The sequence below is a fragment of the Psammomys obesus genome, unplaced genomic scaffold (genome assembly GCF_907164565.1).
Source record: "Psammomys obesus unplaced genomic scaffold, mPsaObe1.curated_primary_1811, whole genome shotgun sequence".
In the NCBI taxonomy this organism is placed as follows: Eukaryota; Metazoa; Chordata; class Mammalia; order Rodentia; family Muridae; genus Psammomys; species Psammomys obesus.
In genome coordinates, this window is record NW_026590767.1 from 8,401,884 (window position 1) to 8,546,062 (window position 144,179).

Genomic DNA, 144,179 nt, shown 5'->3' on the forward strand with positions numbered 1-144,179 from the left:
TGACATGAACTGATTGGCCTGCTCTTTAATGCTGTCCCATTTTACACTTGACTGTGTCCTGCCCATTCTCCACACCACAGTCCAAAATGTGTCCAATCTGTCACAAAATTCACAAGATAACATGGTATTCTTTAGTACATAAACAGATCTCTATATATTTCAAAGAAATAAAGACATTAAAAGCCCTTTAATTTTTACACATCTTCCCAGTCCTGACAGCCTTCTTTATTTCTTTAACTTGGAAATTGCAACAGGAAAAACTTCCCTCCCTAGAGCTTCCCTCGGTGTTTTCATAGGTAGCAACACATTGGCTTAGCTTTCTCTCATCTCAATTTTGCCCTCATTCCAAAAGGATGCTAATCCAGATTCCAGATTTTGAAGTCAGCAGGTGTCCTATCAAGATTTAAGGCCGTGATCCCACTGCCTTGTGGCTTCCACAGTCTTGATGAGAAGTCTGTAGTCACAGACATTTTCAACTTTGGGAAATGTGTCTGTTTTCTCTGGATTCTTTAAGGGCTGCCCGAAGCTTCACTGTGAATACCTTAGGACCAGCCTGCATCACAGTTCATATTGCTTTCCCTTGGCTAAAGTGAATTCCCTGTAGTTGAATATATCAGACAGAACTTGGGTAGAATTTGGTCTCTGCCCAGGGTTTATAGTTCTCAATTGCTGCCGGGGCTGACCTATGTCCACATGCTCGCTTCTGATACGCAAATGTCTTCTCACCTGTCACAGAACTGGGAAAACTCTGAGCAGGAATATAGACTGTGAAAGAGAGAGGAAAGACTTTGGAAGAGGTTGAGGAACACAGAGCCAACTCTCTGTGGAGAGTAGAATGTGTGCAAACTTGCCCCGTGGGGCTGCCATGGAAACTGTAGTGAGTGGCACACACACTTGCTAGGTGCTTAACCATCTGAACTAACTCACAGGACTCTGCAGGCAGGACATCCATCAGAGGTCCAGATAGAGGCTTCCTATTTGGTTTGTGGGTGGCCATTTTCCCGCTACATCCTCATATGGTCACCCCCTGGTTTTATTCACTGTCAGAGAATCTTTTCTGAAAATATCATTCATATCTGAAATTATCATTCATACTGAATTGAGGCTCCCTCCACTGATCTCACTTAACTTTTATTGTCTTCAAAAACCTCATCTCAACATGGCCACAACCTGATTAATTTAGGATTAGGGCTTTAACAGGAAATATTGGAGCGGGCATACAATCCAGCCCACAGGCTATATACAGAAGAGCTAACTGCTCCTTGATTAGTGTTGTGGAAGTCAGGTGGCAGCTTTTCAGGCTTGGTCAATGGCTGACTATTACTATATCACTTTATCTTCCCACAACCCATGTTGCAGCTGCTATGGCTTCTACTTTATGTACATGGAATTAAGCTCAAACCACTCAGCTAGTGAGTGACTGGACCTCCCCCATACTGTCTTCTCCACCATGGCTGGCATTTTGTAGCTGGGGATTAACATTTTTAGATTTTTTTTTAATTTTTATTTAGTTATTTTTTGTGGTATGTGTGCATGCACGCATGCTAAAGTGTGTATTGTGAGGGCAGAAGACAACCTATAGGAGTTGGTTTTCTCCTTCCACCATGTGGGTCCCGAGTTTAGAACTCAGGTCCTCAGGCTTGGTGGTAAGTGCCTTTACTTACTGTGCATCTTGCTGGCACGAGGGTCAGCTTTACTACTTTGGTTTCTGGTTGATTCTGCTGACAGGCCCAACAGCTCATGCCTTAGTTCAGGTTGCTGTAAACAATGCTTGAAACAATAGAAACTCATCTTCCCCAAGTTCCAGAGACTGGGAGTCTGGAAACAGGTGCCTCACAGACCTCCTTCAGGCCTGCAGATGCTGCCTTCTTGATGCTGTATTCTGGAGAGGCAGTGAGCAAGCTTCTAATGGCACGTCTTCTACTGACATATCTCCTTGCCATGTCAAGGCCAACCCTAGTATCCTCAGTTGACCTTAGTTACCTCCTGCTAGGCCCCACCTCCAGTGATGGTTCCTCGGGAACTAAAGCTCCAATATGGAAATCTGGGTGATTCAGTTTAATTCATTGAAGGCCCTGTGTTTCTCTTACACTGTGATGAAGAAACTGAGGGTCAGGAAGATGCAGGCACTAAGCTAGAGAATGAAGCTGTTGCTTGCCTCTTTCTATGCCAGGGCTGTGTCACCAGAAGTCTGGTTGGGGTTCTTGAGTGTTGGTCTTCTAAACCATTCACAACCTCATGCTTGTCACCAAAAGACACTGACACACCCATATCAGGACTGCAATGCTGAGGGGTTCTGTGGTCCACCAGAGGCTCAGTGTTATTTCCTGCCACTCCCAAAAGCCTGACCCAGGAGCAGCTCTTTTTCAGGTCTTTCAGGCACCCAGAGCCTGGCCATTTGCAGGCACTCTGAGAAAATCATCCTTTGTGGACTGCTAAGTAGCTGCGTGGTTTTTAACTGTCCTGAGATTGAGGGTCTGTCTGCACTGACAACAAAAGGAAGAAGGCCTCATGACTCTGTTGCCACAAAGTGCAACACAAAGTCTTGTGCACAAAGTGTCCCCACTGTGGCGGGTGAGCAGGACACTGATGAGCTCATGGCCTGGGCTGCTCACTCTTCAGCAGGGTCTGAAGACTGTACCTTGGTCTGGCCTGGGGCTCCAGGACCTCCTCCCTATAATCCCCCTCCATGCTGTAATGAAATCCTCCACAGAACTATGTTCCCCGTGGAGTAGGACTGGATCTTTTCTAGTGCAGATACAGGGATGAGGTAATGCCTAGGAGAGGCCAAATTGGAACACTCTAGGAAGTTTGGCCTCATGTGAGTGTGCAGATGCTACCAATGAGAACCACTGTTATCACCAGACCCAGAGGTGGAGCCGTGAGGTTAGGGCCATGACCTCTGCATAGGCACATGCGGGTGATTCATGCCATTCAAGTTTCCCCGTGTGAGAAGTGATTTGGTGGCAGTGATATGCTAAGGGACATTTGAGCTTCCTCCCCCAACTGCATCAGCCATGGCTCACCTCACCACTCCACCTTTCGCTGCACTCCCATATTGTGAGGGGACTAGGCTTTAGTTATTGGGAGAAATGGCTGATCCTTGGTCCTGCCACCTCTTAGAGAGAGGTGTTGCCATTTGTAGGTGTGCACCCTCCTGGAAGAAGAGCCTCCTGGCATCAGGTAACTATAGCTCGGCATGTAGCAGAGGGTACAGTCTCAACAGGAAGATGTGCAATTACAAGGACAAAAATACCCCAAGGAAATCAACACGGGACTTATTAATATAGGACCCATAGGTGACAACTGTCAGACAATCGGTCAACAAGGGGCCTCGTGTCTGCATGATCCCAGCTAACCCATCATGATCTTTATGAAGTGTCCTTCTGGGGGGTCCGGATCTTCAAATACGAGGGGAGACCCTTCCCTTTTATTAGCAGCTAAGCTCTTTATACTTTTACTATATTGCAGCAGGTTAGAAGTCTAAGCTTTATTGTCTTATGTTATTGGAAATCCAGATTCCGGCAGGCTTCTCCCTCAGGTCAAGCTTTGTCTGCGAATATATTCTCATTTTTCCATGTGCAGAGACCGTCTGGAGAGGGGCAGGAAAGATTATGACTGTAATATACTTAAATCCAATTTATTTGCCTGGCCAGAAACTTCCACCCTCTGCGATTGCTTCCTACCCAAGATGTTGTCTTTAATTCTTTCACGACAGGGAGAAACATGCATGGGCTGTCTCTGGCAGGTTCAGATGTCCAGAGCAGCCCTTGGATCTCACAGTGTCTGTGTCAGAGGGTGGCAGGTGGGTCTAGTTCCCACTCAGAACTTTCCACTTGCTCCTGAGGAATAGACCTTTGATCATACTGATCTCCTGGAAAAGAAACTGGGGCTCAGCTCTCTTCTCCACAAAGTCCTTTGCCTTCCTGGTCCCTGCTGCAGTCACTTACCTGCTTTATTTGATCCAGGCATATCTTTATCAGTGGTCATCGTGCCATTGTGTGCTGTTCTGGTCCAGGGTGGCTCTAGCCCCTCATTATGGGCTTCACAAGTCTGTGCTGACATTTACTCCAGGCTTTACCTAGAGGTGCAGGCTCACAGCCCTGCTTTGGAGGGAATGATTTTGGAGATCATTTTCTTCATTGTATTTGTTCATTTGAAAGGATGGGCTGCAAAGGCATCAGCAGGATTTATGGACAGGTGTGAGCAGGGCTGCTTGCAGGGTGCCCAGTTGTGCCTAGGTCTTGCTGACTTCCACCTTGGCCAAGAAATATATGGTACCAGCCTTGGCCTTGAACTATGCAGCTAATGAATTTAGGGCTGTAACAGGACCTCCTGCGGGCCTCTTCAGTGTTATATAGGGAGCACACAGTAAGTGCTGACTGTGTGTACTCTTCCTTGCTATTCTAGAAGAGGATAAAGCAGAAAGAACAACTCGCTATAAATAAAGAAGCCCTGGGCTCTGAACCTGGAGCAAGAGCATAGGTCCCTGGGGAGGGTCCTAGCTCCAGGGAAACAGGGTCAATGGAGATGCTATGCAATGTGGCCAACTCAACTGCCCATATCCTCCTCCCCCCCCCCCCCCCCCCAAAAAAAAAAAAAAAAAAAAAAAACTCCATTTCAGACAAACTGGGATGGGTGACCTCTACAGCAACCAAAAGTTGGCATGGACCTGGAATCATGATGTTCTGGGTGCCTGTGCCCCAGCAAACTGTACCAAGAAGAGATGTACAGACCCCAAGCAAGAGGCTTATCATAAGGAGTTGGTCTGAGTTTATGACTGAGAAGGCGCCCAGGTCTCCTAGCTAGAGGCCCTAGCACTGGTTGTCTTAGTTTGGGTTTTATTGCTGTGAAGAGACACCATAACCACCTTTATAAAGGAAAACATTTAATTGGGGGCTGGCTTACAGTTTCAGAGGTTTAGTCCATTATGGTCATGGCAGGAAGCATGGCAGCATGTAGGCAGACATGGTTCTGGAGAAGCAGCTGAGAGCTCCACATCTAGATCCACAGGCAGCAGCAGGAGACTATGTGCCACACTGGGCATAGCTTGAGCATAGGAGAGCTCAAAGCCCACCCCTACGGTAACACACTTCCTCCAACAAGGCCACACCTAATAGTGCCACTCCCTATGGGCCAAGCACTCAAATACAAGAGTCTATGAGGGTCATTCCTATTCAAACCACCACACTGGTATAAGGTTAATCCTGCTCATGTCATAAGGCCTGAGACGTGGGGAGCCAACGGGGAGGTCTAAGTCTGAATCAAAATGTGGAAGGACAGGAACATCAGTGAAAGAGCCCAGAGAGAGGGGCATCCCAGTACTAATGAGGTAAACAGGGTCTTAGCAATCTGGATGGTGCCTGTCTTCATCAGAAGCTGGACCCACTTAGACTACTGATTCAAATATCTCTTCAAGAAACATCACTATGTGACCACCCCTGACCCCTGCCACTTGCTGAACAACATTTCCCAATCTACCTGGACAGCCCTTAGCTAATAGAAACTTCAATATCATGATTCTTTTTGGCTCCTGGCTCTGTCTCCTCTTCTATGCCACAGATAATAAGGATGAATCCCCACTCCTGAAAAACTTTATCCTCCCCATGACACTTTGGAGATTTCTTTTAAAAAAGGGGGGTGGGGAGGCTAGTGGGTGACCAGTGATGTTTCTTGCCTAGGAGTCGAGGGTGCTACATTTGGAGGTATGGTGAACTGTACATCACAGCACACGATTGGGGATGAGAAGCCATTTTGCCTGGGAAACCACAGTCTTTCGCTTTTTAGTTTGTGAGGACCCAGGATATGGCCCTCATTACCTAGCAGTCTCCCTCTCATGGGGTGAGCTCAAGGGAAACAACAAGAGCTAGACCAGGCAAGCTACGCTTAGTGCTACTGTTTCTTCAAGGGAACACAGCATCAGACAGCCTGAGGCCTGTGTTCCCATCCCCAGTCCTCACTGGGATGAAGAACTCTGTCCTAGGGGGCCTGTGAATTAACAGTCTGCAAAGAGCCATTGGATTATGCTATAGAACCTGATAATCTCTATACAGAACAGCCCCATCCCCCAAGCTTGCCTGGAAAGCTGGGGAACAGGGCTTAGTGTCAAGCCCTTTCCAAGAGAGAGTTCACAGCAAAGCTTCTCTTACTGTGAACTCTTGTCTAGAAAGTGGGTCATTTGGGTTTGCACTAGTGCCTTCCTTCAGGATGAACAAATATTTAGTGGCTGTCCTCTGTTCCACCATACTCTGTGTGATAGTTTGAATGAGAATGCCCTCCACAGGCTCATATATATGAATTCTTGGTCTCCAGTTAGTAGATCTGTTTGGGAAGGACTAGGAGATGTGGCCTTATTGGAAATGCATTACTGGGGACAGCTTTGAGCTTTCAAGAGACTCTTGTCATTTTGATTTCACTTTTTCTGCCTCTTGCTCATGGATTAAGATATGAGCCCTCAGCTACTGCTCCAGCTGCCTGACACCACACCTTCACTCTGCCATTATGGACTCTAACCCTCTGGATCTATAGGCCTAATAGATCTCTTTCCTCTATAAGTTGCTTTGGTCATAATGTTTTAGCACAGAAATAGCAAAGTAACTAAGACACCTGCCTGTCTCTGGTTGCCCAACCATCTTGTTCAGCAGACTAGAATGAACTGAGCAGAAATGTGGGCCACAGGACCAGTTGAGAAGGATACCAACAGTCACGGATGGGTTCATAAAATTATATTGGCTTTTTTGTTCAGGGTCAGTCCTGGGCATGAGCCATCCTGCAATGGGAAGCTTGGATTGTGCTGAGGTTTCCACTGCTGTCCTGAACCCCTGCAAGCCTTGATGGGGCATATCATCATAGGGTTATTGTCCTTATACTCAAGACTCCACGAAATTATCTTTGCTTTTATAGAGGCCTGACTGGCTTCTCTCCAAAGATGAACTGCACAGTGGCAAGCACCTCACTTTTGACACTCTGGGTCTAAATTGAGGAACCTTATGCAAATACCAATTTGTCCCCCAAAAGAGAAGTCAGTAGTCCCTTGGGTATGCCTGGGGAATAAGTTTCAGGAGGTAGATCTGAACTTAAGCCTGAGCTCAGGATCAATGCTTAGGTATGGTAGGAGATGAACCAGACAGCAGGATATTTCAAAGGGAGAAATTTTGTCAGGCATGGTAGCACACACTTTGAATTCCAGCCTGAACTATATAACAGCTTGTAGGACTATATAGTGAAACCCTGTATATAAAAAAAAAAAAGAGTGGGGATTTTACCAGTCTGTTTGTTTCATATTGATGAGTGGCAGCAGAGAATCTGTTTGCTAACATCTTCACCATCGTACTACTATGCTTTTCAAAAATTTGCTGTTAAAAAAAACTGTAGATTTTATTTGAATTTTAGCCTAAGAGGTTTAACATGTAGCTTTTTCTCTCTCTTCTTTGTGTGGGTTCTTCCTGGGTTCTTCTGTCTCCTAACAATATCTTCTCTGGCTCAGCTCAGCTTCTCCTGGTTCAACTGTCACCAACTGTATTCTCACTCTGCTAGCCCAACTCACTTCAACTTTTTTATATACTCTCCTGAACTTCCCAGAAGTCCAAGAGACAACTGACACTGAAGATCATAGATTCTTTTAAAGGGTCATGGACACACACACAAAAGGTTTAACTCTTGTAGGGAAGGTTTTTCCTCCTGCCCTCAGCTCTCAGAATAATGACTCATGAGACTCAATTATTATTTTACAAATACCTAGGCCATATAGCTAGGCTCTTCTCTGACTAGCTCATAACTTAAAATAACTCATACTAATCTACATTTTTATCATGTGGCTGGTTATCTGTGCTCAGGTATGATGTGTCTGTCTCCCAGATCTCTGCCTGTGGCTGAATTCTCTACTTCCACTGCTAACTCCTCCTCTGGTTGGCAGGAAGTCCAGACTTATTTTCTCCCCTACTCAGCTACTGGCTATAAGCTGCTTTATTGGCATATCAGGGGACAATTGGGGAGCAGTGTTTATACACTTTGAATCAGGAGATTCTCAGAACAAGGATTGCAAAACCAAATATGGGGTTACAGAAATCAGCATTTGAATTACACAATAATCTTATGCCTACATTTAACACCTTTTGATTTAGCAAAAAAAAAAAAAAAAAAAAGAAAGAAAGAAAAAGAAAAAGAAAAGAAACAAAAACCCGAGGGCAATACAAAAATCTCTTAGTCCATGCCAGCCACATGGACTAGAGTACATCTGTTCGGTGTAATAATACATGGCTCATGATAACAAACTACCTCTAGGGTAGAAGTGGAAAAATGTATGACATTGTTCATAATTTTAGCAGGTTCTGTGCATACACATGCACAAACATCCATGCACTCACTTTCATACCCATAGCTGTACACACATGTATACGTACAATCACAGAAATGTAGCACTGTAGAAAAAAAAATACTGAATTAGATCAACCTCTATGGAAATCAGGAAATGTGTTACATTGGGGAAGAGATTTTGCCTGTGTTTCCACAGGTGATAAAAGACTATGCATTCCATCAAAATTGATAAAGATCCGATCTGAGTAAGAGAAGCTTCCACATGGAAGGCATGATCCAAGGAAGGAAATAATGCAGAAAGAAATGATGGAGACAGCGGAACAAACCAGCTAAAGAAGGACAGACTGGAAAACCTTGATGCAGAAAAGGTCTGTTGCTGAACACAGATAATCAGGACTGCAGTTATGAAGAATCATCGCATCAATGCATAAAGACATTCAGCCTGTTAAGTTTTTCAAATTAATAATTGTTTCTAATATGATAGTTAAACTGTGTACAATTTTTAGCTTAAACAGGGTAAAGATGGAGAGAAATTTTAATCTAGCAACACACCTGTTCTAATCACAACCAAAGACATTCTAGGTTTGTGTGAAATATTGACATGCCCTTAGTATTCACCTTTAATCCCAAACAATAAAGGTAAAGTTAGTTTGTAGAAGGAAGCATCAATGTTTGAAAGTGATGTCTAATTGAGACAGACAAAGTGAGTAATCAGAGAAAGATTTAACAAAATAGGATATGCCTAACTCTCAGAGGAACAGAGAGAAAAGAGAGGCAACCTAAGGGAGAGTAGCACAGAAGGAGAGAGAAAGGAGGCAGTTTTACCTGGAGAGTTTTACAGAGACAGGTCAAAGAGAGAACAAGCTAGACACAGGTAATGACAGAATGAGCCAGAGAATGAAAAGGAGCCAGAAGATTAGAACAGATTGCTAGAATTAATTTGAAACCAAGGAGAACAAGTCGGTCAGAAGTGAGAGAAACCAATTTGAATCAGTCAGCTTGGAGAGGAATTTGAGCCAGAACAGCTAAGTTGAACCAGCCAGCCAGACTTCAGAAAGAGCTAGAAAGAGTAAGCTTATTCAGCAATAAGTCTCAGAGACTGAAGACATTCTACGCCTAGATTAGATTGTGAGACTAGGCCTAGGTTAGCAGACAGAGGCAGTAAGCCTACAAGACAACAAACATCAGGTGAATAAAAGTTACTTTTACATAACACACATGAAATTATATATACCCACTCATAAATGGACTCAAATAATAAATATAAAGACAGACATATGCATGTATACATGTGTGTATACACATATGCACACACTTAAGTGTACATTCATGCATACATCTGTAGGCTGAGTGCCACAGATATACAGTGTGTATCTGTATACATTGTATACACAGGTATACAGTGGGAAGATGTGGACTGTGCTTTTCTTTGTGGAGGTGGCTAGTGTCATCTGGCTTTCAGGACTGAATTATAGTCTGCAATAAGACAGTGTCTTAGTTAGGTTCATTGCTATGTATAGACACCATGACCGCAGCAACCTTATAAAGGAAAACATTTAATTAGGGCTGGCTTACAGTTTCAGAGGTTTAGTCCATTATCATCACAGCAGGAAACATGGCAGTGTGCAGGTAGACATGGTGCTGAAGAAGGAGCTGAGAGTTCTACATCTGGATCCACAGAAAGCAAGAAAAGACTGAATCATGCTGGGTGTGGCTTGAGCATCTGAGACCTCAAAGCCTGCCCCCAGTGACCACTTCCTCCAACAAGGCTACACCTCCTAATTGTGCCACTCCCATGGGGCCCATTTTCTTTCAAACCACCACAGATAGCATGTGTGTGTTGTCATGTAGATAGAAAGATAATTTTGCAAATGTTAAATGCTTTGTACAATACAGGCACAGTTAAATTACCTGCTTAGGAAAACACATTAGGTAACAAAACCCTGCTAATCTGATTACACTCACATTCCCAGAAGAGTTTATGGGTAGATCTATACAAGTTTCTTCAACTTGCTTTTCCAGAAGAAACCATGCTCAAAATTCAGGGAAGTTTTCTAAAATACTCTTTGTCCTTCACAGCCAGGTGGCATTTGAGCGGAAACCTGCAAGTCCTCTGTGCTGCTCAAGGTTCAAACCCATCCCCAAGCCCCCTCCCTCAGCCTCCCTTCTGCTGCTGCTCTTCACAGTAGAAATCTGAGCCTCATAGCTCTTTGTGTCCATCTCTTATTCTGAGACTTAGAGCTGCAGTGAGAATCTTGGTTTCTTTAAAAATCCAGTTATATTATGTGAATATGTTTTTGTGTTAATCTCAGGTATGGGATATGGGGCTGCTTTAGTTAGTCCAATTATGATCGGATGTTAATTATGATTGTCTTGTGTTCTAGGAGGGGTGTGATTTTTGCTAGCTGCAGATAGTGTAATTCTGGGGATTCTGCAGAGGCTATAAATTGGAGAGGCTGAGAGGGCCTGTGGCAGCAGCTGCTGGTGGTCCCTGCTGCTGGTGGTCCCTGCTGCTGCATTTGCTATTGCTTTTTTTTTTTTTTTTGCTGGACTGCTGGATTGCTGAATATCCTGATATTGAAGATTGGACTTGCTTCTAGGAACTTGATGCCCCTAATCAGCAGAAAGTGGTCTAAAGAGGTCTATGTCCCCTTTCCCTCTAACTTTCTTTCTCTCCTACCAAGTATTGGGGAATTAGAAGGGATTGAAAGTGGTAGATATAAGAACCAATAAAATAAACCAAAAATGTATGCCTACACATAGCTACTGCTCAAAGCCACCGGCTGTCTTCAGCATACTCTCAACATTTCTCAATGTTTACCTGTTGTCAACTGGAGTACAGCAGCTCCTGAAGGGGGTGGGTGGCACGGCTTGAGAATGGAAATGAACTGGGTATGGGATGGTGCTAAGAAATCATGGATTTTGTTGTTGTTGTAGTTGTTACATGTAATAATGAGTAAGTTGTGTCAAATATCTTTTATCTGTTGGAGCCACATACTGAAGTCTTTAAGAATGGATCAAAAGGTTGATGGATGCAATGATGCATGCTTATAATCCCAGCACTTAGGGAGGCAGAGGCAGGTGGATTGCTGTGAGTTCAAAGTCAACCTGGTCTACAAAGTGAGACCAGGACAGCCAAGGCTACACAGAGAAACCCTATCTTGAAAAACTGAAAATAAAAAAATATGATCAAAACAATATTTTGTTTACATAGTCCAGGAAAATTAGGAATGAGAGGGAAGAGACCAGGAAAAGACTCACATGAGGATGGGCAAGGTAGCCATAGCTAACTTTATTTATGGGGGATGAAAAGGGATGTGAGCAGGTATGTGCATGCCACAGTGTTCATATGGAGGTCAAAGGACAACTTGCAGAAGATGGCTCTCTCCTTCTACCATGTGGGTCCTGAGAATGAAGCTCGGGTCCCCAACCTTGGCTGCAGTGCCTTTAGTTGCTGGGCCATCTTGTTGGCCCCTGGTTTTGAGTGTATTTGGATCTTCAAAGAATCTACTGATTGCGAGTATTTTTTTTCAAAATAGTGATGTTTAGGTTTTGAGATATTTAAGACAGATTATTAACGTTTATAATATATTGGTAGTTTTCGGAGCTCTAAGAAAATTGTTAAAATCTTAAAGCTAACTGGAGGAGTTATAAAAAAAAAATCCTAAAACTCCCCCCAAGGCACTCAAAAGCCACCGAAACAGAGAACCTTCCCACTCCCTCTCTATTAAGACTGGCAACTCCCTCCCACCTGTATCACTTAGCTCTGAGGCTCCTCAGTGCTACCCTAAGACAAGACTCAGTCTCTCCACGCAGTCCTGATGGCTTAGGGCCTATCACTCTTTCACCCCAAACCCAGCACACGCCTAGATTAAGACAAGGATGAGAGGGACCCACAATAGTGCTCCTATACACCACGCCATGACCTGAGATAGGCAGCCCCCTGAAGCCCAAAACCTGAACATGGCTTGTTCCTCCAGAAGCTGCTGTGTATCTCCATATGTTATGTCCTTGAGGTGTTCATAGCTCTTCTCTGCAGAACAAGGGCGTCTGTCCAACCTAGGGTAGAGCTGGGTGACTTTCTAATTTCTATGTGATCTTGACAGAACTCACAGGTCTTGTCGGTCTGTGCACTGAGAGAGGCAGGGAGAGGGGGAAAAAAAACAGAGAGGAGCAATGTGGAGACAGGAAAGATGGGGAAGCTGGCCAGGGGGAGAATGAAATACAGAGGGAGAACTCCAGCCTGGGATAGAGCCCACATCTGGCCTGCACAGCACCTTGAAGGAGGCCATGGCTGAGAAGTTGCCACAGAGATATAGCAGAAGAAGGCTTGGTGAAGAGGAGCCTGAGAGAGCAGATGGGCTGTCCCATGTGGACTGACTGAGCTGTCATGAGCTCAAAACCAGGCCACTCATTACAGGAGTGCAACAAGATTGCCACAGGGACTGGGGAGATAGTGCAGTGCTTTCTGGGGCTGGAAAGAAAATTGGAGCCCACAATGACACACCTGATGCTGAGCAATCCCCTCTCCCTTCCCCTCCCCTTTCCTCCCTTTCACTTCTACCTGCCAGGTAGCTGGACCAGGACCTGAAGATGAAGCTCAGCACAGGAGAAGGGAGGGGCTTCCCTGAGCTCAGCTGCATGCCCGGCTCCTGCTAAGTCTGGGCAAAGCCCTGCTCAGGGCTTCAAATTATACCCAGCTGCAGAATCACAAAGGCAGGGAAGTGAATTCTTTGGCTCCTAAAAATCCAACTTGGCTGTGAACAGAAGGGACATGTCCTTGCTGCCAGATCAACCGCAGGGTCCTAATGCAGAGAACCAGGTCAGATCTAGCCCTACTGCCAACCACTGGCTGCCTCAGAAATCACAGGCTCTTCTGGAGGTGTGTCTTGGCCAGCTCTACATTCCAGGGAGGGCTTCCATGTGCCAATGTTGAGGCCAGTGCTGCCAACAGAAATGCTTTAGCAGTCGTTAGCAAGAAGGTTCAGTGGGTAAAAGTGCTTGCTGTGGAAGCCTCACGACCTGACTTCAATCCCCAGATCCCACACATATGTAAGGAGAGAACCAACTCTACAAAGCTGTCTTCTGACCTCAACACACACACACATCCATGCACAGGTATCTCTCTCTCTCTCTCTCTCTCTCTCTCTCACACACACACACACACACACACACACACACACTTTGTTTTTTAAAGAAATGCTTTAGTGGTGTGTGAGGGCTCTGTGTCCCAGAAGTGTTTGATTCTCTAGCAGCTCATTCAAAGCAGATTTCAAAACACAAATGCAGACAGGAAAGTGTCAGGTGGCTGCAGCATGACCAGTCACACAACTGGACATGTGGCTCAGAAACCCCATCTAGACCCAGTCCACTATGTATGAAACCAATGCAAATGCGGTACTGGGGTGGAGCTGCAACCCCGCCCCCAATCCTGTCCATCACCCTTTCCCCGTACCCAGGCAGCCAAGTGTTTAGACATAGAGCAGCTACAGATTAGATTCTGGCAGCACATTTCCCAGATCTGACCACACCATCTCTGGCAGAACCACCCACAAGTGAAGGTACCGGGGTGTGTTAAGGGCATCCCGTCCTCCCTCAGGCCGGCACCCTTGGATTCCCTGCCACTACCACAAAGCTCACCTCTGAGGCTACACCCTTGGGGACCTGCTTGGGAAGCACCAGCCGCAGGTTGTCACACGGAAAGCAGTCGTCGGTGGATCTCATTGCAATTCATTTTAATTACGTGTGGCATAAAGAGACCACCTACAGATGAGACAATGCTGCCGTAAGAGTCCCAAGGTTGCTGTGGGGAATACTTCATAACTGAAGTGTGTTCTCCCCGAGGAGTTATACCACCATTTGATTTAATTTTTAATTTTTACATTTTAATCAAAAATAGATCAAATGGTGGTGGTCTCTCCGGGGAAGCATACTTCAGATAAGAAACCGGCCACGCTCCTCTTAAATATGTAAAGCTGCCATCTCCCTGTGAGTCACAAAGGCGATGATGCCTCTGCCAGCCACCCCGCACTGCAGCTGGGCTCCCAGTCTCTGAACAATGGTACCCCCCACACCCCAAGCTGTGCCTGCTGCAGCCCCTCACCTGTTTCACATAGTCCCAGGTACCTGCGTGGAGCAGCCTGCCAGGGAAATACCTGTTACGTGCCCCAGAGAGGACAGTTTACTCTTCTTACCAGGGGGAAGTCTGAACCCTTTTCAGGCATGTGTGCACACCTGCAGACAGTCACTTTGTGGTATTGGATGGCTTAACCATTGCAAGTAAAGGTGTGCATATTTTATCCAGGCGCCTGCACAGAACTGATGTCTTCCATCAACCATGTCACCTGGCTGTCATGCCATGGTTCTGAAGTTCACCTAGTCTCCTTCTGATGCTCCTGTGGATCCTGGAAGCTGCCACCCATACTACATACATGTGATCTTAGAGGGCAAGGTGTGTATCCTGCAGCTTCCTGCTGTCATCAGGAAGTAGGATTGGGACTGGCAGGGGCCAGGATCGCCCTATGATGAGGAGAGAGAGGGGGAGGAAGGAAGAGAGAGAGAGAGAGAGAGAGAGAGAGAGAGAGAGAAAGAAAGAAAGAAAGAGAGAGAAGAGAGAGAGAAATGAAGGAAGGAAGGAAGAAGGAAGGAAGGAAAGAAGGAAGGAAGGAGAGAAAGGAAGAAAGAAAGAAAGAAAGAAAGAAAGAAAGAAAGAAAGAAAGAAAGAAAGAAAGAAAGGAAGGAAGGAAGGAAGGAAGGAAGGAAGGAAGGAAGGAAGGAAGGAAGGAAGGAAAAAAGAAAGAAGAACGAACGAACTGAGATGGGCTGTAGACTTAAATGAAGGACCTGAATACCCCCTCACAGAGGGGGCTGGATTCAGGATGTGGCTCTTGGCAATGACACCAGAGACACATGATGCCTCAAAGCACAAGCAACAAGAGCAAATCAGACAAGCGAAAAGCTTCCACCAGTAACAGAAACAAGGAGTGTCGAGGACACCCAGATGCAGAGATGATATTGCAAACAGGTATATGGCAGGATTGTTGCCCAGAATATGCAAGAAATCCACAGAACTTCATACCAAAAACACAATAGCCTGATTAAAAATGGGGTCAAGGACTTAAACAGGACCAGCAAAGTGGTTCAGAGGGTAAAGGGTCTTGCTCAGCAAGCCTAAGACCTTGAGTTCAACCTTGAGGGCCCATGGAAATGTGAAAGAAGATGCCTCCCAAAGCTGTCCTCTGACCTCACACACGTGCCATGCCATGTATACTATTTAAAAGGTTAAATAGCTATTTTCCCAGATGTCACGGGTCATCAGTGGTCATCACGAACTTTTAGAGATTGGGGAAGACATTCCAAATCTTTGAGATTAAATTCTTCCTGCCAATTCAAATTAATTTCGGAAGGGTTTGTCAACAGTATTGGGAAATTCAGGAAGTTAACAGCATCATCAACTTGAGTCTTTGAAAATGACTGTTAGAAGTGGGGAGATGGTGCAGTGTGCCAAGGGCTCGCTGAGCAGGCACAAGGACCCTAGTGCCTATCTCCAGCTTCCATGTAAAGGCTGGGTGTTGCAGCATGAGTCTGTAACCCAAGTGTGTAGGGATTGAGGAAAGATGGATCTCAGGGCTCTCTGCCAGCTCCGGGCTCAGTGGCCTCCTGAGGAATGACACCTGAGCTTGACCTCCAGGCACTACACGCAAACAGGTACACACACAGGCACATTTAAGAAGTGGAAACAATGGTGTTGAGAAGCTGAAGCACCTTGAATGGTGTTAACAGCCCTTCTCTGCTAAGGATTTAACATGCTCAAAACTTTCTGGGGTGAATGTTTTTCAAATTGTTGGTTTAGAACTTGCCATCAATTTACTTTAAGACACGTTTAAAGGTTTGTATACTTTGATACTTTTACACTAATGTAAAACCCAAAAATGACAAGTTAAAGAGACAAATGAGAACCTATCTAATGACATACAGAGACAGGCTTAGTGTTTCCTTTGATGGAAGGAAATGTGTATTTCCTCTTCTTGACAAGGAAATGATGAAGAAGCGCTGGGAAGGGATAATCGTATTTCACGCTCCTCGTGGGGTGCCTGGAAACCCAGTCTACTGAAATCTGGGCAGGTTCTGCCTATTGGCTAATGGGCTATGCTTAGTACCTGTAGTTCGGATAAGTGACCTGGCAGGGAAAGCAAGCTTTGTGTGAGAACAGATGACTTAGCCAGCAGGCTGCAAGCCCCACCCCCAGGGTCTTCCAAAGCTGAAGAAGCATCCACACACTTCTCTGATGGCACCACATATGCCTACAGGTAGCAGGGCACACCCCAGGGCTGCCCAGGACACTATTTAAGAGAGAACTTTCTGCTGTCTTTTAAGGTCACATTGTATCTTTTGCCTCAGGTGCTAGCTGTAGCTGGCTTTCAGCTGTATGTGCACCAGTATTTTCATTGTCCTCAGCTGAGCTTGCCATAGGAGTCGCTTGAGTTTTCCTCTGCTCTTCTGTGCTGCTCTCTCACCACACATGCCATAACCTGTCATCTTGGTGAAACTCACAAAGGCTAGTAAAAATCACAGTGATTCCAAGAAAATGGCTCCTCTCCCCCAAAGGAGGTGGAAGATAGTGAAGGTGAAGAAGTGTCAGAAGATGAAGATGAAGATGATAGCAGTGGTGAAGAAGTAGTCATTCCTCAGAAAAAAGACAAGAAGGCTACCACAGCCCCAGCAAAGGTAATAGTTGCACAAACAAGAAAGGTTAAAGTTGCCACACACGCAAAAGCATTTTTAGCATCCCCTGTTAAAAAGGGGAGCTATCGCTCCAGCCAAGGGGTCCAAGACCAGTAAGGATGCCAAAAAGAAAGAAAGTGATGAGGATTAATGAAGATGATGAAGATGACAGTGATGAAGATGAAGATGAGGAGGAGTCATCTGAGCTGCCAGTTGTGAAAGCAGTGAAACCAGAGAAAGCAGTAGTTGCTGCTTCTGCTTCAGAGGATGGAGGATGAGGAAGATGATGGTGAGGAAGAGAATAATAACTTAAGAGAAATATTACTCTGAAGAAGATGCTTCAAAGATAACTCTGTCCAAAGGAGAGAAGGGTCTTGTAAAGGATGTTCCTATGAAAGACAAGAGTGTGACCAAGAGGATGAAAAGGAGGATGAAGAGGAGGAAGAGGAAGATGAGAAGCCTGTTAAAGTAGCACCTGGAAAAAGAAAGAAATGAAACAGAAAGATGCTCCAGGTGCCACAAAACAGAAAGCAGAAGGCTCAAAACAAGCACACCTTCAGCCTGTTTGCTGGAACCCTTAACCCCAGCAAATCTGCTGCTAAATTAAAATTGCCACCAGACGTTCTGCTAAAACTGATCTTGCTGTCCCAACTGGTACAAATAGGAAATTTGGTTATGTGGATTTTAAGTCTGCTAAAGACCCAGAGAAGGTTTTGGAACTCATTGGTTTAAAAAAAAAATGTTTGGTAATAAAATTAAACTAGAAAACAAACAAACAAACAAAAGAGACAGTAAGAATGTTGGGGCTGCAAGAACACCTTTAGCCAAAACCCCATCTTTCAAAATCACGGAGAAAGAATGAAGTGTTTAAATATGCATGGAGATGACAGTGGTCAGCAAGGGTGGGGCAAGTAAAGGGATCACTCATGAGTTTAAGGCAGACGAAGAAGCAGAAACTGAAGAAAAGGAGGGGCAGAGCATGAGGAGGGGCAGAGCATGAGGGCAATCTGTTTTCACTCTGCTACACTGGAGAAAGGACAGAAGCAAGAGAGAGCTGGAAGGAAAAGCTCTTGGATTGGTGAAGCAAAAACTTTGGTTTTAAGTAACCTTCCTATAGTACAACCAAAGAAACTCTTCAGGAAGTATTTGAGAAAGCAACTTTCATCAAAGTGCCCAGAATCCAAATGGCAAATCTAAAGGGCATGCAGTTATAGAATCTGTTTCATTTGAAGATGCTAAAGCTTTAAACCCCTGTAAGAAAATGGAGATTGAGGGTAGAATAATCAGGCTGGAGTTACAAGGACCCAGGGGATCACCTAATACAAGAAGTCAGCCATCCAAAACTCTGTCAAAGGTCTGTTGGAGGAAACCACAGAAGAGACCTTAAAGAATCAGTTTAGGGCTCTATTCATGCAAGAATAGTCACTAATCAGGAGACTGGGCCCTCCAAAGGGTTTGGTTTTGTAGACTTCAACAGTAAGGAAGATGCCAAAATTGCCAAGGAGGCCATGGAAGATTGTGGCATTGGAAAAAAAAAAAAAAAAAAAAAAGCTACCTTGGACTAGGCGAAGCCTACAGGTGAAGGTGGCTGAGGAAGAGGTAGATTTGGTAGAAGAAGTCAAGGAGGCTTTGGAGGTAGAGGAGGCTTCCAAGGTGCTAGAGAACAGAGTTCAAGCCACAAGAACAAAGTTTGAAAACTTTCTTCCATTCCTGCCTTTCCCCCTTGAAAGATTGGACACTAGGGTGCTTACTCTGTTTCCTGTTCAATGACAGAACACTCTGAGGACATCCCAAGACAGTAAGGGCACAGCCATGTAGTCTAACTTGGAACCTATATACATTAATGCCTCTCTCTCTTTCTAGACAAGGTTTCTCTGTGTAGCCTTGGCTGTCATGGACTCACTTTGTAGACTAGGCTGGCCTTGAACTCACAGCAATCCACCTGCCTCTGCCTCCCTGAGTGCTGGAATTACAGGCCTGTGCCACCACACCTAGCAGATTAACATCTCAAGACAGACACCCTACTGGTTTTTGTTTTTCCAGACAGGGGTTTCTGTGTAGCCCTGGTTGTCCTAGAACTCGATCTGTCAATCTGTACACCAGGTTGACCTCAAACTCAGATTCACCTGCCTCTGCCCCCACGTACTGAAATTAAAGGCATGGGCCACCACCGCCCAGTCATATAACTTTTAAAAGATGAGTGATAGAGCTAATCCTTATCTGCACATTTTTAATTTACATTTTCATCTCATGTAAAACCATCTTTTTCCTGCCCTCCCCCCAAAAAAAATTACAATGACCTATGATGATGTGAAGGACACTTATCAGATAGCATTTTGTTAGAACCAAAGAGTTGCTTCAGGCCACTGACTGCAATCCCCCAGGGATAGGCTTGTTATCCCATTCTTCTGTGATGAATAGTTTTGTTTTATAATCATACAAAGACCATTTAAAACAAGATGTTACCCAAATTTTCCATACCTACCCCCTCAAAACTGCATGGTCTGAAGGAGAGAGGTTGGGTTCAAGGACCAATGGTACTATAGAACTAAGCAAGTGGGGTCAAGGTGAAAGTGAGGATGTAGAACGTGGCAGGGTTAGCTGGACGATGCACTGCCAAACTATACCACTCTCCTGAGGATACCACAGGCACAGGCTGATTCCTGCTGGGACAGGAAGCTGTCAGTGGCGAAGGCTGCAAGGTTGGGGTTTCAGAGCCCCACTTGTTTTCTAGAGGAAAGATGCTGAAAAAGCACATATGCTGCCCAGTGTCATCTCCTTGGTGTTCTTGCTCTGTACAGTCTGACAATTCCAGGCATCAGAGATGAAACTACTTGTTCCAAAAGATGGCCAGCCTCACCTCACCCTATTGTCCTTTTCCCTTGGTAATCTTCCCTGACCTTGGCTTCTCAAAAGAAAAGGGACCCGGAGGGACTACACAGCAAGGGAAAAGGCTGTTGCAGGAGACACCCTAGGCCCACTGAGTGTGCTGCCTTCAGTACTGATGGACAATCCCGTGTGCTACCACCATCCAACACAGATGAGGAGAAAGAAGCTTGAAGAACTTCTTGGGTTAGAGAGATGGCTTCATGGGTAAAGGTGCTTGCTGCCAAACAAGCCTGACACCCGAGTTTCATCTCCAGATCCCATGTGGTGGAAGAAGAGAACTGGCTCCAGCAAGTTGTCCTCTGACTTCCACACATACTCTGAATGGAAGTGTTGTGCCCAATTTGTGAAACCCCAAAAGACCACCAGGAGACAAATCTGTTGCAAAACACGAGGATCTTTTATTACAAGCTACAGCTTGGGCTCACACCCTCACCGCTGAAGTTGTGAGAGCCGAGAGCCCCGTGCTCAGGTTAGCTGGGTGATTTAAAGAGTCCAGTCCCTCCCAGCATGCCCAAAGCAGGGGGATTCCTGCCTGGCAAGCGTCTACTGGTTGAAACCAATAAAGGATGTTGCATTTTGAATTGATTTGCTATAGGAAGGCCCCCAAACCATTAATGGCCTGGCTTCCCTTCCTAGGGGAGAGGGGCCGGTTTCCTACCAACTCTATCTCTAGTGGGCAGGAAAGAATACAGTAAGGCTAGTTCTTCCCCTCAGGGCATTAAGGCTAGTTTTTCCCTGAAGGTGGCTGGACATATCTCCATTTACTGGCCTCTGTTTAGGCTTGTGCTTTAAACTTTAAAACAATACCTACTGATTTTTAAATCTTTGGTCTCTCAGGGGAATGCATGCGCACACACGTGCACACACAAACACACACCACACTGAACGTAATTTTTTTTTTTAAGTTTTAAGGTGGTTTTTCAAGGTCACTCATGATACTTCCAGTAGAGAGAAGACAGAATCAGAGTCTACTGGGTCCAAAACAGAGCAGGGATGTTTCTCATCAGGTGGATGGCAGTCAGAGGGACTGCTAGGTTCACAGAAACAGCCCGAGTGAACTGTGTGCTTCCGTAAGCACCAAACACCTCGCACAAAAACATGGACTTCCCTTTCCATGAATCTAGGGGCAGAGTTCACAGATGAAAAGAAATGGGAGTTTAGGCGATCTGTATTTGTTTATAAAAATTAACATCATTTTTGAGAAACACAAAACAAAACTAAAGCTCTTTGAAAACAAAACAAAACAAACAACAACTCAGCCTCAACATTTTAAGGCTACAAACCATCATGTCTTTCTCACAGTCTTGTTTGGGCATGGACTGTCACCTCTAAGCCAGCTGTAGTACTGGCTTCTTCCTTGCTTTAACAGCCATTGTCCTGTGATGTGGGAACATCTCCCTCACAAATAGCATCACTCTAGTTCCAGCAGCCTGGTGTCCCTTGTCCCAATTCTGCAGTGTGGACAGCAACATGACCACACATTAGTGCTAGTATGGACTGGGCACTTCCTAGTAGGGAACACAAGCCCTGTAAAGACCATGATGGACAGATGGAAGACAGGGCTGAGCCCCACCTCCAGCTTCCAGTTAAAGAATGTGAAATCAGTTCTCTAATCCAGTCATTTCTTTAGGACCTCCGCTCAGGAAGCTTCCTGATCTGGTGAAAACAAGGCAGTCTCCAGAGTTACACACAAACCCAAAGCCCAGCAGCTGCCCACAAGTTCCTTTTTAATATAAATGGGGTTCTGTCCCTAGTAACTTAGAGAATTACCTAAAGCTTGATTGGACATTAAATATTTAGAAAAAAAAATCACTTCAAGATTATAGAGCATTTTAAATATAGAAATAAGTCTTTTAATTAAAAAGAGTGTGTGAGCAGCCCTGGTTATGTCCAGAAACAACCCCAAAGTCCACAGACAGTGAGATCTCTCTCTGGCTGAGCCTTTTGATTACATGAGCTAAGAGGCTCCGGAACATCTAGGAAGTTTGACACAGAATTTGTTGACTTCTAGATAATTTACTGTCCAGCAGAGGACATTAGAGAATAGGCTGCAATGAGCCAACATACTTAGGATGTTCCTGGCCTTCTGCAGAGGAGAGTGGGATTACCTGAGAGGCAAACAGCCCCTGCAGGGAGCCCTGGCTGCCATCTGAACACATGGGCACCCAGGCCAGCTGTAAGGGATTTGTGCTGGCCATCAATCACACAAGGATTCAGACTCAACTGGAATCTTCCATCTTCCCATTTGCATCTTCTAATGATTTCCGGTATGGTTAAAATGGCCCTGCAATGGTGAAAGAACACTGTGAGTATTAATTTGCTCCATACTCATTAACGGGCTTCAGTTACATATTCACTAACACAGAGAACACCATTTATAGGAACTGGGCTAAGGTGGGTGTGGTGGCACATGCCTGTAATCCCAGCCATGTGAAGCTATCACTGGACCACTGCCAGCCTGTGCTACATAATAAGTAGCTACAGTACAGCCTGGGCTTCAGAGTGAAACCCTGTCTCAAAGAAATTAGTATATCAATAGGGGAGAGGGATATAAAAACACACACTGGGCTAGCTATTGTGTGTCACCTTTCAAGTAGTGGGATTACAGGAATATGACACCTGGCCCAGCTTGCACTTGTAAATAATGACTTCTAAGTCATAATTTATAGATGTATTAAAGTGTGTTATACTGTAAGTAAGGTACTTATTCCAAATAATATTCTAAACAAATATTATATACTTTATTGAAGAAAAAGAATGAAAACATCATTCAGCTAATTGTAAAATAAAAATTTTAAATGTGCTGTCAAAACACTAAATCAGGATTCAAAACAATAGCAGTGTGGCTTGACCTCACGCGGCCATCTGGAAGTAGCCCAGGATCATAATGGTCCCCACCAGGGCACGTTACCCATCCTCCTGGAGCAGGCCTCCCATGGCCCCACAGAAGTAGATGGCAGAAGCAGATGATTGGGGATGACAGTTGGCCAGGTGCTGCACTAAGAGGTCCCAGCAAAGGGCTCTTGGCCACAAGCAAAGGAAGACTGGGCACCCCTGCCTACAAGGCCCACCCAAGACACTAACGGACTCACTGAGGGGGCTGAGGCCTACAAATGTTTGTGTGGCCAGGAAATGAGGAAGTGACCATCCAGTCAAGGGTCTCATCATTCTCCAGAAAGCAGGTGCTGTCAGGGGGAGAGATTTGGGCCTTGCCTGGAGAAGACTGGCAGGTGGCCGTGTACCGATTTTATACTGGTGGCTCTGTGGTTTACCTGGGCCATGAGAAAAAAAGTGGCATGAATGCCGGATAAGCACTTGTGTGTCTACCTTATGAGACAGAAAGCATCTTAGATGATGAAAACAACGTTGAGGTCAGAATGGTCTAGAACCTGTGACAATAGGAGCCTGTTGTGCATGCAGCACACAGGCAAGATTAAAGTATCTGTCTGGAAGCTCGAGCTCTGGAGCTCAAGAGAACACTACATACCATGATGGAGAAAAGAGGAGAGTTTACTCAGAACATGTGAGAGCATTGTGAGGACATGTGAAAATTTATGAAACCATGATATAAAGAACATGTACAAACATATATAACATACAAGATCACAGATGATCATCATTTAAGAACATACAACATAAAAGATCATAGAAGAACATCTAATATCATCATAAGAACATGGAAGATCATAATACAAGCAAATTTAAAAACCACAAAAGATCATCCATATAAGAATATTATATAAAAATATACATCATCATAAAAGATAATCATGTAAATACATACAAGAACACACAAGACATAGAAAAATCTCAGAATACCATAGAACATACAGCATTATAAATAAAGCCAGAAGAGCATAGACTATACAAGATCATAGATCAATATCATATAAGATCATAAAAGAATATCATATAAGAACACACAATCATATAAGCACATACAAGAATATACAAGATCTCAGGTAAGCATATAAGAACATACCCAAACATGAAATCACAGAATTTTTAAATTTCATATATAAATATACACGATCATAGAAGAAAATCTAAAATCATATAAACACATACAACACCACAGAAGAATATCCTATAAGAGCATCCAGGATCATAGAAGATCATCATATCAGAACATACACTATTAGAGAAGAAAACACAGGTCATGCTCCCACAATCCTGAAAGAATGATGAGCAGAAGTATCCATTTAGAAATAAGGTCCTGTAGTCCTGAAGGTCTTTCATAGTCCAGGACAACAGTTCTCCAGAAAAAGAATGCAGCATGTCCCAAATTTCTCCACAGGACTCTTCCCCCTTAGGCTCCTGTGTGGTATGGGACTAGGTCAGGGAAGTCTGGGAAGATACTGAAGTAGGCGGAGCTTCCCCTAAAGGAAAGTCTAGGATCTGGGGGTTAGATTGGGTAAACACTCCTTAATCAATTCCATTCTAATTACGCCATCACCACCACAAAGCTTGAAAAACAAATTGGTTTTCTTTTTAATTAAAAAGGTACTCATTGAGATAGCTCAGTTCTGCACCTGCTTACACTTGGAAGATAGGCTGAATGTGGAACATAGAGACTCAGGACCAAGACAGGTCACATCAAGATGAGCACAGTGACCTGCAGTCCTCAGAAACTGCCCATTTAGACCTCACTTGTTCTATCCCTAAATCTCCACTTACCACAACTCATTCCTGATTTCTTTTTCCTTCTTTTAAATATTTTTGTTTTTTGAAACAGGGTTTTATGTAAACCAACCTGGCCTCTAACTCCAATGTAGCCAAGGCTGCTCTTAAACTCCTGGCCCTTCTGTCTCCACATCCCAAGTGCTTTAATTATGGGTAGGTGTTATCATGTCCAGTTTTGCCTCCCAAGTCTTTCACACTTTGCCTACTTTGTCAGTGTCTTTTAGATTACAAAGCATACAGTGACACTGAAGAGAGGCCTGATCTACACATGATAGACTGGGGTGGGAAGGGGCTGAAGCCCTGAGGTTCTGGGACTCAAAGATAACATACACCCAAAACCAAAATCATGTCTGATAGGAATGGTTTGCTCCCTGGGTCTAAGCTTTGGTGAAGTCAAGGGCAAAGAGCAGGTCTCGTTGTTTCTGGTAATATGTCTCACCACAGACAAATAGAAAGCCTGCTTCTGTTGGTAAGACCATAGGGAATCTAAAGCTACAATGGAAAATAAACCAAAATTCCAGTCTTTTCTCACTAAGCAAGACAGACTGTTTTGAAGGATGTTATTTGTTTATTTTGTGTGTATGTTGTGTAGATATATGCACAAGCCACAACATATATGTGGAAATCAGAGGGTAACTTTGAGGACTTGGTTCTCTCTCTCCTATGTGGGTCTTGGGGATGGAGGGATGGAAATCAGGTCATCAAGACTGACAGCAAGCACTCTAACCCCCTGACCCATCTCACAGGCCTCAAGTTCTTATTTGCATCTAATACTGGGATGGAAATGGACTCATGCCCAGTGGCTTTTAGCTGTGCTCACTGCTAGATACCTTCCTAGAGCTTCCTCAGGGCAAACTTATCAATCAAGAACTCTAGTTCCAACAAAACTATCTTTCAAAACTAATTTAGAGATTAAGACATTCTTAGACAAACCAACATAGATAATGCCCTGTGTCGGACCTACTAAAATAATGAAATCCACAAAGAATAGTTGACAGTAAACACCTGCACAAGTAGGAAGAACATAAATGCGGCTTATTTTCTAGATTATTATTAGTGAACATATGCTCTGGTTTTGCCTATTTACATACTCAGCCATCTTGTTTAGTAGTTTATCTGTAGGCTTTCTTGGATATTTTATGTAGACAGCTATATAATTTAGAAACAACACTTTAAGTGTTTCTATTTTTCCTTGTCAATTCTTCTACTCATTGTTTCTTTGTTCTTGGCTTACTTTGCCAGCTGGAAACTCAAACAGAGCAGGAACTGAAGTGGAAATTTCTGGATTCACTTTTGTCACGTGATGTTCTGCTGCAAGGTGAGCATATGTGTTTTGCCCAGGTTGGCTTGTGAAAGGGCATGTGATGTTTTGCTGTGGGATCTCATGTGGTAGGGGCATGACTTTGACCAGCTGAGAACATCCGTGGGTGAACTCTAAGGAGAGGACATATATAGAGGCCCACATACAGTGAGACATCACTTTTTGGATCAACATTGCTACGCTGATCTTTCATGCTTCCACACTTAACTTTGTAGAGAGAAACGTTCCATAGAGCTTCTCTGGGCAATCCAACTGAGTCTTGCAGCTTTTGCTGACTTCGTGTTGCTGCTTGGTGTTGGCCTTTGGACCTGGACTGCTAGTATGCTGACGACTGAGTCTGGAAATCCGCTAACAATCCATCAATCCTCATTAGCAGAAAACAGATAAAAGAGGACTACAGCCTTTTTCTCTACTAATCTCCTACCTACAGTTGTAGGAGGTTGGAAAGGAGGTAAAGGTGCTTAAGAACCCTAAATAAAGTAGGTTTGGTGAAAAATCTAAACCTACAAGGAACAGCTGCAGCAAGTGTCCCTGTCTTCTTCTTCAACAATGGGAACACTTCCATGAAGTATTGTGCTCAACTTTTGACAGGATAAACTCTGTCCATGGTTCGTGAGACTAAGTAATTAGGTTTTTGTTTTGTTTTTTGTTTTTTTTTAATCAGAGTCTTGCTATACAGTCCTAGCTGGCCTGGAACTCCTATGGATCCATGGACTCCAATTCACCACAATCCTCTTTGGCTCAAACTACTGAGCATTAAGGAGTATTATTAAAGGCATAAGCCACCACACACAGCTCTGAATTCATTATGAACAGGGCCTAGATCTAACAGTGAAATGCAATGATCGCTTGTTTTCATTTTTCTAATGTTAAATCAGCCAAGTGTCCTTTCATATTAGGTGTAGTAAACCAAAAGCAATAACAACAAAACTACGAGGAATGCTTTTTAATACCTTTCTTTGTTTCTGCCACTGTTAGCGGCCTGTGTGTGTTCCCTTCTAGAATCAGTTTTGATAACTAAGTATTCCAGGAGAAAGGAAGCTAGTCCTCCAGTCCGCAGCCTAGCGCAGCAGCTGCTTGCTCTCAAGCTGCAGACCCCTGAACATGGCAAAGAAAATACTCCACGGTGAGCAGGTGTTGTTAGTGAGAGGTAATCCATCACTTCTCTGTAACAGCTCTCTGCAGCAATCAAGGGACATACCTGTACCAGCTCAGCTTGAATAAGTCTATAGAAAGTAAAAAATTAAGTTTTCTGGTTTGTTTTTGGGGTTTTTTTTGTTTTTTTTTTTTTTGTTTTTTTTTTTTTAGTTTTCATTTTAGTCACTCCAAACCCCTAGTACCCTTAGAACCTTGAAATGGCCCAAATAACACAACTACAATTTTAGTTGTCATCTGGTTACTATATTCCAGAGAAAACATGAATGGCCAGGTGCTGTCAGAGTGACATTTGAGAACTGCCATTGGTCTACTCCAGCTCAGCCTGAGCTCTTTCCTTGGCCACCTTTTTCCCCTCACAGCATAAATGAACCAGCTGAGATCTTAACCAAGATTCTTCTTGCATTATGAATGAAGTCCAGAGCAGCAGGGCACCATTGCTGCTCTTCTCAGAGGGAGTGAGGCAGCTGCAGCATCATTAGTGTGGCTTGTGGTACTGGCACGCTGCCTGCAGACCACAAGTTAGTCAAATGTAGAGCTTGACCCCTTCTCCCAGACCAGAGGCATGCTGTCCAATCGTTTATCTCCACTGACACACCTAAGACATGGGACTTTCTATTCTCAGGACATGAGTATAAAAGGCTGACAGAATAGGTTGTCTCTGAAACATACAGGGTAAAGTGCTGTACCCCAGTCTATCTACTGTCAGAACCAACATCTCATTTCTGTCCTCTCATGCAGCCTGACCTTCAGACTGACACACCAGGTGTGACACCATTTCTTTGTGGCACAAGAAAAGGGAGGGATGGCTGCCACCTAGATAGTCCTGCTTCTGCATAACACTCAAAGAGGACACAGAAGTAGGAAACAACTATCAGCAACCTGCAGAGTTAAGGAACCCAAGTGTTTTAAGGGTCATTCCTTTGCAGGAAAAAGTACAGAGGGTGCTGAAGAGATGCTTCAGTGGTTAAAAGCACTGGCTGTTCCTCCAGAGGACCCAGTGGATTCCAAGCACCTACAAAGTGGCTCAAACTGTCTGTAACTCCAGTTTCAGGACTCTGGTGTCCTCTTATGGCCCCTATAGGTACTGCATGCATGTAGTGTACACAGACACGCAGACAGGACACTCGTACATATAAGAGAAGTACAAAAAGGGGCTATACTCAAAACAGAAATGTCAAACATTGTCTCTTGCTGTCTGTTTAGGGGCTCCAAGCCAGCCGCAGGTTTACACGAAACACCTCCTTCTAAACACCCCTACACTCTATCTCTGCATAACTTATCACACAAGAATGCATGCTTACACACACACACACACACACACACTACACCCATGTATTAAACCCACATATACCATATTCATGCATTATACAAATACACCATAGTCATGCATTCTGCACACACATATCACACACACACATATATACCACACACACCTATGTATTACACATGCACACACCACATGCACACACCACACACACACACACACACACACACACACACACACACACACATACATGCACGGGTATGATATATATAATGCATTCCACACACACCACACATTCATAAGCACAGACACATACATAAATATAATGAACATGCATTCGACATACAAACACATTGATATATACCAAATATACCATATACCACATACATGCATGTATTACACTCATGATGTACAGACATCACACACACACACCACTAACCACTATCAGATTTCTATGTCAACACATGATGAACAGTAGTATAGAGATTTATTATTTTCACTTAGATGGGAGAGGAGGGGAAGGGAGGAGGAGAGAAGTTTGGTAATACTAATTAATTAGACAATGTCCAAAATCAACTTGGAATGAGGAGCCTTCACAAGGGGCTTTCTTCCCATAGTTCTCCCCCTATGACTCTCTGACCCTTCATGGATCTCCCTCATAACCCCCACTCAATGCCTCTCCCTTATAACCCCACCCACATCATGAATCTCTCTCTTATAACTTCCCCGTTGTAACTCTTCCTTAAGACCATGGAAAAGACGAGCAGTCAAGGAGGCCCACCCATAATCCCAGTACATGGAAGGCAGAGACAGGAGATCCCTGGGGTAAACTGGCCAGCTAGAATAGCCAGAATTAGTGAGCTCCATTTTCAGTGGGAGGCCTTGCCTCAATGAATAAGTGGAAAGGGATCATGAAAAATACCCCAGGTCAAATTTGAGTTTCCACACATGTCCAAACACACATGTGTGTCTATACTCAGGCAAGCACACAACACACATACAAATATATACACATGCAAATAAACAGATAAAAGACAGTTAAAGAGCAGGAGCTCAGAGACACAGAGACAGCTCTGCTCTGCCTAGGATTCGGAGCAGGTAGTATCAGTTGGATTAGTGCATTACAGAAATATGGGAGAGGCTCGGGTTCTACAGCAGCTTTCGGGGAAAGCCACCAAACAAGCTGTGAGGCACATGTGAGGCTGCTCTTAGGGAATCCACGTAAGCTACACTGATATAGACTCCACTTCCATCAGAGACAGGGGAGCCATCCTGAGTCAGGTGAGGAGCGGTGAGCGGGCAGGGAAGCACTGTGCATGCAGGAAGCGGCTATGGATGAGCCTGGGTTTAATAAAGTCCTCCAAAGTTTACAGTCGCTGCCCACCAGTGATTTGCTCCTAAGTGCTGCTCCCTGGGACCCTGCATCTCTAAAAACACTATTTGCTTTTTATTTAACACTGAACCTTTTGATGTTTTAGAATATAAAAATAGTAAGTGTCTTATTATTTTAAAAGCTTAGGAGAGAAACTAGCCATATTATTAGAAAAAGAAGATATATGCAGCATAGTCTGTTCAAATATCAGGAGGTGTGACTTTTCAAATTCACATTTCAATCTTTATTTACATAAGGCTTTTAGAAATAGTGGGTGTAAATATTAAACCGCCCAAGCCTGAGTAAAATTTTATTGGGAATAACTACAAATAAAAGGAAACTGATTTTTTAAAGTCAGTTTCTGAAATTTAGATGAAAAGAATATTGAGCATTAACCAAAAAAATGATATTTACATATCAATGTAGGTTTTCTGTTCATAGATTCATTTCCTATGAAAGTAAAGGAAGCAAGCCTGGGGAATTACAAAGAAACAGAAAACCCTAAGCAAACAGGTACTGTTGTTCAAACAGAATATTAGCCAAAATGATCCAATCAGGTACTTGAGCTAATTTTTTTCTTCTTTAAGCCATTCATGCCAGAACACAAGCTCTTAGACTGTTAAGAATTCACACAACTTCCAAATGTGCCTCAGACAGACAGGAGGAGACGAAAGCTATATTCCATGGATATGGGGTTGGGGATAAGAAAGAGACCCACCAGTCATAGGCAGAGAGGTGAGTCGACCTCAGTCAGGGACAATGCTCAAGCAAAGTATGACTTATCTGCATCCTAGGATATACTTGGAAGCCATGAGAACCAACCTAAATATACTAAATCCAAATGACTGCATCGTGAATTCTACCACTGTTCAGAACTACAGTGCACATGCAGCATGATGCTCTGCAAACAGACAACAGAGAGTAGCAAAGCACACCTCCATGGAGAAAGCACGGAACTGAAGTTTGCTTTTGTATCGCTCCAATGACTTCAGCAACTCTGGTTCATGTGAATGGAAGCTACCCAGGTGCCAGCTCTGTCTAGGTGCAAAAATGATGCCTGTCATTGTAGTAGGTAGACCTATGTCAGCTGAAGATGCTTGTAAGTTACGGACCAATCTCTTGCTCATCAGGAACAGCAATTCACTTCTCTGAAGATCTTCAGGAGGCAATGTCTGACACTCATACTCAGACACATGCTTACTCTCCTGGTTTCTATGTGGAATTTAACTACAGTTCTATTTTATTACAATATTGAGGTTTCAAATTTAAAATAAAAAACCCAAGAATTACAGAGGTTATCAAAAACATATTAACTTGTTCTTAGAGTAAGTTCAAAATTAATAACAAAGGCATTATTATGCTAATATATACTTTATGATATTCTACCCTACAGCAGAGGCTGAGAATTGACTGGCGGTCTTTGACCTCCCCTTTACTTTGAACTGATGGTGCAAACATTGTTTCCTTCAGAAATCTAGCATTTATGTTAAAGTTTATAGACACACACTAGAAAACTTTAAGCAGATGAGGAAAAACCCAATCCTGATTTCTGTTGAGATAATTTAAATGATTTAAATTTAAATTTAAATTTAGATGACCTTCAAGTTCTGTATTTTAGCCGAGTAAAGGGTCAACTTCTTTTCCTCAAGGTTGCTTTCTAGTTATCAACGCCTTCACACATTTACAAAAAATGGTTTTCAGTGGGAATTTTAAATTGATTTATAATTTTTGTTTCTGAAAATGAAGCTGAAACATTTTTTTCCTCAACAGAATGCTAAAAATACCTCAAACTAACCTTTAGTTTTTCTAACACATCTCAGTCTTTATGCATGTAACTGCAGATTTTATTGACTGTTTTACAGATCTGATGTTTAAGAACTCTATCATTTATGTGTCAGTGAGGTCACAAAACACACTTACAGATTCCCCCGCAATACATCTCAGGCAAGGCTGGGCTGAACTCCTTCCACCGTTGTGCAGCATCTAGTAAACAAATCCCAGGCATCGGTGCATCAGCGATTTATTGAATGAACTCTATGGGCTCACAGTGGGTCTGGGGGCAAGAGGAACATACCACTGAGCTCAGACTCTCCTGGCTACAGTCTGGTCGTGGTGCAGGTGGGCCTCGTGACCATGGCTCCTGGTCCTCTGTACTCCAGGATACCAGGGCACGGGTGCTTAGCATGTGGCCAGTGCACTCATGCCCGCCAGCTTCTGACCTCCTGCACGCCCGTTTCTGAAACACAAAATTTCACTTTAGATAACCTCAGACAACATACAGCAATGACTGAATTTACTTTCAGAAAACTTCAGCTCCAACAACAGACCCCTGTGAAGCTGGAAAACTTTATAGACCATGTGTGGAGATGACTTTCAGGACTAACAGCCATCACTTACATTTAACCTTGTTAGCTCAAGCGCTGTCTGTAGTTACTTGGCTTGATAGATTTAAAATAGTCATTTTAAACAATTTTGGCTGAAACTCTTATAATAAACTATTGTGACTGGTTTATTGAAAATGTACCAAACCTATAAATTATGTTCAGGGAACTACTTATATGCCTCAACACATCTTGCTTAGCATCGAGTTGCATTCTTTCTTACTGCAGGACGCATGGCTCACTTGTGAATAATTCTCTTACTGGCACAGAAGAACAAATTACTTTTATTGATCTCAGTCTGCACACACAGCCCGTAACCAGGTAATCTTGGGGAGAGTTAACATCTGGTTTTCCCATCCACACGAACTAAAGAAGGTTAATTACAAAGGTGGTCAGGCCTTCCACACTTGAGAAGTATCATGTCCTAATACCCCAAGACACACCCCTAGACCAATCCTGTTCTAGGGGATAGAGTCAGGGGGAACTCTGTAAACACTCACCAAATCACCCTCAGGCCAGGGCCAGAACATCCCTGTGGTGGCCACCCAGAAAGGCCTATTTCTGGACACCTCCCAAGTAAGAAAACATTTCCTAGTATGGTTCGCTGCTCTCCAACACCTACACTCAGTTGTAAACCACTGTTCCTTGCCAAGACTGAGTTTCCCCAGCTGTGTTTATTATCTATAGTATCATTTATTTAATAATTCCTAGTAGCTCTTAAAATTTATTCATTGAAAGTTTCAAACCTATATAGTGAGTTTTAGTCATTACCATCTGTATTAGTTGCTTTTCTATTGCTATATATGATAGTATTTAGGCAGCCTGCTTCTGGGTTGCCTAGGAACCTATGATGTCATCATGTGTCACCCACCAGGTGTGTGGCAGACGCAGTTCAGCTGCGCCTGCACAAGCTATAAAAGGACCAACCCGCCACTTTGTCTCTCTTGCTCTCTTCACTTTCTTTCCTGGGGGCCCCACCATGTCTCTCTCTTCCTTTTCCTCTCTATCTTTCCACCTCCAATAAATCTTTCATAATATGTTGTGTGAGTGGCATCATTTTCAAATAAATGCTAACAATATAAACACTACAATTATGGCAACTCAAAGAAAAGAGTTTATTTGAGTTTATAGTTCCAGATGGTTAGAGGCCATAATGGTGCAGAAAAAAAAAAAAAAAAAAAGATGGGGGGGGCTTTGCTGGTTAGGTTAAAGTCTGACACCTCCAAAGACATTTATTTGTGCTCAGTCTATGATGGTGGACTCCTTTTTTCTCAGCGAAGCCTTAAAAATCCCCTCCACCCATGATCTGGGTAACCCCAGGTCTTGAAAGGAGTGTCACATAGCTCTCAGGGCAGATTACAGGCCAGATCCTTTCCTGATAAGAAAACCATTCCAGCTAGCATCTAGGAATTCCCAGAAATACCCCACCCTGCTAAGGAGATCTTAGTCTTTTTAAATTTTTATTTATCTTTATATTAATTACAGTTTATTCACTTTGTATGTAGCCCCCCCCTTGTCTCCTCCCATGCCCCTACCCCAGACTACTGATAAGGGGAGAAGGACCTCCCCTTCCATGTGACCCTAGCCTGTCAGGTCTTATCAGGACTGGCAGCATTGCCAAAAGGAAGGAATATGGACCTAGTGAGGAACTCCTGGATGAAAGCAAGATGGAAACCTACAGAGGAAACTCCAAATGCTATAGTTTCATGTCTGATGTCAAAGGGTGTAGATGGCTCAGGTCTGGGTTTTTTGAAACATAATAAGTTTATTCAATGAGGAGACATTTCACCACATGTGATTGAGTACTAGATTTACCACAGGCACACCAGAGGCTAACCTAATCAAAACAACCCCTCATAGGTGTGCCTGGGAGGTTTGTCTAATTCCACACCCTGTCAAGTTTATAAGGAGACAGGATCTCTACCATCACATTAAGGAAAGTACATACTATGACCAGGAAGGAAATGAAAGACAGGCTCAATGCTAGGAGATCCAAGAACACCATTCATGTTAGTCCTCATGAGGAAAACAATGGCACAATTACCTCCAGAGATACTAAACATCATTTGAAATGTAAGCCTATTTATTTCAAAACAAAAACACATTCTTGCTGAAAACCAGGATTGAACACCAACCCAGCCACAAAACCTTCAACCTACAATTTGTCCTGCCTACAAGATGTGCTGGGGTAAAGGTAGTACAGAAATTATGGGAGTGACCAACCAATGACTGGTCCAACTTGAGAGCCATGCCAGCAGAGGGAGCCCACCCCTGACATGTCTGGAGGACCAGGACCCAGACGCTAGATAATCCAGAGACCTAGGATAGAAACAAACAGGACTGGCAACAACAACAACAGAGAGGCAATGATATGATTCCTAATGATATTCTGCTATACTGATAGATTGGTGTCTAGCCCAATTGTCATCAGAGAGGCTTCACTCAGCAACTGATGGGAACAGATGCAGAGGCCCACAGCCAAATATTAGGCGGAGCTTGGGGAATCCTATAGAAGAGGGGGAGGAAGGGATTGTAGGAGTCAGAGGAGTCAAGGACACCACAAGAAAACCCACAGAATCAACTAACCTGGGTTCATAAGGCCTCACAGAGACTGAACTGACAACCAGGGAACATGCATGGGACTGACCTAGGTCGTCTGCATATATGTTACAGTTGTGTGGCATTGTCTTCTTGTGGGACTCCTAACAGTGGGAGCAGGGGCTGTCTCTGACTTTTTTGCCTGCTTTGGGAACCCTTTCCCTCCTAACTGGGTTACCTCTTCCAGCCTTAATATGAGGGGAGGTGCCTAGTCGTACAGCAACTTGATATGCCATGATATTCATGGGAGGCCTGCCCTTTTCTGAAAAGAAAGAAAGAAGGTGGGGGAGGGGGAGAGGCTGAGAGGGGAAACTGCTCTTGGATATATGAGAGAAGAATAAATTAAAAATTAAAACAAGCAAACAACTAAACTAAAACAGGAAGCAAAAAAGTACATGCTTTGGGTTTTTCTTTTTCCTTTAATGCATTTATTCGTGTGTCCGTATGTGTGCCTGTGTGAGTTTATGTGTGCCACATGTCTGCAGGTGGTTGCTGAAGCTGCCAAGGTGGGATTATAGGCATTCGCTACCATATCTGGTTTAGAGAATTTTTTTTGGAGTCGGGGATAAGGTTGTTTGTTTTTTTAATTAAAGTCTTAAGTGGCTGGCCTTGAACTTGCTAAGTAGCAAAGGATGACTCTGAACTGATCTTCCCGCTTTTGCCTCAGCAATGCTGAGAATACAGGTTAAGTACCCTGTGACAACTTAAACCATTCCTCAAGGCATGAAGTACATAAGAACTAATTCTGAAAGTCCCCTATTCTTAGATAGGATGACCTGAGACTACAAAGATGAGTATTCTCCCCAAGTTATTTTGAAAATTCTACTTAAATCCCAGCAAAAATACCAACAAGCTATAAACAGTTCATGAGTAACATGAATAGGTACTAAAGGGCACAGGAAAAAAAAAAAAAACTGCCCGAAGTACCCAGGGGAAAACGCTCTGGACATTAAAACACATCATGACTGTATAATAACTATGGATGGGGCCTTGTGCAAAAAACAGGCAAGTAGATCAAAGCGACAGGATTCAAAGTCTAGAAAAATTCCCAAATTATATAGAAAGTTGTCACCCATATCACTGGGTTATGAATGGGCTTTTAAAAAATTCATTTATTTATCTCATGAGTATAAGTGTTTTGTGTGTGTGTGTGTATATGTGCACCATTTATATTCCTATTGCCTGTAGAGTTCAGAGGGGGCCTTTGGATCCCCTGGAACTACAGTTATGATGTTTGTAAGCTGCTATGTGGGTGATGGGAACTGAATCCGGTCCTCTGCAAGAACAAGTGCCAAAACCACTGAGCCATCTTTCAAGCTACACCCTTCTTAAAGACAAGGTTTTGCTATGCATCCTAGGCTGGCCTTAACTCACAGCAAACCTCCTACCTTATCCTCTCAAGTGCTGGGCTATAGATACATGCCATCACACCTGACTAACTTTTAAATACAGTGTAAGTTATTTGAATAACTGGGTAGTCATTTGAAAAAAGAAAAATAACAACAACAACAAAGAAAACCTAACTAAACCTTTACCTGATACCTTTTTGCTTGTTTTTTGCAGACAGGGTTTTACTATGTATCTCTGGCTGTCCTGGAACTCACTAAGTACACCAGGCTGGCCTCTACCTCACATGGATCCACAAGTGTCTGCCTCCATGCTGGGATTAAAGGTATGTAACTATGATACTTGGCTTTGATATCATACTTAAAAATAAACCAATGGTGCTAGAAAGATAGATCACTGGATAACAGCACTGGCTGCTCTTCCAGAGGACTCAAGTTCAATTCCCAGAATTCACAAGGAAGCTCACAACCATCTTCAGCTCCATGGGTTCCTACACCCTTTCTGACCTTTGTACCAGATATGTATGTGGTGTAAGTACATGCAGGCAAAACATCCATATGCATTATATAAATACATTTTAAAACTTTAAAGACTTACTCCCTAACCACAATACAAGGAAATATTTTCTAACTGTGACTCAAAACCAGAAGGCAACAAAAGCAATACTGATACATCTGACTACATATTAACAAGAAGCTCTTTAGGACAAAGCAAAACAAGCCTACATTTAGGTCACAAAGCCCTGTCATGCCAGCATTAGGATGCTGAGGCAGGAGGATCAAAGGAAGTTCAACTTATGAGTACAGCCTCGACCACAGAGCAAGACCCTGTCTCAAAAAATTAAAACAAGGGATGGAGAGATGGGTTTGACTCTGTAACTTCAGTTCCAGTGGATCCAATGTCCTCCTCTGACCTCCACAGGCACTTCACACATGTGGTACACAGACATACATGTAGGCAAAACATCCATACACATAAAATAATAATAAATCTTAAGGGGAAAACTAAAACAATTATTTCAATAAGTTGAAGATGCCTGACAAAAACAAAAAGAAACTATTTGGAGCACATGCTACAGAAGGCTAACGACCCTCACTTGTGAAACTCATAAAAGCTGAGGAACAAGCTATGTGTATAGTGGTGCATACTTTTAGTCCCAGCTTTTGGGAGGTACAGACAAGAGCATCAGGACTGAAGGACAGCCTGGCTAGTCTCAAAAAACCAAAAACCTGAAAGAAAAAAAGAAACTAATGGTACCACCCCATAAACAGAAGACAGACAATTTACAAGCAAGCTGTTGAAAAGCTATCAGTGAGGGAGAGAGCTCAAATAAATACTCATTTCAATGATTTGTCAGGTTGCTTAGATGACAAAGGCCTGGGGCATGTCTTTGGAGGTGTCTGTGATGGTGTTCCCAGAGAGGATTAGCTGAGGGGCCTGAAGGTGGGTGGTACCATCCCAAGACTGGCGTCCTGGACTAAAGGAAAGAAAAAAGGAAAAAGCGGACTCATCTCTGCTTCCTGTGAACACAGCAATAAGTACAGTTACTGGTGCTCGCTTCAGCAGCACATATACTAAAATTGGAACAATACAGAGTATTTAGCATGGCCCCTGAGCAAGGATGATACGTAAATTCGTGAAGCATTCCATATTTTTAAACTAAAAGCTTATGTGTAAAAAAAAAAGAACAGTTACTGATATATTTGTATTTAGAACACCATCATCTGTCGTCCATCAGCTTGGTACAACTTTTCAAATGTGACACAGCCCTGTAGAAAACAAGCATCTCCCACAGTCCTGGAAAGGAAGAGATTCCCATGGTAGTCAGGAGAACCCAGAGATTCTACCTCTAGGTATCTACCCAAGGGCACAACTCCAACACTGGAGGTGACACCTGCATGCAGCCACTCACTGCTGCTCTGCTGAAATGGCAGCACAGCTGCCATAGTGTTCAACGCCCTGCACAAGAGAGCCATTGGATAACCTGTGGTGCATCAGGCCTGGGGCCCTATGCTGAGACAGACAGGAAGAGGTGCTGTGCCTCTGATACACACTGTAATCACAGCAGTTGGAGGCTGAGATGAGGGAAATCATATTATGGAGTAGCCTGGGCTAGATCCTATGTCAAACAACAAACCCCCAAACCACCACAACAACAAAGGAGGAAGATTTCTATGGAAGAGTCTATAGTTATTTCTAGAATGTACTGCTAAATGCAAAAAAGAAAAGAATATGCAGAGCTATCTCTCCCATAGAGAAAAGAGATCACTACAAACTGGGATAACATTCATGTGGTGTTGGTATAATGTTCTTTTGAAATGCATACACCTTACCCTTGTTCATTCAAATGCTGGTTTCTCCCTCCCCCCCACCCCGTTTCAGTCCAGATATTGCATTGTGATACTTATTCTAAGCATCACCTGTCTCAACTTTGTGTAAACATCCAAAATAAAACAACCAGCCACAATGTTGAGCAACAGAGGGGAGGAGCCAGAGGACAGGAAAAGAGTGGGAGGCAAAAGAGCTAGGAGAACAGAGCTAGAGGACAGATCTTGGAACGATATGGAGAATGAACCAGACCTAAGATTTCACAGAAAGCAAGTATAATGGGTAAAATCTAACTGTTAGAAAACTATGAGGGCTTGGAGGTTTAGGATGGGGTAAATATTGCCTAGCATTGTGTTCTAGGTTAATTAAATAAATCCCAGTATCTGTGTGGTGATTTGGGTATACAGCTGTTTAGGATTAACAGCAGCTTTGCCAGAAGATATATCAATAGTATATATTAATCGCCATCTACAACAATGTGGAGAGGTTGCTCTGTGTGAGGTCCTAGCTGGACCCTAAGAATTATGAAAAGACAAAAAAGCCAACATACACATACATCCATGTGTGCAAGAGAAGCAAAGAAATCGTTTAAATAGGAAATGCCTGCACAGCGTCTGCACAGGTTTCCAACTAAAGGACTTGAGGGGCTAACTGGATCCTGAGCCAACACCAACTGACTCCTAATGCCACTACTGGAGGCGGTAGGAGGTGCCGCAGTTGGCAAAGCTCTTGTCTTGCAGACATGAGGACGGAGGACAGCCCCTGGGATTCTCATAAAAAGCTGGGTGTGCTGGTGTGTGCGCGCAGTCCCAGGGCTGGAATGGCAGGGGCAGCCCCAGGGCTCACTCAGTCTAGGCTAATGGATAAACTCCAAGTCTGTCAGCTGACAGATCCTGTCTCAAAAAAAAAAAAAAAAAAAAAAAAAAAAAAACAAATGTGGAGAGTGTTCCTGAGAAATAATACCCAGTTGGCCTCTGGCTTCCACCAACATGTTGCATTACATCTTTACAGACACCCCAGAGGCATGTACATAGAAATGGAAAAATAGAAGACTAAGTGGAAATCAGATTTAATGAGTATGTAGTTCTCATTAAGGCCTTACAGGAAGATAACGAAGATGACACTTAGTAAGACCCAGAAGTAGCAGAGTTGTTTCATGTGGAGACACAAAGAAGGCACGTTTGCCTGGACCTACTGTGTAATGTGGTTGCTGACAGTTCCTTCTGTAGGGACTCAAGGGCAAATCACAGCATGTGGGCTCTGCTCCTTCTCCCTCGGTGCTTGCATGGCAGTCAAAGTATTTTGTGGGGATTGTGTCAAATGGAACACAGACCATGTGGAAACTCTGCAAGGAATAGTCTAAAAGCAGAAGGGTAAGGGAGTGCAGAATAACCTTGGAACATTGAGAGGAAGGGCTATGTCCATTTTAGGTTGGTCAGAAAGGAACAGATTTGATGCCTTGCAGTTATGGGAAGACAATTTGGGTTAAGTCAGAGTCTCTAGATTGATGGAGTATGCCACTGGAAATGTGAGGGATGGTTTTCATTAGAAAGCCCTTTTGCAGCTAGGCCTGGTGGCACACATGTGCTCTCAATACTCTAGGAGACTGAAGCAGTAACATCATTGTCTGAGCCAGCCTAACTGGGCTACAAATTGAATTACCCTCCCCACCCCCCACTTCTATTGACAGCTCTCGCCTAATTGGCACCATGGTATTTACTTGTTGTTAATTCTGTGTTTCTCTCATGCCTTTGGCATTTATTAATTGGAATTTGTTACTAAAGGAAGTCCCTTTCCCTCCTCACATTTATTATCAGGTTATTTTCAGTATGGGCAGGTGCACGGCGTTGCTGCTCTCTGAATTGTAACCTAATGCTCTCATTTACTTTATAGCTTAAGTTGTTCCAGCCATGAGGATTCCTTCAGGTTGGCACCTGTGCCCTGCTGACATGTGTAAAAACTTTTATTCACCTGGTTCAGTTGTTGTCTCAGAGAATTACTGCCTTTGTCTGCTAACCTAGGCCTAATCCTAGAAGCTTCTAACATCTATACAATCTAATCAAAGCCTAGACTGTTTTTGGTCTCTCAGACTTAGCTGAATTAGCTCACCCTTTCTTGTCGTTACTGAGCTCTGGGCTGCCTGGTTCAACTCAGCTGTTCTTACTCAAACTCCTCTCCCAGCTATCTTATTCAATCTGGCCTTTCTCTCTGCCCCTGAATTGCTCTGCTTGGCCTCCAACTAACTCAAGCAATCTACTCTAATATCCTGGCTCCTTCGGTCTTCACCTGAGTTCTCTCTCTGCAACCCATCTCTGGTAAAACTGCCTCCTCTTTCTCTGTGTACTGCCCCTTAAGGTTCTCTTTCCTCTCTCTTCTCATGAGAGCTGGGCGTATCCTATTCTATCAAATCCTCTCTGATTTGTCACTTCCTCTGCCACTCAATTAGACATCACTTTCAAACACAAGTGCTTCCTACAAACTAACTTTACCTACGTTGTTTCGGATTAAAGGCATGTGCCATCACATCTGGATCTCAGCTTTTCTTTACCTTTTCTTTTCTATACCAGGCTGGCCCTGAACACAGATCTGCTTGCCTCTGTCTCCTGGATTAAAGGCATGTTTGTATTCCAGACTGATCACACAGACTTAGAAGGTCTTTGGATGTGATCTCTTGCCAGACGGCCATGTTCTGAATTAAAATTCCTCTACAACTCTGGTTACTTGGGGTCTGCTCAGTTTTTATAGGGAGAAAGATGTAACATGTTTATGGCGGTTAGAATGACAATGTTCCCCATAGGTTCAGATATTTGACTACTTGGTCCCTCGTTGGTGGTGCTGTCTGGACAGGTTTAGAAGATCCAGCCTTGCTGGAGGAGGTTTGTCACGGGGGGGGGGGGGGGGGGGCGGGCTTTGAGAGTTTAAAGACTCAATCACTTCCTGTTCACCCACTGAATCATGCTTGCCATTCAGGATATAAGCTCTTCGCTTCCTGCTTTTGCCACCATGCCTGCCACTTGGATCCTTATTCCTCTAGAACTATATAAGCTCAAAAACATAAAATTAAATTAAAAAAAAAAAAAAACCTCTCTTTTCCTTCAGTTTCCAAGGTCATGGTATTTTATCACAGCAACAAAAAATTAGCTAATTTGCTGTGTTAGAATTGGGTTGCTGTCAACTCTCAATAATGTAGGCTAACATGAACTATTTGCATACATGTTTTCATTTCCCCCCATAAGTAACGTAGTCAGTCAGCAGCAAAAGCATCTCCCTTGTTCTTCTCTCAATAAAACTGGATTTGCTAGAAAGGCACACAGAAACAAACATGAATAGAATTTTTATTTTACCAGTGAAATCCAAGATACTTCTACAGTGTGTGCAGTGAAGCATCTGTTACAGGAAGGCAGCAGACTTGTAATCTCTTGTGGTGCTGAGCCAACATTCTTTAGGTGGCTTAGGTGCTGGTCCAAATCCTTGACCCTTGATACAGGAGGAAAGGAAAGGCCTACCCTTAAACCATAATAAGCAGGTAGCCTCTGGAAGACATTATGTACATGGTGACCCTCAGTTATCAGAGTGGATTAAATGACTCTCATTTCTGTTGTTTCTGGACAGCTTATCACCAGTGACACTGATCCACACATTCATGTGGCCAATAGTTCAGTTTTGACAGCCTGCCCTCAACTGTAGGAAACCGACTGCTGCTGAAGCGTTGATACTGGGGCTGCCTGTGCTGCATGCTTCATTCTCTCTGTTCCTTTCCAGAGAGGATCTGTCGGCCTTCATAAAGGCAGATGAAGATTTACCACCAAACTAAAAAAACACTTCACTATATAAACAAAATTAAAATCCCAACTAGACACGAAGACACCATTACTTAACAGTAATTGAAGGAGATGAGGTGAACAGCAGCCTCATCTGAGCACAGCTGAAGCAGGGGCTGAGCTGAGCAGACACCTCTTCAGACAAGGCGTGAATTAAAATAAGAGCCATGATCTTGCTGCCTCAATGATGGGACAAAGTTGGGACAGGCTTCAAAATGTCCAGCTGCCCTCCCTGAGGAGGAAGGGGGTCACCTCTTTGTTGATGTGGATGCTTCCTTTATTGGAAGTGATGGACCCAAATGACCTTAATGAATGAAGAGTCCAAAGGGAAGAGGGGGTTGAGACTGAGCCATTTGCCAGAAATGAGATTCAAAGGCATAGCTTCTGTGCTGAAACCAGATAGGATATGCATGACCCTGGGGCTCCTGGAAATGCACAAGGGACTAAGGATCCAGGAGACCACACAACAACTCCTCTGTGGGTATGGCTCTGGATTCTGAAGCACCTCCCAAAGCCTACCTTCCTACTCTAAACTCTAAAACAGTGGTTCTCAATCTGTGAATCGTGACCCCTTTGGAGTCACAATTCACAGACTGAACAACCCTTTCTAGGCCCTGACTGCAGGCCAAGCTCTCAGTGTCTGCAGTAGCCCAGGTCTTTGCCAACAGGTCGGGGTCAAAGGTTCAAATTCATAACACAACTTTAATGAGGACTCCATTGTTGTCCTTAAGTGTTGTCCCTTTCATAGGGACACTTAAGGCCATCCTGTAATATCAGATATTTATGTTATGATTAGCAAAATTATACTTATAAAGTAGCAACAAAAATAATTTTGTGGTTGGGGGTCACCACAACATGTGGAACTGTACTAAAGGGTCACAGCATTAGGAAGGTTGAAAACCACTGTTCTAAAAGAGTGGAGTGAATAATCCTGGTACCTCAGAGGCAGAGCCAGGTAGACTTCTGTGAGTTCAAGGACAGCCTGGGCTACATAGTGAGGCACTGTCTCAAGGAAAAAAAAGTTAAAAATTAAAAAATTAGTAAACCAGAAAGAGTCATTAGAGATTAGTAATGCACAGATACCAAGTCTGCTAGAAAACAACAGCAAGCCATTTTATATAAAAATGAACATAAAAGAAATAAACTAATTCTCCAGGCATGGGGTATACACATATAATCCCAACACTTGGGAAGGCAAGGCAGGAAGATGGCAAGTCTGAGACCAGTCTGGGCTATACAGTGACATGTTCTCAAAATAAGAATGATGATAATAAATAACAGTAATAATTAATGATCTAATCCTTCATTTTGAAGGTATTTTGAGAAGCTTTACTAAGAGCCTTTTCCTGAAGCCGACATATATTCTGCACGGACACCACTAGTTCCTGCTACAGAAAAGATAGCTGAAGGTTTCCCAAGCTTCACTCCACTCCATCTGCCATAATAAAGAGGTTTCCTTGTGCTGCAGTTGGATGGCCATCAGTCTGCACAGGGAGCAGGGACTGCTGGGGAGTCAAGATTAATAAGGCCCACAGATTGCCATTGAGAGCGAAAGCATAGTTTCCATCAAGCAAAGACTCCTTCCTGATGACATTTTCATTTGGAAAATGACCTTGCACTCTTCAGAGGTTTGCTTCCTACAGCACATTAAAATCTGGCTGAATGTCAAGCAGAAAGGGGCCAGAAGTTAGGCCTCTTCCTCTCCCTCTTGGCCTCTACCTTACAAGGACGTAAGGGGCTCTCACCAGATCAACTGTGGCATCTTGATGCTTCAGTCCAGCGTGTGCAATATTCAAAAGACTGGGTATTCTCAACTGAGTAGGCAAGATCTTCCAGTACTTCCCGGCCAAGTCGGCTTGGCAAAGAGATGGTGAGTATAACACCAGCAAGGTAAAGTCAAAATAACAGACCAACCGATGCTGAGATAGAGGGTTACCTTGAGGAAGCAATGGAGAAGAGTAAAAGGAAAATTCATTCTTTCACTTCTAATAAAAAAGTGTGAGGAGGGGACTGAAGAGATGTCCCAGCAATCAAGAGTGCTAGCTGTTCTTTAGAGGACCCACATCAAGCCACTCAACTGCAGTTCCAAGAGATACAAAGCCTCTGGCCTCCTTGAGCACCTGCATGCATATAAACGTACTCCCACACATCTAGACATAATTAAAAATAATAAATGTAAATTTTTTTTTTTTCAGAAAGAGATTAAGCAGAGGCAGGAGCGTCACTTTTGAGGTCAGCCTGGGCTACATAGGAAGACATTAACTCAAAACAGAAAACAGGAAGGACACATGCCAAGGTGCTCCATCCTTGCAGGGATTGAGAATATACTGTGGTGAGGCTCTCCTCTCATACAATAAGAGCCCCTTGCTTGGGAGTCCATATCACACCATCTCTGAGTTTGCCTGAACTATTCTGCCTTTATCTGCATGGATGATAAAGGACTGTGCAGGACAACAATGGAGTCCTCATTAAAGTTGTGTTATGAATTTGAACCTTTGACCCCGACCTGTTGGCAAAGACCTGGGCTACTGCAGACACTGAGAGCTTGGCCTGCAGTCAGGGCCTAGAGGCCTGGTCCAACAAGCTGTGCAGCACTGGAGGGAGATCCTGCAGCCTTGCCACTGCTGCCCCAGCTGAAAGGAGATCAGAAACAAATAAAGGGTCTGAGGAGTCAGGTGATGAGTCAGGCACAGCTCAGACCCCTTTTGTCACATGTTCAATAAAAAGCTGAACTTGGGGGTAGGAGTAGGAAGAACAAGCACTCTGTGGACTTTCTGGTGATTGGGTTTAGGCTTTTGAGTTTACCCAGCACACAAGAATCCTAAGTCACATTTTGGATTACGACATTAAAGGTCATTTAGTTAGTGACAGAACAAACACTGTACCACTGAGTACATCTCCAGCCCCAACTCTAAAGATCTCAAAGAAAGCAATTATGCACATCTACTGACAGCAAGCAGAACCTAATAAACACCCCTGTATTTAAAGGAAATGACACTTCATTTCATCCTCATATCACAACAGAAGGTAAGGAGTTCACTTGTGTCTTGCTTGGAATGAGAAAAATGAAGCACAAAGGCTGACTTTCCTGAAGCCTATGGATCTGAATTGACAGACATAGGCTGTCCCTGTGCTTTTAAATTAGCTGGAGACAGAACTAAAAATACAAATGATGGAGCCCTAAAAATTAAACACTGTATGGAGGAGATGGCAAGACCAAATGGAACCTTAACACACAATTATCCCTATCTCGAGAACACACTTTTGGTATAAGAACAAACAAGCAATTGATGGAAGGGTACTGACAGCTGAGAAATAACCATCACAGTTAAGTGCTGTCTGACAATGGAGTCAGGAAAATTCAGGGGAGAGAAACACAATCTTTAGGAGAGAAGGATTCTAAGAGGATTCACTTTCAAATGTAAAGACTGAGGACCAGTTATTTATTACACACAGAAGTCAATCCAATATAGATCAGATACTACATATAAGAATACATAGGAAAGCCAGGCATGTAGCATGTACGGGTAATCCCAGAAACCATAAAGCTGAGGAAGAAGATCCTGAGTCAAGGGCCTGCTGAGGCTGCATTGAAAGACTTTCTATCAGAAGTTAAGAGCCCTTGCTGTTCTTGTAGAGTACCAGGGTGTGGTGGTTTAAATAAGAATGGTCCCTATTGGCTCATATAGTTGAACGCTGGATTATCAGGGAATGCCACTGTTAGGTGTGTCCTTGTGGTGGGTGTGGCCTTGTTGGAGAAAGTACGTCACTGCTCACTAAGGGTGAGCTTTGAGGTTTCAAGGGCCGAAGATCCCTCTCTCCCTGCTGCCTGTTGATCTGCCTGCATGCCACTATGCTCCCCTCAATGCTGGTAATGAACTCAACCTCTGACACTCTAAGCCAGCCCTAATTCAATGCTTTTCTTTACATGAGTTGCCGTGGTCACGGGTCTCTTCACAGAACACTGACTAAGATATCAGTTTTGTTTCCCAACACCTACTTGGAGGCTCACAACCACCAATGTACTCTTCTGACCTCAGCAGACACCAGGCATGTACATGATACACAGACATACATGCAGGTAGAACACTCATGAATATAAAATAAAAAAAAAAATCTTTTTTTTTTTTTTTTTTTAGTTAATGTTATGTTATGTAAGTTAAGCTCTTTTAATGGGCAAAAGACTTAAATAGACTTAAAAAAGATTTGAAGACACAATATCAAATCTCTCTAAATTCTTTTTTTAATTAATTTATTCATTTTAATATTCCAATCATATCCTCTTCCTTTATCTCTTCCCAGTCCCATCCTTCCTCCCTCTTCCCCCTTATCCCTGTCCTCTAGTCCTCAGAAAGAGCCCTCCTCCCTTACCAACTGACCCCAGACTAACAAGTCTCTTTAGAACTGCCTGCCTGCATCCTCTTCCACTGTGTCCTGACAAGGCTGCCTCCACCCGGGGAAGTGATCATAGAGCAGGCAATAGAGTTTGTGTCAGAGACAGGCCCTGGTCCCCTTACTAGGTATCCCACACGAATACTGAGCTGCCTATCGGCTACATTTGAGGAGAGGGCCTGTGTTCTCTCCCTGCATGGTCCTTGGTTGGTGCAAGCCCCCCTGACATTCATAGATCAGTGCACCTCGCAGACCTCAGCAGAGAAATGTCTTTGTGTAGTGGGTGCTGGTTAACTCATAGCTAGTCAAAGCTCAGCCACAGATGAGACACACCCTCCCACCAAGGCTTAAGGGTCACTGTGGGAAAAGGGCAGAAAGATCGTAAGAGCCAAAGGTCCAGCAAGACCAGAGCAAAACAGTGTCTTCTGCACATGACAGAACCACTGTACTCATGAATTCACAGCAGCTGTGGATGCTATACACGTTCCAGCCAGCCAACCCTTTAGCATGGAGGAGGAAGAGTTTCATGAATCCCTATCCCTACCTGAGGGCACATGATGGCTTCTGGGAGTGGAAGAGTCAGCTTAATGGGGTCACAGCCTTAAAGGAAACTTATTCCATGTTCATCCAACACCATGGTCTTGAGAACTCTAAGAGAACTCTAAAAGGCAAGCTACATTCCAGATAAGGAAAGCACATACCCAGCAATAATAGTTTTTTGTTTGTGTTTGTTTGTTTGTTTTTTAATTTTTCTTCATCTGTTTTACGTACCAGTCATAGGCCCCTCCCTCTGTTGGTTTGGATTTTTTGAGACACACTATTACTCTGCAGCCTAGACTACATAGCACAGGCTGACCTTGAACTCATAGTAATCATTCTGCCTCAGTCTCCCAACTGTTGGAAATCACAGGCTGCTTTTTTTTCCTTTTTCACTAGTTAGCAGTAATTGTTCAAAATACTGCATTTTATTATAACACAACTGAATTCTAGTTTTTCCTAAACAGATGATGTTTTGAAAGTATCAGCAATTTGACACATTTATCTAGGTGTCCTCCATTTCTTCCCAGTTAAATATATATTCCTTCACAAGTCAGGCAGACAAGTGGTGTTTCCAGAATACCTACTATGTACCTCTCTTGGTGCCAAGTACCTGATGATCAAAGAAACCCACAGTCCTTCCAGGGTGGTTAGTGAACACAGAGTCCATGCAGGAGGCCCTTTAGCAGAGAAAAATTGTCTTCCTGTGGGCCCTTACCTTTCCTCTGCTTTTCTGTGCATCTATAAAAAATTCTGACCCCAGTTGGAAAGGACTGATGCTCATTGTAGCTGTAGGAACATACTTAACTTAGGTCAGGGTCACAACCATAGATGAACCACTGCTGCGTTTCTTTTACCAATGAGGAGCATAGCCAAACATAACTAAAGCGAGTAAAGCACGCTATTCAGCTCAGCAGATTCTTTCTAAGAGAAAAAGTGGAGGTGATGGCTCAGTAGCTTGTTTCTTGAGGAGTGGGCTATAATGACTGAGAAAGAAAATCTTAATAACCACCAAAGGGCAAAGCAAAGGGTTTTGTTGGGGGCGGGGGCTCTGCCTCATCAGCGAGTGCTCATTAGGCTTCCACTGGGGATGGCACTCAGCAGATGAGCTATCAAATCTGCATTCGACGGAGTGAAACGGGCAGATTCAGCTCTCCATCTTCACACTTTTAAGTTAGACCCCTTAGGGTTTCTGGGATGGTGTTAAAGCCATCAATACATTTAAGTGGTTTTGCTGACAAGGACTACTGGCTTTATTGGATAATTTCCCAAGTGTTAGCAAAGGTAGAACTTGAAGTTACCCACAAATTGAATGGACGGATAAAAAAACAGTCACACTTTCTCAGCCACGTAACCCCTCCCCCTTTAAAACCAGTTCATAATAGTAAGAATTGGTAAATGTAGCAGACTGATGCCTTCTGGTTCGTCCACATCAAAGTCCATGAACCTGCATTAAAATTACTCCAGTTTGGAACTCAAAATTACCTGTCCTCTCCACACCCTTGAGCCTGCTATCTCTGGACTGAGAGTCTGACATGCCCGGGGTGTCCATGAAAGGAAAAGCTAATCTGCCAGGACCTGGCACACCACAGTGCTGCCCTTGTCTGCAGAAAAATTTGCAGAGGGGAGACCACAGCAAGGGTAAAAGGTCACTAAGGCTGACTAGGCCAGACCAGGGAGCAAGTCGGGTCCCTGGTGCTTTTGGCTGGCTGTAAAGTAGCTGTTGCTGAACTTCTATCTAAGGCAATCTTTAAAATATTTCCAGTCAAAACAAGGTAGAAACCACTTAAAATTGGCAGTCTTAAACTTTTTGTGTTTTCAGCAGAAGAGGTGATTCTCTTATCTCTATTACACTTAAACACACCTGAGAACAGAGAAAGTCAGAACACTAATTCAGGCAAAGGTGGGCAGGGGCTACTTTGGTTATGAGTGAAGCAAGTGTCTCACTGGTGGTCTTGGTGATCAGATGGTGACAGAAGTTCCAGATGTACTGATGACAAGCTGTTGACAGCAGCATGTAGCCCAACAATTCACAATATCCCCAGCATCCCTTATATCTGCTCCTTCAGCCTCTAAGGGTACACACAACAGACTTGGACCTACAATTCATCTTTCGCTTTGCACTTCAATCTACACACTGGCTTCTTCATCCACCTGCACTCCACGGCTCAAGAGTTCTAAAGAGGAAAGTTCTAGAGCCTAGAGCTCTTACATTTTTTATGTTTTATTTCATGTATATGAGTGTTTTTGCCTACTTATGTGTCTGTGTACCACTTGCTTGCCCAGTGGCAAGTAAGGCCAGAAGAAGGCGTTAGATACCCTGGAACTGGAGTTACAGGCAGTTATGAACTGACAGGTGGGCGCTGGGGATCTTCTGGAAGAACAGCCAGTGCTCTTAACCACTGCACTCTCTCTCCCCAGCACAGCTTTTAAAAAGTGCTTCAAACTAAACTTTATTGGGTACTTCCGTTGTGTAGCCATTTCCTATTAAATGAAACACATCTCCTGGAGAGAAGCTCCTTTTAGAAAGCTAAGAAAACAGGAAGCTCAATTTTATAAGACTTGGAAAGCTCAGAAAGTTACAAGACACACAAGGTCCTCTCCCCAAGTTTCTACAAGTAGCCAACAATTGCTGTGGACAGAACACTCTGCAGACAGCCTGCTTGCTGTTTAAGAAGCTACAGAAATGCAACTTTCAAGAGTCACCATCATGCTGGGATGAACTCTTTCTGATGCAGATGCAGATGTCACCCCATGCTTCTTATCCTAGTCACTGTTGTATTGCTGTAAAGAGACACCATAGCCAAGGAAAGTCAAAAAGCATTAAATGGGGGCTTAGTTTCATTTTCAGAGGATTAGTCCTGTAGCTGAGAGCTACATCCTGATCTACATACTGAGAGAGAAAGAGAGATACTGGATTTGGCATGGGCTTTTGAAACCTCAAAGTGCATGCCCAATGATACACTTCCCTCAACAAGGCCACACCTCCTAATACTTCTAATCCTTGCAAATAGTGCTACTCCCTGGTAACTAAGTGTTCAGATATATGAGCCTATGGGAGCCATTCTTATTCAGCCCACCACATCTCTGATAAAGTCTGACTAGTAAAAAATTACTAGGTATAATGATTTGTAATAGTTTGGATATTAAGTGTACCCCAGAGTCTCATGAACTGAAGACTTGATCCCAATGCAGCAATATTCTGAGGTGAGATCCCAGGAGTGATGGGTGTTTATAAGTGTACTAGTAGAGGGACCTGGGAGAATGGAGCCCATAATTGAGGTGGACTAAAGCCTCATGTAATAGCCAATTTTATTCAGAGCGGCAGACAGTTTATACTCTGAGGGTTAAGAATTACCACATGAGTAAAACTCTCATGAGTTTAAGCTGTATACAAAGACAAAGACAAGCCACACGTGGCAAAAACATGCTCCATTTGGCAGGAACACAAAAACACATTCCAAAAACAATTCCACGTTTTGAAGAAACTCAAGTCACAAGACTCCTGTCTTGTCTTCTTGGAGTTTTCTCACATGCACTCAGAATTCTCCTCACACAAATCCATTACTGGACCTTGTTCCAACAGATGGGCACTGAGGGTATTAACCTTACTAATGGAATCATAGTTTTATGAGCTTATAGGAGGCATGGCACCATCCAGTGATCTGGGTCTACCCCATCAATCACTAATTAAGAAAATGGCCCCACAAGGTTGCCTATAGCTCGGTCTTACAGAGGTATTTTCTCACTTGATGTTCCCTCCTTTCAGATGACTTTAGCTTGTGTGAAGATGACATTAAACTAGCCAACACAGCTATACACAAAGTGCAGAGCTACACGGTGCACAGAGCTACTGCGCTGTGGCTGGAAGCTGGAAACCAGTCTCAGCTCTACAGGAACCAAACATGTGCATATGTGTGTCAGCAGCATGTGAGTGAGAGTGGACAGAAAGCCTGGGTACAAGAAGCTACTTGACTACAGTCACTCTGGATTATTAGATCACAGGCTAAGAAGAAGCCAGGGTATCATGAGCATCATTTCTTGTTTATGAGACAGAGTCTCTCTGGCCTGGAGCTTACCAGGAAAACTAGGCTGACTGGCCTGTTGGTCCCAGAAATAGGCCTGTCTCTGTATGCCCAGCACAGTGATCACAACTGTGGCTTTCTCATTTGACCTCTGGGGATTGAGCTCAGGTCTTCACACTTGCACCACAAGAACTTCAATGACTATGCTCTCTCCCGAGTTCAACCTTTTCTCTTTCGTGTGGTGCTGGAGATTGAGCCCAGGGCCTTGTGTGTACCACTGAGCCACCCCTACCCTTGTCACTCTTATTGGAAAAAAAAAAAAAAAAAAAAAAAACCTCTCAGAGTTACCTGACATTAAATGGTGGTCTATAATCCCAGCACTGGGGAGACTAAGATAGGAACATTGGGAATACAAAACCAGCCTGGCCTACAAAGGAAGTTTCAGGCCACTGTAGGATACACAGAGAGGTCCAGTCTAAAAAAGAATCCTAAAGTAAAAGTAACACTGCTGTGCTAACTGGAAAGACACATCAGCAAGCATCATGTCTATAGCCCTGGGGGCAGATTTAAGGGTACATACCTGTAGTCCCAGCTCTGGGAGAAAGCAGCAGGATCAGGAAAGGACATTCTGGGCTAAAAGATAATTTAAGGCCAGTCTGAACTATAGAAGACTCTGCCTCAAAAAACTAAGAGGTAGTAAATGAAGGTGAGACCCAAGGAAGAACTGGTCAATAAAAGCACAGGCAAACAGTTAAGAAACTACCTATTCCAAACCTGTTCCCGGAATGAGGCTCAACACAAAACCATAAACTGACTGACGTTTTTGGTTTTGGTTTTATTTGTTTATTTATCTGTAACATTTTTGTAATTCAATCGTGCAGGTACCTAATGAGAACTCTGTAGAGGTTGTTGTAACATCAGACGCCTTGCAGGCTCGGCTCCTGGGCAGCATATGGCACAGATGGTGTCTTTAGTTAGGGTTTCTATTGCTACGGTGAGATGCCATGACCAAGGCAACTCTTAGAAAGGTAAAACAGTTGGGGCTGGCTTACGGTTTCAGAGATTTAGTCCATTATCATCATGACAGGAAGCATGGCAGTGTGCAGGCAGACATGGCGTTGGAGCTGAGAGTTCTACATCTTGATGTGCAGGCAGCAGAAGGAAACTGTGTGTAACACTGGGTATATAGTGATATCTATATAAAGCCTAAATTCTTCGATGCTTAATTTCCCCTTTCCTTCTCTTCAGGTTTGGGGCCTGCGATAGACTGAGTAGCTAGGCTCTCATACTGCTCCTCCATTTATAAGGCTGGCAATAATGGAGACATTCTAAAGAGACCTGTCCCTTAATCGACTATCAGACTATTCGAACAATGGACCCCAAAGAAATGGGAATTTCCCCAGGCTTCTCATGCTGGAAGAAGAAAAATGTCCCGGCAGAAGGGGTAACTTGTCTCAGTGATAGAGATTTCACACAGTTCTAACCTGTCAGACCACCTCACAAGATGACAATGAGCTCAGACAACGAAGGGCCAAGGTTAGCCGGACCACGCTTTTGTCACGGACTGCTTAGATACTCTTCTCTACTTCAACATTAGACTCAAGGATCCCAAAGTCAGACTCGAGAGTGGTTCCCTGGATCCCTCTGTCCCTTTTCCAACGTAGCTGCAGTAAATCTTTTTTCTGATTTCCACCTTTAACGTGGCTCTTTCAATCTGCTTGTTGAGGATAGGTGGCCAAATCAGAATTGTGGCACAGGTTGGGATCCATAAATTCCATAATCCTCAAGTTATTGCGGCTTAGGTAAGGAAGCACAGGGCTCCGAATCTATGCGCAAGCGCAGCTGGAGGGGCAGGGCTGTCCTGTCAGGCCCCGCCTCCGGCCCCGCCCCTGCAGCGGGCTTCCACCGCCCAGCCTGCCCGCCAGCCGGAAGAGCCACGCCTCAGCCGCCCGCGTGCCAGACTGGTGCCGCCTCCCTCTGCCCGCTGCCTGCCCGGAGCTTACCGCGTCCCCCGCCGCTGGCAGCTCCTCCATCCTCCGTCGTCTCCATCGGCCCGGCGCCAAGCAGTCCATGCGGCCTCGCGTGCCGCCTCTCAGGCCACCCGGAGGCGGGACCACCTGACCACGTGCCTGGAGGAGCCAATGAGGAGGCGCGGGGCGTAGCCTGAAGGACACAGACTGCTCCCCACAGAGGGCTGCAGGCAGGAGTAGCTGAAACCCGAGTCTCCTACGGCCCCGGGTCCGGAGATACTTCCACCCGCCTCAGGTCGAAGCCTTGCAATCTGTGAACTGGCTCGTCGCTTCCCGGTTCACAAAGTCAGTCCCAAAGGTCGTTGGTTTAGGATTTGGCCAGCTTCTGCAACCCTTGATTCGCAGGAGGCGCGCCCACCTCTTCTCCCTTGTGATTGGTTACTGATTCCTGATAGATGGAGCCGCGAACCAATTGGCATGCTTAGAGCTGCCCTGGGCGTTGTCTCCGGGAGTTGGCGTCTGTCGGTCGCTAGTTTTGCTGGACTGTACTAAAGGACGCGAATTCTCAACCCGGCCTAGTGGGCAGTACCCTGCCATTTTGGGCTGGCTGATCGTGAGCTGGCACGGCAGCAGCACCTGGGGCAGGGAGGCCACAGGCTCCGGGGTCGAGGGGGGAGCAGCTCTCGGTCCCGGCTTTGCGGAAGGCTGCACACTGACTTCCTGGAAGACTAGGCCAGCCTGTCCAGCCACACCGCAAAGCCCTGAACTGTTCTGTACCAAAGCTCCCAGACCTTATGCTTTATTGACGAATTAAAATAGAGCCAGTCCTTAGGCAGTGATTGGCAAACAGTGGGCATGTGAACTGGCTTGAACCAGTGAGAAGTAGAGAAGCTTGCTTGGAGCAGATGCCTTTTTCCAGTTCTAATGCAGTGTTAGCTTCCTGGAAAGGTGGCAGGCAGCCTTCACATCAGGAAGACCGTTGGTGGCAATGCTTATGGAAAGTGGCTTTTAACAACACGTTCTCCTGAACCACGTGGCTTCTGGCTGCATTCCACAGTTCGTTATTGAGTCACTCTGAGCTTACCACACACGCACAAAAAAAAACATTGTGGTGAGATGCGTGAAGCTGTCCTTAGGTGGCTGCTGCAAGATCTCCAGGTGGCTCTCCTACCCCAGTTCCTGTAAGAGATAACATTGGCCACTAATAGAAGACTGAGAGATATTTACCTATAATCTCTCAGGCTGGGCATGATGGCAAACGCCTTTAATCCCAGAACTCGGAAGACAGAGGCGGGCAGATTTCAGAGTTCAAGGGCAGCCTAGACTACATCGAGAGTTCCAGGACACCTAGGGCTGCAATAAAGAGACCCTACCTATAAAAAATTACAAATAATAATAATAATAATAATAATAATAATAATAAGTAAAGTACTTGGCCTGGCCAAGCCAAGAACTCTATCTTAAGCCAGCTACTCACTAGATGGAATGTCACTCTTCAGGATTCCTGGACTGCCGCTACCTCTGGTTGTCCACAGTCTCGTGTCATGTACCCCTCCTAGCAGGTGTGTTTTTAGAATTCAGGCTCTTTTGAATTTTTTAAAAAGGCTGGACAATGTGCCTAGGTGTAGGAGTGCTTGCCTAGTGTATTAATATTATCTGGAGGAACAAAACAGTGAGAAGGGATGCTTAAAAAAAGGTAAGTGGTGGAAGGAGTTCAACGGTCAGCATTGTAGGGAGTTGGAGGCTAGTCTGAGCTTGTAGAAACTATCTCAAAATAGAACCCAAACAAAACAGAGCTGGATTTGTTGGTGTACACCTTTAATCCCAGCATTTGGTTTGTAGAGGCAGGCAGATCTCTGTGAGTTCCAGGTCAGCATAGGGAGTTCCAGCCAGCCAGCTAGGATTATATAGAAAGGCAGTGTTTCAAAAAACAAAACACAAAGCATGGACTGGAGGGATGGCTTATAGGTTAAGAGCATTTATTGCTCTTGCAGAGGGCATGTGTTCAGTTCCCAGGACCTATGTCACCTGACTCACAATTGCCCATAATTCCAGGTCCAACATCTTGGGGTGGCACTCATATGCACACCCCTCAAAAAAATTTAGAGTTAAAAATAAATCTTTTTATAAAAAAGGAAGAAAGAAGCAGCAATGAGAGAATACCAGATTGATCCCTTTCCTGCAGTGTAAGTGAAATATTGTCAGCTCAGTGCAGTTTGACTCTCTGCTGTCCCTCAGAGGGTCAGATCTTTTCAGATAAGTAACTTAAGTATCTGAAATCCTGGACCCTTTCAGAAGTGGCTGCATTTTGAGCCTGCTCTCTTTTCTCTAAAAGATGCTTGAGCCAACTCCAGAACCATTTCCTCACATCATTAGCCCATGAGCTAGATACAGAAGTGGGCATATGTAGGAAGGTGCTATTTGGGTTGGAGATGTAGCTCAGTGATAGCCCAAGGTTGATCCTCAGTGCTGTAAGAAAGAAAAGATGTTAGCTCAAATGATATTTACCAAACACTAGTCATTTTAGAACTGACTGCAAGATGTGTGTTAGACCTCTCCTGTTACTTATTTAAACTCTACCTTGAACTTTTTTTGTTGATGTTGTTTGAGACAGGGTCTCCCTCCATAGCCCTACCTGCCCTGGAACTCTCTGTGTAGACTAGGTTTGCCTCGAAATCACAGAGATCCTCCTGGCTCAACCTCCTAATTCTGGGTCTGCCATCAAACTTGGTTCATTTTAGCCACTTTGAAGCATACACTAGTTAAACACATTCACAGTGTGGGGCAAATACAACCTCTGCCCATCTCCATGATAACGCAGCTCCCCAGTCAAAAATGTCCCTGCAAAAACTGACTCCCATTCCTATCTACCTTTCTACTGTCTTTGTAAGTTTGTGCATGTTTGCTTGGTTTGAACTGATCTCAAAAACAAAGAACAAAAAACAACAACAAAAAGGTGAAGCCAGTTGGTGGCTCATGCCTTTAATCCCAACACTTAGCAGAGGTACATGCAGGTGGATTTCTCTGTTTGAGGCCAGTCTGGTCTATAAAGCAAGTTCCTGGACAGGCAGGGATACACAAAGAAACCCTGTCTCAGAAAGAAAGAAAAAAAAATGTAGTCCTGCCTAGCCACAAACTCAGAGTGACCCTCTTGTCTCAAATGTAGAAATTACAGTATGTACCACCATGCTAGGCTGTCTGGAAATCTGACCAGCCTCCGTACCTGATGTAAATGGACTCAAAGTACCTGGATCTTTGTAGCGGCTCTGCTGAATATGAACGCCTTCAAGTTCATCAACACTGTAGCACGTGTTGACATTTTCTCCTTCCCGAGGCAGAACCAAATTCATTCTATGGGTTGATAACATTATGATGGATGTGTATGTCTTCATCTGTCACTGTGTGCCTGGCTTGCTTCCATTTTTTCCATGCCGTGGAAAAGGCGTCAATAGAAACATAGGTGCTCCCTGCTTTGTTACCTGATCTATATGTCTAGAAAAGGAATTGCTAGATAGTGGGTAACTAACTGATCTTTCTTTCTTTTGGAGACACAGTTTTCTGTTGTGGTCGCAATGTTTTCCAATCCCACCAACAAAGCACAGGAATCTCCATTTCTTCATGTGTCGTCTGACACTTGGTATTCTTGCTGACAACCACTCTAATGGATGTTATGCTATGTCAAAATGGGTTTTGACTTATATTTCTTAATAACTAATGAAGCTGATCATCTCATGTGCTGTCTGAATATCTTTTTTGAAAAAAATATCTAAGTGTTTTAGTTAGAGTTACTATTTCTATGATGAAACACCATGGCAAAAGCAATTGGGGGGGGGGAGAGTTATTAGGCTTACACATCCAAATTATTGTTTATTATTGAAGAAAGTCAGAATCAGGAATCAAACAGGGCAGGAACCTGGAGGCAGGAAGTGATGCAGAGTCCATGGAGGGTGCTGCTTACTGGCTTGCTCATCATGGCTTGCTCTTCTGCCTGCTTTCTCATAGAACCCAAGACCATTAGCCCAGGGATGGCACAACTTACAGGGAGCTGGGCCTCTTCTATCAATCACTAACTTAGAAACTGCCAGACGGGCTTGCCTATTAGCCTGATCTTATGGAAGCATTTTTTGAAGCTCCTCCTCTCAAATGACCTTCGCTTGTGCTAAGTTGACATAAAATTAGCCAGCACACCATGGTCTTTGTTTTTTAATTTAAAATTTCATGTATGTATGTATATATTATTGTGTATGTATGATATGTGAATTCAGGCAAGTAAGTTTCTCCACAAATGTGTGAAGGTCAGAGGACAACCTTCAGCAGTCAGTTCTCTACACTATGGGTTCTGGAAATTCAATTCAGGTCATCAGACATGGACAACGACTGCTTTTACCACTGAGCCATCTCAATGGCTTGTATATTGTGTATGTGAGTATGTGAGTATGCGCACTGTGTGTGTGTGTGAAAATTTGGATGCAATTCTTGCAAAGTCATTACTTCTACCACCACCCTGCCCTTCAAACTCCAAAGACATTTTTGGGCAAAAAGCTGCCATCTTGGCATACAGTATCTGCTAGCATGGAGTCTTGCTTGCAGTGGGCTTTTTAATAATGTTCTCCTCTCTGTCTCAGCTCTTCTTTGGCCCCTGGTCTAAGCTTATTTTACCTTTGGAGCTCACGGTTGCTTGAGATATGATGGTGACATCGTCTTTTCTCAGGATGCCTCCCTTCTCTACACGGCACCTGGTCCTCTCATTTCTCAGGTTTTTAAATGAATGTCCTTCCTCAGAGGAGCTCTGACTACCTGACCAAGCAGTGGCCTTGGTCCTTTGAGTGGCCCCACCTCAGCACTCTGGCTCTGGTCGCTGTGCAGTACTTTTCTTGTTTGCTGATTGAGGTCCTGTGTCCTTAATCCCACTCCCAGTTCACAAGCTGATTGTTTCTCTTTGGCGGAGGCCAGGTACACAGAAGGCACTCAGGAAGAACTCTCCCAATTGCACATTCACTATTCATTTTGGCATCTTTGACTTCACTATATTCGCACATAACACTTCAGGACTATCCTCATGTTTAGATCAAAACAACAAACCCCAAACCAACCAAACCAACCCCAGCCATGGTACCACACCTGCAATTCCAGCGCTAGGAAGTGGAAGCTGGGAGTGGGGAGTAGGGGTCAGCAATCCAAAGTCATCTTCTGCTACATAATGAGTCTGAGACCAGCTTACTGGGATTCACAAGATTTTTTTTTTTTTAAAAGGATGAAGGGGTGGGAAGGAAAAAAGGGAGAAAGTGAAGCACCGAGGTGCCCAACCCCGCCAAAGGCTCAAGTAACACACCTGATCATAAACTATACCTTTCTACTGCTGTTCCATGGGCTTCCGGTCAGATGTGAAGCCTCTTTCCGAGCTGCAGGTCTTTCTGAAAACAAGCGGACTGAAGAAAACTTAAAACGGCTCCACATCCCTCCTTTGTCTCTGGGGCCCATCGAGGACTGTCTCAGAGCAGGTGTAGCCTCTCTACTGAGAGCTTTCCTCTCTGGGTCTGCTGGGTCACTGCTGCCATGCTCCTTCACAAGCCTGGAGCCAGCCAGTGCTTCAGTGACCAGCAGCTCTTTGTGTGCCAGGCTCCACTTCTCTTTTTGGTCCTATCAGTGTGGCTAGCTCTTTGTACCATATGCATTCACGTGGCTCAGATGCTGCTGGAATGAGAAGCCATGGCATGCCCGAGCTGGTCTGTATCTCTGCCTCTTAGGTGCACACAATCAGTCAAACGTTGCTAAGTGGAAACTGTTGGGATGCATTCTGGTGGCCTCATACTTTGGGCTCATGTCTAGCCTAAACTTTGGCTCTGTCCTCTCACTTCAGACAGGAGGAAGTTCATGCCGTCCGGGAGTGTCAGATCTGAAGCCATCCTCCCTAAGTCAGCCAAGTGCTCTCCTGCTGAAGGACATGGCTTTCTTCCTATGCCATTTTAGATTAGGTTTTTTTTTCCCCCTTCAGACAATGTCTTACACTGCAGCTTGGCTTGAATTGATGATTACCGCCTGCCTCAGCCTCTCAAGTGTTAGACCTCTAGCTGTGAGCCTTCAGTCTTGGCTTTTGTTCTAGTTTGCCTTCCTATTCCTGTGTGATAAAGCACCATAACCAAAATCAACTTGGGAGGAGAAAGGGTTTATTTCATGTTAAAACTCTCACCTCCCAGGAAGCCAGGGCGTGTTCTCAAGTTGAAAACCTGGAAGCAGGAACTGAAGCAGAGACCGTGGTGGAATATTGCTCACTGGCTTCTTCTCCATGGGTCCCTCAGCCTGTTTGGCTATGCAACCCAGGACCACCTGTCCAGTGGCCCAGTGGCAGCACCACTCGCAGTGGACTGGGCCTCCCACATCTATCTTCTTTGAGGTTTTTTGTTTTGTTTTTCAAGTCCCACATCAATCTTTAATGAAGAAATTGCCTCCACACACTTGCCTACAGACCAATACGGTGGAGGCAATTTCTTAACCGAGGTTCCCCCCTCCAAGACGATTCTAGCTTGTGTCAATCTAACAAAAAGCCAACCAAACAAAGACTAGCCAGCACAGATTTTAAACTGTTTTCACTTCTGTCGAAGCTCCACACAAGATTGTTCTAAACGTCCTCCTTATGACTGGGAGCACTCCGTTATGGCAAACCTCAGAATAGCAAAGCAGCCCATGGTGTTTCAGCTTCCCCGAAGACCTTTGTGAGTTTTGCTAATTCCCTAAAAGATTCTCTGTCATTGCAAATGTGCTTGGCAAAGTGACCCCCAACAGATCAGATTTAACACTTGGGAAACTATATGACCAATGGAAATTGGCGATGTAGAGGAGTGTATACGGTCTGTGAGGTGTGTTCCTGTATCCATCCCACAGCATCACAGTTGACACTGACTGCACACAGAGGGCAACCCCCGCCATGGGCTGTTGTCGCCTTGCCTTTTCTTCACAGTTGCTGTCAATAAATAAGAGCATTAATCAGTTGCAAATGTGCCTTCCAAAATCGCTACCTTCCTATCTGAGTGGAATGCATTAATTACCTCCCATTTTAAACCTAGCCCTGCCTTTAATCACTGGGTAACATTTGTCAAATGCCATATGCCCTTGCACTTTCTGGGTTATACTTTGTTTCAGGAATAGATGGGAACTTTAGCACAAGGTTTTATATTTTGTCCTAAATTTTTTCACTTGCAAGGATATGCAGTCACATTAGTTATGTCGGATAATCCATTTTGGGCATGCATTTTCATATAAATTATGGGGTGTTTTTGCCTTTCGGCTTTCTCAACATAGGAAAGGAAACTCTCCAGCATGTGGAAATATGACTGATGCTGTGTTCGCGTGTGGGTTAGAAATAATAAGGATTATAAATGACTCACTAGGTATAGAAAATAAGGGGAGAAGACTTATTGAAGAGAAGTAAAGAGCTTGCTCTCTTTATGCACAGCTGAGAGACGGCACCATGAAAGATATATTGCTATTCACCTTCCTTTTATTTCTAAGGGAGTTTTTATTAACCCCTTTTTATCAATCAAAATAAATTGATTGCTGGAGAATGCAATATTTCCTGACTGTTTGAAATTATAAAACAAAATCACATACATGCAAAGCCACATTCCACATCTCTGGTAAGTAAGAGATCAACCTTTCTTGGAGAGATTGCTAAATAATATTAAAGATTACCATCGTCTTTTAAAACAGAACATTTCATTAAAGGATAAGGCTGGGCCTCAAGACTGTCTGGGACCCTCACATCTCCCAGCTGTGCCGGTGACCAGGTATGCCAGACATTGTTAGTTAATATTTATATCCCATCATAAAAGGATGTATTTCTGTAGGGTAAATACAGTTATACCCAATGATAACGGTGCTGGATAAGGAATGATGATATAACAACCCAGGTCTCAAAGAGAGAAAACTGGGTGATGAGGGATACATCTGTGTTCACTTCCCCAAGAGGGTGTCTGGTCATTTGTAGTGACACTCTGTACAGTGATTTACAATGTACAGAAATCAGAAAATGAAGATTTCCATTAAATTGGTCAGAAGATTTCTTTTGATCTCCACTTGTTTAGGAAGATAGTCAGAGAAGAATTGGGGAAAATAGATATAAAACTGGGGGTGTGTGGGGGGTCTGTGTTAGGAACCTGTACTGCTCTTACAGAGTACCTGACTTCAGTTCCCAGCATCCACAGCAAATAGGCTACAACTGCCTGCAACTCTAGCTCCAGGGGAATCTGATGCCTCTGGCCTCTGAGGGCACTGCACTCATGTGCACACAACTACACACATACACACAATTTAAACAAATTGGGCTGGAGAGTTGGCTCAGTGGTTTAAAGTACTGGCTGCTCTTCCAGAGGATCTAGTTTTGATTCCCAGCATCCTAACAGAGCCTCATAATCCTCTGTAATTCCAATCCCAGATAATCCAGCTCTAGTTTCTGAGGGCACCAGGCATCCATCTGATGCACAGGCAATGCATGAAAACACACACACATACACAAAATAAAAGTTAAAAACACAAAAGACATAGTCACTATTCAAATTTAGATGATGCAAATTTACAGGATTGAGGGTATAGCTTGGTAGTAGAGTGCTTGCCTTTGCACATAAAAGGCCCTGGGTTCAATCTCCAGCATTGCATTAAAAAAATAAAACAAAACTGGTTTAGAAGATAGGACCTGAGCCAGGCATGGTGGTACACACCTTTAATCCCAAGGCAGAGGCAGCTGGATCTCTGTAAATTAGAGGCCTGCTCTACAAAGAGAGTTCTGAGACAGCCAGGGCTGTGACACATATCACACACACACACACACACACACACACACACACACACAGAGAGAGAGAGAGAGAGAGAGAGAGAAGATAAGTCCTGAAGGCCCTCAAGGCTGTAGGTAGCTCTAGGCCTCTTGCTATTCACTGCAAGGGCAATTGCTGCTTGCTCAAAGCCAGACTTCTGATGGACTTGGTGGCCAGAAGAACAGTCACTGTCCTGGCTTTATTTGGTTGACTAGACACAGCAGAGAGGGCTGGACACTGCTCTCTCCCTCAGCTTCACTCAGGTGCATCTCAGAGCTCCTCTGAGTGTGTAACTGTCAGGAAGTAAGCAACTTCATCTTGAGAATGTGAGAATATTACATAGCAATTCATTTATTTAGACACACTCCAGGCCTATTGGACACTGTGCATTCTTTTTTTCAAGATTTACTTTTGTTATTTTAATTCTGTGTTTTATGTATGTGGGGGGCATATATGCTCAAGAATGCAAGTGCCCAGAGGTCAGAGATGTTAGATTTACCTGGAGTTGAGGTTACAGGTTGTTTTAAATCTCCTGATGTGGGTTCTGGGAATTGAACTCAGGTCCTCAGGAAGAGCAGTATGTGTTCTTAACAACTAAGCCATCTCCCTAGCCCCATTGGTGGTTTTCCTGCATGTCTGTATATCTGCCAGAACCCCTGGAATTGGAACTATAGACTCTATAGACAGTTGTGAGCCTCCCTTTGAGTTCTGGGAATTTAACCCAGGTCCTCTAGAAGAGCAACCAGTGCTCTTAAACTGATGAGTCATCTCTCCAGCTACTGCATTCTCAAAATTCCAATCTCCTTTCTTCCTCTCTTGCATTTTTTTCAAATTCACTATATAATGGAAGTTTGCCTTGAATTCCTGCCTCTTCCCCACGAGTAGAATTATAAGTGTTTGATACCAAATGCTTTTCTGCTCATTAAAAAGAAAAAAAAAAAGTACAGCAGTCCCATCAGGGGGAAGTGATCAAAAAGCAGGCAACATAGTCCCTGCCAGAGATATGCCCGACTCCCCTAACATAGTGGGCCCACATGAGATCTAAGCTGCCCATCAGCTGCTTATATGTAGAGGACCTAAGTCCAGTCTGTGCTTTGACCTTGGTTGGTGCTTCAGTCTCCATAGGCCCCTTTGGCCCTGGTTGATTGGCTCTGATGGTCTTCTTGTGGAGCTTTTGTCATCTCTAGATCCATTTATCCCCCCCACCCTTTCACAGTAGACTCCCTCTGCTTCACAGTGTTTGGCTGTGAGTCTCAGTATCTGCTTTGAACCATTGCTGGGTGGAACCTGCTTTTTGATCACTTCCCAGATGGGACTGCCCTACCAGGCCACATGGGAGGAAGACAACTCTGTTCTCATTTGACTAGAAAGGCCAGGGTGTGTGGGTAGGGGGGCTCTCCTATTCTAAGGAATAGGAGAGGGGGGATGTGGGTGGGAGGGAGTGGGAGGAGATGAGGGAGGGGTCTATGACAGAGATGTAAATTGAATTAATTACTAAAAAAAGAAGAAAAAGTGATTTGTATTATTATGTGTACGGGTGTTTTGCTGGCATGTGTGTATGTACACTATGTGGGAGCTCTGCTACCTGAGGAAGCCAGAAGAAAGTCTCAGATTTCCTGGAACTGGAGTTGCAGGCAGTTGTAAGATGCCATATGAGTGCTGGGAAATGAATGCAGAACCTCCAAAAAGAGCAGCAGGAGTTCTTAACCACCTATGCCTCTCTCCAGCCCTTATCCTGTTTGCTTTTTTTTTTTTTTTTTTTTTTTTTTTAGAAAAGGTCTCATGTTACTCACCCTGGCCTCAAACTGCTGATCCTTGTACCTGACAGCTGCCACCACAGGCCAGGGCTCTCTTGCCTGGTACTTGTTTTTTGTTTTGTTGAAGAAGGAACTCTGTCAGTAGTGGTTTTACAGAACAAACCCACAGAAAACCTCCTGGCCATTGAAGTCCAGGGTGGGGCTCCGGGCTGGAGAGCTTCCCATGGGAACGCTCTGTGGGTGAAGCAGGTCCAGACACCTTCCGCGTGCTCAGGTCATCTGATGACATTGCCTCCTTGAGCTTCCACACGGCCTTCAGCCAAGGCTGCCCTGCTCCAGAGGCCATGGAGTCGCATGAGGGCTAAGAACCACACATTCCTGCCCGCTCTGCCCACCAGACTCCCAGGGAGCTCAGGATGAATAGGGATTCAAATGACAACAATTAATGGTAGCAAATGATCAGTACTCTTTGGGCCTGATGGCACCAGCCTGAAATGCTAGGTACCCAGGAGGCAGAGGCAAGGGGATTGTGGTTTCAGTGCCACCCTGGGCAACTTGGTAAGGCCTATCTCACAAGGTAAGATGGCTGCATTTGTAGCTCTGTGATGGGTGTTTGCCTAGGATCCTGAAGCTGTGGATTCCAGCCCTAGGATTGAAAAATAGAAAGAAAAAGAAAGTCATTGTTTCTTTTCTTGCACCCAAGAGAAACATCTCTTGTTTATCAGGGAGTAAGCCCTTGTGAGTGTAGTGGGTGTTTGAAGAATATGGCTGAGCTCATGGACTTAGTTCAGTCTCAGTGGATCTGATTACCAGGCTATGATGGTGTCTCTGCCTAGAGAATCAGTCAGTGACTCACTGGTTGGCCTGAAGATACAGGATATCTTCCTTGTAAAGGGAAGAGAGCCTGTGTGCTCAGGTAACTGTCTAGGATCTTATCTGGAAGTCTGATAGAGATGTGAACTTTTTGAGCTACCTAGCCTGAGTCTGTCTGATTAGAGCTTCTTAGCTTTGTAAGATATTATTTCCAGCTCCACAGGCTGTGTTAGTTTGAGTTTTGCTGTTATGGTAAATACACGAGAGAGAGGGAGAGAAAATCCATGCAGGAAAGATTGATTTTGGCTTTTGGCTTCAGGTTGCAGTATGCGGTTCACTGGGGCCAGTGCTCTAAGGCCTGTGGTGAGGCAATGAATCGTGGTAGAGGTAGGGTCATGGCAGAGCATAACAGCTCGCCTTGTAGCAACCAGCAAGAAAGGAACAGGGATAGGGTATGTCTTTCCAGGGTGTGTCCCACTGAACACTCCCCCTTCTAGCCTCTACCTCTCAGTAATACATCATATTTGGAATCCATGAAGGGGATTGAAATATCAACCAATTCTCAAAGCCAATTCTCAAACAGGCCATCAAGTCTCCAAAAACAGAGCTTTTGGAAAACTCCTGGTTTAAGCTTTTGGGAACTCCTGGTTCCTTAGATAAGAAACAAAAATTAAAGCTGGCACACACCTTTAATTCCAGAACTTATGAGGCAGAGGCAGGTAGATCTCTGAGTCTGAGGCCAGCCTGGTCTGGAACAAAGTGAGTTCCAGAACAGCCAGGTCTATGTAGAGAAATCCTGTCTTGAAAAACCAAAATAGATGATAGATAGATAGATAGATAGATAGATAGATAGATAGATAGACAGATAGATAATAAAAAAGAAACAGGATTTACAAATAAGAACAGAACATAAACCCTTAATAGAGTTGGAGAACAATATGTCTGCGCATATTGTTTATATGTAAAATATTTTGACTCAGAAAAGGCAGAATACACAACCACATATGAATACATGGTGTTCTATATGCTCAGACCAATGTAGTGTCCTGAACTACGTGTCTGGGATGGTCACTTGGGTATGGAAAATAATTATGTGTGTGGAAATGTGCATGTCAGTGACTATGCAAAGAATTCTTCCTTCTCTCACCCCTCCCAACCCTGTGCTGGCAATGCCTTCAAACGCACAGTCCAGACCTGTTAACATTCATAAGATCACAAGTACTTAGCTGATTGCAATGAGAAGGGCTGGGGAAGATATTAAAACTTCATAGGTCAAGAAAAGGCAGGAAGTACAACAAGAACCAGCAGAGCCCTGGAGCCATTTGTGGTGCTTCTTCCTGGGCTGTCTAGGTTGACTAAAGAACCCACTCAACGGGGTCTGGAGAGATGGCTCAGTGGTTAAGAGCACTGTCTGCCCTTCCAAAGGTCATGAGTTCAATTCCGAGCAACCACATGGTAGCTCACAACCATCTATAATGTGAACTAATTCCCTCTTCTGCAAATAAAATAAATAAATTTCTAAAAAAAAGAACCCACTCTGGGGAGGAGGCTGATGTCACCTGCAGCTTGGAAACTGACTCTATACCTCCCAGCTCCTTCTGGGCCTGGGTAGAGAGAAAAGATGGGCATTCAGGCTGTGGATGAAAGAATTGTAGACACATTCAAAACAAGCTTAAAGTGGTTTTAACCGAAGAATCTTTGGGAACTGCAGCCGCTGGGTTAAGTTTGCTGAGCTGCGTTCTCACTAATGGATTCTTCCTGAGCCGGCCTTCTGGGATCTGATCATTCCACCCTCTCCGTACCAACCCCAATGTTCAACACACACTCCTGGAGGAGGATACGCCCGCTCATCCAGCCCGTTTTACCTTCTTAGGGGAAACCAGATTATGTAGAGCCATCAGACAGCGCCTGCTCCTGAAAAGAAATGGAACACATTTTATTGGCACAGCCAAGATGAAGTATGTCTTGAAATCTGTTTTACAAATAAACTCGCTCATAAATTGTCCATTCGCTGCTCAGAAACCTTTTTTTTTTTTTTCCTGTTCGAGGTTGAGGAGCTGTCAGAGGTCCCTAATAAACACCGAGTCTTATTTAGTTTACTGGATATGTAATTCTTCTTTTCTTTGGAAATAATTATTTTTCAAGCAAGTGCAGCAGAAATATAACCAATAAACATCTGGCTATGACAGCATAAACAACCTTTATAGCAAGCCCATACATTGAGTGCGCCAATAAAAGCACCTCTGGTAAGAAGGGAGCGAGGAAATTGGCTGTCTTGTCCCCAGATGGAGCTCCTCCTCCTGAGGGTACAAAGACTGCTCACAGTCACTTTCCATTTCTGTGCTACAGAAATGTCTATCAGAGTGGCAGGCAGACAGTCCGACTGCCCGAGTGCCTGTGGGTTAAGGAGGAGTCTGGCCTCATGGTCCAACGTATCTACGTGCTTTGGTGAAACCTGCCTCTCAAGGTCCATTGTGGGCAGCTCTTTTCAGTGCCATTGTGGGGTAGGAGGACCTCAGCCTTCGGCCACCCTCATTACTAGTTCAGGCCAGCTGTCACACAAGGTATAGATGGCTATACCTGCGCACGGAACAAGGACAGCCTCCTTTAGGAGACTTCCACCTCAGGATTCTTTCTGTTCAGGGCTGGGTTAACCTGGTCTTTCCCTCTCCAGGACTATGGAAGAGGGAGATTTATTCAGGCCCTTCCCTGCTAAGAGCCCAGACTGCTCTCATTGTGCCCAAACTGTGTGGGCCGCATTGGGGGAGGGGGGACGCGGGGGTGGCAAAACCCTGCTGGGCCAAGTGCGCTCTAGGCTCCTCCTGGAGAGCTGTGTGTTGCAAGCCCTCAGCAGACTTGCAGGGCTCATTGGGGCTCATTTATGCTTTTATGGTAGTGCAGAAGATGTTATCACAGCTTGAGAACTGAAATTAAAATATGTATCCTTCAGGTGAAAGCCTGTACTAACAGCTTTACCGCAGCTCTGCGGGGGGCCCCATTAATCTCGCACCAGTGAAATTCCTAAGGAAATTAATTCCCTCCAGTTGGGGTTATTCTCAACTGGTCTTTGGGGGCGGAGTAATTGGAATTTAAGAGTCTCTCTTAAAAGAAGGGAAACCTTGGCCATTTTACTTGAGCGGCAGCCCTTTTCAGTGCCATGCTTTCTGTTCCTCCATGTTTCTCCCTTCTCTAGGTAGGCTTTACAGATTTCTACCCATGGGAGAGAGTTTGGCTTTCAGGCTTATTTCAGCCGTCTAGATATGGTCCTCTGCAGAATGGCTTGTTTGTGGCCTCCCAGTCCTGGCACTGTACATGCTGAGTAAGACTTGGCCGTAGGTATGCATGACAAATCATTAAAAGCTTGTGGTTAAAATATTACCTTGGCTGTTTAGGAGCATTAAGTATCAGCTGTCACTGTCCAGCCCAGTGAAATTATCCCTTGCTGCCCTCCCCTCCCCCAAGTTTACAACACAGTTGAGGGCTGGGAGAGAGGTTAGTGGTTACGGGGCTTAGTGCTTGCCTTGTGAGCATGAGGACCTACGTTTCACGCCCAGAAGCCACTTGAAAAAAGCTGGCTGTGGTGGTGGGCTTGTAATCCCAGTGCTGGGGACAGAGATGGGGAGACACCCATCTAGATGCCTCGGGCTCACTGACTTGCCCAGCCTGGAGAGCTGTAGGTCAGTGAGACTCCGTCCCAAAACACAAGGTGGACAGCTCCTGAGGGACTACAGACAAGGCTGTCCTCCACATGAATGTGTACATACATGCACATACACACACAGACACACATCACAGAGTTGACTTGCAGACATGAGATGGAGTTCCTTGGCCTCCTCCACTGAAGCTTTAGCCCCCCTCCCCATCCTGTTTCTACAACATGGTTTTCTCCTTTCTAGAATATTTTACTTCCAAAGAGTTCTCTAAGGTTTTTGTTTTCAGTCAATCAATCTTTTATTGAAAATATGTAGATTCATACACGTACACATTTAGTATGAAAAGAGAAATGCTGGGTCTGGGGACACATGCCTGTAATCCTAGTACTTAGGAGGTGAAGGCAGGAGGATCAGGAGATCCCAGCAAACCTTGGCTACATAGCAAATTGGAGGTCAGCCTGGTCTACTTGAGAATGTATTTCAATAACAACAATAATAGTTTGATGTTTATGAATATAATAAATTATTATTATTATACAACCCTAAAGTTTGGAAGGTAGAAAAAAAGAGGATTATCAAGACCAGCCTTGGCTTCGTAGTGAGCTCTAGGTCATCATGGGCTACATGAGAACTTGTTTCAAAATAAAGGCCGGGGGGGGGGGGGGGCAGGATACAGGGATACTGTGTGCATTGTCTCTCAATGGTAAAATCTTGTAAACCTGTAATACAATATTATAACCAGGGTGTTAATGTCTCTTGTGACTCTGCTGTCTTTCTGAGGTTTCTGTGGCTTTACTGGTACTTGCGTATGTTTGTTTCTTTACAGTCTGAGGTTTGGGTTTCTACCATCCCAGCCGAGAAGCAAAGCGATTTGCCCTGTTGCATTTGGAGTACTGTGATTTACATTTTCAGTAGCTGTATTTTTCAAGGTGTGCTGTTTGTAATCACAGGAGCAGGGCTGCCAATAGGAAACAGGAGTGAGGAAACAGCGACTCTCCCGTGTAATTCAAAATGGCCAGCGAACAAAATTTTCCTTTTAGAAGAAAATTGAATTTTCAGTATATCCAAAAGAAAATACTTCACCTTGTAATCTGCTACTGTTACTCTGGCTACCTGGAGCTTACTGCACAGCCCAGGCTGGACTCAAACTTAGGGAACTCTTTCTGTCTTAGCGTGGGAAAGGGTGTGGAGAAGATACCGCCGCCGGAGAGTCGCTGCCCAGCCAGGGAAGGCTTCAGGGAAGTAAGAGTGGAGGCTGGGCCTGCGTGGGAAGGTGCAGGAACTCTAAAAAGGAGCCTAATGGTACTTAGAGGCAACGGGGGCGGCCATTTAGGCCTTGCTGTGCCTGGGTAACAGGTGTCACAGGGCTGTACTGAGGATTGATTCTGGGGTTCAGAGGGCACCTCCAGAGGTGTTCCTAGGTCCTCCAAGACTGAGGTACAAAGTGAGGGTTGTCAGACACTGCTGCCTCTTATTCTTTACGCAGTTTCATGGGAGAGTTCAGCTTGGAAATGTTCTAATCTGACTTCACTTTGATTTAAAACAGACACACACTTATACCCCTTGCTAGTGTAGGCTTATGAGCTCCAGGGAAGGTTCCGAGCCACAACAGCCAGGGGCCAAGAGCTAGTTAGCACAAGAGGGAGGCTCCACCCCTACCCAACGCAGCGCCCTAGGTAGGACTCAGGGCCTCCCGGCTCCCCCTACCCCCGGCCCGAGGGCGTGGTCTAGTGAACCAGGGGGTGTGGCCCGAACACAAGGGCGTGGCTTCCCGTGCGCAGCCTCCTCGCGAGTCCATTCCGCCCTATCGAGCCTCCGGCGCTCGACTCCTAGTGTCTGGCGGCGGCAGCATGGCGGCGGGGGCGGCTGAGGCAGCCAAGGGGACCTCGGTAGTGGCGGAGGTCGGCTCGGCCCAGCAGTTTGAGGAACAACTACGCCTCAAAGACAAGTACGCGGGGCGGCGAGAGGGTCGGGCGGCCGGAGGGCGTCGGGCCGGGGCCTGGGGGTCCGGAGGCGGTCCCCGAACGCGGCACGTCCGGAGCCGAGCTCGCGGCCCAACGGTGGCTCTGCTTGGGCCTTGGCGGGACCCTCACCGGGGAGGATGGGGAAGCGCAGCGCGGCGGCCCCGGAGACCCGCACATGGCGCCTCCTGAAGGAAGCCTGGGCTGGCGACCGGCCTGCAGGCCCAAGCTGGAGTCCGGGGCTTTCCTGAATCGCCAGTTGGCCTAGGGAGCGTCCGCTGCGGCCCAGTGCACGAGCGTCTCGGTTTTGGACGAGACATCCAGAGGCCAGCCCGGGGTATGCTCAGGAAACGACCGCTTCGGAGAAGGCGTGCGCGTGGCTCCTTGAGATGCTGCCCGGCCTGGGGCTGCAGAGGACTGAGGGGCTCCCAGGGTCGGCTGGCTGGCTGGGATCCCCCAACCTCTCCTCAGCCCCTTATCTGCCAGTAACCCTGGGGCAGGATTCGTAACTCACCCTCGGCTTCCTCCTGGGCGAATGGGCTGGTGTCCCCAGGCTTGTGATGGTTCCGTTAAAGTGCTACAGTGGTTGGCGTGCCGGGAGCTCTCTCCCCTAATGTGCGGCCTTGCCGTCTTCACCGAGCAGAGTGGGCAGGTGGGAGAGTGAGTGGCTGATAACGGCATGGAGGAGAATTAAAATAGCTCTTTCAGAGGCAGGCGATGTATCTAGTCCTTAATATACAAGAAGCCCTTAGTTTAAGCTTTAGTACCGAAAATAAAACAAAACCAAACCCTTTCAGTTCTTTCGCATTTCAGGTTTACCTGGAACTGTTTTTTTGTTTGTTTCTGTTCTTTTCAAAGAAGAGGAAAAGGGAGAATGACATTTACTCCTTGGTAGAGGCCGGGGTTCTTATGGATCCAGCCAGAGGCCGAAGCATTGTGGAGGACACCGCAGATGGCCTCATGGAATGATGAAGGCTTGTGTTGACATGTCCTGGAAAGTTTGAACTTAAAATATGTCAGCTGAGAAGATTCTTTTATGTGTGTCTTTTCACATACTTAGCTTGCTTTTGTGTTTCATTGTTTTAAATAGGACTTAGTGGGCAAAGGTTAACATGGCATTTGTTCTGCAAGTTCAAGGCCAGCTTGGTCTTCATATTGAGTTTCAGGCTAGCCAGAGGTATATAGGAAGACCCTGTTTCAAAAGACCAAGAAACATTCATTCCTCCCCAGGGGTGGGGGAGGGGGAGAGCCCAAAACAAGAACAGCAACAACCCAGACTCATTTGCATGTATTCTTGTCACTGGTGTGTGCCTGAGATGACTCAGGTGACAATGTTCCCATCTGTGGTAAGTGACTGACTGGTCTGAAGGGGCATCTTGGACATTGCTGTCTGGCACCCAGGGGGAGAGCTGTTTTCTATGGTGGATACAGAAGCCAGTAAATACTACATAGCACTTGTAGGAAATGATAGCACACACACAATCATTTCCACACCAGTGGTATTCAGTTCTAAAACTTGTTGTGGGTTGAAATACACTCTTTTGTTTTATTGGTTTTTTTTTTTAATTTTATGTGTGTTACTGTTTTGCTGGCATGTGTCTGTGCACCATATGCACGCAGTGCCCTCAGAAGCCACAAGAGGGCACTGGCTCTGGGTCTGTTGTGAGCTAAGAATGGAACCCAGGTTTTCTGGAAGACCAATCAGTGCTCTTAATCATTGAGTCATTTCTCCAGCCCAGAAATTGACTTCTTATATTAAAGTCATCTAATCTGATGTGTATGTAATTACTGAAATCTTAGCTCCTGCCTATGTAGTAGTGGTGGGAGATGGGTAGTGGTCTCAGAGTTTTGGCCCATTTGTAAACCTCTTAGCGTCCGGAATATGATAGTGCTTAGTAAGTGCTAGTAAAATTTGCAGATGAATAACTGAGTAGTGGAACACTCTAACAGAACAACAAATGGTTTTTGTGCTCTAATTGTTTCATTGATGGAGAACTGAGACTCTTTATGTCTGCTAAAATACTCAGATATTTTGGGATGCAGTGCTGCTCAGTGGTAGGGTGCATGTTCAAGGCTCTAGGCTTGAGCACCAGTGCAGGGGGTAAGGGAGTCATGTTAGTTTTTCTTTCAACCTGATCTTTCTGTAAATGTTGTCCTTACTGCATTGAGCATATTGGCCTGTCCATTACGAGGGAGAGACTGGTTACAGACCAAACAGATGTCATCTGTTATTATATGCTTATAATTGGCATCACATCTTAAATGGAAAATAAGAGCTAGTCATGTAAGTATAAGACTATCTTGGGCAATAAAACATAACACATTAAACTTATGCAGTGATATTATTGGAACACATTTTTTGTTTGATCTTTCTAATATCCCAGGATGTAACTTATTATTGTTTATAGATGTGTGTTCAAAGAATTCAAAGCCATGTTAATGCCACTAGAACAAAACTCATCTCTGTGTGCAGTTTCTTTTTCCTCCTTGTCTTCTTTTTGAAGCCAGGACATGTAATGGAGGTTTTCCTGGAACTCAAGATGTAGCTGAGGATGACCTTGAGCTCCTGATCCTTCTGCCTCTGCTGTCTTTGAGTGCTGAGACTACAGGCAGGCATCGTCACATCTAGCTTTCCTCTCGTTTTTTCACATTGGGCTCCTACTGGTAACAAAGCCTGGTTATGTGTTTTATTTATTTTCTTTAACTTTGCTGGGATTGAGCCCAGGGCCTCAAGCATATCAGACTCTACCACTGACCTACATCTTTATCCACTTATTGTAATTTTTAAAAACAACCCAATATTATGAACTACAGTTGTCAACAATTGTAATTGACAGTTTACTTATGTCATTAAAAATTCTTTGCAAATTTGATTTTTAATGTATTTTTAAAATTTTAAAAATATTCTAAAGTATTTTGTTGTAGCCATTTAAAAGCTATTGTTAGATAATAGGTTTTTTGTTTGTTTGTTATTTTTCTGTAGTAGTTGGAAGATATCCACCTTCCTAAATCTTTATGGTTTCTCCAGGCTTTCTCTGTGTAAAGCCCTACTGTCCTGGACTCTTCGTAGACCAGTCTAGCCTTGAACTCACAGAGATCCACCTTCCTCTGTCTCCTAAGCGCAGGGGTAAAAGGCGTACGCCAATATGCCTGGCTAGTCTGTGTATTTTTATAATTTTTAGAATAAATACCATGGGTATGGACTTTCTGAAAGGTCTTGGTTTTAGTTTCTGCCAGCAGGGTAAGAACATACTTTCACTTCCTTTAGAAATTCTTTCTAACTGAAAAATGCACCCCACCTTTCAGAGCTATAGTATTGTTCATGTGCAGCAATAGAGTAGTGGTTTTAGTTGCCTTGGAAGCAGGCTCTTGAAGTCCTGGAGCTCCTCCAACTGCTGAGAAGTCAGTATGGCTCAGCCTTGTTCTTAGACTTTTTGTGTATGCATTTGCACAGTGCCTACCCTGCGTGCATTCCTTTCTTTGGCTCCCTTTTTCCTTCTTTGATGGTTAGCAGTGATTTTTACTTTGGCAGGAGCTACATTCACTAGGAGATCTGTCTATGAGCTTTTGAGAGGGGTCTAGACTGGGTTAATTAAGATGGGAAGACTCACCCTGAATGTTTGTGGTACCCTTCCACCTGCCTCTGCTTCCCAGGTTCTGGGATTAAAGAAGTGCACTACCATGCCGGCTAAGTTTTTTGTTTTGTTTTCCTTTTCAGAATAAGTCCTTTAAGTTTCTTTGTCAGGTGTTCTGCTACTGCACACCTGGACCAGTTGCTGATAATGCCTCCCCATCTCCTTTAGAGGATTTTATCTGTGCTGTGTGATTCCTCCCACTGCCCATCAAGATACCTTAGTTCTGTGAAGCCAAGTCAGAATTTACCTCATCGAGGCCCTGTTACAACTTTCCTCACTTTTTGAGTCATGAATGAAGTGATGCCAGTTTCACAGTCTTTGGGATATTATGTTTTCAAACAGTTTACCTAAGGTCTTTCTGTAGGAGATGATCATGACCATGCCTGTTGTCAGTTTCTGTCACATTCTCTAAACAAATGAATTAGGTTGTATTTGTTCATAGGCTGTCATGCTCATGGAAGAGTGCGGGTGTGTGGTAATAGTCAATACTTTCAATCTAGACATGTTCTCAATATAAGATACAGCTACCTTGATTTAATCATGCTAGAATGAAAATTTCATGATAGTATTAAGTGAGTGTAGCCGGTCTTTTCTCTTGTGCTACTGCTGACAGTTCACTATGAACTGTCTTAGGTATTATGATATTCTTTTAATCTAGCATTTTTGGCTTGTTTTCCAGACTTGTCGATGTGGTTGTATGTATATCGCTAGAGAAGTTATTATTATTATGTTTTTGGATTTTTTTTTCTGTTAATGGTTTTTGGGGACAAGGTTTCTCTGTGTAGCCTTGGCTGTCCTGGAACTCAGAGATCCGTCTGCCTCTGCCAGGATCCTGAGTGCTGGGATAAAGGCATGCACCACCACTGCCTGGCTCCCAGCCCCTCCATCCCCCTTTAATAGTTGAGTTGTGTTTCATTGTTGGAGCATTTCGGTGTTCCTTGACAAAGTCTTGTTGATTTGCTTTTCTTCTTGCCACAGTTAAACCTTGGGGCATCTCTTTGATTCTCTGCAGGGCTGGGGTGTGTGGCCAGGGCATTGCACAGTGTTATGAGGGATGGTTTCTGTGTTCTCTAGGCTAGAACTCAGTTCAGTTCAGTTCCCAGATAACTTTGAGGAGGACTGAAAAATGTTGTCTAGCTGAATACCTGAGGGAGAGACAACATTGCTTGATAGAGCAGTTGTTATCAGCTGACACCCAAGTACCCACTCTTCAAAGATCTTAGGTGGAGCCTCCTATTTGCCTTTTGTATTCTCTTAGATGGCTTTCTCTTCATCATTTCTAACTAGTTAGTCCTTGTCTTTGTGTTTCCCCAACCCCCATTTTTGAGGTGGCCCAGGATGGCCTTGAACTCACTGTGTATCCATTCTGGCTCTGGATGCTTGATCATTCTTGTGTCTCAGCCTCTGGAATCCTGGGGTTGAAGCGTCACACTGGGCATCCATTTTTGTTTCAGTGTATGACCTAGCTTTATACTTGAGCAAAACCAGGACTTCCAGTACATAAGTCCTCCCCATTCCTGCTTCTTCTTTTTTTATATTTGTTTATTTTGTATACAATGTTCTGTTTGCATGTACACTTGCACACCTCTTCTTGTAAATCACTTAATCTGTTCTTAATTCTTTGGCTTTGGACTAGAAGAGAGACTGTTCTCTTTCCTCTAGCTTCCTTTCCTAACTCCTTGGAAATCTTGCTCTTATAGTTACCTCAGATTTTCAACTCTCCATCTGCACTGCCATTGTCCCTGCACCATATAAGCATCTGGGGATTGATTTCTTGGACTGGAGTTAAGCTGGGCCTCATGCCTTTGGATTGCTCTGTGCAGTCCATATTTCTTGAAGTGGATTGTTATGGTGGCCACTCCCAGACAGCTCCCTGTGCTGCTGGGGGCTCCTGCTTCTTTTAGCAATTGGCATCATTTATAGTTTGTTGCTACCTTTAATGGTTGTAACTCCTTCCTTCTTGCCATTCCCTTGACTTCTGCCAGGCTCTGGTTTTAAAACTCCTGAAGCCATGCCTCTTCTCTCTTTTCCACCATCTGGCCTGACTTGATGTTGATGAGACCAGAGACACTGACCCCCATTCTCCTTTGTCTCCACTGTGACATAGTTGGCTCTGTATTTCTTGTTCCTAGATCCGTAGAGAACCAGGGTTCTCTCTGTGCTTGAGCACTGGTACTAACACTCTAGTAGACTTCCTTTCTTGCCATCAGTGCCTAAGCCAGAACTTCCAGAACTTGTAGTCAACCTTAGATTGTGGTGTGTCATCTTTCCTGCCCCTTCTGCTGTAACCTTCCTCATGCCTTTGTGTGTGTTATGAGAGCTTTTGTGGTGAGTAGGGTCCCACTTCTCATTTTTTTTTTTAAAGATTTATTTTAATTTATGTGGGTATCTATGTGAGTACATGTAGGCCAGAACTTTGGAACTGGTTTCAGACGTTTGTGAACTGTGACATTCATGAGTGATGGGATTTGAACTTTGGTCCTTGAGATAGAGCAGCAGCACTCCTCACACTAAGCCATCTCTCCGGCCCCTTTATCATTTCTTATTACATTCCTTGCTTATAGGTAAATATGTTTGAGTCTTTTTTCCACATAACACATTGCTATGTGTTTTTTCCCTCCACCTTGGAGGAGGCTTTTATTTTAATTTAGAATTCTGTAAATTCAAGTTTCACTTTAATTTGAGGTGGTTTCAAAGGTCTTTGTGAAGGTAGTTTTGTATGACAATAACTAAGATTGGTAACATTAAGGTGTCTAGGAAGTTACCAGTCTAATGGCTCCACTGTTAGTTTCTTTGGAGATGCTCAGAGGGTCCTCTGGCAACATAACTGCAAAGGGCATCTGTGAGCCGTGAGCTCAGCCTTGCTTTCTTCTGGCTTGCCTTTACTGAGAAGACTTTTGTTCTTCAAAGGTCAAATTTGTACCCTTAGCCACAGTACTATGTGAGAGTAGTAGTGTGTCTACAACCGTTTCTCAGCAGTAGCTCGCTTGTAAGGAATACAGCCTTCACTTTCATCATGGGTCTGAAAAATATACTTGACGTGTGTGTTAGTTAAGATGGATGGACATTTAGAACCACTTACTGGGGCGGAATCTTGATTTAAGAAATTCCATTTACTTGAATATTCATCAAAAAGAGTCTGAAGACTGGAAGTGATTCTGCCCAGTACAAGTGAGGTTTCCTAGATAGGAGAATTTGATCTATACCAATATTTGCTTCCAGGATTATTATAATAAAAATGTTTATTGATTTACAGGTCGCTCCTCGTGGTCCATTTCTGGGCACCATGGGCTCCACAGTGTGTTCAGATGAATGATGTCATGGCAGAGTTAGCTAAAGAACACCCTCAAGTTTCATTTGCGAAGGTACTATAAATTTTCAGTCCTATGTCTTTTATTTCTGACTTATAAGATAGATTAGATTTTATAATGTAAAGGAAGAAGCTGTGAAATTCTAAATGCTTGAACTTTGTGTTGAATTGTTATATTGGCAGCAAGTTATTTTGACAGATCTTTTAATATTGCATTTCTCACATAGTATAAAAATCGCTACAGAATGTGCAAAGGACAGAAATGTTTGATAGCAAAAGCAGATCAGAGAACTCCCCGGATAATTTTGGCTTGATAGTAGTTAATTAAGACTTCATTGAAAAGGTAGCTATATTGTGGAAAATGATTCTAGAAAGTATATATATAAACAGGTTGCAAAGGGTCAGTGGTTAACTCTGCCCTTCCTCTATATACTGAGCTGCCCCCCCACCTTCAATTGGTTCCTACATTTCCTGATGTCTTTTGAGAGACTGGGCTCTAAGAGGAAGCTGCTGACTGTGCCTAGAGGTTAGCAGATTTGCTTTTACACTTGTAATCTTAGTCATTCAGGAGGTAATATTGATTGAGGCTTAAAAAAGGAGTAAAATATATATTGAGAACAATGAATTATTGGGAAAGAAGGGATACTCTGTATTCACAAGTCTTAATTCTTGGAGTTTATTTATTTACTTTGAGACAGGGTCTCAAAGCACAGGCCAACCTCAAGATCTCAGTTTTCTTGCCTCCCAGGTGCTGGGATTAGAGGCTTGTGCCACTGTGTTCCAATGCTGAATCTTTAGGATTTAAAACCAAACTCAAAACCTTGTTTATAAAACTACAAATTATGAGTTCAAAATACATGTTGACAAATATACCCATATATGGGATTAAAAACCATATAAAGTGCTGGGTGTTTGTAGGTCATATTTCTGACACTTAATTTCTTCATTTCTTTGCATAGTAGGTGATTCCATTTGTATAGACAGCATGTTTGTGCTTTGAATAGGTATTGTGTTCCGATGGCTCAAAATGCCGAGCAGTATAGCAGGGCGGACATTGAGAAGGTTCACTCCTTATCTTCCCTGCCAACCCTTTGTCCTTTTCCATAAGTAACCAGTTATATTAATTTTGTATGAATTCGCGCAGTGTTTCTTTATGCAGATAGAGCAAATATGAATATAATAGGTAGCTTTTTAAAATTTAAGGACTTATTTAAAATTCTGATGAAATGCATAATGTAACCTTAGAAGGTAACCCTAAAATGTCCAATATAAATAATAGAAGGGGGCATTAAAACTGCATGTTTGGTCAGTGATAAAAGATAATGACTACAAGTGAAATGAATGATTAAACACTTCAGTCATAGAATTAGTCAGGATGATGGTAATTGTCTCATGTCTGCTTTCATACGTATAGTGTTACTGGTTTAGGTAACACGCTGTTCTTAGCTGCCATCTGAATGATTTATTTAAAGCGACTATAGAATTGCTTCTCACATTGGTACCAGACTTGGCAGTGAGATTTTAAGTTGTTCAAGTGCTTAAGTGTTGCAGTGAGCCAAGACTTGGAGGTGTGTGGTGTTACTTGGATTGTCAGGGATAGCTGAGCCTGACTGCACCTGCTGTTTAAAGGGATGAGTGCAGTGCTTTTGTTAATTAGGACTTCTGAAAACTTTTGGAATAAGGCTAATGTTCTACCCCATCAGTGCCTTTTTTATTTTTTCTTTTTGAGCTGGGAGTCTCACTGTGTTGCCCAGGCTGGTCTCAACTCTTGGACTCAAACCAGCCTTCTGCATCAGCCTTTTGTAGGTGGCACCTCAATATGTCCTACTACACCTACTTTTATTTGCTTTCTTAAAAAGATGTTTTTAGTTTGTCTTTTTTTCTTTTGTTTTGTTTTTCTAAGATAAGGTTTTTCTGTGTACACCTGGCTGTTCTGGAACAACTCTGTAGACCAGGCTGGCCTTAAACTCAGATTGGCCTGCCTCTTGCCTCCCGAGTGCTGGGGTTAGGTATGTGCCATCTCTGCCTGGCATTTTTGACCTGTGAAACAAAGTGATTGTTCCTTTCTTTGGTGATAGATTCACAGAGTCATTTAAATAAGTGATCTTTTAAAAAATCTATTTTTTTTTTGGTTGATGCAAAGTAAATTATTATTAGTAGTAATATTTTGAAGCAGAGCCTTATATATCCTAGACTAGCTTGGAATTTACTATGTAGCTATGGATGACTTTGAGATTTTGATCCTCCTGCTTCTAGCTCATGAGTGATGAGATCATAGTGGGTGCCATCATGCCCTATGTATATGCTGCTGGGGACCAAGCCAGGGCTTCTTGCATGCTAGGCCAGCACTCTACCAACTGAGCTTCACCCCCAGCCTAGTAGGTGATAATTGAGTAAGTTGTTCTAAATGCGTTGTAACTACCAAGAACTTAGTTTTCTAATTTATAAGATACTGGCTCAGATAAATCAACCACACATTTCTGTTAAGAGTTTTGAAGCTTGTTCCCATCAGACTGAAAGCTGAGCTTTCACATTCTCTAGTGAGGTCTTTGTTCCCTGACTTGTGATGGGACTGTACTAGTGCTACCTCTCTAATGGGCTAGGCTCTTCCCTGCCTCAATTGCTGCCTTATCTAGTTGGATCCTGACACTTGGGTCCTTCTGTAGGCTCTCACATCTCTGAGAATGTTGAGGAAACACTTGAGTTACTTCCGTTGTTTAATGCCTTCCAAAAAGAGTCAGGCTTACTCAGAATAGAGTGAACTAGCTAATTGAATTATTAGGTGCTGTTTCCTTTCAAAATATAGTCAGGTCTCTACCTAAAATGGAAGTACACTTTGTTGATCTGTGGATGTGGATGGGTGGGTGGAAGAATGAATTTAAGATCTTCTGCCTCAGCTTCTTGGGTGCTGTTACCATGCCATTGGGAATACATATTTGTCAGTTTGGTAGAATCTTTCAGAATATGATGTTTGGAAGGGAGAGAAAGGAGAAAGAAGGCTTTGTCAATGATGAAAAGGTTGGGAAAAAATCAGATCCAGTTTGTAGAAAACCTATCCTCCCCTTCTACATTTCTCGTTTGCCGCGTGTCATATAGTTGCTTTCTTGTTGCGTTGATAAAATACTCTGACAGAAACGACTTAAGAGAGAAAGGTTTATTTAGCTTGTAATTTCAGGTCTATCTTAGCAGGGGTCTGCTGGAGAAACTTGAAGCAGCTGCTTACATTTACATTCATATTCAAAATAGAGCAAGAATGATGCATGCTAATGTTTGGCTCTCTTTTCACTGGCATAGCCCAGGGTCCCCTGCCTAGGGATTGATGGCCCCAACATTGGGTAGGCCTTTCCATCTTAGTGTAATTAAGGTAATTAGAATAGTTTCCTCACAGTCATGCTCAGAAGCCAATCTCTCATTTGTTTCATAGTTTTGTCAAGCTGAGAGTTGACACTGACCATTACTAACAATTTCATTTCAGTTTAAACTCTCTATAAGATTACTGTCAGTTATTTGTGGAGAGTTTTATGATGTTGCTCTAGTCAGTATTATTTCATTGTATAGTGTAGCAGTTCTCACCCTGTGGGTCGCAAGCCCTTTCCTTGCGAATGGCCTTTTCACAGGGGTTGCCTAAGACTATTGGGAAACATAGATATTTACATTATGATTCATAACAGTAGCAAAATGACATGAAGTATCAGCAAACATAATTTTATGGTTGGGGGCCACTACAACATGAGGAACTGTATTAAATGATTACAGTGTTAGGAAGGTTGAGAACCAGTGGTGTAGTGGCTGCTGTGGTGTCAGGATATGGAAGAGTTATGAAGTTACATCACTGTACTCTGCACCCTCTTCACTATCCCTTATTGTGTGGGTTCTGCTACTAAGTTACATTAAGCTCTATTGTAGGAACCTTCAGGGCTAGAGAGATGGCTCAGCAGTTAAGAACACTGGATATTCTTGCCAGGGACCTGTATCCAGTTTCCAGCACCCATATTGTGGCTCATAACTGCCTGTAATTCCAGTTCCAGCGCATCTGACTCCTTCCTCTGACCTGTGGGCACCAGGCAAACACACAGTGCTCATATATATATATGCAGGCAAGGACTCATACACATATGATAAAAAAACAAAAACATAAATCTTAAAAAAAAAAAAAAGGTTTCTTTAACATCTGATTTATTCCTGCTCTGAAATAGGCAAGTGTCTTAAAGATACAGTTTGTTCTGCTTAGTTTCCAGATGTCTGCATAATTGTTCTGTATAAAATAATTGAGATGACAGTGCTGGCTATTGCCAGAAGTATATGAATTAGTTTGCTAAATACCAGGCATTATCTAGCTTACAGTAACTTGTTTTTTAACTAAATCTCAATTGTTTGATTTTACCAGTGAAAAGTCAGGAGCCAGATGCTGGGGTGAAAGCCTGCTAGAGAGGCAGAGAAAACACCCAGCTGACCTTCCTACTCAGCCAACGACCCAGAAGAAAACTTCTCAAAACCCTCCAAAAATCCCTTGAACTCAGTGTCCCTCCTTTCCACTTCCTGTGCGTCTACCTGTCCTCCTGACTTCCTCTTACTCTCCTCCATGGGAGGAGATGATGGTCCAGTCTAAGAAGAGAGTGTGAACTTATCTTTCCTTTGTTGTTTTTGTTCTGTAGAGGCCTTACCCTGTTGGGTGGTGCTCTTAGGGTTTGAGGATAGATGAGTCTTCCTTATAGATGCCTCTTGCTGGGTGATACATCCTTATTGGCATGTCTAAAAATGATGGTTATTAGGATTATTCATCTAGTTTGTAGAAGGGCTCATGGTATGGAGTTGGCTGTTTATGAAAGGTAGCTTTGAACTCTTGGAAATGCAGGTCATTTAAAAACATTTTCTGTTTTCATTACTAAGACCATTATACTGTATTAGAGCCATATTTTCCAATAATTTTGAGTACTGCAAAGCTTCTTTTCAGTGGTGTTGGGGATCATACCCAGGGCTATGGACATACTACACAAATCCTGGCAGCCTCTACCCTAGCTGTACAAAGGTGTTAGGAAATCAGATGGTACTGATGTTTTGGAAAACTGTTGTAGCTGTAGCGGAAATCCTATCCCCTCTTGTGTGTTTGTCTGTCCCAATGTCTCTGAGAATAGCTAGTCTTCTGGAGGCCAGAATTTGAGGGGAGGCACTTTTAGTGCTCCTTAGGCAGGAATGGCAGCAGAGATCTACTTTAAACATATAGGCCCATGTTAAGAGTTCTGGTCTAAGAACATGTGTCCTCTTAGTGTTGTTCAGGTGCACTGGAAATAGGGTCTCTTTCTGAGCAATGCTTAGCTGATCAGAGAGTTAAAGAAAAGAGTGAGCTGCTGGGTGACATTGTGGGCACCATTGGTCTGAGTATGGAACTGCACCAAAGAAGGAAAATAGCACACACATTTCTAAAACTAGTCAGTTCTAAATGTTTGTGTCAGACAAACATTGTGCTTTCTCCTTCTGCCCTTTTATCACATGAGAAAGTGGCTATTACTAAATGAAGATTTAAAGCCTTATCATTATTAAGTACATTTGAAAAAATAGAAACAATTACAAAATTTTTGCAGAAGGCACTAAAAGTATCCCTTACAAAGCCTGTGAAAAGTGAGATGGTGAGGTAGCATGAGCTAGGGCAGGTGAGACAGTGCCTTTGCTGCCTAGGCATTATTCAAACACAAGTAGCTTGACTGGCTACCGCAGAGACAAAAATCATATTTCAAGCCCAGTGGAAATCTTTCACTCTTGGAAAAATTCAGTATATATATTTTAAACACATTTAACAATATAATTTATCAATAAATTTTATTTCCTATAGGTATAATGTGAATATAGGTTTTTATTGGTTTTAAAAAGTTTATATTAAATTGACAGTCCTATGAGAGAAAAATATATCTTGGTTTTCCCTCAAAGTATATTTATAAAGACCTACGTAAATATCTTATAGCAATTGTGTTCTAATTATCCAGAAATTGTGTTTCTAAATCTATTTGAAACCCATGTGCCAGATACTTCATCATACCATGTTTGATGAGGGGCCCCAAAGAAAGATCAGACCAAATGTAGTCATCTAGTTAAAATGAGTTTACATGTTTGAATAGACTGGAGTGTAAGCAATGTAGTAGGCTGTTTGCATGGTGTCTAGCAGCCATGCAGGGGTTAAAAGTAAAATTTATCAGACATCAATAGTTTATTGAAGAAATACTCCTTTTTGCTTCATAATTTGCAGAAAGCTGCAACTGTCAGTCATGATGTACTGCCTCTTGAAATTAGTCAATAGAGCAAACAGCAAGAATTGCTGTGGGCAGAAAATAAGCACTGTAATCATGACATAACTGGGGTCAGTGATTTATGGATTTCAATATAGTAGTAGCTGCATATGATTGAAAATTTACTAGGTCACTAGTGCACCAAAAATTTTATTCACAGCCTCCAGGCATCTTTTGAAATGTGCAACAAAATAAAAACCTCTGAACCTGTTTTGACACTGCAGACTCCGTGGATGACATGCCAGCCCAGTGAGTCTCATTTAAATGTAAATGTGTCATAAACTTTTGTCCTATAGTCTTAAAATACCATGGACTTGAAGGGACAGTGCATGTGAAACTGATTTACATATCAAAATAGAAAAAGGACCAGTAATAATGAAGCTTGGATTCTTTTATTTTAAAGCTGGAAGCGGAAGCTGTTCCTGAAGTATCTGAAAAATATGAAATTAGTTCTGTTCCCACCTTCCTGTTCTTCAAGGTAAGGATGAAAGAGGCACCAGAGATGGTTCATCTGAGTGGCTCCTGGGACTGGATGTTTTGATTCTTTTATCCTCTCCTGATCTCCTTGGTTGCTCCTGGCCTTGTACCTTTCTCTGGTACTCTCTTTTTTTTTTTTTTTCCACTGATGGGGACCATGCTGGTTGCTTGCCATGGGCAGTGGGCAGCCCACAGCAAGAACTGGAGCGTCCTGACCAGAATCCAGACTTCTCTTGCAGACTAGTGCTCCCTGACCCAGGTTTGCAGTGGGTTATTGAGGGCATATTCCTGGATGTGAGGAGACATCTCGCTGGTTCTAGTTGATTAATGACTCCTTGGAAAGCAAGTACAAATCTGTGCTTCAGGACACCCATGGGTATTGCCACTTACCACAGCTCTGCAAAACTTCATTTGTGTGCAGTAGGTCCATTCAAGCTGGTCTTATTTTGAGATGTTAGTGCTTCACCAACATGCTTCGAAGTGAGTGTTTCTAGGTGAGAAGCAGACAGTTGGTAAGCAGACATCCACTTCAGTAACAATTGAAAATTGTTACTTTAAAAATTGGCTAGAGCTATAGGTACTTCCTATAACATTGGAGTCTAAAATATTGATGATAATGAAGGAATGCCACTTTATTCTAAATGACATTTCAAACTTCAGAATTCTCAGAAAGTCGACCGGTTAGATGGTGCAAATGCCCCAGAGTTGACCAAAAAAGTCCAGCGACACGTGTCTAGTGGATCCTTTCCTCCTAGTGCTAATGAGCATCTTAAAGAAGATCTCAACCTTCGCCTGAAAAAGCTGACTCATGCTGCCCCCTGCATGCTGTTCATGAAGGGAACACCTCAAGAACCACGTTGTGGTAAGAAGCTGATCCTGATGATTGGAACAGAATGTCCTTGCCTGCGTGGGTGCTGTTGTGTGTAGTGTTTGGTGGGTTCCACTTCCTGGTGTCGTCATACAGATCAGTGTTAGTTGCCAGGGTATACTATATACTTGGAGGGCATGGAGCTGGAGGAGGCTCTTTGGAAATCACCAGGTTCAGGCTCTTTATATCTGAGTCCTCAGCTATGAAGGTAGCTTGTTCACCTGGTGGCAGACCTGAGAGGGATTAGGTTCCAGCCATCTGCCATATTGCTATCTCTTAATGAGTCTTCTGCATGTGCAGGTATTGTCTCTCTGTCTGTCTGTCTTTGTGTATGAGCATAGCATATAGACAAAAGAGGGCGGAAGAGGGTGCTAGATTCTCTAGAGCTGCAAGTAGAGGTAGTTGTGAGCTTCCCAGCATGGTTGCTGAGACTGAAACTTGGGTCTTCTGCAAGAACAAGCACTCTGAGTCATCCGTCTAGCCCTTTTAAGATAATTAATTGTCTGTCTGTCTGTGAATGTGTGTGTATGCCGGGAGAGGACATTGGGTGGTTCTTTTTCAGTTTCCATGTGCTTCTTTGAGGCAGTGTCTGGAAACTGACAAGTCCCATGAATATTCCTGTCTCTATCCTCTGAGAGCTGTAGTTAGAAATCATGTAGTAACTTGTGGCTTGTTATGTGGGTGCTGGAATACAACTCCAGTCCTGATGGTTGTGCAGAAACACTCTTAGCTCTTGAGCCTGTAGTTTTGCTCTGAACAGGTTTCTTTCTTGGCAGCCTTAACTTTGTGTTCAGATTTAGTAATTTAAAAGGTTGGGTTTTTCATTAGGACCTGGGTCTGCCCTGTGTCTTCTTGCTTTCTCTCTTGTGCTTTTATGATGGCGTTTTCCACTCACTGCTGTCACTCCTAGCTGATAGCTGTTAATAGATTAAAGATCACAGAGTCTTGGCTTATAGAGACATGTACTTTTTGTACATAAGTGTGCTTGTAGTTTTACTCTTAAATAAGTTTTGTAATTATTTGACCCCTCTGGTATTGAGCTATGCTGTTTTCTTTTTACTGTGCCTACTACAACATTATTATGCTGCATAATTGAGTTTTTAATGCCTTTTGATGATGCCTTAGAGTCTGTTGAGACTCTAAGGGTATTTGTTTTAACTGTGCTGGAGGGGATTTATTAAGCTAGGTGGCAGTAAAGTTGGGTATGCTGTTGATAGGATTACTGTGTGTCCAGTGTGACTGGAAAGAGCCATGCTGCCATTCTGAGTGTGTTCCATTCTAAACTATTCCTCTGTGGTCAGGAAGCAGTCTACTTCTCTACCAGTAAAGCATCACTATATGTTCTTTTAAAAAGATGAAGTGATTCCTTTCTCTTAGTTCTGCCTGAAAGGTTTCCCTTGCAGTGTCTTTTTGAGTCAGAATTGCAAAGCTTCCTGGGTCTGCCCTCTACACGGAACAAGGAGTCTTCACAGTGCTTTCTTGTTACTTTATTTTTAATAGGGTTTAAACTGTTGCTCTCTCTGATGCTTCATGTCCTCTAGTTAAGGGCTTACAGTAGGAAGGCCTGTAAAATGTGGGCAAACCTCTATAGCAGGTTTTACATAGCAAACCGTTTATCCAATTTGCTCTTTTTTGAAACCTAACAATAGCACTCTCTGAGTCTTTTCTTATAACCTAGTGAAGTTGGCAGGAGGAAAGTTGACTGGGAAAGTGTTTCCAGGCAGCAGAGGTGGTGTGTATGTCACTTGCTGTGCTTCAGGCCTGCCACTGAAGTTGGCCCTGCTCAGGGACTGGGTACAAGTCAGGTACCACCTTGTCTTTCAGCTGTACTGGAGGGCGATGAGGTGGGGCTTGTCTGAAGGTCTGTCAGTGTAGGGGCCCTCGGATTTTTCAAGCATATTAGTGGCAAACGTAGAAATAGTAATTTTAAAAAATTAACTTTTAGGTTAGCATACGTTAGACTGTGATACCATCTTGCCCCTACCCCATACCATCTCAAACCCCTTCCAGTTCCAGCTGGTTCTCTTCCTTCCTTTGTTAGTTCCCTGCTGTTCTCTTGTTGCATGCGTTTCACTTGTCTGCTAGAGCTTTCCCTCCTTTCCTTTCCAGTATTGTGACATCTCCCATCTGTGTACACACACACGCACGCACGCACACACATACACATGCGGGCGTGCACACACACAAAACACATAGGTCCATGTATACTGATACAAAGGTACACAACACAATTTTAAATTTAGTTTCTGTATACAAGGGGAAATATATTACTTGTCTTTCTGAATTTGGCTTATCTAGAAATAGTCCTTTCTATTTCACTAAATTGAATTTATGTTGTATTTTATTGAGTTTTTTTTAATGTTGTGACGTTCAGACTACAAGTAGAATAAAGAGAAAATTTAACATTTTAGATTAATCTGAAAACAAGATTTATAGGCATTTAGATAATGAAAGCAAAAAGGTAAAGAGATTGTTAGATGCATAAAGGTTTAACTGTCTTCTGTTTGGATGCCATCTTCATAACTTTTCTAACAGTTCTAGTAGGCATCTCTTTCTGATATTTTGGTTTCTTATGTGCCCACATACAGCAAGCAGATTATTGGAGAGTATTTAATAAAGTGTCCACGTTGGGTTAGCTGGAAAGCTTTTACATGGGGACGGCCTGGCCACCTCCTTTTCTGTTTTTTTGTGCATAATGGTGTGCACTCTTTTCATCTTTCATTTCCTGTCTTTGGGAAACAGTAGCTTCACTTCTCTTTTTGCTTTCTGAGCCTGCCTACTCTAGAACTGTTTGTGCTCCATGTTGACAGTCCAGTGAAGAGTATAGGCTAGTGTCTTGAGGAAAACACTGATCATCTCTGTGAACTAAAGAGGTTTCTCTCATGTAGCAGAGTTGCTTTTGAGAGCAATCTCCCATTAATACAATGACATCATTGCTTTGCTCCTGGTTCAGCATCTGTTGTGGAGTTGAACTTGTATTTGAATCAGTGGCCCTGACCTTGCTTTGTGTTGCCCAGAAAAACTTGAATAATACTTATGCTTCATATCCAGGAAGGTGGGAAAAAGCTGTTTCCAGAACCTGGCTGTCCTAGGACCAGGACAGCCGCAGCTCCAACCTTCTGCTTTACTGCTAGGCTCCATCTGCAGAATTTATGGTGACTTACAAGCTGGTGTTGAGAGAGTCTCAGTCTACAGACCTGAGTTGCCTCTCTCCTGGCTGCTTGTCAGGATAGGAGGAGAACTCGCTTACCTTTGGGGAAGTTTTCTAAAGCACCGAGGTCCTTCAGCAGGGTAATGAGGTGATGAGGGGACTCCTGTAGCTATTGCAGTTAAAGCTGCTAGGTGTCTGGCTGTGGGAGCTCCAGCAGTGAGAGTCAGATGCAAACAAAGCACAAGTGCAGAAATACTCTTAAGGGTCTGTTTTAGGTAGTTATTAAATGTGGCAGTTAGGCTTATTACTCATGTCACAAGTGGAAATGACTGCAAATAGAAATGGTGATTTTTGTGGTAAATGTGATTTTTTTTTTTTTTTAACTTTTAAGTGCTTCTGTTGCATGCATGCATTTTTCTTCAGGAGTGTATAAATATTTTGTTATTAGAATAAAGCCTTATTACTACTTTATCCTTAAGCATAACATTTCCAGTCTGCCACTTTAACCCTTAAAAATGAAACCCTACCAATCAATCTTTCTAGTCTGCATGTAATTGCCTAAAGCCAAAATAAAGCCTTTTCTCAGCCAGTTACAGTAGAAACGAGCTAATATATTGGGAACAGAATAACCATCAGCAGTCAGCCGTTAGCTGTTTACTAATGAACTCCCAGATGAGTGAAAACATTCAGAAACAGTGTTTGACTTGAGGCTGTGCATGAACGCCACACTTCAGTTGTAGGAGAAGCAGCTTATGTGCTACTCACTCATCCTGGTTCTTCATCTCAACAAACTGCAGATCTGGGATGCGCTTGAAGCTCAGCTTCAGAGCCATGTTTTAAATAGTAAATGCACATTCTGGTGATGTCAGGTAAAGCCACTGCAGTTAATCTTATGCTGATTTCATAATTTTTTTTTTTTTATTTGAAAGTAATTGTTGATATGGGGAAATCCTAAAGGAATTTTTAATTGGAAGAATAGGTTATATTTCAGTGAATTAAGAATGTTTCAAAGAATGGTGATATGAGAAAGAAGAAAGCTCAGACTTGGAGATCTAATTGGTAAGAATTAGCATCTGGGAAGAAAAGTGACCTCTTTTCAGCCTGGACTGATAGGTTCATGAGACCGATGCTCACACCTTTTTTCATGATAAACACTATAAGAAGATGGCTTCACCAAAGTCTAATAAATTCCTGGGACATAAATTTGTCAGTATAGTGTAGCTTAAAAAAAATCATTATACTACACACTATAAGGAATGTAAATAGTTTTAGGAAAGAATCTATCAACTTATAAAATAAGTTGAGAACAACGGTGATGGCTTTAACATTTATTGTGCTGTTCCCACTTCAGACCCAAAGACAGCATTTCTGATTTTGATTCCATTCTTCCTGCTCAGAGGTGACGGTGAGAAGCACCTGCACAAGTGTGTGTACAGCCTCACAAGAGTGGTAGTGAAGACTATACTTGGGTCTCTTTGTGGTCAAGCAGTGGTTAAAATAACTGTTGTAGGTGTCCTGGTCAGTCCTTGAAGGAGAGAGAGCAGCTATAGCTAGCTCTGTCCCATGTCAGGGTGGAGCCTGTGCCAGGCTTTTATGGTTCTGCTCTTTGACCAGTGCTGTTTCTTCAGTTAAAGATCAGTTTTAATATGTACACACCCCACTCTTCACTGTTACTATGCTAATATATGTGTTAATTCTAGCTGTGTGAGACTCTAGGCTAAATAAGTTTTAGCATTTATTTTTCTCTTCTATTATCCAGTTATGTTGATTCAGTCACTGTGTAGGCAAGGTGGGCATTTTTCCCTTGGACACTGTGTGGTATATAAGAGATGCTGAATTCTCTATTTCCTTGTTCTGTTGCAGGTTTCAGCAAGCAGATGGTGGAAATCCTTCACAAACACAATATTCAGTTCAGCAGTTTTGATATCTTCTCAGATGAGGAAGTTCGGCAGGGGCTCAAAACATATTCTAATTGGCCCACCTATCCTCAGCTCTATGTTTCTGGAGAGCTCATTGGAGGACTTGACATAATTAAGGTTAGGTTCTTTGTAGACATTTTGTTTAGAACACACTTTTCTAAAGTATAATAAATTGAAAGCACCATAAGATTTGCTTCTTATTGCACCACAAGATTTACTAATGAGAATTCAGTTTTCTGATAGGCATTTGTTAGTATTCCACATTGGGGGTGGTCAAGGTGGTTTATGTTGTAATAATGTGCTTCTTTCAGGAGCTGGAAGCATCAGAAGAGCTAGATACAATTTGTCCCAAAGCTCCCAAATTAGAGGAAAGGTAAGTGCTGGCAGCATATGCTTTGCATATCTTAGTCTATAAATTCTGTTGTAGCATTGTTCTTTTTGAGTAGAGACCCAGCATTCAGAGTTTGCCTTGTTGGGGTCATAACTTGGGGGTGTTTCTTAGCACCTAGTCTTGTAGACTCGGGTTGTTCTCATTTGGACTGGAGATGTTTTAGCTCGGTTTAGCTAACATGAAGAGTATGCTTGCTACTGCAGAAATGTCACTTTCACTGGATCTAGGGCCCTATTTGGTTCCTGCTCTTCTGTGTGAGCATAGCACCCCTGTGTTTTCATGGGCCGCCAAAGTGCCATGTTTAGTCCCTAAGTGTGGTAAGAGTTTAGTGGGAAAAGCTAAGGTTTTGAGTGTCTCCTGGAAGCCAGTCACAAAACTCAGGCTGACTCTGGAGCTGTGAAACCATCTTTCTTTTTATGAGGGATCACAGCCTGCTTCAGAAGTCTTATAGAATTGTTGGATTTTAGTATGGAGGGACCTGTGAAGAGGACTCTGTTATAATAAATGTGAATTTATTAATTCACATTTTTATATTAACAGTTGAAAAGAATTTATCTTGAAATTCAACAGAGCCCATCAACTGTTAGTTGGGGCTTGAGTTTGTAATTTTCTTGCTATCTTACATTTTGAGAATTTCTACAAATATTTAATAAAAGACATTCGTCTGTAGGAACAGTATTCTATGTATGCCATGCTGGCCCAATGCCACTGGTCTGTGATAAGAAGATAGTGGTGTTTATGGATACTACATGGGGTCCCTTTGTGGTCTTTATTGTAGCCCTTTGATGTCCTTGCCCCCTAAGGCTGTGCTGCTCCCAGAGTGGCTCTGCATTTCATATCCCGGGATTGGCTGGGCACTGTGCTTTCCTCTGTAGATTGTTCTTGCTACTGTTGCCTTGTCTTCATCACATCTTTCCTAAAGTGCTGCCTGTAGCTCTCCTGTGCTGTAGGCTTGCACAGATACTGGCTAGAGCCGTAGAGAAAGCAGTGTTTGGCTTATTTGTGGGTAGTAATTTAAAAAGGTCCTATCTAGACAATAGAGTGAGCTGTTGTGCATGGATCTAGGTGTTTAGATCATCTGGTGAGTGGGCTGGATTAGGTTTATGTCTGTTGAGGAGCCACAAGTATAAGTGTCATGGCCTGGGTGATCTGTGCAATTGACTGGCATCAGCTTTATTCTGCAAGATTTGGACCCATGCTGCTTCCGCAATATTAGAAGGCTGAAGAGAAAATGATGTGACTCATTGTCTCTACACTGATTTTTCTTAAAAATTTGTGATTAAACTTTGTTTCAAATTTGGGTGATTAACATTCCTGACAGCAGGTTATATTGTGCTTTTTGACAGGTAGCATATAAAATATGAAGTATCAACTTAAAATGAGAACTGTTGATTTTTAGCTGTTAGTAGTTGGAGGGCTAAGATTTTGCCTTCTTACCCTGGCGACCCTGCTCTGGTGTGAAGAGCATTATACAGCATCGTGATGGGAAAACTCTCACTGATTCATTTTGAGAACTTTAGATGGCTGGATACATAGGCCCCCCATCGAATAATTCCTTACTGAATTGGTTATTATTATTTTTTTAGTACTACAAGTTGATGGGCTTAAATTGCAACTTGAAGGAACATTCGTTGCCTTAAAAAGCCATATTATGTTTTACAGTGGCTTAGGGAGAGAATGAAATAAAGGAAAGTGTCAGTGCTTTTGCTTGTTTAGTGCCACTCAAAGCTGTGAGCCGCCATCCTGCTATCCCTCAAATATGCCTGCTACTCATGAAGCAGAGCAGAAGTGGTGTTTAATAATTGAGCTGAGCCATTTTATATCAATTTTCTCTCTTCAGGCTCAAAGTGCTGACCAATAAAGCTTCTGTGATGCTCTTTATGAAAGGAAACAAACAGGTAAAGAACTCAGAAATGGTTTTATTTGTAATTTCTTTTGATGTTAACATCTGCAGCAAGGGGACAGTTAAGTCTTTTTTTTTCTGGCTTAGCTAATGAAGCTGTAGTGGTATCAGGAAGTTATCCAGGCCTTAATTGGTGCTTATGGAGATCAAACAAAGTAATCTCCATTTTGCTTGACTTTATCATCAGCATCTCAGCAGGGTGCATTTCTTTCTGCTGCCAAACTTTGTCAGCTGAAGTGGTCAACACTGCTAGCACTTAGCTGATTATCTGAATTGTTGTCCCTTTGTTTGAGGGTGTGGACTGTGGGCAAATGTACAACACTGTTAGTCCTGAGGTTCTTGTCTTTAGGTCCACAGAGTAGAAAATAAACACTGATAATCAGTGGCCCTTGTGCTCTGTGATACCTGGTTTATGAGAGAGTAAAACTACCACAATTCTCATTCGTAATATAATGGTTCTATTATTATTAATTACAATTTATTCACTTTGTATCCCGGCTATAGCCCCCTTCCTCATCTCCTCCTGGCCCCATGCCCTTCCCTTAGTCCACTGATAGCTCCTCCTCCCCTGCTATCTGACCCTAGGCTATCAGGTCTCATCAGGACTATCTGGATCCTCTTTCTCTGTGGCCTAGTAAGGCCACCTCACCAGGGGAAGGTGATTAAAGAGCAGGAAACCAAGTTCATACCAGAGACTGTGGTAGAGAAACACTTAAAGAAATGCTTAAAGTCATCAGGGAAATGCAAATCAAAACAATCCTGAGATTCCACCTTACACTCGTCAGAATGGCTAAGATCAAAAACTCAAGTGACAACACATGCTGGAGATGATGTGGAGAAAGGGGAACCCTCCTCCATTGCTGGTGGGAATGTAAACTTGTGCAGCCACTTTGCAAGTCAATCTGGCGCTTTCTCAGAAAATTAGGAATAGTGCTACCTCAAGATCCGGCTATACCATCCCTGGGCATATATCTGAAAGATGTTTAACCATACAATAAGGACATTTACTCAACTATGTTCATAGCTTTATTCATAATAGCCAGAATCTGGAAACAACCTAGATGTCCCTCAACTGAGGAATGGATGCAGAAATTGTGGTATATTTACACAATGGAATACTCAGCAATTAAAAACAAGTAAATCATGAAATATGATGGTTCTTGTAGTTTGATGAAAGTACATACTGAATTAGTTTGATAGGTCCCCTTGCACTCATTAATTGGCGAAATCTAACTGGATTGGGGTTAGATTGGTAATTTCGAAAAGCAGTTAGCTGTTGAGTTTCAGCTGTTCAGCTTTAGGCAGGTAAAGCTGTGCAGTTGGCTTTCCTCTCAGGATAAGGAGATGAAAGCTCAGAAAGGTGAGGAGGTGTGGGAGGAAGCTGCCCAGGCTCTGGACAAGCCACCTCGGGCAGGTGATACCACAGAAAGCCCTTACCTCCCTTTGCCTTTTTGTGAATTGATCTAATGATGCCATAGGACTGTTTCAACATCAGATTGTCATAAGGGTTGCCGTAGTACCAACATAGTGAATCCCATTAGTTAAAACAACTAACTAGTTGGAAGTAATAAGGATGACAATAAAATATTTTTAGCACATTGGTTACACTGTTAAAACGCAGACTCTGTGACTGGGACAATATACATATTAAAAATAAACATATTAAAAACTTGTAGTAATGATGAAGTAAGCAGTCCTTTGCTCCATGATTGTTCAACACAGACTTTCGTTCTGCACATTTCTTATGGCTGTCTAGGAAGAATTTGTGTGTCTAGAAAATGGTGTCCTGGGAGCTTTTAAGTTGTGTATTGTCAGGCTTCTTTCCCAAGGTAGCTGGGGTTTGGGGAATGTGTGGCCTGAAGTAAAGCATAGGATTTCAATCATTTCAAATAGCTGATACCACAGGACAAAGATAAATTTAAAAGTGACTAAAGGTCCATGGGCATGGGAGAACAATTATCTGCCTTAACCATGTTCTATCACTATGTTGCATAGAGCAAGAGAAAAGTGATTCTGTGTAGGTGATCTGGGTTTGATTTAGAGGAACTTCTTACCACAAGGATTTTAAGCTGTTACATGTCCCTCAACTTAAGAGGTTAAAGCCAGAGTCAGTTTGTAGATTGTTTGGGATAATGCCAGCCCAAACCAGTACTTCAGAGGGGGGGATAGAAGTAGCATAGGAGCTGGGTCAGCAGAGTGGCTGGGGTGCTGACTTGATCATTGTCAGTGGCCACACACTAGGTCTGTGAGAAAAAAAAAAATTTACAATGTAATTTTTTTTTTTTTTTTAATAATTTAGGAAGCAAAATGTGGATTCAGCAAACAAATTCTGGAAATACTGAATAGTACCGGGTATGTAAATCTTGTGTTCAGTTCTACCACTAATACTTTCACAGTTTTAATGTTTAAGCCTATTTGTGTAATATTTATTTATTGACATACACTGTCCAATTTTTATAATATTATTTGAGTGCTTTAACTGACACCAAAATGGAATTTTCTGGCCTTTGTTCTCATCATGCATAAAGAAATAAATGGATTCTATCATAAATTCTAAGTGTTATTTAGAAGCTTGTGCTTTCAGAGCTGGAAGGATGGCTCACTGATTAAGTGTGCACTGCTCTTTAAAAAGATGAGAGTTGGGTTCCCAGCACCTACAGCTGTTATCTCTCAGCTGCCTATAACTCAGGTCCTAGGGGATATGAGGCCTCTGGTGTACTTTGCCTAAAGTAAGGTGAGCTGTTGCAGTCTCTTCCTGTGGTGGAGCTGCTGGGATGGATCTGTCAGGTGGGGACTCCTTGGTTGATTTTTGTGGTTAAAACTGAATTCATTAATGTGGAGATGTTAACACATGTTCTTTTGTATTTTCAAATGTTTTATTTCTCTTGTTTTATGGTTGCTGCTTTCAAATTACAATATATGTTCTGATCATACTTTGAATAGATAGCCTGTTCTCTGAAGTTTTAGATCTGGAGCAGGATGTAATGCAGTTCAGTAGCACAGTCTAAATATGACCTTTAAAAAAATGGCTCTTCTTTTTTAAAGAATTGTTGGGGCCATCAAGATGCCACAGAGGGTAAATCAGTTCCCAAGACCGATGCCCTGAGTTTGATCCCTGGAACCCACATAGTAGAGTGAGAGAACTGACTCTTTCTACAAGTTGTCCTGTGATTGCTACGCAGATGCCTTAGCCTTCTAATATATATAGTTTATATATTAGGGGTAATGTTATGTGTATTTATGTATTACACATAATATATATAAGTTGTATATAATATATAATTATACACATATATGTATATATTATACTAACATATATACCATAAATTCTCATAAGAATTTTGTCAGGTCATGTTGTAGCTAGTGTTCCCCCCAAAAATCTAGTAATTTTGTCTTGGAATGAAGCCCGACAATAAAAGTCATTCCCATTGCTTTATAGTAGGCTTTCTCTATAGATTGAGTTTTGTTAGCAGTGGATCTCTTCGACTGTATTAAAAACACTAGATAGGTTTTATTTTATTTTGTTTGTTTAAAATGAACACTGTTAATGCCTTCTTTTGCAGGGTTGAATATGAAACTTTTGATATACTGGAAGATGAAGAAGTAAGTTCTGGGTTTTCTGTTTCATCCCATGTTTTAGTTTTGCTTACAGGGTCTGGTGGGAAGGCTTCATTATCGCTGTTGTTTCTTTAGGTGCGTCAGGGATTAAAAACGTTCTCAAATTGGCCAACCTACCCGCAGCTGTACGTGAAAGGGGATCTTGTTGGAGGATTGGATATTGTCAAGGTGAGCGCTTTTCATTGCCATTCTCAAGAACTGAAGTATTTGACATGATTAAACATCCAACTTTAGTAATGTCTGGGTCCTCTTTACTTCATCTTCACACTAGCATCCTCTGTGTATGTGTCTTAGTGTCTCATGCTTTCTCCTGCTCTGAGCTATCTTCAAATGCTAGCTGCCAGTGAGAGTTAAACTTTGTAGCTGAGTGTCCAAATGAACTCAGAGGACCCTGCTATGCTAACTGCAACGTAGCTTCCTTCCCTATTTTCTTGCCTATCAGTCCATCTTTACCTGGTTCCCTTAACTTTAGGTTTTCTTATGTCATCTATGATTAAATCTTTATCCTTCAGGGCTCAACTTCTTTGTAAATGAGTGCATTCTTCCTGCCAGAAACAGCTCTCTGCTCCAAAATTCTTTTTTCTTTTTCTTTTTCTTTTGTCTTCTCTTCTCTTCTCTTCTCTTCTCTTCTCTTCTCTTCTCTTCTCTTCTCTTCTCTTCTCTTCTCCTCTTTTTTCTTTTCTCTTTTCTTTTTAATCATAAATGTTTCTCTGGGCCATTTTCCTTTTCTCTTGATGGTGCTCAGGTGCAGGAGTGAAGATGAAGACTAGGAGATCATGGGCCAGAGTTTCTTGGCCACCATGCCATAGTGGCTATAGGTCACCTCTGCTAAGTGCTAGGACTCTGTTAGCTGTTATAGTGTAATCATGTTTAAAGTGGGTACTGTATATTATACACTTCTTATTTTTCTGTTGAGACAAGGTCTTATTCTGTAATTTGGGCTGGCTTTGAGTTCCTTCTGTAGATTGCGTTGGGCTCGTGGCAGTCTGTCTGTCTCAGCCTTCCTAGTGCTGAGATTACAGGTGTGAGCCACTACACCTGTCCTTATATTCCTTTGTTTTGTTGTTGCTCTGTACAGCCCTAGATATCCTGGAACCCACTCTGTAGACCATGCTGACCTCGAACTCAGAGATTGCCTATTTCTTCTTCCTAAGTGCTGAGATTAAAGGCATGTGCTACCACCACCCAGCAATGGGATTTCTTATCTACTAGTAACCGTACTTACTAGCTCTGTTGGTTAATGCAAACTTATAAAGGCAGCTTTGATAGCCCCACTCTATCCCACTGCCATCCACCTTGGTCAGTGTGTTGAGGGTGTGAACTAGCTAATTGTGGGACAGCTTAGCTCCTTCTCCAGGCCTAAAGACTGCCCTTAGGCCTTCTGATTGTTCAGGAAAGTTTCTCAGAGTTGTAAGTGGAAAACAATTTTGTAAAAGTAGTTAGCATTATGAAGTAAAAACTTTTAAAACAGGCTTTTATAATGTGGAGAAACTCAGTATCTGGAGCAGCCAACATATCTATGACATCAGGACTGGAGGAAGCTGCAGGGCCGCTTTGTCTTGCTCTTACAGGGCAGGCTTTGTGTTCTACCAAGTGCAGAGTTTGATGTGAAAATAAGGTAGGAAAAAAAAAATAAGGTAGAGATTCAGTTTTTATAGTAAATGGTATAAAGGAGGAAAAGAAAACTAGCTTTTACTAGCCCTGAAACAACAAGGCAAGTATACATTTGTTACTTTAATATCTAGGTCCACACACATCATATGTAAGTAGATATCTTAATAAGACACAAACTGTCTTTAGATCTCAGATGTTTTTGAGTCTGTTCTTGCCTGAATGTCTCACTGCCCATGCCTTAGGCAAGAGGTATTGGGAGACCAGGAAGTAGATATAACCTTTTGAATACTGTATGACTTTATGATCTCTGTTTAGAACACTTACAAGTTGATGCTTCTCCTATTTTTTCTTGAAAGTTTGTGGAGCTATAACTTTGTGTTTCCTGAAGAGTGAAGTTGTTATCTGTTCATTAATCACATTCTATATGGTAATTTTGATTAGCCTCTGTTCGAGCATTGGTACTTTTTGTGGACTGAGTCAGTAACTCAAGTGACTTGTTCAGTCTGGTATCCTGGAAGAGGCAGCTACTAACAGGCACTAGACAAACCGTGGAGTGCTTGAACTTGGACCTTTGGTTGAATGACTTAAAATGCCTAGCAAAGATGTGTGAGCTGCCTCTTCTCAGCAGAGAGAAGCTCTCCTGTGCAGTCTTGGAAGGAAAGATTCTTCTTATTATGTAGAGTTCATCCACTTTCCACCATAGCTTAGATACAAACCTGAAAATCAGAAAAATGGACTGATGTAGCAGGGTGTTAGTTTGTGTGAGGAGAAGACCAAATACTACTGAAGACTACCTGATCTGTTATGTCTGACCTGTGGTTACCTTGACTCAGTCGCTTTGTGCTCACTAATCTGTTGGTCTAGAACACCCTTTTAACTTTATAATCTGAGATTATTTGCCAGCCCTCCCATCTTTTGAGTTCAACATGTACAGATTCAACCACTTAAGATAAGAGGTTTATTTATTTATTTTTATATTTTTATTTTTAATTTAACCTGTAGAGGTCATACCTGGTGGTGTACATGCCTTTAATCCCAGCACTTGACTTGCAAAGGAAGGCAGATTTCTGTTAGTTGGCTACTTAGTGAGTTCTGGAACAGCCAGAGCTACATGATGAAACTCTGACTCAAATTTTTTTTTTTTTAAGTCTGTAGTGAGCATGTACTGAGGAGTCCTTTCAGTTGTCATTTCAGGAAGAGAAACAAACTATGAAGAGGGAAAATGAAAACTCTTTTCAGTGTGATCTTTTTTAATCTGGATCAAACTTTGGAGAGTCTGATGCCAGGCAGTTTATTGACAACAAATTTAAACCTAGGATAATATGGAAAAAGGTTTCCTGGTACAATATAGTTCCCAGTACACAAGAAAGCATAATTACATTGAAAGAACTCAAAGTACATGTCATTTCTTCCAAGAAGATAGATTATAGAGTTAGGCTACCTGTACTAGCTTGAGGGCCTAAGGAAGGATCTGTCTTGGTCTCATTCATATAGATAACGTAGAACAGTTATTTGGTCTATTAGACACCTCGGGTCCTGGTTGGGGGAGCTTGGGGAGCCTCTGACTATATAGATAATATAAGGGTCATTTAAACTATTAGGTATCTTCAGTCTTGTAGAGGCTTGACATGGCCCGGCTTAACAAATGTTGCAGATCACTGGACTATTAATACCATCTAGCTCCTAGTTTCCAGGTGGAAGAACAGATTTTACGTATTTTCCTTTGAAAAGAGTCTTGCATGCTTAACATTCCCAGTTTCCCTGGAGATCTGTATGTGCAAGGACCTTCATGCTCCCAACAATGTATCAGTGTTTTTTCCATGTCATTATTTCCCAAGCAACACAGCACAGTGACATTTACATCATAACTTGAAGACCAAGTTCAGTATGGGAGTGGTGTGGGCTGTGTCTTTGTTGTTTTGTTTTGCTTTTCAAGACAAGGTTTCTCTATGTTAATATCCCTGGCTGTCCTGGAACTTGCTTTGTAGAACAGGTTGGCCTCGAATTCATGGAGATCCAGTTGCCTCTGTTTCCTAAGCGCTGGCATTAAAGGTTGTATATTACCATGCCCAGCTGGCTGTCTTCTACATACTATTTTCTATAAGGAGTGAGCCCACAGTCAGTCTCCATGAATACAAAAAGATGACTCTTTTTAGCTTGAAAATAAATTCTAACTTATAGTTTGTATTCAGTTTTACTTACACAGAGAGGAGGGGAGGAGAAGACTTGAACCCAGGGCTTTGGCATGTTAGACCACTGTTCTATTGTTGAGACTTGTATTCTATTTTATGGTGCAAGAATGTTGGCATGTTGAAAGCTTGTAGGCTAAGCTCAGTAGGTGTCCTTTTAGTGTCAGATACAGGTAAAAGCTTGTTGCTTAGATTTTTTTTTGTATGACTATATACTCATATGCATATATGCTTTTTTTTTTTTTAATTTTTAGGAACTGAAAGACAACGGCGAATTGCTGCCTATACTGAAAGGAGAAAATTAGTAAATGTTATGCATGGTGTCCAAGGACTGCAAGAAGTATTTAATTACAGTGGAACAGTTGATGATTCCTGAAAAGTGGACTAGGAGTAGAAATGGGACTCACTCAGCTTTGCTCTGTGTGTTTCACAAAGTTGTGCTGAAGAAACATACGTTACATTTAACATGAAACATAGAAGGCAATAAACTTCAAATTCAGCTAAAAATGATTGTGTGTTAAATGTGTCTTTGTAGTGATGTTTGGGTGTAGACTATGTCTTTGCATTTGGTCACTGTCACTAATTCCTTTAAATCCCTTTCTTTAACACATGGGCCTTTTGTAGCAATTAGGAAAGACTTGTCAGGAAGTGAAGGTCTCTCACATCAGTGTGCTTTAGCGCTTAGAGAACTCTTGTGCCAGTCCAATGGCTCCCCTCACTGGCCAAAGAGCTCTTCACAGCCTTGGAAAATGCAACCAAAAAGCTTAAACCAAAAAGCTTCTCCTGCTGGCGGTGATGCGTTCTGCACTGGCTGCTGTTTATCCACACTAACTGCAGAGAGCTGGACACCCTGCCCTAACATCCAGAAGAGGGAGCAGTAGTGACCAAGACTAAGGCAGCACCATGCAGTCGTAAAAGATTGTAAATTATTTTCATCATTGCAGTGAATGTGCTAATTCTGCCCTCTGGTAGACAGAGCCATGAAAAATTTTAATGTATTTTTTTCCACCCTGACTTTTGAATATGTGAGAAACACTCGTCCCATTAGGCTTCCTGCACAAGCCTTACGTAGGATTTCTAACTTCTCAGCTGTGGGTCTGGGTACTTGCTGCCTGTGGGATGTTGGTCTTAAATGATCATGGCCGGCTGCTCTGGGCTGTGAGGCACTGTGTAGCAGAAAAGAAAGGGTGTGCCAGTCAGTGGGATAAAGGCAGCCAAGCAGGGAGTGAGAACCCAGGCTCTCCAGCATTCTGCAAGGCTGCCTCTTAACCTGGGTCCCCTTGTGCTGTGATGCCTAAGGTGGAAGGATCGAAGCAGCACAGGGGTTAGAGGTGTTTGGGTCCTGGTTTTCTAGGGTTAAGATGCCTATGCGGGATTTTATGTAAAACAAGACTCTTCATTTCCACTGAGGTGAAAATCATTGTGTAAGTAAAACTTTTAAATGCAGATAGATGTGAATATCTTGAGTTCTTAATCAAGGTTTGCCTTCCTGTGTGCCTCATGGCTGTATTGAGTACTTTCCTGTTGCTGAGACAAAACAATGTGACCAAGGTAGTTTCTAGAAGAAAGGATTTATTTGGTCAGGGAGATACACGGTAATAAGCCGTAGATGTGGTGTCTTGTGCAGAAACTGAGCACTCACAACTTGAACCTTAAGCATGAAGCAGAGAGAAGGACGTAAATGGTGCAAGCCTTAAACTCTGATCCCCAGACCTGACTTCCTCAGATAAGGAACCTCCCTAACAGTACAATCAACTGGGGACATTTCTTACTCAAACCATCTGCAGGAAGACTGGTTTTCTTAGTTTCCCAAACTGCAGTTACTTGTACATGGCCTTTGTGATTGCTTTTAAATCTACCAGTGTCTCCCATTTTATTCCAGTACAACATTCATCCTCACCTTATGCTAAATGACCTAGTTTCATTTCTGTTGTTGTGATAGAACACCAGACAAAAGTAACTTGGAAAAGAAATGGCTTATTTGGCAAGAACAGGGTGAGAATGAATGCATGCATACCTTGTGGCTCTTTACAGTTCAGGGCCCAGTTCATGGGAAGGTGCCACCCATGGTGCTCTTTCCGCCTCAGTGACCCTAATTAAGATACTCCCTCACAGACATACCCACAGGCCAACCTGGTCTGGAAAGTCCTTCAATGAGATTTTTAGGTGGTTATAGGTTATGCTAAGTTGACAAGACTAACCAACACATACCTTTGTGACTACAGATTTATAAAGCAGTGTTGGCCCACATTGAAATAAGATGTGTAACTTTTAACACAAGTAGCCACTTCCACCTTAAATATATTTTTATTTGCAAAATTCCTACAACAGATTTTGACCATGTTTGCCCTCTACTCTTCTCCCCAGCTCCTCCCAGGATCACTTATCCTTCCTAGTCCCTTTGTGTCCTATTTCCTTCCTTCCTTCCTTCCTTCCTTCCTTCCTTCCTTCCTTCCTTCCTTCCTTCCTCCCTCCCTCCCTCCCTCCCTCCCTTCCTTTCTCCCTCCCTCCTTCCTTCCCTAGCTTATTCTTTTAGTCTCTAATTTGCTCTCTTGACCCAAGGTAAGTGGGGATAACAGACAGGGAGACATTGGGGTGGCCAAGAGATCTTGGCTGATTGTTATTAGATACGGAAGAATCTGGGGTCCAGTTCAATTTTCATTGTCAGACTTTCTAACAGAAGAGAGTTTTGTGAATGGGTTGTAGACAAGCCTACTTTTGTAGAAACCTTTGGTCAAAGTTGAAGTCCACTTAGTTCTAGAGGCTCCGTTTCCAGCATCTGTGACATCACTTTCTGAGGAAAGACTGCAGTGTTGTTTGGGTTTTACTGGGTGCCTGTTGGAGGAGACTTCAAAGTGTGTGCTGTGTGGATCTGGGCAAGTTTGGACATGTTTTTGTAGACAGGAAGGTCCCTCGGGGGTGTTCCTAGGTGGATCTGGTATGACTGGCTCCTGCAGCCTCCAGGGGTTAAGAGGTAAGGCTTGAGGACTGCCAGCACTAGTGTGTGACTCAACAGAGACTTAAGCTACTGTGCCTTAATTTACCTGTCATCAGGGAAACCAGTTCTACAAGCAGGATTCTTCTAGAAGGTACTACTGGCTAGGTAGGACTTCTAGGGCTCACACTACTGGTTTGTTAGTGTGTTTATGTCTTAGAATAACTTAATGACAGAAGGCATCTTAAGGATTGCTCTCTGCTTTGGGAGATAAGCCTGTAGGAATGGGCTTTCCTCCTCAAACTGCTTTTTGTAATAAGTGGAGGGTGGAGCTCGGGTGGGAGGGGTCAAGGCAGTGGGTGAGATTTTCCTTTGTAGTTGGGACATTGGGGGATACCAATCTGCTGGAGTGTACAGCCATATGGATAGGGCTCAACTTCCCATGTGTGTGACTCACAAACTCGAAGCGTACGCTCTGGCAGAGATGTGTGTTAAGTTACTCATGGCCATCAAGGTTCTTGCCCTTGTTGCTTTCCCAGCCTTCAGAGACATTTGTTGCACACAACCAAGTGGCTCTTAGGACTTAATAGTGACCTCCTAACGTCAGGGTTGACCCAGTCTTGTTCTGCCTATAGTTGACTGGACAGGCCGTGACAGTGGAACTGTGACAGCACACCTGACAGGTGCTTCCACCACAGTGGGAAAGGCAGGGCACCTGCAGCTAGGAAGCAGGGAGAGATGCATGCTGCTACCCACCTGGTCAGGATTCTCCTGTTTTGTTTGTAACAGTTTGAGAGCTCAGCCCAAAGCATGGTGTCTACATTCAGGGCTAAACCTGGAAACACTTTTACAGATACACTCAGAGTTGTATCTCATAGGCTATTCGAAATCCAGTTAAGCTGACAAGATGAACCCCGTAGGCCCTCTGCTGAAATAACTGGGTGTGCCAACTTGGAGGATCTGAGCTGTGTGGTACAGTGGACCTTCAGAACTGCCCCTGAGCTCCAGGCTACAGCCCCTCACTATCCACTGTCTTCCTTGCCAAGTCCCACAGCTTTGGCTTCTCCAGAGGCCAGACTCAACTGGCATATTCTGTCTTTGCAAAAGTGCTTATTTAATCCTACTGAGCACTTTGAAGTTTAGATTTTTCTTTATTTTTTTTAACAGCAAACATGTATATATTCATTTTAATAACTAAGTTATGTAAGTGACTGCCCAGTACGTGGCCCCAAAGGTGACATCTGTCACCTCTCTCAAGGCCCAGGGAATATTCCAGAAGAGGGAGTGAAATTACTAGGAACTGACTGAAAGATACTACAGTCTAGAGGGTAGGAGGCGGGGCTAGATGGGAAGAAGGATTGGGAGGAGGAAGGGAATGAGTGCATGGGTATGACTTATATGCAAGAACAATGTCAAACGTGAAATGATATTCTCAGAAGTCATCTCCGAAATAGTGTAACATGTTCAAAGTTCGTGGTTTATGCAGAGGTTCACACAGAACACCCATGTAGACAACTGAAACTTAAAGCTTAAGATTGGCTGGGCTTGCTGACACACGTGCAGTCTGGGTACTCGAAGGGTGTAGGCAGAAGCATCGGGAGGTGGATGGAGGAATTAGCGAGAGATACATGAGACTGTCCCAAAAGGCACCAAGCAAAGGCTGGGAAGAGGGCTTAACAGCACACACTGCTCTTGTGGAGGACCCTGGTTTGATTCCCAGGACCCATGCCAGGTGTCTCACAACTGCATGTCTGTCCTCATAAACACATGTGCACATACCTACGCCCAGACAGACATACGCACAAAACCGAAAATGAAATTCTGAAAAAGCGAAAACAAATATGCTTAAGATTACAACCACGTAGATTTCATTTTCTGATTGAATTTTGAAATAATTCTTAAAAATGACCACTGGGACTTGTTACCAAATTCAAACATTTCTTGAATAAAAACAACTTAGTTCTTTGCAAATCTAGTGCCCCTCTCATGACCTGCCTCTGAGGCTAGGTTGTAGGAAAGGCTCCAGCTGACGTGGCTCACGGAGGCTTCATTTGCCGCTGTGTGTCTCCACAACTTGCTGTTATCCCCACATACACAGCTCTGTTGCATAGTCACAATGGTCAGATTTGAAGAATTCTGGTTTTGGGACTTTATAAAGGGATAGACATAGATCAGGACATGCATCCTTGTCCCAAGCCTGGTAACTGCAGGAGGAATATTGGTGTGCGAAGTTCCTCTGCTATGAGAGCTGCTGTGACTTTTTTTTTTTTTTTTTTTTGCATTTAGATTTGTTTACTATATGTGCATGTGTGTTTTGTCCTCCTATATCCATCTGGGTACCACGTGTGTGCTTGGTGCCTGTGGAGGTCAGTGTGTCAGATTCCCTGGAACCAAACTCATGGCTTCTGTAAGAGCAACAAGCATTCTTCACTACAGAGCCATCTCCCCACCACACTATTTATTGTGTTTTTAAATACAGGGATCCCAGGCTGGGGCGGGATAGCCTTACTGGTGGCTTTCTTCTGCCTCTGCCTTCTGTGTGTGCCATTCAAGCCAGGCACATGATGTCCAGCTCTGGGCTATGCCTGAAGCACTGTGTGCATTCTGCAGGAGAGCTGTGCCATCTAGTGGAGATGGGAAAGCCTCTGGTTTCTGAGTGGTGCGTGTTGGTGTGTGTATGTGTGTGTGTGCCCCTTGTGTTAGGAGTAGGGTAGCTTTTCTAAAGCTCCATGACCTGGCATATTCTGACTGTAACTGTCATCTTCTGTGCTGCCTCACTTTCATCTAAATGGCTACCAGCAATTAATTATTAAACACAGTTAATAGTTCCTTAAAACATTATACTTCTTCTGAAGAAGTTGCAGTTTTCCCACATAAACACTAGAGGGGGAGTTTGCCTGGATGACGGCCATGGAGCCAAGGTCCAGGCTCATGACCTGGGTGTGGGAGATGCTTGCCTGGGAAGAGGAGAGGGTTGGTAATTGTGGACATTAAACTAGTTTTTATGAAAGCAGGCCAAGTTTCCTCCCCCAAAGCAATGGCCACAACATAGCTTTCTGAAAAAACTACAGGGAATCTGGATGTCTTCAGAATCCCACCCCCAGTTTAAAATTTTCTTTCTTTCTTTCTTTTCTTTTCTTTTTTTTTTTTTTTTTTTGTTTTATTGAGGCATGTCTCCCTCTGTGCCTGCTAGTCATGTCAGAAGGGTCTTGTCCAGGAATCATGAGCTCCTGGTACACAAGCTGTACACCACGCAGCCGACGACAGGAGGTCCAGGCTGATCCCAGATGAAAGCCTGAACTTGGAGGTGGTGGCCACAGTTTCCAGAGCAGCCTTGCACCAGTGTTGTGTCCCAGTGTGTACTCCATGGCACAGGCAGTACATACTCTTGGACTTAAGAATGCACATGAGGAAGAGGACCCTGAATGACACTCTGGGGAGTGATGGAAGGTATTTCCCCTCCTGGTACTTCCAGCAGAAAACTAATGCCTGGAGTTCCCTGGAGTCCCTCTTTCTGGCTGTTCTTGTCCACATCCTGGGAAGGAGCCTCTGATTCCTGTGGGACGTGCATGCAGTGTCCGCTGTGTGCACTGTGCTCTCTTGTTCAGAAAAGGAAGGAAATGTCTCTAGAGGTAGAATGGAAATAAAGTTTTCTCCTGGCAAAACTCTTTACTTCTGGATTTAAAATAAAAATTCTCTCATATATTACATCCCAACTACAGTTTCCTCTCCCCTCCACCAGCTTTTCTCCCTGCCCCCAGCTGCCCATCTTCCCCAGATCCATCCCTTCCCCACCTCCCTTCTGACCAGAGCAGGGCTCCCAGGGATATCAACCAAATACGGTATAACAAGGTATAGAATAAGACCCGGCACACACCTTCAGATCAAGGCAAGACAAGGCAATCCAGTAGGGGGAAAGAAGTCCCCAAAGCAGCCAAAAGAGTCAGGGACAGGGCCCTCCTCCCCGTTCCCACTGTTAGGATTTTCACAAGAACACCAAGCTACTCAGCCATAACATGTATGTAGAGGACCTAGGTCAGACCCCTACAGGTTCACTGATCTCTCAAGTTCTCATGAGTTGCTGTCCGTGGGTTCTGTGGGGGATGTTCTCATGGTGCATCCCTGACCCTTCTGGTTCTTCCAGTCCTTCCTTTCCCCTCCTCAGCAGGACTCCTACAGCTCCACCTAATGTTTGGTTGTAGGACTCTGCATCTGCTCCCATCAGTTGCTGGATGAAGAAGTCTCTCTGGTCTCTTTGATGGTGAGTCTGGCAGGTTCTGATCCCAGCACACTCCGCAGGCAGGGCAATCTGTGGGTTGAAGGTTTTGTGGCTGAGTTGGTTCACTTGCGGTTTTGATCTGCTGTATAGTGTCATGAACAAGGAAAAAAAAAACCTAGCATGGGTGTTTTCTTTCCCTCTGTAGTACACAGTTAGTTTTAAAGACAGCACAAGAATGTTTCACTTGTATGTGGCAATTTGTCTCGCATAGTGCAGAGTGGGTTTTCACTTGCTCTTCATGCTCCCTTCACACTCTTTCTTTGGTATGGGATGAATAGAACACGGATTACAAGTGGGTGGGTTGCTTCTGGCTTCTATGTGAAGGGGGCAGGTTGGTCCAGACAAGGTATGCATCCCATTGATGTCATAAGCTCCTGGGCTGCTGTGTTCAGGATGTTCTTCTTCTGCGCAGTTTCACTATGACTTGATACGGAGGTGTGGTTGCTAGGCTGACACCTCTCTTGGTCACAGGTGTGTGGCATGCTGTCCTCTCAGATCCTTTGACCACCATTGGCCCTGACCCTGAAGAACTGCAGCTGTACTCTCTCCCAAGATACAAGGGGTCTCCTCACATCCTGGGGGTGGGGGTATAGGGTGTTTGAGAGGGCATTTTGAGCTAGGGGACCCAGGGCCAAATCCCAGTAATACCATGTTCTGTGGGTCTTCTTCTGGATTTGAGCTTCCGTGCCAAACCCATCATGATCCACTAGGATTCTCTGCTGGGATGTGTGTCTGTTGCCATCAGGGAAGTTCTGTTCACAAGCTTGCAGAACCCTCTGAGTACACAGCCTGAGGCTCTCCAGGCCATAGGCAAAGATGTAGTCCTGCTTCTTTCCATCATGTGTCCTGCTGGAGGATGGTCCAGCCTGCGTGGCTCTTCTAACTGTACTCTTCTCCCTAAGTTTGATCAGGAGGAGTCCGTGCTTGACTGTTATAGTGCCACTTGCCATGAGGGGAAGCCTTGTTCAGGGATCATTCCTGCCAGAGCCCACGTTACACTTACGGCTGCCATACAACAGCCGACCTACACATGGCGTTGTCAGGCAGTGACCGAAATGCAGCAGAGGTCACTGAGAGGAGGAAGACGGTTAAGCAAATTGCTCAAGGTCATAGTACTTGGTGTAGCTGGGATTTGACCCAGGTTTCAAGCCACGCCACCAGCTGTGCTCTTATCCCCAACAGGATGTGGGGTCCAGGTGTGTAGCTTGGGAGGGAAGACAGTTGCAGTCCTCAAGGGTCAGGGCCAATGGAAGGTAGAGGATGAGAGGGGCCGGATCCTCTTCGCTGTAGTAAGAGAAGCCAAAGATGAAGCTCCGTCTACAGAGGGCAGAGCATGCGCAGCCAGGGAGCAGGCTTGAGTTCCCAAACACAGGAGCAAAACAAATGTTCCCTGTGCAGTCACCCTGAGAAACAGCTACCAAAGCCTTTGGGTGCTAGTCTCCCCCAGGACAGATTACCACCTCCTTGTACACATTACTGTCCTCTTTTTCAAGGGCCTTGGTGTGCACAGGGGCGGATGTACAGCCTGCAGAAACCAGAATTGTCTGTGGCTTTGGAGGTCTTTGGAGAAGAGTGTAGGCCTCATTAACAACTTTTTTCTCCTGGAGCAATTAAGTTGGGGAATGCTACGTCTCTGGAGGGGTCCTCCCTGGACTGTTGGATTCCTGATGGTCCAGGGCTGGCTACTGGCTCCCTGTGTGGCTGCCCAGCTCTAGTTCTAGCCCAGTTCTGACATGTCAGCGTCAGGTCAAGACTGAACTCTGGCCTGGCTGGCTAGGACCCCTGTTCTTGACTGCTGGAGGCCCTCAGTGTCCAGTCATGGCTTGCGGGAGAGGGTCACTCCCCAACCCCAAGACAGATGACGGTAGGTGATAGTGGGTTTCCTGTGCTAATTCAGCCTCTCTGCCTCCAAGGTCCAGCTGAGGCCTCTTGTGACTTTGCAGGAATTAGCCTGGTGTCCTCCGTTCCTGGTTACCGCAGGTGGCGATCTGCGTGTCCACGCGAGGACGCTGCGCACAGCAGGCCGAACAGCCGCTATGTCTGCAGGGGCGGCTTTTGAGCACCAGGGGGCGCGCGATGACCAAGGCAAGAGCCACACTGACAAGTGCGGCGCTGTTATGTGTCTCCCCCACCCCGCCCCCGCCATCCTCTCTGCCCGTACGTTACAGCCGCCTGTCCGAAACTCTACTTCCCGTTTCCCTTTACAGATACAGCATGTGGAAGGCTGCAGATGACTAGCTGGGGAGTAGAATTCATGGACTTGTGTGGCTGTTGCCCTGTAACAGCTTAGAGAATGAGAGCTGAGCCCTGTGACCTCCATCTCCTGGTCCTTGGAAGACCTCTAGATGGCGCTGCTGACTGTGTCTGCTGCGGGTGCCAGCATCAGCCCTGTGGAGTGTCGCCTACGTGCTGGGTAGCCATAAGTCCAGCCTAGGCTTTCAGGAGAACCCCTGGAACACCCGACTCCCACACCCCGGCTCCACCGCACAGAGGATGCACCATAGAGTGAGGTGTCACTGTTTCATTGCATCATGAGACCGGAGCTACTGCCCCTCTGATCTGTCACGGCCTAAAGACGTCTGTCAGGTGTCTCCAAGGTGACACGACCCCTTTCCACGCTGTATTGTTTATAAGTCACAGAGACACTTCACACCTGAGGGGCACGCATCTTGCCTGGGATTCTGTTTGGAATTGTTGGATATTTGTCTCTTTCCCCTGCTTATTCATTTGTCTGGCCGTTTGTTCACATCACAGAGTGTTTACTGGGATTTTATTCCGGTTGTGGAGTTCTGTTCTCTGGCCATGACATGACCGTTGCCACCTCAAAATCATTAGCAGCAGCAATTATCTGCGCGAGAACCTTGGCCACTAACGTTCCCTCAAGGCAGCTGGGGCTGATAGGACCCAGCTCAGGAGGCTGTGCTTGTGAGCGGGATTTAATTGATTCACAGGTAGGAGGTGCCCCTCTTCAGAGGTGTTGCTGCCTTGTAAGCTGCCCGTGTCCCCATATGTGACTCCAATTAAATGTAAGGATTAGTCAAGCAGACTTTGGTGGCATCAGGTTTTTGGTCTGTTGTTGGTGCCCTGTCTGGAGTTCGATGTTTGTTCACATCTCCCCTGGAAAAGTCTAGCAACGGTGCCCGAGGGAAGGAGGGGTGTGGTCACAGGAAGGAGGAAGGGGTGGCTGGCTGGTGGTATTCACAGGAGCATCTGTTTGTGGTTCTTGTCTGTTTGAAGTGGAAGGTTTCAGATGAGGTAAAACCAAGGCAAGTTTAGGATGAACACTGTGGCTCAAACAAGCTGGGGATGGTCACTCACCATAGCCTGGCCACTGCAGTAAGGTCTGGGTGGTGAGGTTGCTCTGGCTTTATCTGTCCCTGGACCTGACTCTGCCATCTGTTCTAATGGCTGTGGTCATGTCAAGAGTTCCTGGGACACAGGTGCGGTTCTTGTCGGCATCCCCTCTCAGCCATTGCCAGTGCCCTTGCTCAGCTGACTCAGGCTAAGACCTGAGCTTTGCCTTCCTGGGTGATGTCAACACTGGTTGTGCTATCAATGGCTTTCACTGGCCCCAGGGGCACTCACATGGACAGGGGCTGCTGGGTGACCTGTAGAGACCTTTTCTTCAGATCTGCCAGGTGCTTGGAGCCGTGCACACCGTGCCAGTGAGCATCCTTGTTGGGAGCTCTCTCCTTGGATGGCCATCTGCCCGGGGTTATGGATGTAAACTAATCTTGTCTGTCTTGGAGGAAGGTGTTAGCTTGGCAGTTAACAAAGGATTTTAATTAAAGAGAAAAGAATCACTTTGACAAACTAGCTTTGCTCCTAAACTCAAATGACCTGTCACTGTTATAAGTTTGGTTAATTTCCACATAAGCCTCGCTGTTTGGGGTGGGGTGGGGAATTCACCAGAGAGTCTGCGGGAGACAGAGTCCTGGGACCAGCTCTTCTCATTTCCCTCCTCCCCTGTGGAATCCCACAAAGCTAGGTCCATTTCTACTTCACTCTCCCTCCCAGGCTGCCAATAGGTCCTGAGCTTGCCTTGACCCCTTCTCCAGACAGTTGTCCTTTTCACCCTTGCCCAGCCTGTCACACACAGCTGTTCTCAGCTGCTTTGTGCTTTCTGCATGTGCTGGGTACTTTTTGTCAGTTTGACACAAATCTCCACATACCTGGCAAGGGGGAATCTCAACAGAGGAATTGCCTCCGCCAGATTGGCTTGTGAGTATGCCTGTGAGGTATTTTTTTTCTTTCTTCTTATAATCTTTCTTTTTTTATTTTTAAAATTTATTTATTTATTTATTACAATTTATTCACTTTGTATCCCAGCTGTAACTCCCTCCTCATCCCCTCCCAATCCTGACCTCCCTCCCTCTTCTCTTCCCATCCCCTTCCTTCTGACCCTAGCCTATCAGGTCTCATCAGGACTGGCTGCACTGTCTTCCTCTGTGACCTGGAAAGGCTGCTCTCTCCCCCCCTCAGGGGGAAGTGACCAAAGAGCCAGCCACTGAGTTCATGTCAGAGACAGTCCCTGTTCCCCTTACTATGGAGCCCATTTGGAGATTAAGCTGCCATGGGCTACATCTGTGTAGGGGTTTTAGGTTATCTCCATGCATGGCCCTTGGTTGGAGATACAGTTTCAGAAAAGACCCCTGGGCCCAGATTTTTTGTTCTGTTGTTCTCCTTGAGTAGCTCCTGTCCCCTCCAGGTCTTTCTATCTCCCCCTTCTTTCGCCCAAAGTTTGGCTATGAGTCTCAGCATTTGCTTTAATACTCTATTGGGTATAGTCTTTCAGAGGCCGTCTGTGGTAGGCTCCTGTCTTGTTCCTTGTTTTTACCCTCTTCTGATGTCTATCCCATTTGCCTTTCTGAATGAGGATTGATTATCTTACCTAGGGCCCTCCTTCTTGCTTAGCTTCTTTAGGTGTACAGATTTTAGTGTGATTAGCCTCTATTATATGTCTAATATCCACTTATAAGTGAGTATATACCATTTGTGTCAACAGAAATTGTGGTACATTTACAAAATGGAATACTACTCAGCAATTAAAAACAAGGAAATCATGAAATTTTTCAGGCAAATGGTGGGATCTAGAAAAGATCGGCTTGAGTAAGGTATCCCAGAAGCAGAAAGATACATATGGCATATACTCACTTACAAGAGGTATTTTCTTGATTCCTAATTGATGTGGAAGGGCCCAGCCTACTGTGAGTGGTGCTATCTCTAGCCAAGTGGGCCTGCTCTGTGCAACTAAAACTACTCAGGCTGAGTAAGGTAGGGTAAGCAAGTCAGTAAGCAGCATTCCTCTGTGGTCTCCACCTCAGTTCCTGTCTTGAGCTCCTACCCTGGCTGTCCACGATGAAGGACTGTAAGATGTAATAAGCCCTTTTCTCCCCAAGTTGCTTTGGGTCATGAGGTTTATCCCAGCAGCAACAGAAAGGCATGTACACTCCATGTACCAGCTAAGGGGACTTGGGGGAACTTTTGAACCCAATCCCCTTACGCTGGAAATTAAACCCACAACTTTATGCATGCCAGAAAAGCACTCTAGCATGAGTTATATTCTGAGATGTTTGTTGGTCCCCAGAGAACAGAAAGAAATGGTGACTTTCAGTCAGTTTCCCCCAAGAGAAGCATCTTGCAAAATTGAAGGTATAGCTCAGTGGTAGAGCATTTGCTTGGCAATACAAAGGCCCTGGATTTGACTCCCAGCCCTGCAAATCACAACCCCGTAACACAGCAACATAGCCATGACACCCACTCAGATGGGGCTTGCAAACCTCACTCAAACTTGGCAGTTCTTTGTACGGTCATTTGTTGTGTATAATGTTTAGTTCTAGATGTGTGGACTGAGTGTGTAGCTCATTTCCCTGCCTTCACAGTCAGTTACAGAGCAGCCTGTTTCCATGAGCTCCTAGCTTTGGCCCTTGGCACTGAAGCCTCTCCTCAACTCCACAGGTCAGGACCTATTTACCCTCACCCTCCTTGCCCCCCTCTCAGGCTCCATCCACAGGACTTTTCATGATAGTGGCAAATGTGGCTCCGGGTCATTGCTAGCCCTCTGGCCTGCTTCTGCATGGCCCACCCCTTCCTTCTCTTTCCCCTCACATTCTTGTCCCTTAGGTCATAAGCATCTAACTATCTTTGTCTTTCTCTGCCTCTCTTCCTTTTTGTCTTTTTAATCCCCCAGTATCTATCTTTTTCCATGTCTTTCTCTCTCCATGTCCGTCCTGTATTTTAGCTCCCTCTCTTCCTTCTTTCTGAACACTCCCATATCACTGAACAGAGGCCACAGTCCAAGGGACAGTGGCTGCCCCTTGAATCTGCACCCTACTCCCTGACATTCCTCTTCTGAGATGGCACCAGGGATTCTGTGGGGTGTGGTGTTAGGGAGCCATGCTATCTTGTAGAATAGCATTCACTTAGTAAAGATCCTAGGACTGTTTTTGTTTGTTTGGTTTTTTTTGGGGGAGGGGGCAGGGTTTGTTTGTTTTCTTTCTTCTTTTTTGTTGCTTTTTGGTAATTCAGGATGGCCTCAGTCTCTCTCTCTCAGTCCTTCTGGCCACATCCCAAGCACCTTGATAGCAGGCAAATGCCACTGCAACCACACCCATCCTTGGCTGTCTTTTAAAATCAAGCCTGGTGGAATATCCCTCACCCAGGCACCAGAGTCAACAGTGAGTAGGGCCAACTGCTCATTGAAAATTAGGCTTGGTACATCTTCGGTTACCTTGCAAAAATCTGAGCAATTGATTTCAGATACAGCTCAAAATAGAAACTGTGAGAAAGACACAGAGTCTTAGAATTGTGTGCAATTCTCCAGCAGCCTTTGTACTTTCTGTGGGGTGTTGACAACCTCAGGCAATAGGAAAGGGCTGTTCCGTTTAGAGGGTTCATGGAACACTGGATTTATTGGAGCAGCCTTTAAAGAGGTGTCTGGGAAGAGAAGGCTCCAATAAAAAGCTCACCGGTTCTCAGTGAAAAGTTGGATTTGTAGAATGTTGAGGAGGTAATTTGGTTTCATTACCTTTAAGTTTCCGGTGCATTACAGATATAGGTGGAACCCAGAGGCCCCAAGTGGGCTAATGGAAATGCTCTTTTACTGTGGGACGTTCTAGAATGCATTTTCATAAACACAAATATAAAAATCTTAATGCTCCTGCAACACCCTTTCGTTTTTAGTCACCAGTTCCTAAAGCCCTGGTTCTGATGAAGTGAGGCTGCCTCAAGACCATGTTTCTAGGACAGGGAGGAGAGGAAGGGAGAGGAGAGAGAAGGGAACCAGATGCAGCAGCCGGAAGGTCAAAGGCACGAAAGATGTAGGTAGCCAAAATGTCTGCATTATAGAGGGAAGAGCCTCTGGGGGAAAGGCGGCCCAATCCCTGCATTGGAATGTTCAGGGCACAGGGCAGGGTATGCCAGCCATACCTATACTCTGTAACAAGAAGGCACTGAGGGATGCTGGGAGAACCCAGAGGTCAGGTCCACTTTGGTATGTTAAATGGGCACCTCAGCCAGGTTTGAAACTTAATACAGGAGGGCCACCTTGATCTGTGGTCCTGCTCTTTGGGGTTAGGGCCCTCAGGAGGATAAGTGGCATGGAGGAGGAAGAGAGGAATGGAGACAACAACTCCCGCAACGCCTTTCCCAGTGGGATCTTCAGAAATTATGGAAAGACCCGAAAGGGAGGCCAGCTCTGTGGATAGAGGGAGACCACAGCTGTTGGACGCTAGTCACAAAGACTTCTATGGTGCAGGGTGGGGATGCTTGAAGTGGGGACTCTGATGTCAAGGGACTCCCTCCTCCAACCTGGCTTCATGTGAGAGGGACATTTCAAATCCACTGTGCCTCAGAGCCCACAAAGCTATGAGGGAAAAGGTTGGCAATGATGTGTGTGGTCCTCCATGCTGTGTGCTGAGACCGCCCCATGCTGGGGGTTGGGGCTGGAAGCTGCTTCTCCATACCCCTTTCTCCTTACAAATGTGGATGTGTATAGAGTGGTCAGCACAGGCAAATGCTGCTCTTTCTCAGGTCATCCTAGTTGAGCCTTGACCAGGATTAGCCTCTCTTTTTCTGGATAATGGGGTGATTACCGCCCCTCCCCAAGCCTGTCTCATTCTGGACTCAGAGTGGAGAAGGGACCTGGAAAGCAGATGTGATCTCAGGCAGCCTCCTAATTGAGCTGGTGTATTTGCAGAGCAGCCCGTGAAGGTTAGTGGGGCTCCAGTGCCCTGCGAGCTGGCTCTGTCACTAAGCGGCACATCTAGAGTCTTAGAGAAGGAGGACAAGGCTTCATACTCAGGCGAACAGACTCCCCTTCTTTTTAGCCAGGAACACAAAGACTTGAGAAGGTAAAGGCACTGTTATTGCACTTGAGAGAAGCCTTGTTTTCATTTCCTGTTGCTGTGATCAAATTCCCTGATAAAAGCTACCTAAGGGAGAAAGGGTTTATTTGAATCACAATTCTAGGTTATAGTCCATCATTTCCAGAAAGTCAAGGCAGGGGAAACTTGAAGCTGCTGGTCACATTATATCTAGCCGAGAGCATAGAGCAATGAATAAATTCAGGTATGCTCATGTTCAGTTTGCCTTCTCCACTCTTACACAGGTCAGAATTCCCTTTCTAGAAAGTGATACCTCTAAGATCAGAAGGAAGGAAAGGGGGATCTCCCCCTATCAGTGGACTTGGGGAGAGGCATGTGTGAAGAAGGGGGAGGGAAGGTAGGATTAGGAGGGGAAGATACAAAGTGAATTAGAGGGGGATACAAAGTGAATAAAGTGTAACTAATAAAAGTTTAAAAAAAAAGTGATACCTCACACAGCCAGCAGCTCTTCCTATCTCAGTTAATGTAATCAAGATAATCCTCCACAGAATGCTTACAGGTCAGTCTAATCTAGACAGTCCCTCACTGAGACTCTAGATTTTGTGGAAATTGACAATTAAAGCAACTGTCACAGAGCCCAAACTTGAACACATGGGCAGTGGCTAAGATATGGACCACATCAGGTGTGTGCCCCAGGGACGTGGGGGTGTATAGTTGTGGGGTTGGTAGGAATTGGAACCTGAGGATGGGTGGTTTGGAAGAAAGAAGCCCCATTTTTGAAAGAGGGGAACCTATGTTTTCTGAGGATTAGGGGAGCTCCTGGGACTTTTAGTGCTAGGAGAGTCATGAGTAAACTGGGACAAATGGAAAGCTGTGGGTGGGGGAAGGAAGTGAATGTGATGAAATAAAGACAGATCAGAGAGCATGAAGCTGAGGAGGGGAGGAGAGATCTGAGGAGAAAAGGTGGCTCTGAGCAGGAGAATGGATCTGAGGAGGGAAGGGAGATTTGGAAGAGTGGAGAGCTGAGGAGAGGAGGGTAATTCGAGGAGGGAGAATGGATCTAAGCAGAGAGAGTGATATGAGGAAGCTGGTTGATCTGAGAAGGGTAAATCTGAGGAGGGGTGGGCAGATCTGAAGTGGAGGCTTGGCTTGAGGTGGTGCTGGGAGGTGGTAGTGAGGAGGCTCGGCTTGGCCACTGCCCAAACCTAACTATTTTAAAAATGAATCTTTAATATTTGATAAAATACACACAGTATTAAACTCACTAATTTTAGTGTTACCTGCACTCATACTGTTTTGTCTTGTGAGCTCCTTCAAGAGCTCCCTGAAACCCCCATTTCTCATGACTAGCATACTAGTGCCCTTTGACATGCCAAGGGCCTCAGCACAAAAACAAGCCTGACCTTCTCCCAATTCCCCAATTAACCTCTTTGCAGCTGAGAACTGAGACTCACCGCTCATTCCCAATCCTTCATCGGTTCTTAATATATGAGAAGCTCCTACTGTTAACCTCCTGTGGGGGAGTTCTCATCCAGCAGTCTTTTAAGAGGGATTCTTGAAAGTCTAAGGGGTTCCCTCAGGTTCTGTTCAATGTTCTTGTTACATGATTTACACAAAGAATATTCACTATGCGAATGTCCTTGTTTTCCTGTAAGCTTCAGGGTTACTTTATCTGTACACTTTTCAAACAAGGTAGATGGACTCGCAGCATAGGTTTGAACTTTCATGTAGGGGCTGCACGACTCTTCTCAGGCTGGGCTGCCAATCAATATTGTCACCACAGACCTGGGGACCAGGAGGAGAGCAAGAGAGCCAGCTCTCTCCTGACCCCACGAGGATGAGGCTCTGGGGGCCAAGAGGACATAAACCATCTGCTGCCCCTTCCTGTGGCGCCAGCTGGCCTGCTGCCCAAGCCCTTCCTCCAGCATATCTCTTACTGGTTTGACCATCTTCCCCGTAGGGATTTTTACCTCTGTATTGACAATCGCCACCATTTGAATTTCTGGGAGACAGACTCCACAGTTTGAACCCTTGCTCACTGTGGCTTGTTTCCTCATGCTTTTTGGCAGCTTTATTGGTGAGAGTTTTTGTGCTGAGCAGCCATAAGGTGCACTGAGGTTGTGACAGCTCGCTTATCGCCACAGAGATTTGGATCTTCAAGTCACCAGTCAGTGCCCATTCAGATTCGGCGCCCTTCTGTTTTTGCCTCTTCATATGTCTGTTAATTTCTTGTGAACGCAGATTCATATTTAGGGATCGTTTTCATACCCCACTCTGCTCTTCCCGTACATGGGAGATTTTTCTAGAAGATTTGGTCTGCAGAGCTGGCATGCTTGTTTTCGGCTCCAACACGCCGCTAGGCTTACCCCACCCTTGGCTGCTTAGCCAGGCATTTTCTGCGCTGTCTCATTACACATCACAGAACCTAGGCTTACTTGTCTTTCTGCTTCCAAAACGAGGAACTAGAGGCCTGGAGCAGGTGGGTGGAGGGCCAGGACTCTGGCAGCTGCTGACCTGCAGAAGTTCATGGTCTTTATGAGCCTCCGGATGACAGCCTCCACACTCAAAGATTGCAGGGAGCTTTCAGATAGGAGGATCGCTGTCCTCCTGCTCCCAGCCCCCAGCCAGCAGGGGGTGGTAAATGTCCCCTGTTCCCTGCTGGTAACCTGCTTTCTTGGGTCATGTGGGTGAACCTTTGGTTTGTCTACCTGGGCAGCCTGGGGAAGCAGATGAGCTGCCAGGGCTTTTTAAGGTTTCCCCTCAGTCTTGGCAGAGGGGAAACTGCCAAGACTGCTTCATGCTGATTTTCTTTTTGCCTAGCTGTTTCAAAGACAGACCATGGGTTTGCCTGCCTCCTTCTCTCCTTCCCCTTTCCTTTCTTTTTCTCCCCATCTCTCCTTCTGTCCTTCCCTCCCTTTTCCTCCTGTATTCCCTTTGTCTCTTGATGTTTCCTCTTTCCCTCTTCTTGCCTCTTCCTCCTTTTCTCTCTGTCCTTCCTTCCCTCCTTCAGTTCTGCTTTTCCTCTTTCTGCCTCTCCTTCTTCACTTCATTTAGCTCCTCCTTCTCTAATGGCTCAGGCCTTGGGGCCTTGTAGGCTGCAGGCCGGTAACGTGGCAGCACTTGCCAATATGCTTGTCTCATGCCCAGTTCTCTGAACAGCGTATGACCACTAACTACCCTCTGTGATCTGTGCATCAGGGTGCTAGGTGCCTAGTTGTCTACCTGTACCCAGGTCAAGGTCACCTCTGGGTTTGTTCAGTCAGTGACCCTTGGTCCTGGAATGTCCTCCTTGGGAGGGATAAGGCTGTGTTCTGTACCTTTAGGTTTGTCAGGAATGGTAGTTATCTACCCAATCCTTAACCAGTTACAGGGACCTGAAGTCTAGTATTCTTTATCTTTCTGTGAGTCTTTGGACTGTTGCCTCATCCATGTTCAGGGAACAGTACCTCCTCCCCCAGTGCTTCTGTCCAGAGTGGGCAGCACAGGGGACAAAAGCCTCTTCCACAAGGCTGAGTGAGTTTGAGGGGCATAGTTTATTGACCAGTCCTGAGGTTCGGGCTGGAGGGAGTCATCGCAGTTGCTCTAGGTGGCCAGCACCCAAGCCCAGTATGGGCTGCTTATTATGATTCCTGGGAGAAGGAACACAAAGGGCGGTGGCTGTGAAGACAAACCCAGAGGCATTTTTCTGTTTCTGGTGGTTTTACATAATTCATGCCCATCCTCTTCATCGATGCAGGTGCCCAGTGCTTGTCCTCTGTGTTTTCCCATCTTCTGACCTGGACAGCAAGGCTGTGGAAACATCCTGAGAATCTGGTATCTGTCTGTAAACACTGCTATTTCATTTCAGAAATGCTGGTCAGGAGACATAACCCCTTCCTGAGGGTCACAAAGGGTTCATGAAGCCAACGCAAAGAGTAGTGGCTGTGAAGACAAACCCAGAGGCAATTTTCTGTTCCTTGTGGTTTTACATCATTCATGGGCACTGAGATTTATCCTGCAAACTTGTCCTCATTTTCCTGCAAAGATAATTACTTGGGATGTGCTTGAGTGTGCTGTGTTCCTTCTCCATGTTTCCCGACTTTGAGAATGTGAAGGTATTATAAATAAGTGCAATAAGAAGCAGATTCTGCACAGAATGAAACAAAAGGCCTTTCTTTCTAATTGCTTCTGTTAATCTTGCACACATCTTCATTAGGGTTTTAGAATATTGGAAAGATGCATCAAAGTTGGCAATTAAAGGATCTGCATCAATATGGGTTCCTGGGTCTTTCGTGGCTGGCAGCTGATGGGGAGAGGCTTCAGGGGACCAGCCTGCCTGCTGGCTCTCCTTCTCTGTGAGAACAGAGGTTGCCAACTCGTGTATTTAAAGGTAGAGGTAGTCACAGGGCTGCTTCAGGGCTTGGGTGACCCAGGTGTCAAACTATCGGTAACATGGGCTTGTTAGCCTTGCAAACATACTGAAGGAAGTGACGATTCTGAGAGCATAGGTGTGTAGGATCTGAGCCAAAGTGTCAACTATTTTCCTTTAGAGCCCAGACATCTTGGTTCAGGGTGATGAGTGGAGGTACAAGCTATGGAGTATCTGATCCAAGAACAACTTGGGTGCTTGTAAGACAGGCTTAGGTTGCAAAATATTCTAGGCATTTTTAATTCCATGCCTCTGGGTCCTCTCAGAGGACCTAGGGCACACTGTATTGTTTTCCCTCAAGGATCAGGCTTTGCAGTGTCAGTTGTCAGTGGAGAGACAGTACCTGGCACTCAGGCCTTTCTGCAGGCACTTCAAACTTTAAGGTGCAGATACACTTACCCCTGTGCCAGTGGGGGAGAGACAAGGGCCAGGAAGGATGGAGAGGAGATGGAAGGCATGGAAGACACACAGATGGATGGTACTGATAGCCTTTGTTTGCCTCCCCAAGTCCCTCAGTGTGAGCATTTGTTTTCTAGAGCTGACAGTGAGAAATCAGGAAAACTTTTAAGGAAAAAAACCCAAACGCTTGAGTAGCACTTTATTGGTCTAATTGAGGGAAGAATTATGGAAATTTATTTTCTGATAAAATGGGGGTATTTAATTAGACATCAGTAAATGGGTTCACTCTTTCTTGTCTTCCTCAGAAGTTGGAATAGTTTTATTTTCTGCTTGTTGCTGCTATGGTGATTGATATTAGCTCATTTAATTATTATTATTATTATTATTTACCATTTTCATTCTGTTAATTAACTCAAGGCAAATGTGGCATTTATAAAAGCATGGGAGTGTTCTGTTCAGGGCATTCCAATCTACCTAGGAAGGTGCCTAGGCTGGGATGTGTAGGAGGGACAGCTGAAAAAGGAGCAGATCCAGGGCTATCATGCCCTAGACCCTTCCTTCCTCCAGGAAGAGCTCAGGGTTTCTCAGTCTTCCCACAGGGGCATCCTTTCCAAGGCTGCCATTTATTTGGAAACAGTTTGGTGACAGGGAGACGCATCTAGATGGCTCCAGGTCTCTTGGTCTGGAGTTCTGATGGCTTGCCATGGGCAGATGTTCAGGATGTTCTCAGTCCCAGCAGCCTGTTCTGGGTGCTACAGTGGGGAAGTGAGCTACAGATTCGTATCTTCTCTAAACGACAGTGCCTCCGAGCACCACCATACCTTTCCTGGCCATCGGTGTGATTATAACAACAAGCCCTCACAATTGGATATGTAGGTGCTGTTATTCTGGGTCTTTCCTTTCCTGATTCCTTTAGGGAATCAGACTTCAGGATATTCTTGGGGTGGGGTAATCAGCCATGCACAGCGGAGCAGAAAACACAGATGGCAAGGGAATTAGACTCTTGACCAAAGCCACAGGAATCGTAAGTTCCTGCTGGAGAGCAGCAGGAATCACAAACACCAGGCTTAACTCATTGTGCCAGTATGGGATTTACTTCAGAAACATGAAGTTATGGAGACTCTTCTGCCGGCAGGCGCCGTGCTGGAGACTGCGAGTAAGTGTGGGTGTGGAGAGTCCTTCCACAATCAAAGTGCACATGGGAGCAGGGCTGAAGTGGCCTCACGGCAGGGTAGCTGGCTGGACCTATGATAGTCTTTTGTACTCAGTGGAAAGCTCCCTGTGTCCAGACTGAAGAGGTGCTCATGGGCTGGGATCCCTGGGATGTATAGAGCGGAGTCTGGGCCCCACTAGAGCCCCTGGATGCTAGCTCCAACTCACCCCTTTTCCTGTGTGTGGTTTGGCTGAACTACTTGGCATCTCCGTACCTTTGTCTTCTGGGTTGAGGAGGTGTAGTGGCAGTCCAGTGCATGAACTGCTGGAGGTTCAGGGAATGCTGAGAGCCCAGGGCACACAGCACAGGCCCCGGGCTCTCGGAACTCTCATTACCCTGTGTACTACCTAGGAGAGCAGGGTGTCATGGGTAGAATGTGCATGTCCCCCTGGGCCCACGTGTAGGTGGCGTCAGTGCTCAAGCTGTGGAACATTTAGGAAGTGGGTCCTGGCTGGAGGAAAACCTGGCAGGGTGGACTTCCTGTTCTCTTTGTACTTTTCTGATCCACTCAGATGTGAGCTACCAAGCAGCCTCACACCCTGCTGCCACAGCCAAGAGCCATGCCTTCCTCCAGTGATGTATGAGCTAAAATCAGTTCTTTCCTTCAGCTGCTTCTTGGAAGGTAGCTAGTTACAGCTGTGGGAAAAGTACCGTTTTGTGTGTGTGTGTGTGTGTGTGTGTGTGTGTGTGGTGTTTTCTGTGTGTTTCTCTCTTTTTTTCCTTCCTGGTAGTGGGGATTGAAGCTACCTATTTGTGCATGTTAGACAGCCACCCAGTCAATGAGCTATCCCCTTCAGCCCTAATATACACAGCTGCTTCTGCCCTTACAAAACTCACCCAAACTCACTGCTCAAGTCACACAGAAGTGATCATGCATAAAACAGACCACAAGCCTGTTCATGCTTGGCCTTGCCTCTCTCCATCTCACAGAGGGAAACCAAAAAGCCTTCCCAGCCTTTCCAGGTATCTGTGTGTTTACAGGCTGATATGTGCATCTGTCTGCTGTGAGACTGTGTTTTCCCTTTATGGCAGGGAGGCTCCCCCCATGGAATCTCAACAATAGGGTTGCCCAAAGAAGACATAAAATGAGGACAGCAGCAGTTGGCATGCCAGTGTGGGTGGGAAAATCTCACAAAGTCCCAACCCTAGATGGAGAGTTACAAGTAATCAATGGCTACTGAGAATGGGGCAATCAGTCTTCTCCATGGACCAGTCACCTAATAGGTTACTCAGTCCCAAGTTGTCAGCCCTGAAACATGTACATATGAGCAACACTAAATGGACTTAGCAGGTTGTATGTGTGTGGGTAACAATAATAATTAAAAGAAGAGGTCAATGATTTGATTTGAGGTGGGAACATATGAAGTGAGTGGAGTTAGCAGAGGAGAGGGAAGAGTATAAATGATGTAAACACAGTACTTAGGTATAAAAAATTCTTTTAAAAGATTTAAAAAGGACATAGATATTTCTAACTTGAATTATTCTATCCTAGACAGGCTCCTTAAGACTCAATATGCAAATATCTCACAAGTCTCAGGAAGTCACTGAAACTTAGAAGATTTTCAGGGCTCCTCTCTCCCCAAGGTTGTATTAGCAGGAAGGACTACCAGTGAGAAAGGAGACTCTCTAACCTGTCAAGCTATTTGTAAGTCCCTTGGAGAACTCTGGGGTTGCAGCTTTCCTGAGCTGCCAGCCATGCTTGGTGGGCTTTTTTGGTGAGGCAGCTGTTTTTGAGTTGTCTCTGCTCTTGCAAGTAGTCCCTCACCCACATTTCTGTAAGAAACCACAATCATCTCATTGACTCATCAAGTTGAACTTTGGTAAAATGGTCTCTTTGGTCTCTCATTGGTGCTCTATCTGGGATGAATAGATGGTTCTTCATGTCTCCTTGCATAACATAAAGTCTTCCAATATGGGCATAATTAAGAGAATCTTTGGTTACACATGTGGGTGGACTTTGAAACCTGAAGCGTGACCTGGTGAAGGTTGGAATGGGACCTAAACTTGGGAAATGGGTGAGGGAGTATTTAACACTGTCTTCCGTGAGGAAGTCATTTGAAAACAAAGAGGAAACAACCATGTTCAGATAGAGACAAAATCCAGGTCAGGGCAGGGTGAGGCCCTTGGCATTGATCAATGAGTACAAGGTATTGAGACCAGATGGCAAGGCTTTGGAGCCCTGTATACCTCCTGGAGGAACTGTTCTTTATCACCTAGGCTTCCTGGCCAGACTAAGAACATTTCAAAGTCAAGTCTGTGAAGGGGAGAAACAACGACCACATAGAGTTTCAAACAAAAATGGCAATTCCCCAGAAGTTCCCTACAAGTCACCAGGAGACTACACACCTGGGAATATGATATCATATCTGAGAGCAGCTTCAACTTCAGGCTTCTTTCCTAATAGCCTTGGTGGGAACAGGACTCCTGAGATGGGGACTGCTTACTCAGGCCTGAGTGAGGACCAGAAACCCACTCTTAGTCAAGATCTGAGGATCTTTCCTGAGGACCCCTGAGATGCCACAGTAGTTAGGCATGGGGAGGAGGTGAGAGATGTGTGGGCTAAAATAAGGGTAGGGTGAGCCCACAGGGAGCTCAGAGTTGTCCATGTTATGGGTCTTGGATGATGGGTGAGTTTCTAGGAGTACTGCTGAGTTCATTCTGCCGGACTAACAAAGAACTTCATGTCCTGGGAAGAAGACTCATGCAGCAAAAGTAAAAGTGATGGAGGAAGAGAGGTAGGTCATTTGTGGGAGGAATTCAGAAGCAGATGACAGATGAGAGAGAACAAAGGCACAGGAAGAAATCAGCCTTGTGTGAAGGGACAAATGGCTCCCATTGGGATTATGGGAAGGGCTATGGAAGTGGAGGTCCACCCCATCAAGGGGCTCTTCCTTTTCTAGCATGCCTCCCTTCCCCCCTCATTGGTTTAGCTTGCTGGCCATTAGCAACTATTTGAAACATTGCAAAGCCTTGGGGGCAACTGTGGAACCAGGGAGCAACCCTTCTTAAAAGGGCCACACAGTCTGTTCTCCAGACAGGTTCAAGTTGTCTCACACTCCTTCACCCCCAGAGAGGCAGGGAACATATTTGGCCCTGGGCAGGACAGCTAACTCCAACCAGGCTTGGAGCTCAGTGGTTTTCATACAGTGACTTTGATTCCCCCATGTGGACACTGCTGTGGTTCCCATTAGGTGCCAAGGGCCCAGTTTCTTTGTGCCCAGTTGATTAATACAATGCTATTTCCTGTTCTGTGTGGTTATTGGATTTGTGTTTTCTGTAAATGTTGTTTCTCTTGTATTGTAGTCTAATCAAATGACTGCCAGCGACACAACCTTGGAAACAGCTCTTCTGGCTATGAGGATATTTTTCCAGCTAAAAGCCGTGCATAGCCTTGTTCATGTATATTTCATTACTGCTTTGTTGGGAATTATTCACATTAGAAAAAAGAAATATGTTGCTGGAGGAAAAAAAAAAACAACAACAAAAGCAACACAGTGTGAAACCAACAGGCTTCCCCTGTGGACTTCACACACAGGGCTGTGTGCACCGGTAGGGCTCAGAGGCCACCCAGGAGCAACTCTCTGACACAATTGAAGATGGCATATACTGGTGGTCTTTTCTTGGAAGTGTCTGGAATCTGAGACCAGGCCAGTGTCTCTTAGCTTGCTTCTTGCTCTGCAGATCTGCAGCTATAACCAAAACACTATCACAGTGACAGAAGAGTCCTTACTGGGACAAGCAATTCTGAATGTCCAGTGTTGGGGCTGCGGAAGGAGGTACTAGAGTTTTGTAAAATGCTTTTTATTATTATATATCAACTATACACAATAAAGTGCCTTATTATGACATTTTCTTATATGTATACAATGTAGTTTGATCATATTTACCCTTACCCATTCACTCTTGTCCCCATCTTAGTCATATTCATTCTTTTCCTCTTCCCAAATAGTTTCCCTTCTACATTCATGTCTCTCTCTCTTTATCCCGGTGAGTTTAAATTTTTTTTTTCTTTTTAATAGAGGGCATAGGCAGGAGTTTGTTTTTAAGAGCATGTGAACCTTATTAGTGGGAGGCTGTGGAATATTACCACCAAGATCCCAAATTCTTGAACTCCTTTCTCTTAACCAGACTTCCATCTTGAGCTTGTTTGAAGGTTCTCGTCAGAGAGTGCAGTCATTCATATACGCGTGTGACTGAAGACTGGTCCTCCTCTATCCCAGCAGCTTCCGGAGGGACACACATGGAGTGGTGAGGGAGGAAGGAGACACCCACCTAGCCAGCCAGATCAGCTGAATCAGCCCCGGTGGTTGGTGGTCAGTGGGATTACAGATGCCGCAGCTCTCACGTTCCGGACTTCCTTCTTTGTACCTACCTCTGTGTTAGTGGGGGATTACTAGTATCTCTCCATGGCTCTGGGGGAACAGTTTTCATGTCCTTCCTTTGTGCTCCCTCCACTCCTCACCATGTGCCTCCTGAAGCAGGAGTAGACACAATTACCCAGTTCTCCACTGATGATGCACTTGTTAGCTCCGTGGAGCTGGCTTAAAAGCTTTCCAGAAGTTGGGTAGTTTGAAATTACAGAAAGTATTCTTTCCTGGTCCTGAAACCCAGAAGCTCAAAGTCAAGGGAAAGGCAGGGCTGAGCTCCCTCTGGAGGTTCTGAGGAGGGTCTTTCTCTGTTGGTAGCTGCTATCCCTTGGTTCTGGCAGGATATCTCCAAACTCCATCTATCTGCATCTTCTTCTCTTACCTCACCTCTTATAAGCACATCAGGGCAGGGCCCACCCAGACAATATAGAAAGACTTCCTTTAAGATCTGTAATTATACTATGTAGTGGTTTGAATGAAAATGCTCCCCCCCCCCCATTAATAGGGAGTGACATTATTAGAGATGTGGCCCTGTTGGAGAAGGTGTGACCTTGTTGTAAGAAGTGTGTCACTGGGGGTGGGGTTTGAGGTTTCAGAAGCTCAAGCCAGGCCCGGTGTCACTCTCTCTTCTGGCCAGCTACTGATCCAGATGTAGAACTCTCGGCTACCTCTCCAGCACCATGTCTGCCTGCATGCCACCATGATTCCTGCTATGACGGCAATGAGCTAACCATGTGAACTGCAAGCCAGTCAGTGCTTTCTTGTATAAGAGTTGCCATGGTCACGATGCCCCTTCTTCCCAGCAATAGAAACCTTAACTAAGACAACCTGCAAAGACCATGTGTTCACATGCGGTCATATTTCCAGTTTTGGGGGATAAACCCGAGGCTTACTTTTGAGGGAGGGCACCATCCAGCATCCACCAAAATGTCTGTGATATTGTAGGTGCTAGCGGACATCCAAGTTGGGAGCTTTGAGTAGTAATGGTGGAGTGAGGACAACTGACCAGCTCTACTGAGCTGGAAGAGCACTGTGTCTGAGCAAGTAGATGCCAATGCTGGACAGGAGGATGAGACTCTGTAAGCCACGGGCAACCGAGGAAGCATTCGTGGTGGAATCAGAGGCCCGAGTCCCGAGGCTGTGACTCATGTGTACCCCTGCCCCTTGGTCAGATTCGATTGGCTGACTTAGACAGGCTAAAGGAGGCCTAGAGCTCAGGCTAAGAAGGCAGGATCTCTGATAGGGCTGGGAGAGACTTCTCCCCACAGGACTTTCCCCCACAGTGGGGCTAAATTGAATTTAGGAGATTACCCTCAAAGGTCTCCGTGGGAGTGTTTCTATTCCCTTGACTTCAGCCTCAGGCTTGCAGGGGCTGAACTGGGTTGGGTAAGGCCCTTTCTGCAGAGATGTTGGCTCAGGTAGAAAGCTGCCTTTCCCCCCTGGCCACTGAGCCAATACGGGGTCTGGAGGAATGGCATGAGGTTTACAGGTGGTGGCACAAGAGGCCTGCTAGCAGCAGTGCCTTGATTCCTGCAATGTAGTACTGAGGGAGAGGGCTCTGTAGTGGGTTTTGGGGGAGAGTTGGCCTCTCAGGTCCAGAATCAGCCACACAACCTCTTTTTGGGGCTGCTTGTGACTGTTCTTTCCTTTGGCCCTTCAGGCCCTGGTGGTCTCATGTCCTCTCATGCTGTACTTCCCACCTGGGAGGCCACCCCTGGCCTCTGAGGGGATATTTTTAAGGTACACCCACCTCTGAGGGTCATCTCTATGGTGTGAGGTTTGTGCTGTCTAAGGGCACCCTTTCCTGCTCTTGGCTATTCCCCAGGGAACTGGAACTTTTTTTCATTAAAACAATTACAAAGATATATTTATATTCATGTTGATAAAGACAAACAGAACACAGAAACTGGGTTTCTCGTTGCTGTAGGGGGATGATTGAAATGTTTCCGTGGGACCCAGCACCTCCTGCAGTGCCCTGCACAGGCTGGACACTGAGGTAACCAGTCTGAGCATTGAAAAATGGTGACTCCGACCCTGGTGCTGCAGCTTTCTGGTCTGGGGCTTCCACACAGTTGTAAATCTAATGACTTTTATTACTTGAGGAATTTTACACTGCCTATTAGCATAGCGGTTGGGAACTTAATTGGTAAAATTAAGGACCCGAGTTTAAGAACTTACAGTAAATATTCACTAATAGATTGATAGGAGGAGCCTACTGGGACATCTGGTGCAGCTATTTCTATCAGAACGAGAGCCCCAAAGTGGGAGGAGGCCTCACCTTCATGGGTACCTGTTTCCTGGCCTCAGATACTTTGAAGCTTGTGGGACTGAGTGTTTGGGGGAAAGTTAGTGAGACTTGGGTTAATTGGAAAGAGGAGAGGGTGGGAGAAGAGGGGAGAAGGAGCTGAAACTACATTGAGGCCCCATTACCTGGCTCATTCCAGGCGGATCATATTGAAGACAAGATCTCATCCTATGACATCCTAATGAGGACAGCAGAGGGAAGGCTGCTGAGTGCCCAGGGGTCTTGACTGCTGCATAGCAGTGTGAGCAAAGTTCTTTTCTGTGAGCTTGGGTTGTGATGATTCAACTCCATTATCAACTCCACTGGACAAAGAAACACCTAGGTACCTAGGTCAGTACAGCATGTGCACCGTGAGGATGCTTCCAGGGAGGGTGATCCGAGAGATTGTGATGGGGAATCATCACTGTCAACTTGGCTAGCTTGGGATCACCATGGAAATGAACACCTGGTTGTGCCCATGTGACTGTTTCCAGAATTGCTTAACAGAAGAGGGAGGACCCACTCTGACTATGGGCAGCACCATTCTGTGACCTGGGATCTCAGACTGCCTCAGCACCAGCGTTCATCTTCCCCTGTTTCCTGATTGGATATAGGGTGACCGGCTGTGACAGAGTGCCACATACCTCCTAGCCCCTCAAACGGTGAGCCAGAATAAACTCATCCCTTTGTAAGTTGCTTTTTGTCAGGCATTTTTGTTATGGCAATGAGAAAACACTCGGAAGACTTTCTCTGAATGGGGCTTCAATGAAATCAAAGGGTGAAGGGAGAGATCCCAGGACCACAGGCATTCTCTCTGCTTTCCATCTGGCATGGTGTGAGCATTTCCAGAGAGGCAAGTGGGCAAGACTCAGCCTGAATGTGGGCAGCGCTGTCCTAAAGGTTGGAGAGTGAGTGAAATAAGTGGGGAAAAGGAAGAAAGCCAGTTAGTGTGGTGGCCTCTGTGGTCACTTCTGTGGTCCACGTGATGTGAGCAACTCCACCATGCCCACCTCACCATGACCAATAGAAACCATGACAGATTTTCTGTCATAACAAGAAGGCTAACTAAGACATCTCATTATTTTTGTGATCTCTCTCATGAATGCTTCCTTACCACGCGGGATGAGGGAGAGGTCTGTGTGTGTGTTGGGGGTGGGGCAAAGGCGCCTCTGCAGTATGCAGAACTACATTACATAAATAGGCCTTTGTGCCTGTGGGTCTGCACAACTGCCCAGAGCGGCTGGTGAGATTACAGTAGCTCCTGGGTCTTCCTGTCTATAAATCCATGTTTCCTTGGAGGAGTTCATATTGACTCTAACCGAAAGGAATCTCAGAGGAATTCTAATAATAACAAAACCAAACACAGAGGACATTTTACCCATGTCTGCTCTGGTTACACTCTATGCATTTGCAGAAATTATTCTCTCTTGCCTGTCAGGAGCCTCCTTTTGGGCTCTGCAGTGCTGAACAAAACTTGTTTCAGGTCCTTCCAGTGACAGCTGTGCCACAAGGGCATCCCCGTTTCTTCTGGGTAGAGTCTTCCCTTGGCTTTACTATGCTAAGTGAGGAAGGCAAATCCAGAGTAACACCTTCAGGACAGAATCTGGAGCTGCCCTGCCAGTATCCCCCATATTCTGCAGCCCCCCTCCAGGGGTTTGAGAAAGATGGGGCTGGTATAGCATCAAGAGCGGTATGGAAGAGTGGCTATGGAAGGAGCCCTCTGCAGGGAAGGCACTTGACTGCAGACCAGTGGCTCTTCTGAGACAATGGGTCATGTTTCAGAGCTGCCTGTACAGTGACAAGTTGACCAAGGCTGGGCTCCAACGAGGGCTGGAGTTGCAGTGAGTGGCAGATGAGACTTCAACAGGAAAGAGTTGAGGCATGCTGGGGATGACTGACTTCTGTATCGAACATGCCACACCCTCTGTCCTTCCCCTCTCGGCTGAGCCTCAGCGTCTCCAGAAGAGCTTTATTGCCTAATTAATTAATTAATTAATAATTAATTTTAATCAATTTTAATCATGCCATGGTGAGTGTGTGGAAGTCCATTCTCTCTTTCCACCAGTGGGTCCTGGGGATAAAATTCAGGTGGTTTAGCTTGATGGTAAGTGCCTTTTCCTGCTGAGCCATCTTATCAGCTCATTTCTTCTCTTTTTTTTTTTTTTTTTTTTTTTTTGAGACAGGGTCTAACATAGCCTGATATGGTTTTGAACTTATTACATAGCTAGCTTGGATTCTTGGACCTCCTGCCTCTATTTTACAAGTACCGGGTTACCAGTGTGTGACACCATGCATGTGAAGGATTTTATCTTTCTAAAAGACTTTCTCTTAATTATTCCTTGTCAGTTTCATACCCACCCAACTCTCCAGTTGGGTGGAGAGTTCAACAGGAAACTCTTCAGCCATTCCTAATGCATCACCTTGAAGAGTTCATAATGCTCATTTCTTTAAAAAAAAATGTTTTATTTATTTATTATTTATACAGTATTCGGCCTGCATGTGAGCCAGTATGCCAGAAGAGGGCACCAGATCTCATTATAGATTGTTGTGAGCTACCATGTGGTTGCTGGATATTGAACTCAGGACTTTTGGAAGAAAAACCAGTGCTCTTAACCTCTGAGCCATCTCTCCAGCACCTTAATGCTCATTTTTAAGCTCTGCCATCTCCTGTATTTTAAGAGAGATGAGGAGGGCCTGGAATATGTGCAGTTAACAATCTTATGATTATTGGTCCTCTACTGTTTTAAAGTTCTTGGCTCTGTTTTATCCTGTTAGACTTAAAAAAATTTAGAAAAGAGGTAAGTGATAGTTGAGCAGTCCTGGTGTAGGAATTACAGTGGCCGGTACTTGAATCCCAGCTCAGGCTACTCAGTTCATTTCAGGACTGTCAGAGATACAAGTTCTGGCTCCCCAGAGGCCACGTGGTAGAGTCTCAGGAAAAGTGAGGCCTGGGATCTGAGACCAGGAGGTGGCAGTCATGTGTATGTAGGGATGCTCTGTGTTTTCCTCACATGCAAACCCAGCCTCTGGCTCACCCTTTTGGTGTAGGTGGCATAGTATCAAACGCCTTCGGCCTGGCACTGACTCAGGCCCTGCAGTGATCACTGCTGTAGGAGATTGTCACTTCCTGGATTCTGCCAGGCTTCTAGTCCTGCTCAGAGCTCTGCAAGGCTCTTACACTTGTTAATGATGCAGCCCAGGGGGCAGCTGCAAGACCGTCAATTAAAACAGACCACTAACTTCTAACACAAGATCGATGCCATCAATGCCAATGGGAGCAGCCTGGAGGTGGGGCCCTCTGTGTATCCCAATGGGCCAGGACCATGTGGTCTTCTCCATTCTGGCGGCTCGTGCAAACCAATGTTGACTTCCTCGGTGGGCTGGAAGGGCACAGGAGATGGCCAACGGAACTACTTAGGCCACCCTGGGTATGTTCTTCTGGCCTGGTGTGGCTGGGGTTGTGAAGTAAGGGGGATTTTTGTGGGGCAGAGACTCCTCTCAAGATATTGCTTCTGTCATCTGCTGCTACACCTTGACACTAAATGTCAGCCATGCTTACAGCAGACTCCAACAGCTTCTAGACAGACAAGGCTGGGAATCCTGAAGGTTTGGAGTTGTCACATTCTATCTGTACCGCCTTCATTCTGTGCTCCTGTCTGCTAAGTGTTTGTTTAGCAAATTTAATTGAGTCGAAGCTGATTTCCCAGGCACTGTCACACATTATTGGTGAGTGGAGCTAGAGTAGCTTTTCTGGGGAGTATATTAGTAAAATACGCTGAGGATACCACCCTTTGAGCTCAGAATTTCTTATCTGGGAGTTTCTTATGCACACCCTCAATGTTCCTCTACGAAGTAGCACATCCCCACTGGGCTCATCACGTTAGAAGCCAGCAAACAGCCTGAGCATCCTCCGAGATGAGTAAGTGCAAACGAAATACTACGGAGACGCACAATGACCCGCCGTCATTAAGGTTCAACGCTCAGGGGCTGGGGAACAGCCTAGCGAGTAAAGTGCTTGTTATGCAAGCGTGAGGGTTGGAGTTCGGATCCCCAGAACTCGTGTAAAAGTTGGGCAGGTATGGCAGTCTGCGTCATGATCTTAGTACTCAGGAGAGGAGACAGTGGATCCTTAAAGCAAGCTGGCAAGAGACATTCGTCCAGTTGATGTGCTGTGGGTGCTGGTGAGAGACCCTGTTTCAGCATACAAGGTGGATAGCGAAAGAGGAAGAAACCCAGTGTCAACCTTGGGCCTCCATGCGCACACGAACACACGCGCGTGCACTTGCACATATACGTTCTCACATGTGTAGAACATGCATTTACACAAGCGTACACACTGCACCGCATGACACACCACACACACACACACACACCCCTACACCCCTACACACACATTAAAAATGATTCACAGCAACCAACAAACAACAAACAAAAACCACTGCTGTTGTCGTTTGGTGCACACCTTTGACCCTAGCACTCAGGAGCAGAGGAAGGTGGATCTCTGTGCGTCTGAAGTCAGTCTGGTCTACGTAGCAAGTTTTAGGGAAGCCAAGAATTACATAGTGAGACCCCATCTCAAAATAATATCACCCCCAAAATAAAACAACAACAACAACGACAACATAACCAACCCCAAACCCAAAAACCAAAAAATCAAAAAGAGAAACAAATTACAAAGATCTCATCATATGGGAAAAACTTAGATGGAATTCCAGAAGGCATCAAAAAAGAGGGTCCAGTAAACCTCATTTTGGTTCAAGATAAAAGGAGAAAAACTAGCACTTTTGGAGCTACCAGGAGGTAAGTGCAGGGATGTGTGTCTTTCGGATGTGTCTGGAGCGTGTCTGAATCTGAAAGTGTTCATTATGTGTCATTACGTGCTGGAGGATCATTCCTGGGGTGGTGAGGGTTGCTAGTTACTTCCGTTTCTATTCACATTTAGCAACAGACAGTACAGTGTGTGGATGGAATCTGGAATGTTTCTCCAGTGCTCGAATGTTAAGGCGTGGTCCCAGCTGGGGGGTGACATTGGTGGAGCCTTGGAGAAAGTAGATCACGGGAGGGGGTGCTCCCTGAAAAGGTATCGGATCCCTGGCTTGCCTGCACTTCTCTACTGTCTCTTTCTTTCCCCACATTCTGGCCACCATGAAAAGGGCAGCTTTCCTCTCCCACACCTCTTGATAGGCAAGCAGTTCCTGCCTCCCTGTGGGCTTCGAAACAATAGAGCTGTGGAGGATCGAATGTTTATAGACCGAAACCTCTGAACCTGAACTTACAAATAATTATAATAAGCAATAAATAAAACAAACACTAATTCCATATTTATCAGGCATTTGCCACGGTTGCACGCAGCTGATGGGCTGCTGCTGTTCTCTGGAGTCCATGTGATTGGAATGGTGATGCAGGCTCTGAGAGCTCTTGTGGACCCTCTCTCTGTAGATGCTTCCCAGGTAGGAGGAATGGGCAGGCTTTGGATGAGTGCTCTGCAGGAGCTCTCACTGGCTGCTGATTTGAGCTGTGGAAGAGAGAAGCAGTTCTTGGTGGACCGGTTCAGTTGTACCTGACATCAGTCTCTCTCTGTAGGTCTGTGGTCTACTGTCTGCTCCTGGAGTCCCCTGACCCTGGCTTCCTGGAGTCTCACTTTCACTACTTGGTATTCCCATCTGATTCTGCCTCCTCTCTCTTCTCTGGTTCTCTGCCTTCTCACCTGTCTTCTCTCCTGTATTGTCTTTTTTTTATTGTGGAAAATACCTATAACATAAAATATACAGCTTGGCCCTCCTCTAAGTTCACATAGTTGTGCAGCCATCATAACTACCTATCTCTGGGGTGTTTCATCTTCACACTCTGAAACTGTCCCCATAAATCACTGCCTCCCATTTCCTTCCCCAGCCCCTGGCACCCACATTCCTACTTTCTGTCTCTATGACTTGGCAACTCTAGTGACCTCATGTAAATGGAGTCACAAAACATTTGTGTTTGTACTGTTTCGCTTAGCATGATGCCCTTGAAGTCTGTCCATATTGTAACGTGTTAGAATTCTCTTCCCTTTGATAAATGAATACTATTCCTTTGTATGGATGGACCATTTTCAAGTTTCATGTCTGCTAAGCCTCATGACAGCCTGTAAACATGGCCCCTGGCTTGGTGCACTGACTGCTCAGTACAGGTGGGGACACTGAGTCTCAGGGGGATAGTGTCTTATTCAATGTCACTTTGCTGGACAGTGTTGGGGACAATGAGCTCCAGTTTTTGAGGTAATACACTTGAAATGCAACACTCAGGTCAGTCTTGGGTCTTCTCAAGGGTTCACCTCCCACAAAGTATGTGGGAGAGGAAGCAAGCTCCACAATGATACTTAGCATGAAATATAGAATGGACTCTTGTAAATAAAAGAGATCACAGACAGGCATCTTTCTGAAAGAATTACGACTGCTACTGGCCCTTGGTCTGAGAGCAAGGCCACCTGCCCACATTTGGGATTTCAGCACAGGGTGAGCAAGCTTTGGGCTTGGATTCTGTGCCTGTGGGTACAAAGCTGGCTGTGGTGAGAGGGAGAGGGTTTCTGGGCATAAGAGGATTAGTGGGCATCATAGACAAGGAGGAGAACTAGACGCTTCTGTGAGCCTGTCTTTTAAATAAGATACAGAGCAGGCCAAGCAGGAGGCATGATTTAGGGGACATTTCTTCTATCTGGGTCTGATGGGGGCCGCCATCTATCTCCTCTGTAGAGAACTTTCTGAAGCAAGCATGGATCTTCAGGTAGAAAGACTTGGCTCTTTGGCAGTGTGTGACTGGAGAGACATTTGTTTTGGACATAGAAAGTATCCTTGTATCAACTCCCCACAAAATTATGGCTCTGCTGTGGACTCACTATCTCCTTTTAATAATGGGGCATTTCCAGTGACTCTAGCCTGGCCAACCTGAACATACAGTAGGACACTAGGGGTGTGTGTGTGTGTGTATGTGTGTGTGTGTCCCTAGGTGTGTCTATCCCAGAGCCTGCTATGGCCAGTGGGGAAGACAGCCATGAGCATTGCACACACTCAAGTAAAACGTGACCTCTTAAACCATGGTCGGTCATGACATCCACAGAATACATTCCTGCCTCAGAGGAGGGTAATGGCTTTCTTTCATTTCGTGAGTCATCACAGGTACAGAAATGTAAATGCAGGTGTTGTGTGGTGTGCATGCCTATTACGTACTGCCAAGGGTCAGGAGATTGTGCAGTCACAGAGTCCAGCCAATCCATAGATGCTTTTTAGCCTCCTTGACCTTGAGATACTTAGTGTGTGTGTGTGTGTGTGTGTGTGTGTGTGTGTGAGAGAGAGAGAGAGAGAGAGAGAGAGAGAGAGAGAGAGAGAGAGAGAGAAAGAGAATGAATATCTCGAGTGTATGCTGATGGGTGGGATGTGTGTGAGGATGTTGAGCTGAACAAACATCCAACCATGCTAACCTACAAAATGGGAATTCACACGGGCCAATCTGGGTAAATGTGGGTGCGTAAAATTCTAGAAAAAATTATTTTGTCTGAATATAATATGTCAAAATTCTTATCAGGAGTTGGAAACTAGAGAAAAGTTGAAGGAAGTGAATAAGGAGTGCAGAACTGTGACACACTGCTGGGACCCCTTCTGACGGCTCAGTGTGTGTTACATTTTCCTGTGGTTATGTCCTCTGAGGACATTAACTCTGAAGTTGCACTGACAAGTTTTATGTCAGCTTGACACATGCCAGCATCATCTAAAAGGAGGGAACCTCAGTTGAGAAAATGCCTCCATAAGATCCAGCTCAGCAAGGCATTTTCTTAATCAGTGATTGATGAGGACTCAGCCACGGTAGGTGGTGCCATTCCTGGGCTGGCGGTCTGAGATTTTACATGAAAGCCATCTGAGCAACAACTGAAGAGCAAGGCAGTAAGCCACATTCCTCCATGACCTTTGCATCAGCTTCTGCCTCCGGTCTCTGACCTGTCTGAGTTCTTGTCCTGAGCTTCGTCGATAATGAATAGTGATGTGAAAGCAGAAGCTGAATAAACCTCCTCCTCCCCAAGTTGAGCTGGTCATGGTGTTTTACTGTAGAAATGGTAACCCTGGCTAGGACAGATGTCATTGGCACTGTGACTTCCAGTCCTCCACATGAAATGCTGCACCTCTGTTCTCCAGGCCCCTGCTGACTTTGTCCTTCATGATGCCCTTCATGATGCCCAGCATACCAATATCCTTCTATGATGTCTTAGTTACAGTGTCAATTGCTGTGAAGAGACACTATGACCATAGCAACTCTTTTTGTGGGCTGGCTTAAAGTTTAGAGGCATAGTCCATTATCATCGGGGCGGACAGCATGGTGGTGCATAGGCAGACACAGTCCTCAAGATGTAGTTGAGAGTTTGACATCCGGATGCATAGGCAGCAGGAAGGGAGAGTGACATTGGGCCTGGCTTGAACGTCTGAAACCTCAAAGCCCACCCTCAGGGATACACCTACTCCAACAAGGCCATATCTCCTAATAGTGCCACTCCTTATGAGCCTATGACATGGTCTGGGTTGTCCATCTTAATGGATAGTTCTAGTCCCTTATCCAATAAGGAGTCAGCAGCATTTGGAGGAGAGGGTGAGAGTGAGCAGAGGAAAGAGTGAGAGTTGAGGGAAGCTTTTTCCTTGCTACCTCTTGCTGGTGCATTCCCCACGCCTACATTTCCTTGGTCCACATCTTCATCCTTCCCTTGGCCATTGGTTCTTCATTGCTGATTGGTGGTGATGGCTGCTCCGTGGATCCTCATTTCCTGAGGTGAAGTGTGTATCTCTGGTGGGTCCCACTTTGTTGCCACTCACCAGACTCAGGCCACCCTGAGACACAGTCACACAGACGTGACCTTGATGTTTGTGCTGCTTCCTTATGGCACACATATGGAATGAACATCAGGACAGGGCTCACACAGCCATGTTCAAGGGGAGGCTGTGTTGGCTTTGCCTGCCGTTCAAGTGGTTTGCTCAGGCTGATTGCTGAAATTGTATGCAGTGGACAATACTGATCTCAGCTTGACAGGATCCAGAATGACCTAAAAGACAAATCTCTGGGCATGTGTATGAGGGATTTTCTAGGCATACTTAACTGAGAAGAAAAGATCCACTCTAAATGTGGGTGGCATTATTCTGTGCTCTGAGGTCATGGACCAAATGAAAAAGAGGAGATGAGCTGTGCAGTGGCATGCATCTCTCTGCTTCCTCACTGTTAACACAATATGACCAGTGCCTTTTACTTCTGCTGCCATGCTTTCTCAGCCAAGTTAGATTGCACCCTCAAACTGTGAATCAAAATAAGTGGCAGTGTGTCACAGCAGTGAGAAAAAGTAACCAACATACTGCTGTATTTTGAATAAAAATGTCCCCCATAGGCCCGGAGGGAGTAGCACTATTAGGAGGTGCGGCTCGTGTTGGAGTAGATGCGGCCTTGTTGGCAGAAGTTGTGTCACTGTGGAGGCGGGCTTTGAGGTTTCACATAAGCTTAAGTCTAGCCCCTGTATCTCAGCCTTCCTTCTGATGCCTGCAGGCCGAGATGTTGAACTCTCAGCTCCTTTTCCAGCACCATGTCTGCCTGCAAACTGCCAAGATGATAATGGACTAAACCTCTGAAATTGTAAGCCATCCCCAAATAAATTTTTTCCTTTATAAGAGTTGCCACTGTCATGGTATTGTGCCACAGTAAAAGAAACCCTAACTAAGACAGACACCAGAGCACAAGTGTTTAGAGACATTTTCTGGGGTGATTGGCCTCTGGCAGGCCGTGCCTTTCTCTGGCTGACATCTACATTTAGTAATAAAAGGGTCACAAATACAATAACAATACAATACTAACTAGGGATTCTCTGCTTCAAGGAGGATTGTCCCTGGTCAGTCCCTAAACTAAACACTATGTCCGTTTCCTCAGAGCTCATATCCTTTCTTCATAGCCTGGGAAGCCAGTGTTCAGTTAGGGACTCATTCCAAGTCACACATTTTGTCAGTAGTTAAAGGGTGGCTTTCAATTTGGTCTTTATGTTTCTAAAAACACACTAGACTCCCATTATATAGTCGTCTCCATTTTGCTCCAGTGCTACCTATCCCCTGGGTCTCATATCCCATGGCGACTGCAAAATCGCCAAGTTCTTGTGCTAAAACAAGGCACTGAGCATCATGAGGCGGCTGTTCAGTTTCCCTGGGGTTCAGCACCTTGGCTGGCTGCTTACAAGGATGCAGAAGATGGGTACTACCGTACATTGTCAGAGCCTACCACCTGCACCAGCTGGCACAATTTGGACAAAAACCCCAGCCAGCCCTCTTAACCTGAATGCTTAATGAAAGGCCAGTGACAAAGGTGATGCTCTTAGAGCACCGTCTGCAGGCAGAGGGCATGGAGGGCAGGGCTGGAGTGGGCATCGGTCTCAGTCCTTCTGTGGTCTTTAGAGAAAGGATTGGATCTTAACAGGGCCACTGTGGAGACACCCAAGGCCTCGGAGATTTGTCCATCTTGCTTTCCCACTTTAGACTAGTTTTGGACTCAGAAGAAAGTTGCTAAGATGGTATAAGGGGTGTCTGGATACTCCTTTCATGGTTCTTCCTGTATTGGCATCAACCTTTCTGTGATTGTCTGTGTCCACTGCCACCTGTACTCCAGATTTTGTCAGCATGTCACCAGGTGCCTTCCTCTTCCAGAATTTAATTCAATACCTGACATTGTTCTGTCTCCTTGGTCTCCTCTGACACATCATTTCTCAGACTTTCCTTTTTTAGAGTTGTTTTCCTTGAATTCACCGGCATCTCATTACTGGTTATGTGCTTGTCGCATCTTGCTCAGCTTCTTGTTATGCTGGCACGAGAAGACTGCAGAGGGAGGTGGCCTCATCACACCTTACCTGGAAACATGACTCACCAGAGTTGTTCTGCAGACTCATTGAAGGTAGTCTTGGCCAGGTATCCTGGCTCAGGTCTCTTTCCTTCTTGTCAAGGAAGCAGTCTCACCCAGTGACGAGAGATAAAAATGCCGCTTGCAACAAAATAAATCTTATTTCTTCATCTCTTACTCTTTTATTCAAGCATTCATCACTATCACTAGGGGCTCAAGCATATCTAGTTTATATTTTGTGTTGTCATCTAGGGCCGTGTGTCACTCAAGTTCTTCCAGTATTAGCAGTTGGATGTGTTTACCGGTGGCGTCCTGTGTCCCCCGTTGTGTCCTGATCTTTTGGGGTTTTGAACACTATGTTACTTCTTGGTACTTTAAGGTACTTCATGCTCACCTTTTATTTTTATTTTTTTTCTGGCTTTTGAATTATTAAGGAGCTGCTGCTGCCCATCTACCCTCTTCAGGTCTGTCTAGCTGAGCAACAGACCAAACATGGGTCCATACTACTGTGTCTACCTCTATTCCAGTGATATTGGTATTTTTTGGCCTCCTTCTTACTCATCTGGAATATCCTCTTTGCCTAGAAGGTCCTGGATACCTTCACTCATCCTCCATCATTCACAGATCCACTCAGTACACACACCACTTCTGATGGGAGTTGTGAAGAAATGGCTCCAAGATTCTGGCAAAGGGAAGTGTCTGCTCTCATGACTAAAGATTATAGGCAGAAGAGTGTAGCTTGGTGTCTGTGGAGGTTTGAATGAATAGCCTCAATAGGCTCATAGGTAGTGGCACTACTAGGAGGTGTGGCCTTGTTGGAGTAAGTGTGACCTTGTCAGAGGAAGTGTGCCACTGGGGGGTGGATGAGGCTACAGAAGCTCATGCTTGGCCCAATGGCTCACTCTCTCTTCCTCCTGCCTGTGCATACAGACATAGAACTCTCAGCTACCTCCTTAGCACCATGTCTGCCTGCATGCCATCATGTTTCATGCTCTGACGATAATGGACTAAGCCTCTGAGCTGTAAGCCAGCCCTAATTTGATGTTTTTGTTTATAAGAATTGAAATGGCCATGTTGCTTCTTCACAGCAATAGAAACCCTAACTAAGATGTTGTGTTAAGATGGTGGACTGCCACAACTAATTAGGTAACTTGAACAAGCTCCTTTTCTCACTGTTCTGGAGGCAGATATCCAAGACCAAGGTTCTGCTGGGGTAGGTTTCTGGCGAAGTCTCTTCCTGTGATTTGCAGACTGTCTTCTGCCTGTATCCTCATTTGTTTGTCTGTACGTAGCTGTGTATTAATCCTCTAATGTCATAAGGACAGGAGTGACTCAGCTCATCCATGATGATTTGTCTTCTTGGATATGAATAACTTCTTTACAAACCTGTCCTCAAATGCAGTCACATCTGAGGTACAGAGCAGTAGGACTTAGGAACATAAGTGGGCCATAGCTGAGCTCCCAACACTCATGAAGGGCCCAAAGCACTGGAGGAGCTGGATGATATAGGGAGGCATCTGAAGGACAGAAGCACAGTGGAGCTTGGGGTGGGCAGTTTGCTGTCAGCAGGGACTACAGTTTTCAGGTAACCCGTGTCCCCACACAATGGCTCAGGCCCCTCCTTAAAATATAATTTAGATTCTCCCTTTTAGAGGTGGGTCTTGTTCCCACTGAAGTCTGGAAAGGATCATGCTTCCAGGGGAAGTGCCTTCAAGAGCAGAAGAGCCAGTTCTGATAGAAAGCTGGCCCCTGAGAACTCCAGCATGGGATTGTGAGGACGGAAAGAGAGAGAGAGAGAGAACTTAGGATGAAGATGTGAGCAGACCTGTCCTCAGAAAAGTCAAGTACTTGAAAAGGTGAGTCAGACATATCTTTTTGTTATGTTTGGATGGAGAGGGTTCAGCCAATCAGCTTGCTTCACCTTCCTGATAGGTAAGGAAGGAGATCCTGGAAGAGAGATGCAAGACAGGGCCACAGAGAGCCAGCATTCTTTGATTGGGAGAAAAGAAACCTCGCCATTGTTTGTAGCCCCCACATGCTGAAGATGAATCCATGTGCAGTGGCGGAACCCTGTTTTCACCAAGCTCCAGAGACCGAAATGAGTTTCATGGCATGTGATATTCAAGTGTGATTAGCCCGAGTCACAGAGGACGTGATATAAGGGTGGCTGCACGTGGTTGATACTCTCATTTTCAGTCAGTTTATTGACCCCGTGGAGCATGAGCCAGCCCTAGCCCGAGTTTTCAAGTGTCAGATTTGTCAAAAGTAAGGCTTGTTAATCAAACCTAATGGTCTATAATATGTTTCTGCGAGTTTCAGATTCATTTGTGATAATTGTTTTCACAATGTGTGATTTTTTTTTTTAATAGAAGTCAGTCAGATGATCTCAGACATACAGTTGGAACTAGGCTCTCAGTATATGGATGTCTAAAGTGCAATTTTAAAGGAAGCACGTGGAGGGAAGTTTGATTAAATGGACTTTTATGGCTTTGGTTTTCTAAACAACAGAAGTTAATTGCAGGGGAGGGTGCTTGCCCCCGTGCGAAATCCTCCATCCGAGCAGTTAGCTAAAACCCCAAATGTTAGTCTTGCAGTTATTCATTATGCAAATACAGCATATAAAATATTCCATCAAGCACTTCAAACAGTCAGCCAACACATCTTTTTTTATTATTAGATCAGGAAACTCAAATACAGTTACTGTTTATTGGTTTAATTAACATATTGAAAATACAATTTGGTTTAAACTTCTCATTCTCTCATCAAAGCCTGAAACAGCGTCAACAGTTTTATAGTGTTTGAGATTCCATTCTTTAAGGCAAGTAGCCGTGTTTTCTATTAATGTCCTGAAATAAATAACGTTATTTATTTAGGCCCATCCAGGAAGGCAGCTGTGGGTTGAAAGCATTTATTTGGAGGCCGATGGTGATTTTCCGTTTGTCTGATGCCCATCTAATACTTCCCACTTGGAAAGTAATTTCATTCTCCTTGTTTTGACAGAAACCTCTAAAGCAAATTACTGTTGGACATCCCCGCTCTTGAAGGCTGTGATAACAAGTCTAAAGGCTAGCACTTTTTTTTTTTTTTTTTTTTTCTGTGCATTCTATACAGAGAAACAACGAAGAATGCTCAGGGCTCTAACACACAGGCCATGCCATAGTACTTTGTTTCTCTAACTTAAACTTTTTGAGGTTGGGTCTTGAACTCAAGTTCTCTACTTTTGGAGTGTGGGGATTACAGAGGCATGCCACCAAGCTCAAATTAAATCTGGTTCTTGAATCAGCCAGCTGTTTGGCAGACTGAGGCAAGCCTGGAAATTTTGGAGGCTCTCCTTTCCCTTGGAATCTTACAAGGATTTGTTCACTGTCAAGTGCTTGAGATAGCATGGGATCCCTCTGTGGAGGGTAGCTCTCTTCGTGACTCCGTTCTAAATGAGACATGGTCATCACTTCCATAGGAACCCTTTACTTTTCTCCCTGGGAGTCAGTCCTCTCGAGGGCTGTAGTCTCTTTTGGTCTTGAGTCACCATCCTTGGGAAACTGCCTTCCCTGGAAGACCCTTTCCCTTGGAATCTCAACCACATCCTTCTGCTAAGTTGCAAGCACGAACAGAAGCAGACGTCCCTGGTGACAGAAGATCATGTCCTCTGTGTCCTTTCTGAGGGCATGGAGAAGCCCAGCCTTCCTTTCGAGGCCAACAGAGTTTACAGTAGCCAATGACAGAGCCATTCACTATGCTGGCCTCTTGCTGCAACAGAGGTTGAGGCATCAAGCCTTGAAAGCAAAGGCCACAGCCTTCTTTCATCATATCAGAAGCCCACGTAGGCGAGCAGGCTGTGCTGACACTGGAGGCTGGGGCAAGCATTCCCTTTAGGAACCTTCCATTTGCCATACTGGCTTGAGAGCTGCCTCTCTCCCACCTTTGTCCCCACTTCTCTCCTAATTCTACCCTCCATCTGCCTCCCTTTCAGCAATGCTACTGGCTTCACCTAGCCCAGGAAGATCTTTTCCCCAGTCACAGCTGTCAAGCCTCCTGCATGGGGCTTCTGATCCAAATGTTTCGTTCTGCTGTGAACCACCCATCATGGGCACAGACTTTTGCCTCCCTGCCCAATTCTCTGGCTCTACCTGGGTTTTCCTTCTCCAGCCTCCCACTGGAGGACTGCTCTAAACCTTGCCTTCTTAGGGACTCTGAAACTGAGCCCTTCTGTAGGCCTGGCCTCCTTAAGTGCACTGTGGACCTAGACCATGATGGTGGCCACCTTCTACTGTGAGTGTAGTAGCAGCCACATTGACTGGATCCCGTGTCTGCCTTGGACTTGTATGCATCTCCACACAGGCAGCCCCTTAGCTAGATACCAGCAGCATCGCTGGGACTGGGGCTCTAAGTGCTGAGTTCATGTGTTGATGCCATATGTTGCCAGATCTGTGTTTCAGGGAAAGATCCAGAGCATGTTTTGGGAGGCCTGTCTGCCAATGGACTCCTTTCTTAGAAGGGCTCTTAGACCAATGGTTCTCAACCTGTGAGTCGAGACCCCCCCATGGGAATCAAACAACCATTTTCAAGGGTTGTATGTCAGATACTTACATTACGATTCATAACAGTAGCAAAATTACAGTTATGAAGTAGCAACAGAAGTAATTTACAATTGGAGTCACCACAACATGAGGAACTGTATTAAAGGGTCATAGCATTAGGAAGATTGAGAACCACCGTTTTAGGTGGACATGGGGCCAGCTGTCAGTTTTTTGCAGAGGCTCTGGCCCTGGATATTTTTGTCTCTATCTCCGATTATGTGTGCAATCATGGTGGCTGCAGAACTCTAGAGGAGGCGAGTCTGATAAAATATGACCCAACGCCTTTTGAAACTATGATGTCTGGTTGTCTGTAGCTTTTGTGGATTTCATATGGAGCAAGCCCCTTGCACTGATCTCTCTCTGCTCTTGCTGTTCTGAATTGTTGAAGAATGGGTAATCTGCAGTTTCTCTCCAGCTCTCTTTCTTCCTGGAGTTTAAATTAAATATGCTTGAAGTCTGGGCACTGGGTAAGGGCAGGGAGAGGACAGGGCGGTCAGCACAGATGGCCCTGCCCTGGCCTGTGCCACCTGGTGGTATACTGATGTGTAAAAGGTCCTGTGGCAGGGAATGTGCTGAGGGCTTCCCTGGGGGCCAATCTTCGATGCCTGTCCACCCTCTTAACATCTAATTCTTCTTTTTTTAACCAATATTAAAAAATTAAACTTTATTTTTATTATTTTAATTAGTATAGTATTTTTGTTATTTAAAATGACTATTTTACCTGCACATATGTTTGTGAACTACATGCAGGCAGCGCTCTAGGAGATCAAAAGATGGTGTCAGTTCCCCTGACACTGGGGTTATGGATAGTTGTGAGCCACCAGGTAGGTGCTGGGACTTGCACCTCTGTCTTCTGTAAGAGCAGCCAGTGCTCTTAACAACTGAGTCATCTCTCTAGTCCCACCAACTGATTCTAGTTCCACCACCTAGTTCTTGTACATCCACATTGCAACCTGAATAGTGTCAGGCTCTGTAAATCTACTGAGTGGGAAACACAGCTGCTAATTAAGGTCCTCTGTTCAATTAATCTGGAGCT

At 44.5% G+C, this 144,179-nt stretch overlaps 2 protein-coding genes, 1 non-coding gene and 1 pseudogene across 4 annotated transcripts; 3 read left to right on the forward strand and 1 right to left on the reverse strand.

Annotated features, from left to right (window-relative positions):
- The first annotated feature begins 16,846 nt into the window (after positions 1-16,846).
- LOC129678158 (nucleolin-like) lies at positions 16,847-18,734 on the forward strand (annotated as a pseudogene).
- Positions 18,735-21,759: 3,025 nt separating this feature from the next.
- CUNH10orf143 (chromosome unknown C10orf143 homolog) lies at positions 21,760-53,564 on the reverse strand. Of its 2 annotated transcripts, XM_055608958.1 has the most exons (4): positions 53,160-53,478; positions 31,802-31,963; positions 31,648-31,710; positions 21,760-22,213 (listed from the first exon to the last, which is right to left on the reverse strand). In XM_055608958.1, the coding sequence occupies exons 1-4, from the start codon at positions 53,226-53,228 to the stop codon at positions 22,184-22,186; spliced, it is 324 nt and encodes a 107-aa protein (XP_055464933.1). In that variant the 5' UTR covers positions 53,229-53,478; the 3' UTR covers positions 21,760-22,183. The 2 variants fall into 2 exon arrangements, with proteins under 2 accessions (XP_055464933.1, XP_055464934.1); XM_055608959.1 differs by lacking the exon at positions 31,648-31,710 and having other exon boundaries at positions 53,160-53,564.
- On the forward strand, positions 37,604-37,709 carry LOC129678257 (U6 spliceosomal RNA). The gene has a single exon (XR_008720338.1). It is a non-coding gene; the product is annotated as a U6 spliceosomal RNA (small nuclear RNA).
- Positions 53,565-69,955: 16,391 nt separating the features above from the next.
- Positions 69,956-99,983, forward strand: Glrx3 (glutaredoxin 3). Its single transcript, XM_055608903.1, has 11 exons — positions 69,956-70,104; positions 77,009-77,117; positions 83,747-83,821; positions 84,481-84,682; positions 89,703-89,875; positions 90,070-90,131; positions 91,990-92,047; positions 94,352-94,404; positions 95,616-95,655; positions 95,746-95,838; positions 99,728-99,983. The coding sequence occupies exons 1-11, from the start codon at positions 70,007-70,009 to the stop codon at positions 99,776-99,778; spliced, it is 1,014 nt and encodes a 337-aa protein (XP_055464878.1). The 5' UTR covers positions 69,956-70,006; the 3' UTR covers positions 99,779-99,983.
- The last annotated feature ends 44,196 nt before the right edge of the window (positions 99,984-144,179 follow it).

Bases quoted from the DNA above. Each gene is read 5' to 3' on its own strand.
- CUNH10orf143 (XM_055608958.1), bottom strand. From the start codon at position 53,228: ATGGACTGCTTGGCGCCGGGCCGATGGAGACGACGGAGGATGGAGGAG. The intron at 31,964-53,159 runs GTAAGCTCCGGG...TTTGTGTTTCAG, and splicing joins TGCCAGCGGCGGGGGACGCG to AAACGGGCGTGCAGGAGGTC. The intron at 22,214-31,647 runs GTAAGTGTGTTT...TCACCATTGCAG, and splicing joins GATGTATTGCGGGGGAATCT to GGCCATTTTAACCATACCGG.
- Glrx3 (XM_055608903.1), top strand. From the start codon at position 70,007: ATGGCGGCGGGGGCGGCTGAGGCAGCCAAGGGGACCTCGGTAGTGGCG. The intron at 84,683-89,702 runs GTAAGAAGCTGA...GTTCTGTTGCAG, and splicing joins ACCTCAAGAACCACGTTGTG to GTTTCAGCAAGCAGATGGTG. The intron at 89,876-90,069 runs GTTAGGTTCTTT...TGCTTCTTTCAG, and splicing joins GAGGACTTGACATAATTAAG to GAGCTGGAAGCATCAGAAGA.